The 144179-nt window shown below is 36.0% G+C and overlaps 4 protein-coding genes and 2 long non-coding RNA genes across 8 annotated transcripts in view; 2 read left to right on the plus strand and 4 right to left on the minus strand.

Moving 5' to 3' along the window:
• Window positions 1-6523: 6523 nt before the first annotated feature.
• Window positions 6524-9998, minus strand: LOC127864999 (uncharacterized). Its single transcript, XR_008042439.1, has 5 exons — window positions 9905-9998; window positions 8127-8210; window positions 7584-7763; window positions 7012-7133; window positions 6524-6652 (listed from the first exon to the last, which is right to left on the minus strand). It is a non-coding gene; the product is annotated as an uncharacterized LOC127864999 (long non-coding RNA).
• A 582-nt stretch (window positions 9999-10580) lies between these two features.
• On the minus strand, window positions 10581-13158 carry LOC127863373 (uncharacterized). Its single transcript, XM_052403235.1, has 4 exons — window positions 13041-13158; window positions 11679-11827; window positions 11130-11283; window positions 10581-10825 (listed from the first exon to the last, which is right to left on the minus strand). Exons 1-3 carry the CDS (start codon window positions 13156-13158, stop codon window positions 11164-11166), a joined length of 387 nt encoding a protein of 128 aa, XP_052259195.1. The 3' UTR covers window positions 10581-10825; window positions 11130-11163.
• Window positions 13159-14177: 1019 nt separating this feature from the next.
• Window positions 14178-36135, minus strand: LOC127864153 (serine-rich adhesin for platelets-like). Its single transcript, XM_052403860.1, has 19 exons — window positions 36124-36135; window positions 34881-35063; window positions 32515-32698; window positions 32051-32193; window positions 31569-31740; window positions 30104-30240; window positions 28884-29064; window positions 28136-28148; window positions 26630-26834; window positions 24253-24436; window positions 23791-23933; window positions 23309-23480; window positions 22654-22784; window positions 22290-22473; window positions 21210-21358; window positions 19847-20018; window positions 19042-19169; window positions 17676-17859; window positions 14178-14705 (listed from the first exon to the last, which is right to left on the minus strand). The coding sequence occupies exons 1-19, from the start codon at window positions 36133-36135 to the stop codon at window positions 14668-14670; spliced, it is 2715 nt and encodes a 904-aa protein (XP_052259820.1). The 3' UTR covers window positions 14178-14667.
• An 807-nt stretch (window positions 36136-36942) lies between these two features.
• LOC127864949 (uncharacterized) lies at window positions 36943-55070 on the plus strand. Of its 3 annotated transcripts, XR_008042340.1 has the most exons (11): window positions 36943-37287; window positions 44273-44368; window positions 44716-44821; window positions 45604-45836; window positions 46567-46680; window positions 48322-48411; window positions 49417-49488; window positions 49655-49718; window positions 50786-50824; window positions 51145-51319; window positions 51842-55070. XR_008042340.1 is itself a non-coding variant. In XM_052404842.1 (6 exons), exons 1-5 carry the CDS (start codon window positions 48273-48275, stop codon window positions 51296-51298), a joined length of 468 nt encoding a protein of 155 aa, XP_052260802.1. In that variant the 5' UTR covers window positions 47987-48272; the 3' UTR covers window positions 51299-51319; window positions 51842-55070. The 3 variants fall into 3 exon arrangements, 1 of the variants encoding a protein (XP_052260802.1); XR_008042339.1 differs by lacking the exon at window positions 36943-37287 and having other exon boundaries at window positions 42811-44368; XM_052404842.1 differs by lacking the exons at window positions 36943-37287; window positions 44273-44368; window positions 44716-44821; window positions 45604-45836; window positions 46567-46680 and having other exon boundaries at window positions 47987-48411.
• Window positions 55071-58254: 3184 nt separating this feature from the next.
• On the minus strand, window positions 58255-68873 carry LOC127864963 (uncharacterized). The gene is made up of 4 exons (XR_008042377.1): window positions 68710-68873; window positions 61109-61253; window positions 59446-59634; window positions 58255-58399 (listed from the first exon to the last, which is right to left on the minus strand). It is a non-coding gene; the product is annotated as an uncharacterized LOC127864963 (long non-coding RNA).
• A 66697-nt stretch (window positions 68874-135570) lies between these two features.
• Window positions 135571-144179, plus strand: part of LOC127864227 (uncharacterized) — a 23026-nt gene continuing 14417 nt past the window's right edge. Inside the window, exon 1 of the mRNA XM_052403937.1 lies at window positions 135571-135908. Coding sequence (XP_052259897.1) covers window positions 135571-135908 — 338 coding nt within the window. The remainder of the gene's footprint in view (window positions 135909-144179) is intronic.

The raw sequence follows: 144179 nt of genomic DNA on the forward strand, positions 1-144179 counted from the left end.
AAGAAAATAATCAACAGCTGCTTCCCTTTCGCTGAAAAGTTACCCTTTCTCCCGTGGCATGCATCAATACATTTCAAAACACAAAATGACGTCATTTGTGTGACGAAATGACTTTGAAGCACGTGAAGAAAATTATGAAATAATTGCTATTTTATAACATGCGATACTCCAATGAACAAACACGTATACTGTACCTATATTGACTTTATCTTTATTGAATTATCTGTATATTTATCCTGATTATCGATTATAATCCGATACATTATACTTGCAATTTGACACGTGGCCCTTAATTAACACCACGGTAAGGGACATTATACTTTTTAAGGAAAATGACAGAATTACATTTCCGTTGTGTTCGACCCTTTCCGTATTTTATTGTTTGACCAGAAAAACCTTCGCACATTCATCAATACATCATGAAGTTGAAGAAAATGTTCAGTATGAACATAATTTAATATGATATTTTTTCTATTTCAATATTCGTTACCAATGTGTAATAGTTTATTAAAAACCCAATCGGGAATCCTCGGACAATTCCGCCATACCGGCGATGTGTAGCCCACTGTCCGAAGTGTTCAGATTGTTATAAAACCCGTACGTTCAATAAAAACTCTTTCCGCGGATATGAGCCCTTTTCGTTTTTCAGTCATAACCCTAACATATATGAAGGAAGCAAATTTTGCCTCTAATTGTGTACATTTATGTTAATATGCGGAAACTGATATTGTCGGGCACAGTTATTTTCATTGATTTGTTTTCAATAAAATTTTTGATTCATTGCAACTAGACATATCAACGACGCTGTTACTGACTTGAAGAAAGGACTTTGTTTAAAAAAAACATTTTGGTTCCAAATGCAGAGTAACGAATTGTTAAAAACGCTATTTTCACGACTACATAAAACATTGACACAGTAAACATCGCGGGAATATTACGTTTGTTTATTTCCGAGGAACGAACACGAAACTTCATTCTGCGTGGAATGTTCGGTAAGGCCTTTAAATAATTAATTCATATGGTTGGTTTACGATATATTTACTTATAGTCCATTACCTTTTACCACAGCACGACACTATTATAATTCGTGCCACTACCAGTTCGTGCCTCTGATATTTGTGTAGGGAGGCATTGGACGTTTCGTCCCACTGATAATATATAGACTGATAGGTGTGAAAAATACCGTATGGATGTAGATCACAACGAGACGTATATTTAGTATTTACTGTTAATTACATAAAATGACGTCGGAAATTTACCTTTTGCTTTAGAAAGCTTATGCTTTATCGTTGAAGTTCTTCTTGAATGCTCTGAGCGTTTATGAGTACATACGTACAGCTCATAGTTCTTTTTGTTCAAAGGCAAAAACAATGTAAAAAAAATATGTATCACGAATGTCTATAAAATCGAGTTCAATCAACCTAATACATTGTTACAAACACAATATATGTTGCAATCGACATCAATTTGCGTGTATTTTGTTGAAACTTGATAACGAATCGTTTATGGCGAAAGATGTGAATTATCGATTAGAGCAAAGCAAAAGAAAAGGTTACACTGCACAAATTGTTTTCACCGTAGAATCTGACGATCTGGTCTTATGGTAGCAGTTGAAATTGTATTGTGTATAACAGTGTAGTTTGAATTAGGACACATTCTTATGACTGTATTCTCGCTGCAATCGGATAAGTGTCATGTTCCATTAGTAAGTTGAATAATATCGGGCGTATGTTTGCATTGTAAACAAGTTGTTATTAAAATAAAGATAAAATGTGGTGTTGGTGTAACTTTTACTATTTTACTAAGTGAATGAGGTTTGAAATGCTATGAAAGACTTGCTGCATCAATTAAAATATTTATTGAACATATTCCATATTTGTTTTCGGTAATAAGGCTAGATTATTTAAAGGGGCCTTTTCAAAGATTTTGGCATGTTTTGAAGTTTGTCATTAAATGCTTTATATTGATAAATGTAAACATTAAATTTTAAAAGCTCCAGTAAAAAAATCAAAAATAAAATTTAAAAAAGGAAAAAAAAGTAACCCGCAGCAGGGCTCGAACCAGCGACCCCCGGAATCCTGCAGTAAAAACGATAAGCCAACTGAGCTATCTTGCCAAGCATACATAAGATGCGTATTTTATACGTTATATAAGCAATCTTCGTAGTTTCACAAATTTCAACGACAACAACAGAACTCTCCAAATTATTCAATCGTTTCGCGTTGCAACGCTTTATAATTTTTAGGTTTTTAAATCGTCAAAAGATGCATATAATGGCTATATTAGACCGGCGTGGCAAATGTTCAGTAATACTGTTTCCTCTCAAATATCTGAAACAACTTTTTTTCAATTTTGTCAATTTACCAAACCGTAAATAGATCCCTTTAATATGCATGTACACATAGAAAAATATTGCAGACATACACACACGCAAAGTATAAAGTAATTGAAAAAAGAAACACCATAAAATAAACTTAACAAATAAAACAAGAAAGAATAAAGAATGAATAAGCATTGTTATAATGAAATATAAACACATACAGCTAATAAATTTACAGAAAGCGAAATCCTAAGCAAGATCGAGGGACACCACACATAATCAATTGGTCCCTGTCGGCTCAGGTACTACTTATAAAGTACCCCCATGTACCCTTAGGTAAACTACCATGTTCCAGGGTACGAATTATACGCTTAAAGGCACCATACACTATTTTCCATACACCAGGTTCCGTGTAGTAAACTTTAAAGTACCCGGGGTACCATATACACGCATACAGCTGATAAATTTACATATATTTCCCTGTGTGTGAGCGTGCTTATTGAAAGCGAAAGACTAAGCACGATCGCGGGACACCTCACATAATTAATGCTCAACTGTTAATTGTCGGCTCAGGTACTACTTCAAAGTACCATGTGTACTATTAGTATTAGGTATACTACAATGTTACCCAGGTACGGATAATACGCTTAAAGGCACTCGGCGAGATTCCAAGGCACTTTTAGTACAGTTTCCATACACCGGATACTTTGTAGTAGCCTAAGCACGATCGAGGGACACCACACATAATTTACGCTCAATTGGTCATTGTCGGCTCAGGTACTTCTTAAAAGTACCCCGGGTACTCAGAAGTATTCTACAATGTACCCTGGATACGGAAAATACGCACCCGGTCATACGCCGGAAGACTTTTTAGAACTGGTATAATATACTAATATATTTTCTGTACCCCGCATACTTTGCAGTATATTTTTTAATTACCCCGGGTACTTTGAAGTAGTATCTGAGCCGACAATAACCAATCAAGCATACTTTACTATTGCTTATATAATTGTCATTATATATTTCGAGTCCGCATTAAAGACGTACATTAAGTTGACAGGTGGTAATGTATTTGTTCATTTGTTTACCATATGAGTGTTTTGGTATATACATGTATTGAAATACCTGAATTGTGTATGATAAATCTAGTAGGAGTTGATTGTGGTTTTCTACAAAATTGACCGGTACATTATTAAATAAAACATGTGGTTGGGGAACAGCATGGTGTGATAAAAACAACATAGCCATGGTTTTATGTAGATTAAAATCTACAAGCCATAGTTTTGCCCAGTTACTTATAACTTGTAGGTCATGGTTCAGAACAATTTCAATGTTATATATATATTTGAGGTAGTACATTAGAGGGAAGTGTCATCGGCAAAAAGGCGGGCAGTACATTGAAGGTGCTTGACTATGTCGTTAACGTAAACAAGAAACAAGAAATATCGTTAAAAAAGATATACGGCGTAAATAGTTTAATGAATGAGATCAAGTATAGCGAATGTCTTTTTCTGTGCAGTTCTTAGCTGCATCACACGCAGTACGGGATGTTACGGGGAGTTTTCGCGGCTTATTTTACATTATAACATATTGCTGGTCATAAACCTATAGATACAAAACAGAAAACCAAAAGAAGAATGGAAGTGAAATTTAAACATATGAGTCAACCGGCCACACGAGAAGTATCCGTATTTATAGGCGCGTTCTTCGAACAAACCTGTTTTAGTGGTTTGTCGGGCATTGCTATTTGATTCGATTATTAACAGTATCAATTATCATCGTGCTAATGCTTAAAGTGATATTATGGGCATTTTGCACTGTTGAATTGAGCTGAAAAGAATTAACAGGTCAAAATAGTTAGTTAAAATGTGGTTACTGATTAATTATCTGCAACTCACCTTGCTACCAGTTGTTTATAAAAATATATTTTATATTCGATATTCTTACGTGACACACCCAGTCCTGTAAGCTGAAATGATCCGTAAAACAATTTCGTGTCTTTGTGTCGTATGAACAAATCTTCACTAAAACTAAATTTAGGTTCAACTCGTAAACGCATGATCAGTTGTCAAACGAAAGTACGGTTGATATTCAAATGCATTATTTTTCTCTTTCTGGTATATTGTTTTAGTATGATGATGCTGCATTAATTAATATAAGTGTATATGAAGTAGAAACATCAAATATAATCAACGGTTGCGATAGACACCTATAAACTGTTACATGCTCATAATATCACTTTAGTACATTAGGCAATATGGACGAATAATTATTGTTAAATTTATCAACAATAATATTTATCATTGTATTGTTGAAAACACGTTAAGAATCTATTATTTACATACCATAATTATATTGCTGAATATCTTCATTTAACATATTTCTGGTCTAAAGAAAATTCCAGGTCACCTAGTTCACGGATAGCGTCTTTATTATATAACGATTATTTTACTGGCCGCCAACTCCGGTGATGACCTGTATATAAACTCTGAATGTCCGCGAATTGACCCGATATACCTCGCGGGTTGAAATGCAATGCTTTAAAGTGAGGCCTCGCTTCCATTGCTCTTTATACTTTTACATGTTAACATGTTGACAGGAATAAGGAAGTAAGTACTAAATATGAGAACATAGCCTTTTAAGTATAAACGCTCTTGCGCTGGTAATACTCTGAAAATAAAAGGTGTACGCACAAACTGTATTGATGTCGAGAATTGAGTGTAAAACTGTTCTATCTATTAAGCCTTTTCATTCGAGATAAAATTGTTTCATACAGTAAAACAGTGTTACAAAGACGCGGATATGTTTCCAATGTTCTGGTGGTATACTCAAATCAGCCAATGGAATAAATGAAGTGTATTCATTCGTACCTAGCCGCGGGAAATTTTATTGGAATTTTATTGGACACTTACAAAGGTCAGGCTAAGGTGAAAAGCTGGCTTATGCAGCTTACGCCGAAAAATAATGGGCCTAGAACATATTCCTGTGGAACACCGGCATTAAGCTCTAACGTTTGAGATATTGATGCACCAACCGCGACTTTTTGAATGCAACCGCCTCGCTGACGTAGTAGATCACCCATACTGAAAGAAATCGTGCAGTCGTAAAGACGTCATAAATATGGGACATTCTCAAGAAAACATGAATGACGTCACTAGATGCAAGAATATGATAATTACTGAAAGGTAATACTTATAACGTAAACTGACGACATAAAAATACTGTTTATACTGAAATTATGTTCATCAATGTTTCTAAAGATAAAAGAAAAATGTCAGCCTATCCTGTATGTATGGATGGACGTGGCGTAATGGATATTGTGTCCGCTTAGCGACTGAGAGGTCATGGGTTCGAATACCACTGCGGAAGCTTTCTTTTGATCCCCAGTCTCAGAGACACCAAGTTACGCAGAAAACAAACTCAATAGCGTTTAATTAAGCCTGAGGTGTTTTATGCAGTAGAGCCAAAATAAATAGGTATATATTGTTTAAAAACTTTTGTGGCGGGCTCGTATTTGACGTTAAACTCGTTATACGTCGGTGACGTTTAAACGCAGTCAGCCGCGTCCTCCACTAACGTCAACGTCGTGAGTAGCTTTTTCGCAGTCTGCCGCTCGTCCAGAGAAGACGCCGTCGGCAAACTCGTTATCTTTGGACCCTTAAATGATACAGTATACATTGGGTTTCGTTTGGAACTTGACTAAACTCATTTATGCCTAGAGTCTTTAAAAAGGCATTGGCAAACAGCGTAGACCCAGATGAGACGCCGCTTGATGCGGCGTCTCATCTGGGTCTGCGCTGTTTGCTTAAAGGAATTTCTGTAAGAAATATTCTAAATATAGAAATAAATATACTCGACATCCATATTTTTGGAAATAAATTGATCCAATTTAGAAGGATGGGAGAGTCCACTCGGCATAAATGGGTAAATGTATTTGCTTGAAGTGTCGTTTCGTGCACAGGCACTGTCTAATCTTGAACGACACTTAATGCGCATGCATTAAAACCAATTTTATCAGAAAGACGCTCTCGTGAGGATGTACAAATCAACGTTAATCGCGACGTAAATATCAACGTTTCTTACGACGTAAATATCAACGTTATTCACGACGTAAATATCAACGCTACTCACGACGTAAATATCAAGATTTACTCAACACGTAAATATCAACGTTACTCAATACGTTAATATCAACGTTACTCACGACGTTTTAGACTTTGACGACGTAAGTATCCGTGGTTTGAAGAAGGTCGTCAGTGCACGTGACGTCAAGATTATACGTTGCCTTTGTCTCAAAGTCCAGAGCTCCAGCCGTCTTTACGATTTGGTTGCCTGAAAGACGTCTGTGCGTGAGCTTATATACGTCTCATTCTGCGAAAACTGGACTTAATGCACGTGCTAAAGCGTCATCTCAGATCAGCCTATGCAGTTCCCACAGGCTTATCAGAGACGACACTGTCCACCTGAACTGGATTTTTAATAAAGAGACTTCCTTTAAACAAAACAAATAAATACCATAAAAGCGCAATTCATGGAATACTGAATTTGGGAAACGCATGAGGAAAACGCGTCGTTTATTTTCAGATGTGTTTGTGTTAAATTCGTAAATCCATCGACCCAAGAAATCAAAGAAAACTAATACCCTACAAAAAATAATGATTCTACACTAATACGAGAGATCATGAACTAACCAGTGACGGCGAATGGTCCTCCGTCAGCGCTCGTCATTGAGCAGGTGGCATCAGACTTATCGAAAGTAACAAAATCCAACGTCTTTAACGTCAACGTTCCGCTGACGTCCTCGGCGACGTCACTGGAGCCCCCAGGATTAGTAATCAACGGTGCCTACGGAAAAAGCGTAAAACGTCATCCCAGATACGCATGTGCAGTCCGCACAGGCTAATCTGTGACGAAACTTTCTTCATAAGGTGGATTTTCGTTTAGAGATGACCCCGTTGTCCCAGAGCGAGATACATATAAAAGATATGAGTTGGTTCTGGTCGATAATTTTTATTTGAATAATTATTATTTACGAATAGTGCAACCGCGTTCAATTCATAGAAACATTTATTAAATAGCATTTATTGACAAACATTACTTCCTTGCAATATAGCCACATCTCAGTTAAAATATTCACCAATGAGAATGCAATTAACATCTCACCTTACTTAGAACTTAAACCTAGCATATGACAAACTTTAAAAGGCTTTAACATGCACACTTCTGTTTCTCTAGAGCGATGAAAAAGAGGCCCTTGACGTACCGTACTGATGATGTTCACAATCAGCGTCTCTCTGACGGTGGACACGGAGTCGCCGCACGTGTTCTCGGCGTTCACGGCTCCGGAACTTTTGAAATCGAATTCGCCCGGATTATGGGCGTACACCAGGTACTCTGCATGGAGATGCAAACACTGCTAAATTGGTCGTTGTCGGCTCATGTCCTACTGAAAAGTACCCCGGGTACTCTTAAGTACTCTCGTAAGTTATAAAATATGCACAAACTACCGGTACACAAAATAAACATACACACACACAAATAATGCATCGTTTCTATCCCTTATGATTAAAGTGATAAGATCAACACACGCTATCATTAAAGTGACATTTATATTGTTTTACCGGAACTATTTTTTTTAAAAATAGCGTGTGTGTTATTTTACAAATATAATAATTTGCAAATTGCATAAAGTAAAAAGAAAATTCGTTGCATTCTGTGAAAATTGATTTTTATTCACTCATGATCTTAGAAAACAATATATATATATATATATATAATCAATGACGTAAATGGTGACGTCACGTACGAGTATTTTGCGGTGTCACAGTACTTTGCTCCAAGGGTAGAATGCCCGCGGCAAACGCAGTATCGCTCAAGTAACATGGTGGAACTTGAAATAAACATAAAGAAGATCTTAGACGTAATTTTTTTATATTAAAACGACATAGTTTTACCCTTTGAGTACAAAAAAAAAGAAATCCACCTTCGTAGCGTTACGTTTTGTTGACAAAGTGTGATTTTCTATTGACGCAATTATCTTTTTACACATATACAACATTTTGATACAACTTAATTTGACGAAAACAATCCGAAGAAAGTGTAATTAAAAAATAAAAATATCACACTTTTGCTAGAAACATAGAACGCATTGGGTTTAGTAACAATACATTGAGCAATTGATCGACGGAATAGTCTTCCGAAACTTGTGAGCGATCGAGCGCATTACAAGTACAGTGGTATTTAATTTGCGGTATTAGAGGTGAGCGTAAGGTGCAAAATAACAAAAGTCATTGTGTAAGTATTTGCTGATCATCTACCAAGCGCATACAGCTTATTAGATGGTGTCATTTCGCATTAATAACAGTTTAAAGAACAATAAACAGTATGTGTCGTAAAATATGTAGGGTTTACCAAAATGAAACGAATAGAATTAAAAACTCTGCTTTAAAAATTAATGCGGGGCAAAATGGACCATGCGGGCGACTAATAATTATATGTAAAAATACGATACTCATTTTGATCAAATGTGTGTAGTGTTAAAGGGGCCTTTTCACAGATTTTGGCATGTTTTGAAGTTTGTAATCAAATACTTTATATTGATACATGTAAACATGAAATTTTAAAAGCTCCAGTAAAAAAATCAAAAATAAAAATTAAAAAAGGATTAAACAAAAAAGTAGCACGCAGCAGGGCTCGAACCAGTGACCCCCGAATTCCTGAAGTAAAAACGTATTAGCAAACTTACCTATCCTGCCAAGCATACATTACATGCGTATTTTAAACGTTATATAAGCAATATTCGTAGTTTCACAAATTTAAACGACAACAACAAATTATTCAATCGTTTCGCGCTTTATAATTTTTAGGTTTTTAAATCGTCAAAAGATGCATATAATGGCTATATTAGACCATGGTAAATGTTCAGTAATACTGTTTCCTCACAAATATCATAAATAAACCGAAAATTTGCGAATATGAAACAATTTTTTTTAATTTTGTTAATTTGCCAAACTGCGAAAAGTTCCCTTTAAGATTGAATTAAGATACGTATATTCAAAGAGGACTAGAAACACTCAATCTCCACGCAGAGTCGTGGTTCCTTGCTCTAACATGCCATCTATGACATAACAAGAAAATCCTACCAGATTTGGTAGGATTTTTTTTAAATATTATACTATGAAAAATTATATTATTTTCATTTATATTTTGAAAATAGTGTTTAATTTTAGGTTAATAAAAAAAATTGCCTTAATTAAAAAAAGTAAATATAACAACGGTAAAACTATTGTACCACGTGGCTAGGCTTTCATCACGTGGTCGGTTATGAATGCAAGGGTTTGAACCAGCTATGATGGTTCCAGTCAAATCTCTGCGTGGAGGTTGAGAAACCCTAAACCACAAGCTGTGGCGTCGTGTAAACAATGACTTCATCATACATATATTAATAGTTTTATCCAAGCAATTATTAAAATTCTTAAATAAACCCGAGTTTATAGCATATTGCATATTTCGACAATTAATAGATCTATATTTCCACATCAGGCAAATGGTTTGTGAAATTAAAAATCACAATGTTACACATACCGCCTAGGTCCGATACTGTGAGAGAATATAGCAATGTTTTAGACGTCACTGACTCCGCTATTGACGTAAAGTAACCGCAGGAAGGTTAACAGACACCGGAGGCTGAAAGAGAAACAGACACTAATTATTTGAGTCTTGTTCTGAGAAAACTGGGATAAATCATGTGCGTAAAGTGTCGTCCAAGATTAGCCTGTGCAGTCCGCAAAGGCTACTTTCTGCAGTTTCTACTCAAAAATCCAGTTAAGGCGGAAAGTGTCGTCCCTGATTAGCCTGTGCGGACTGCACAGGCCAATCTGTGACGACACTTTACGCACATGCATTAACTTGATTAAGCCCGATTTCCTCAGAACAAGACACATTTAATGAAATGAGCTGGTTCGATTAGAAAACGGGATTTAAATGGACCTTTTTACGTTTTGGGAAATTGACAAGATTAAAATAAATTGTTTCAGATTCGAATATTGTTGTGTTATTATGATATTTGTGAGGAGACAGTAATACTGAACATTTAACATGACGGTTGAATATGGCAGATGAATATGGTTGGATACAGATTGACCGACATGCATATAGCGCGACGTTTTCTTTACTCGATAATTCCTGTCGTACTTTTTTTATTTTATAAAAACACTATTAGGCTTTGTTTTATTTTAAGTTACAGTGAAATTACCTTTGACCAATGGTGGAAAATGGGAGGGGCGTAATTTCCTCTTTGTTAGTATACCAAGTATAATCCATGACAGACATACAGTTGGGCTGTTCTTCGTCTTGGATTACTTACGTTGTTTTCCAGATCCACTGCGTAATAATATCTCGCGCCAAAGACTTTACCGTCGTCGCAAATAATCCCGATGTTATGAACGGGCGTGACGTCATAGTTCAAGGACGCTCGCGGGCGTCCCTTGTACCAAATCTGAAACGCTAAAAGAAGGGAAAAACAAGCGATTGTTCATATAAATTGTATCACGTTTTCATGCCTGCTTTAACGAAATAAGACCGACACTGAATGTTGAAAAAAGCAAACACCCGCAGGGTAGTGACACCATCTTGTTTAATTTCTTTTGCAGTGTTCAAACGAAGATTGCTGGAAAAAAACAAACAAATAAAAAACATTCATCGATTGTTTGCCAATCTTTTTATCTTTATATTTATTTACTTTTAATTATTTATTTATTTATTTATTTATTAACTATATATTTATATTTTCATTTTTATAACGTTTGACCTTTGACGTTGATTTTCAGATTTGACAGATGACATCAAGCAGATATGACGTCATCAGAATCTTTAAGGCTGAATGAGTTTAGCTCCAGAGCGGAAACGGAAGTGTCTTCTAGGAACTGATATGACGTCATAGGAAACGACGTTAGAACTGGGTCCTACGAGGAAATGCATTTTAAAATAAATTTCATTTACAATTGCAAAATGGTTTATAACCGTTTATTGCTTTCCCCGAGATTAAATAAAGAGACCTCTGGAAGCAAAAGATGAAGCGTTACCACTTTGTTAGGCTTGCTGAAGAAAATATTAGAAGAAAAACGCTTTTTTGATAAGTTTTTGCGCATTCTCGAGAAAAAAAGCGTTACAAAATCTGTCATTATTTTTCCAATTACGCGTGATGAATAGCCATAAATGAAACAATATCTCCTTTAAACATATAGTAAAATTCTTCTTAGAATCTATAACAATTATTTTGAAAACCGTCATTTAACCAAACTTTGAATGAAAAAGTCATTTTAAGGTCAACCACGATTCCGGTATCCTACAGACGTACCTCATCAACGATATTGACGTTGAAAGTCCCGGTGATGACGTTGACGGGGTTGCCGTCAGTACACCGTATCGTTAACGTCAACGGCACGGCCTGGTCGTTGAAGTCGATGGCAGCTTCAGTCACGGTGCTAGAGATCCTGACTTCAAATTCTAGGAATTAAACAGCACAAAAAATCATTTGCTTGTGCGCATAACGAGAGTATTTCATCGAAAAAAGAGACATTAAAAAAAATACAAATAATCACACTTGTCACACATACTTTCAATAGCTTATGAAAAACGAAGATTTTCAAAGATCGAAGCGTTTAATTGTTTCAATTACAGTATCATATTAAAAACAAATAATACTGGTATTATGTTCAATTCATGCACAGAGTGTTAGCAGCCTTAAAGTGATATAACTATTCTGACTTCCATTAAAGAGGAAATCGTCGTTCCGGATTAGCCCTTTTAGACTAGACAGGCTAATCAGGGGCGATTAATGCATCTAAAAAATAGGACAATACTTTAAGCAAATGCCTAGTTGTTTCGTCAGACAAAAATTCACTTATTCTCCCTATCGAAACCTTTTTGGCGCTTCTATTTGGTAACGTACTGACGTCCCAAAAAAGCACAATGAAGTGACCGCTTAACAACACTACTAGACTTCATCAAATTTCAACAGCGATACTTTCGTAAATAGTAAATGGCTCCCAAAAAGCAAGAGTTTTGTAAATTTATAATAGCTTAGTATCAGGAATATACTTGAGCATACTTAAGCCAATGATCTGACTCAACTTAGAGTGTTTTTCTTAATTAATGTATTATTTATTCATTCATTTTATTTTATTTATTTATTTAGTTATTTATTTATTAATTATTGGTGTTCATAAAAGCTTTTTTGAGTTGCTAGAACGACTCAATCCTGAGTTTGCATAGAAATATGTACGTATTCTTATCAAAGGGGAAAATCACGTGATAGTTAAGATGGCGAAGTCCATAGCGGCAAAAAATAAGTGTCTCGACAAGAACGTCGCCACTTTTTCTATCAAGTGATTACCCCCTCTGTTATAGCTGGGATTATGAACGTCGCCACTTTTACTATCAAGTGATTACCCCCTCTGTTATAGCTGGGATTATGAACGTCGCTACTTTTAGTATCAAGTGATTACCCCCTCTGTTATAGCTGGGATTATGAACGTCGTAACTCTTACTATCAAGTGATTATCTGTTTATCTGGGATTTGAGATTGTTCGTGAGCAGACCGACATTCTTCATACTCCGCTACGAGGAAACTTTATTCTTATCATTTTAGTTGTGCAAAAAAAGAGAAAAAAGCTCACATGCAAAACACGGAGCACTAATGTTTCTAATGATTATTCACCTGGTTGAGAAACATTCACCGGTGACGTCACATTTATGATCTCATACACGGTGGTGGATGGTGACGTCCTAGAACACGCCGTATCCGGGTCGGTAGTTGTAAACTTCCCGAGTAACATCTGTGTGACAGTGGAGTCAGAGACATAAGGGGAACTTCCGGGGATCCCGGATACAAAACTCGGCGGCTGCCAAAACAGAAGGACAATAAAAAAAATCAGTTTAACGGCCAGGCGTCCTTTTGGGGTTTTCGTTTGGTTAATATAAGCGCATTTATGTGAATATCTATTATTGAGGACTCTTGTACCGCGATGACTTCCGGTTCACATTTTGTTCCGGAATAACCACAAAGGCGGGAATATTTATTGTTGTGGCAACATTTGCCGGAATGATTTTTTAAAACCTTTTATTCAGAAATTCATATAAACATACACGGATTCATACTATTTATTAATATATCATAGCAGTACGTTATCATTTAACGTTTACCTACAATAACTTATCTTTACTAGAAGTATAGATAATAATTTATTACTGCCCTTTTGCATTGCAATATATATCAGATCAGGCTTAACTAATAATATTATCTTTGGATATTCGAGCCAAGTATAATATTTTATAAAACAATAGAACAATAGCCTATTTTTCTGTGTATCATACATCCGTGAACACATTTTAAACAGATAATAAAATATAATCGCTAGAACGTTGATTTTTTAGGTAGAATATATATGTATTCATAACGTCATTAGCACTTGCGCTTTACATTTGTATGGTAGTTTTTTTTTCATGGCATTTGTGCTTAAAATATATTACATCTTAGTATCAAATTGTTGTTGTTTTTTGTTAAATTTGAATCGTTTTTACCTTTTTATTGAAACAGATGACTAAAAAGTTGATCCCTAGTATTATATTATTGATTATAAAACAACGCCTACTAGTAACTAACCGGATATAAAAATCATATCAGGCAACTTTAATATCAACATAACGATATGATTAAAAACGCTACTGTGATATCATACAGTAGAAAATGGCGCCTCGACGTGAACTGACTTAGCCAATGAAACATTAGTATCATATTAAACTTAAACTTCATGAGCCTCGTTCGTTGAAAACTAGGCTTAATGCATCTGCGTAGTGTCGTCCAGATTATCATGTGCAGTCGACACAGGCTAATCAGGGACGACATTTTCCGCTTAAGCTGGATTTTCGTGTAGAATCGACTTCATAAAAACAAAAACAACCTATAAAAGCGAAAAGTGTCGTTCCTTTGTTGGCCTGGGTCCGCTCAGGGACGACATTCAGCGCATATGCATTAAACACAGTTTTCAGGGACGACATTCAGCGCATATGCATTAAACACAGTTTTCAGGGACGACATTCAGCGCATATGCATTAAACACAGTTTTCAGGAACGACATTCAGCGCATATGCATTAAAACCAGTTTCCCAAGAACGAGGCTTAATTTTTTATTATTTTTTCCAGTTTATTACTTGATGCGACACCGGCAATCACTTCAAAAAGGGCGTTTTCCGGCACTCTTGCAGAGCAGTTAACGGCGTCGTCGCTATCGGTGACGCTGAACGTGTGAAGGGTCTCGGTGGCGTGCTTAAGACCGTCGAAAATGTTAGTTCCGGTCGCAGGCAGTGCGGTGAAAACCGGCGGCTGAAGTCAAATAATATAATCATTGCACAGGATATTACGTCATCACTTTGGAATATTTTCTGTTACTAGTTGCCATTCGACACGGGTTTTCGGTGAATTTTAAGCGAGACAAAATTACACGTCAAGTCAATAATTGTTATTAATATTTAAACACCACCTGCCCAATATATGAAACAAACATCTGGGAAAGCCGGAGCTTCCCAAGCAATCAGGAACGACACTTTCCGCCTATGCTAATATGGAATGACACTTTAAAAATCCCATGCATTTAACCCGGTCTTCTCAGAGCGAGGCTCATTTTTTCAAACACAACGTTGTTAAACTCCAAAGCAAACAACATAAAAGGTGTGCCGGCAGGCTTACGCGCAATTGCGTGCATGGGTTCAAGTGAAAAACAATCGAGTCGAAGTGTCACTGTTTAAATAAACATATATAACGATGTACAGCAGTTTTTGAAAGTGCATTTTAAACCATCAGGGCTGGTCGTTTTTCAAAGAGTTTTTAAATTATTACAAATAGTTTAGTGCTTTCCAAGCAATTCATCAGGATTCCGATACCCTATAATAACATGAACGCAACTTACTGAGTCGACAATGTTGACGTTAAACGTCCCCGTGATGTCATTAAGAACGTTCCTGTCAGTGCACTTGATTGTTAACGTAAGGGAAACAGGCGGGTCATTGAAGTCGATAGACGCCTGGGTAACGGCGTTACTGATTCACACTTCAAACTCTGTAAAACTATGGTTCTAGATTTCAGCCTTCACGCAATAATATTTCAAAGCGGAAAATGTCGTCTGAGCGTACGCGGAATGCACAGGCTTATCTAAGACGACCTTTTACGCAGATGCATTAAGCCCCGTTTTCCAAGAACGAAGCTCGTATGTGCTATGTTTACCTATGTGTCATGTTTACTTATGTGTTATGTTTAGTTATGTGTTATGTTAACTTATGCTTTATGTTTACATATGTGTTATGTTTACTTATGTGGTATGTGTACTTATGTGGTATGTTTACTTATGTGGTATGTTTGTTACGGCGCCTCCCTTAAAAAAACATTAAGCGAACCGCTCTGTGAAAATGGGGTTTAATAATAATAATAATAATAATAATAATAATAAAATCTTTATTTAAAGAAGATAGACTTGTTAAGAAATACATCAGATGAAATTCCATAATATGCAATTTATATAATACATTTCTTATTTTCAACAAGGTCTTCTAACAAGATACAATTTACAACAAATACATCATATTTCATCTTGAGCAATAAGAACAAAACATAAAGAATCATATATGCATACACATATAATGATATATATTATAATTAAAAACAAATGACAGACATAAAACTACAATAACCATTTATGCAAGAACAGTATTTAAACATTAAACTAATGTTATTTACTAAAACAACATGAAGCATGTTCAGTTTATTTCATAAAGTGTGGAAGAAAGATAAGCTTTTAATTTTTTCTTAAATGTAATTAAATTGTTTGTTTGACGTATAGATTGGGGTAACGAATTCCAAATTGTTTTGCTAGAAAATTCAAACGATTGTTTGAAATAGTTTGTTTTGGGTATTCGCACTAGCTTTAAATCCCCCTTTTCGCAAGATCGCAAGTTATAGTGAATATTTTGTGAAGGTGTCAAAAGGTCACGTATGTATGTTGGGGTTTGATTGTGAAATGCTTTAAATACAATAACTGACATGAAATAGTGATTACGCTGTTCGAAAGTCAACCATTTTAGATCTTTAAATAGTGTTTTTGAATTAGTGTTGTACTTTTTATTTAAAATATGTGCACCACAACGCTTTTGTATTTTGACTATTCTATTAATTTCCGTTTTGGCCGCTGAACCCCAGGTAACGCATGCGTAGTCGGATATAGGTGAGATATAACCATTATAGAAGAGCTTACGCATTTCAAGGGTTAAATATGGTTTTATTTTTTGCAAAAGAAACATTCGTGATGACATTTTTGAACAAACGCTGTTAATGTGTAGTTTCCAAGATAGAGTATTGTCAATATAAAGGCCAAGAAGTTTTTGACAATTTACTGTTTTGATCACCGTATCTGAAATTTTAAGTTTTAGATCTGTCATGTTTTGAGCTTTCCGTTTTGACCCTAATACCATACAAGTAGTTTTTAGTGGATTAATAATCATGTTATTAGTTTGGCACCAATCATTTACAATTGAAAGATTTGTTTGTAGCTTATTTTGAAGTGTTTGAATATTTGTTCCCACAGTGTGCAATGTTGTATCATCAGCATACATTGCAGAATCACATGTAAGATCTAGCGAAAGATCATTAACGTAAATAAGAAATAGAAGAGGTCCTAAAATAGATCCTTGGGGAACACCAGCAATGATGCTTTTACAAGTAGAGGTAGTGTTTTCTGCTTTGATAAACTGAAATCGATTGCGGAGATATGAAGAAAATAGGTCGCATGACCTATCATTAAAATGATAAAGTTTTAATTTGTGTAAAAGAACCCTATGGTCCACAAGATCAAATGCTTTTTTAAAATCCAAGAAAATTGTACCTACCAGATTTCCATTATCAATTTGTTTAAGCCATGAATCAACTATATTAATCAATGCTGTTTGACAAGAATGATATTTGCGAAAACCCGACTGGGTTTTGTTTAATAGACTTGTAGATTCTAGATATATATGCAATTGTTTAGCTATATGCTTTTCAAATATTTTAGATATATTTAATGTGCGCAAAGTTTCTTCCCAGATAATCCTGTGCAGTCTGCATAGGCTAATCCGGCAAACACTTTCCGCCTAAAATGTAATTTTTGCTAAGAAGAGACTTTTTTTAATCGAAAAATATCATAAAAGCGATAAGTGTCGTTCCTGATACATACTGCACAGGCTAATATGGGATGAAACTTTCCGCACATGCATTAAACCCCTTTCTCATAGAGCGCGGCCCATTTATTTTTTTCTAAATTGTTACCCGGTTTCTGGGGATCGGTCGGTGACGCCACTTTTCTGATCTCATAAACGGTTGTCACAGGTAACGTCACAGAACACGTGGTATCAGGGTCCGTAGTTGTGAACTTTCCCAGTGACGTCGCAATCACGTTGTCGTCTGAGACGTCAGGGGAATTCCCAGGAATCCCAGATACAAATGTCGGCGGCTACTCGGAATAAAAGAAATAGAGGATATTTGGTGGATCTGGTAGAATATGGATTTTAATTCAGGCTTGATCACATAAACAAATCTATGATCACGAGTGAATTTAATCGATATTCCAGCAAAGCAATAAAAATTTATTTTATGCTTACAAATGACTTTTTTGGTATTTAACCGTGAGAATTACTCTAAAATAATGGCATCACGACATATAAACAATAACGTTATTTCACTGTTACTTTCACTGTTTTAAACAGTGCATTGTCATTTTTAATTGACTGATATTTCTCTATAAACCACTGGAAAGCATAAAACCCTAAATGCAACACATGAATCACGCTCTGGGAAAATCCACTTAACGCATGTGCGTAGAGTGTCGTACAAGGCTAATCAAGGAAGACACTTTCCGCCTTTATTGTAATCTTCTTTAAAAATGCCGTCTCTTTTGAGCAAAATTCCATTTTGGGGCGAAAATGTAGTGCCCGATTAGCATGTGCGGACGGCAAAGGCTTATATGTGACGAAACTTTACGCACATGCATTAAATCACATTTTCCTAGATCTCGGCTCAAACATAAAACTTAGCGGGATGGCCTAATTACAGCTCCACTAAGGAAATCGGCGGGTAGAAAAGTCAAGATATAAAGCGAATTCTAAAATGAAACGGAAAACATTTTACTGATATGGCTGAATAGTGAGCGTCATTTAAAAAATAATTAATGTAATAAAGGGTATAAGACGCCAAAAAATAACTGTCTTGGCATGGACGTAGTCATCTTGACTATCACGTGATTACCTGCTCTGTATATGGTGGCTAAACATAAATCATAGTTTCATTTTATTGAGGCCTGAGAACAGCTAGGTCCTGTTAATTTATAATATAGCTCCCCTCCTGACAGTGTTGCGCATGAAATGTTTGTAAATCGTCATAACATGTTTAAGGACTATCATATTTTCAGCTGGAAAAACATGCTCAGCAATGTAAGATATTTGTATTGTATTTTTGAAGATTTCACGGAGAAAAAACAATATTTTTTTTAAATGTTCAAATTGGCATAACTTAACTAAAGTTTAACCAATTTTCAAATATGTTTCAGTTTTGTAATTCTTATGTAATTCTCTTAAATTTTATACAAACATCAATGGATACTCAATTTTGTTTTCGATACCACAACAGCATTACGTACCTTATCAAGGACTGGCTGGGTGAACGTTGAACTGACGGCGGTTACGGCATCTGTGCAATCAACGTGCATGACGTACGGACTGACAGCTGCAGCCAACGTCACTCCTGCTTTCACGCGGATACTGAACGCTGAAAAGAAAAGTGGTTTTATTTCATTTTCATTACAGACATTGTTTGTTAATATTATACGAATCATATATAGTTATCACGAATTTAACGACCTGTTTGAATCTGTGTTGAAAACGTTTGGCTTATATTTCAGTAGGAAAAGAGAGCATATTACTGCATACTGACAAGGCAATCCACGCAACTTTATATCACTAGACAAATGACTATAGAAAACAAAACGGCGGCTCTGATCGACGTTTCTGTTAATTAGCAATTACTGTAAAATCAGTATTAAAGGTCATATTCCGATTTTATAACAAAACCTTTAATAAGTATCGATATTCTAAACCGATTGGAATCATCAAGAGCAATGGCAAAAATTATTCTGCTACTAAAAAAAACGAAAATCTTGTTTTTCGTAAACCGCTCGGGTATTTTGCCACCTTTTTTTTTATAGAGACGTCATTTTTACACAACGCGCATGTCAAGGAAACTCATGAATTATCGTTGATTTCGTGGTTTGGTTACGAATATACGATTCCACAGTCCGACTTATGTTTTTGTTTGGAAATTAAAAATCCGCTCATTTTCATGTCGTTTTTTATACCACAAGAAATTTAATGCCGACAAACTAGAATTAGTTAACACTGTTAATAAAAAGCGATTAAAAGGTGGGATGTAATTGTGAAACCATGTACCAGGGCTAGTTGCGGCTACCAATTCAAAAAAGGTGGATTCCGGCGCTCGTGTGGAGCACGTGACAACGTCGTCGCTGTCGGTGACGTTGAACGTATGGATGGTCGCCGCGGCCGCCTGCAAGCCATCGTTGATGGAAGTTCCGGTAGAGGGTAGTAAGGTTATCACTGGGGGCTGTAGTTAAACAATTAACTGTAATTTAAATGGGCAATACGTATATGAGCCTTGCTCTGGGAAAACAGGGTTTAAAGCATCCGCGTCAATTGTCGTCACATGTTAGCCTGTGCTGTCCGCACTGACATATCAGAGACGATAACATGAATTCTCTTCTTCACGAGAATTATGTTTAGGCAGTAAGTAGCGTCCCTTTTTAGCCTGTGCGAACTTCATAGTCTAATCTGTGTGAACACTTCACGCACAAGCCCAGTTTTCTAGAACGATGCATATAATTAATAGAAGGGAAAGTGGACATCCTTGTGAAATTCCTTTTTTTTACGTTAAAATATATCTTCTGACAAAATGACGATTGCTTGCTAGTCATGACTTTTTTTTGATGATTTTGAAAGATAATATGGTTATTGTTAATATAGATTTATTTAATGATTTTTTTCAAAGTGGCGAAATGAAGATTTAAATAAAAAATGAAAAAAAAATGAAAAAATCATTTATTCAAAAAGTTAGTTTTCATAATATTCAAACAGGCAAGATATATCTCCCAACTTGATTAAAATAGTTAACGTATATGCTTGTTTATTGGTACAAAAATTACAAAGCGTTTAAATCGCTGTTAGTCGAAGCAAAACAATGTGTCACCGACATACGGTTTAAACTACGTAATAGTTTCACAAGCATTCGTGATTCAGAAGTACAGAGTCAGTTTTTCCTTTATGTTCGATCCTCACGGCACGATCTTATTTTATCTTTTCTTTGTGTTTATGCTTTTAAAAAGTCCCATATCTCATAATTTTGTTACTTATTCAATTTAATTATATTTTACGTTAATACGAAAAAGTCAAGAAGTACATTAAAAATCTGAACAGAAATTTCATACCTATCAATTCGTGCCTTTTACTTTTAATTTCTTAATGCATGTCGCTGATACTGTGCTCCGAAACGTTTCCGAAATTGCTCCTTTTACAAACCTACATTGATCCAACTTAATTATATTTTCAAAAGCATGAATTGTGTCCTTGACCTTTGACCTTGACACGTCACGTCTGTTATGTTAGTTTAAAATCCATTTATGTTAAATTACGTAGCGCCCATGAAAGTGTTGTTGTTGTTTTTATAGAGTTGGTATTGAAAGGTATGCATAAATAGATATAAATACGAAAAAATTGCTGATTCAAACAGTTCCATACAAACCTCGTCGACAATATTGACGTTAAACGTTCCCGTGATATCATTCGCGACGTATCCGTCAGTACATTTTATCGTTAACGGCAACGGAACGGTCTGGTCGTTAAAGTCGATAGATGCTTGAGTTACGGTGATTTTGATCCAAACTTCAAACTCTGTTAAACAAATATATGACGTCATACTATACACATATATGACATGACTCATAATGTACCAAAAAATAACGTCAAGCTGATCCACACTATTCACATATATGACGTTAACATGACTCATACTGAACACATACATGATGTCATATTGTACACATATATTACGTAATATTGTACACACTTATGACGTCATACTGCATTGTTAGACATAGCAAAAGAAGAAACTGTCAGATTAGATGGCCGTTTACAAGGAAATTTGAAAAGACTCAGTTGCGGCCGCGATTTAACCAAGCTTGGGATATTCGTGAGGAAACAATTACATATTATATAAAACGTTACCTGTGAAATGTCACGAATGTCGATGTTTAATTTGAAAGAATTGCCAGAATCAAAGCTCTGCTCTTTTACTAAAATGTGGTCGGGGATCGAACCCGGTACCGCGTCGCTATAAAAGCTAGCTCATAATGCAAGGCAGTATAAGTTCTTCTTATACCGAACCCTGCTACATTAAAATTGAAAGAGATATGTTTTATAATCTCACATACTAATGCAAAATAAATGCGATTAAAAGATGAATAAACGGACGGGTCGACGATGAGACTTCTATTGGTTCAATTGCTTTGTCGGCTCAGTTACAATTTAGAAGTACCCCGTGTACTCTTAAGTACTCTTAAGTTCACTTAACTGTACCCCGTGTACAAAAAATACGCTTAAAGGCACCCGGTCATACCCCTAGGTACTTTCTTACTTAGTATGTATTTTCCGTACCACGGGTACTTTGTAGTATACTAATGAATATCCGGGTACTTTTAAGTACATATAGTTCCTGAACCGATGAACCGACAATGACCAATTGAACATTACTAAATGTACCCTTGTGGTGGTTCATGAGCCTTAAAATTGTAGGCATTCACACTATGATCAATGGTTACTCTACCAGGTTGTTGAGGATTCGCCGGTGACGTCACTTTTCTGACCTCATACGCAGAGGCTACGGGTGACGTCACAGAGCAAGTTGTATCAGGGTCTGTAGTTGTGAATTTCCCGAGCAACGTCTGTGTGACAGTGGCGTCAGAGATGCTCGCAGAACTTCCGGGCATGCCGGAGACAAAAGTCGGCGGCTAAAGTGAAATACCAATGCAGTGGTAAACATTAACGTAATACATTATTGCGTGATAGAACGCTTCATTCATGATATAACAAAAGTCGGCGGCTAAAGTGAAATAGGTAACAGTTCACTTGTAAATAAACCCTTTGTTTGCCGTGGGGGGCTGGTTTGGGGGTAACATAAAATTGCCTACCGTATTAATACAGGGTGGCTGTGTGAACGTGTGATTGACGGTGTTGACGCTGTCTGAACAATCCACGTTGATGACGTGAGGTCCATCGGCGGCCGCTAACGTCGCCCACGCTTTAACGCGGATATTGAACGCTGAAAACAAGCATAATTCGTCGGTCGGTTAAAAAAATAACTCGCCGAAATTAGTAATTATGAGCATTTGTTTGTTTACTGACTACTGGAGGAAAGGAGATTCTTACTGTAGCGGAGGGAGAAAGAAACTCGTGAAATGGTATACTTTAGACTCTTGCTTGGTGAAATATGACCAGCCCTCTATCAAAAACGGGGCTTTTATGGAATTAAAAAAAAATATTTAAGCTGAAAGTATCGTGGCTAATTAATCTATGCGAACTGCACCGGCTAATCAGAGAAGACAATTTACGCACATGCATTAAGCTCCGTTTTCCCAGAGCACGGCTCTTGAATAGTCTAAGACAATTGGATCCTATCTAGATCTTACGAGAAAATTACTCCAGAAAACCAGATTTTAACTTGTAATCGTAACACGAGACTAAGCGGTATTGACTTATAAATCATTTCAAATGTGTTTTACATATAAAGTAAAATTCATTTCTGTTTAGCCACTTTTGCAACATTGAAATTCGACGACAGACAACCTGGGCTAGTGGCGAGTACCACTTCAAAACGGGCGTTTTGCGGCGCTCTCACGGAGCAGTTTACGGCGTCATCGCTGTCTGTCACGCTGAACGTGTGGAGGATTGTGGCGACCGTCTGCAAACCGTCGTTTATAGCCGTTCCGATCGCCGGAAGTACTGATATCACCGGAGGCTAAAGTCGCCAAGAGAAAAAAATGTGTAAAACCCGGCAAATCCCGTTGACTCTGCAACCTGTTACTGCATGTGCGTAAAGTGCAGTCTGCACAGGCTAATCAGGGACGACACTTTTCCACATACTGAAGATTTTCGCGAAGAAGAGACTTCCGTTCAACGAAATGAAATCCACAAAAGCGGAAAGAGTCGTCCCTGAGTAGTATATGCGGATTGCACTGGCGAATATCCTTATGGGATGACACTTTACGCAGATGCACTGAACCCATAAAAACATCCAACATTGCTTTTTAAAACAGTTCCATACAAACCTCGTCGACAATATTGACGTTGAACGTTCCCGTGATGGCGGTGTTTCCATCCGTACACGTGATCGTCAACGGCAACGGAACCGCCTGGTCATTGAAGTCTATAGACGCTTGTGTAACGGCGGCACTGACCCACACTTGGAACTCTAGAATAAGACATGTTTAAAGGTAAAAAAATATATTGGTTGTTTAAAATTTATTTAAAATGTTGTGGTCTTTAAGGATCTTGTTCACGATGTCACACTTTTACAACAAAGCGTAACCTAGACTTTTTGAGTTAGGGAGGCGGATGTACACACGACACGCTTCACTTGGTGACCGACGAACTTACAGTCGGAGTAAGATCGAATGCATGCGCTTACTCGCATACACCATTGAGACTTCTGTATCGAGCTTTTATCAAGCGTGCTCCACAAAATGACTTATTATTGAGAAGACTTAATCCGTTATTAAAAGACGCCATACCCGGCTTTTGAAGATCTGCCGGTGACGTCACGGGTCTGATCTCATACACTGACGTCAGCGATGACGTAATACTGCATGTCGTGTCGGGATCGGTAACGGTGAAGACACCGAGTGACGTCGCGGTGACGGTCGAGTCGGAAATAGACGGAGATGTGCCGGGAATTCCCGTAACGAACGTCGGAGGCTATAAAAAATATAAAATACCATGATTTTTTTGTTACAGTAAAGACCTGTATTTTATTAGTAAAATCCGTGCAATATGTGATTATATAGATGGATGTTAAGCGTTCTACATAAAAACACAGTTAATGAAATATAAGGAGTATTTTAAAATGAATTGCTCAACTTTAAAAAATGAATTGCTAAAGTCAATGGTCAATATAAAACATGTATAGCATTCGTTTTCAAAATCTGAACTGTTAACTGAATGACATATAAATAAATAGATGATCAATAGTAGAAGTAGTATTTGTAGTTGTTGTTGTTGTTGTCGGTGTTGTCGTTGTTGTTATTGCTTTTGTTCTTGTATACAATTGATCAATTATAGTGTTCGATGTCTTTGACGTTCAAGTTCTTGACCAGTTGTGGAAGTCAATTTGACAAATGAAAAGCGACCGGCAATTTTCACTATACATTTTTCTGTCAGAAAGAAACTCTATGTTAAATTCCAAAAGATTGAATGTGTATACACGAAATACCGTGTCACCTAACAGAACAGGTGAAAAGATGTTTGTGTGCAATAGTACCGCTGTGAACAAAATCAGCTTGAATTTGCAACATCGTTTGCTTAAAAAAAACAAGGATATGTTCAAAACCCATCAACACTCAAAATCAACGAATATTTCTTATAATATTTCGAAAAATAAAGTTAACACAAAAAAATAATGTTACATATAGCAATATCCTAAATTGCGAAATATGTGGTAGTTCTCATGATTACGACGCTTCCCGGAGCCAGTATCGAGTTCGCTGGTAAATATTCGGATATCGTGGCGTGAAATTAACATGGAATCTTTTGTCGCAAAAAAAGTAATAACGAGCATTTTGTATCTCATTAAATCTATGTTACCATATATAGCGTTGAAAATTTCGCTATTGCTATAAGGAACACTGATTTCGTATGGGTTAACTTTATTTTACGAAATATTTTGCGAAATATTCGTTGAGTTTGAGTATTTATGTTACTATAAAAAAAGGATATGTTAATTTTCAATTTTTGAGAAAAAAAAATGTTCTTGAAAATACAGATGATTAAAATCACGCATGTATTAATTTTTTGTCTAAAATATCAGGCTTTTAAAAAACAATATCACAATATAACGAATATGAAGATGTCACAGATTCGGATGGACAATATTTTTGTGAGCACTATAATATTGCGAAACAAATGAAGTACAATGATTATTCGTTGTGATACATTAACCCATTTATGCGTAGTGGACTCTCCCATCCTTCCAAATTGGATCAATTTATTTCCAAAATTAGGGATGTCTAGTATATTTATTTCTATATTTAGAATAGGTCTTACAAAAAATCATTTAAGCAAACAGCGCAGACCCTGATGAGACGCCGCATCATGCGGCGTTTCAAGTGGGTCAACGCTGTTTGCCAAGGCATTTTTTTCTAGACGTTAGGCATAAATGGGTTAATGTTCGTTGATTTTGTGGGTTTACCGATCCACGAATTTAACACAAAAATTTCGAAAAATGACCGACTTAATTTCAACATTTCTTCCTAAATTGAAAATCCACAAATTGACCTGCGTACGAAAATGTATTTTTAGGCAACAAAATATCATGGCCACAAATATAAAGAGAACATTATGTGAGTTTTGGATAAAGATCAAGTTTATCACGCGAGGCTTAGAACCATGTAAGCGCGAAGCGTGCCGAGCGCTACCATGGTTCGAGCCGAGCATGATAAACTTGATATTTATTCAAAACTCACATAGTATTCTATTTATTCTATTATTTCATCCCCTCTTCCATTAATAATTATAAAACATCGCATTTTATGACGATTTTATCTTTCCGTAATTGACAAAAACGTATTCTCCATTTTTTGGAAAATCCCAAAACTGATCTAAAAATAGCGATAGTATAAAGCTTAAGTTTATAAGATCGTTGTTATAGTATCGGTTTTCATCTGGTTATAGGATAAAAATGATTTCGAAGTACCTTCTTAAGTAAGGGAGCAGTAAACGCTCTTTGAACAGTTAACTGCGTGATTGAGAACCCACGAAGTCCACGAAAATTAGAGTAGACCGTATAATATGGACTTCGCAGTACTTCACAGATTAACGTGTCCAAGGAAAAGACATTTTTAAAACAAAAAATCACGAAATTAATTCCGAAAAATAAAATGGTTTGTATGGTACCTTATCAAGTAAGGGAACCGTGAACGTTTCGGTTATGATATTCGCCGGCGATCTGTCATCAACGCACTGAACGTTTACGAGGAGAGGTGACGTCGCCGCGTCCAACTTCACGCCGGCTTTCACCCAGATGGCAAATGTCGGCGCCGTGCCAGGAACCACGTTGAAGAAGCTGTCCTGTGGCGCCTGTGGCGTAAGGAGGCGATATCTGTACCTTTACACCTATTTATTGTTGCTCGAATGCATCGAGAATCTAAAGGTTATTCAAACTCTATCGAGTCCGATTCCTGGTTAGATCCATTACATGGTGTCTTTGGGAGGATATAATGAGAACTCCCACATTGGGGATCGCACATATGAACGCCCTGTCGCTAGGCGGACACCATATCTATAACACCACGGCATTCTCACATAGAGGATAATTGGATGTTTATTGGTTTCGGTTGGTAATCGATTTTAATGCACAATAAATAAGAAAGCTTCTTATTTGCACACATTACTGCGCCAATTGTGAAAATACCGGTATTTATTTTTATGCAGTCATGAGTTGAACAAAAGAACACTATATCAACAAGTTTACTTTAAAGTTAATGCTTTTTCAAAGTTTTCTTACTGTCAAGTTCTTTTCCCATTTGCTTTTTTGTACTGGTATTTATATGTTTAGTCTCAATAGCAAAAGCTTTTTGTTGAAGTTTACATGTAAAAAAACACTTAAAAAACAAACAGCCCGTGGGCTTTTTTTCATTGTTTGTGTACTTGATGGGTGTATAAAAGGTAATAGTAATTATACAATTTACATACAAAATCTAAAGTTGATATTTCCAGAATTTTACGATTATACTCAATATAACGATTTTTATATAGTAATCCCAGAAATTACTTACCTAAATTGAGCAAGTTATGAAACTCTGGTCGTTGGCGTCCGTGACGCTGAACGTGCGAAGTGACGCCCCGTCAGCAATCCGTCGGCACGCGCCGGCGACAGCGTATCGGGAAGTCCGGTAAAAACCGGTTTCTAAAGCAATATGTAGGTTTATTGTGATCTTATAAATCTGGAAACGTCATTACCTGTTTGAAGCAATAGCGAAAACAGAAGAGTAACACATGACGTTCTAAAAATATGCAGGACCGCGACGTCAAACCATAGAATCATTTCTTTACAGGTTTTTAATAGAGAACGAATTTCATCTTCCAAGCTTCTGTGACATTTACATTTGACGTTTTTGCCTTAAAAATTAAGGGCGTCATATGTAACCAGCATACCCATTTTGATGATCGTAAGTCCAAGCGTTCTCTTGATATCGAAGGGAAAAGAAATTGATTAGGGACCGACCGACCAACTTTGAATCATCAGGCGATTTATTGCATAAATTTATCTTACGGACGATTCCGGAAATAGTCCATGTATCACGATTGTTGAGATCTATCTAACCGAGGAATCCGGACAAAATCGATGTATCACTATTGCGACCGACCGACGTACTTTTCGAACAGTGGAATACCAATTACAACGGAATGAGTGCTAGAATGTATATTGAGAAAAATTATGACAGTGCAAAACACATGTTTTTTTGTCAATAGTTTAAACGCTAAACGTTCACATCGACTTCAGTAAACAGTATTTACTAAATAATAAACGATAAACGATTAACTTATTCGAAAATATGTTTTAACAAATGATTAAATCGTTTTTCAGTTATTCATTTTTATTATGCTTACGTCATCGGCTATATTGATGGTCCTTGATGACGTCACAGTGTTGATAGCATCAGTGCACGTGACGGTGATCGTTTAACTCGTAGCCGAGTCTTAATCGAGCAGGGCAATCGTCTTGACGTCGAACCCTTTAAAAAAAGCACCTAATTAACCATGATGGCTTAGCAAAAGGTGTCACCGATATTTAAACCATTTTAGCATCTCTTTGACACTCGCATTAACAAAAATTCATCCACCTTCTCCTCATCATCATCAACATCCACCTCCTCCTCATCCTCCTCCTCCTCCTCCTACTCATCATCATCATCATCATCACTATAACATCATCATCATAAGCAGCAGCTGCAGCAGTATACTGATAATTATATTCCTACTCCTCATCAACAAAACCACTATAACAATCATCATGACCATATTAATGGATTCACCACTATCACAATCATCATCATCATTAAAATAACGTCACTAAACTTACGTATTACAGTCACCAAACTAACGTAACGACGTCTGCACATTAACGTAATGACGTCACCAAACTTACGTTGAGCTCCGGTAGCGGTATCCACCTTGGTGATGCCAAACTTTGCACTCTCCGGCGCGTTGATGAAACAGGAAATAGCGTCATCCTGGTCGGTAACGGTGAACTGATGTACGGAAGTGCCCACTGGCGATAGGTCACCCAGCGGACCGGAAGTACCGGCAAAATTGGTTAGAACGGGGGCCTTTAATGAATATTTACTCTTTTTTTTCAATTTGAAAGTAAAGCATATGCCATATCTTAAGAATTATTTTTTATATAGAGAGGTAAAAAACAACTTGTGTAATGTATCCCATGATGTAGGCTATAATATCTAAGTCTACGCCCTTACAAACGGAATATATAGCTTATATCTATGTCCATAGTGTTTTCGCTCAGTTATATCCATTATTATTTTATTTTTGGAATCACTGTCACAACTTTAGAAAATCGTCAAATATATAAAAAGTAAGTTTTTTCAATGTTGTCCAAGCAATATCAGGCCATATTTTCTTAAAACAAACGCTTTTCTTCATTATACCGTTTGCTTCACATCGGGAACTAAAATACACAACTTCTATGTCTGGAATCGAACGTCTCCTGTACCGCAATCCTCACGCCCCCCCCCCCCCGCCCCGCCCTCCCCTTTCGCCCGCCACGCTTTGGCGATCCACAAATGTGAATTATTTCATATATCTGTCATTGCATTGACCAAATGCAACCGTCCATAGCTTAGGGATGTATTGGACGCTGCTTTCCGGACACATCAACGGACCGACAGACCGAGCTACTCCGAAACACTGCGTTCATGCGGTATCCGATTGCGGTACTTTAATTCCATTTTAATTTCCCGCAAACATATCTATTCATACGAAACACGAACACTAAAATGGTACCATGTTAGTGTTAATGTGTCGGATGAATACATATCGTTGCGGGAAACTAAAATGGAATTAAATATGCAAAACAATAATAAAAACGAGCATTTTGTGTCTACAAACATCTATTTTACCAGACCACATCTGGCGTTGAATTTTCGGCAATTGCCATTAGGAACACTGATTTTTAATTGTTCAACTTTATTTTACGAAATATTGTACGAAATTTTCGTTGATTTTGAGTATTTATGGGGCTTTAAAAGTAAAATGCCGTACAAGCGGACTGCAGAGGCTAATCTCAGACGACACTGTACGCACTTGCATTAAGCCCCGTTTTCCCAGAGCGCCGCTTAAATGTACACGTACCGCGTCCGAAATGTCCACCTTGTAACTGCTGGTGATTTGGTCCGTCCCGTCACTACACGTGATCGTCATGGATTCTACAGCGGTGGCGTCATGATTCAGCGTACTCGCTGACCCCGCCTTCAGCCAAAGTTCGTAGGCTGCAGATAAAATAAATTGCAAACTTTAACTAGTTGACAATAATACTGCAAGAACTAAAAATATAAATTATTGAATAAAATCAGAGTAATGTAATAAAAACGAAAATTATATGAAAAAAATATATATATATATATATATATATATATATATATATATATATATAATAAGAAATAACACATATTTAACAAAAAAATGAAGAAAATATAAATAATTCATTTAACATATTCAAATAAGTGCAAAAGTACATTTTTTAAAAATAAGTTCAAAAAATGAAAACAGTGAAAACATAGTCAGCCGAAATGTTTAAAGAAAATAAAAATAAAACTCACTATATGTATCAGTATGAACTATCCAAAGATTTTGTTTATTGTTGGTCAGATGACTTGTATCAGGGTCTGTAGTTGTGAATTTCCCGAGCAACGTCTGTGTGACAGTGGCGTCAGAGATGCTCGCAGAACTTCCGGGCATGCTGGAGACAAAAGTCGGCGGTTAAAGTGAAATACAAATGCAGTGGTAAACATAAACGTAATACATTATTGCGTGATAGAACGCTCCATTCATGATATAACAAAAGTCGGCGGCTAAAGTGAAATAGGTAACAGTTCACTTGTAAATAAACCCTTTGTTTGCGGTGTGGGGGGTGGGGGTTGGGGGTAACATAAAATTGCCTAACGTATTAATACAGGCTGGCTGTGTGAACGTGTGATTGACGGTGTTGACGCTGTCTGTACAATCCACGTTGATGACGTGAGGTCCATCGGCGGCCGCTAACGTCGCCCCCGCTTAAACGCGGATATTGAACGCTGAAAACAAGCATAATTCGTCGGTCGGTTAAAAAAATAACTCGCCGAAATAAGTAATTATGAGCATTTGTTTGTTTACTGACTACTGGAGGAAAGGAGATTCTTACTGTAGCGGAGGGAGAAAAAAACTCGTGAAATGGTATACTTTAGACTTTTGCTTGGTGAAATATGACCAGCCCTCTATCAAAAACGGGGCTTTTATGGAATTAAAAAAAAATATTTAAGCTGAAAGTATCGTGGCTAATTAATCTATGCGAACTGCACAGGCTAATCAGAGAAGACAATTTACGCACATGCATTAAGCTCCGTTTTCCCAGAGCACGGCTCTTGAATAGTTTAAGACAATTGGATCCTATCTAGATCTTACGAGAAAATTACTCCAGAAAACCAGCTTTTAACTTGCAATCGTAACACGAGACTATGCGGTATTGACTTATAATTCATTTCAAATGTGTTTTACATATAAAGTAAAACTCATTTCTGTTTAGCCACTTTTGCAACATTGAAATTCGACGACAGACAACCTGGGCTAGTGGCGAGTACCACTTCAAAACGGGCGTTTTGCGGCGCTCTCACGGAGCAGTTTACGGCGTCATCGCTGTCTGTCACGCTGAACGTGTGGAGGATTGTGGCGACCGTCTGCAACCCGTCGTTGATAGCCGTTCCGATCGCCGGAAGTACTGATATCACCGGAGGCTAAAGTCGCCAAGAGAAAAACATGTGTAAAACCCGGCAAACCCCGTTGACTCTGCAACCTGTTACTGCATGTGCGTAAAGTGCAGTCTGCACAGGCTAATCAGGGACGACACTTTTCCACACAATGAAGATTTTCGCGAAGAAGAGACTTCCGTTCAACGAAATGAAATCCACAAAAGCGGAAAGAGTCGTCCCTGAGTAGTATATGCGGATTGCACTGGCGAATATCCTTATGGGATGACACTTTACGCAGATGCACTGAACCCATAAAAACATCCAACATTGCTTTTTAAAACAGTTCCATACAAACCTCGTCGACAATATTGACGTTGAACGTTCCCGTGATGGCGGTGTTTCCATCCGTACACGTGATCGTCAACGGCAACGGAACCGCCTGGTCATTAGAGTCTATAGACGCTTGTGTAACGGCGGCACTGACCCACACTTGGAACTCTAGAATAAGACATGTTTAAAGGTAAAAAAAAATATATTGGTTGTTTAAAATTTATTTAAAATGGTGTGGTCTTTAAGGATCTTGTTCACGATGTCACACTTTTACAACAAAGCGTAACCTAGACTTTTGGAGTTAGGGCGGCGGATGTACACTCGACACGCTTCACTTGGTGACCGACGAACTTACAGTCGGAGTAAGATCGAATGCATGCGCTTAATCGCATACACCATTGAGACTTCTGTATCGAGCTTTTATCAAGCGTGCTCCACAAAATGACTTATTATTGAGTAGACTTAATCCGTTATTAAAAGACGCCATACCCGGCTTTTGAAGATCTGCCGGTGACGTCACGGGTCTGATCTCATACACTGACGTCAGCGATGACGTAATACTGCATGTCGTGTCGGGATCGGTAACGGTGAAGACACCGAGTGACGTCGCGGTGACGGTCGAGTCGGAAATAGACGGAGATGTGCCGGGAATTCCCGTAACGAACGTCGGAGGCTATAAAAAAATATAAAATACCATGATTTTTTTGTTACAGTAAAGACCTGTATTTTATTAGTAAAATCCGTGCAATATGTGATTATATAGATGGATGTTAAGCGTTCTACATAAAAACACAGTTAATGAAATATGAGGAGTATTTTAAAATGAATTGCTCAACTTTAAAAAATGAATTGCTAAAGTCAATGGTTAATATAAAACATGTATAGCATTCGTTTTCAAAATCTGAACTGTTAACTGAATGACATATAAATAAATAGATGATCAATAGTAGAAGTAGTATTTGTTGTAGTTGTTGTTGTTGTTGTCGGTGTTGTCGTTGTTGTTATTGTTTTTGTTCTTGTATACAATTGATCAATTATAGTGTTCGATGTCTTTGACGTTCAAGTTCTTGACCAGTTGTGGAAGTCAATTTGACAAATGAAAAGCGACCGGCAATTTTCACTATACATTTTTCTGTCAGAAAGAAAATCTATGTTAAATTCCAAAAGATTGAATGTGTATACACGAAATACCGTGTCACCTAACAGAACAGGTGAAAAGATGTTTGTGTACAATAGTACCGCTGTGAACAAAATCAGCTTGAATGTGCAACATCGTTTGCTTAAAAAAACAAGGATATGTTCAAAACCCATCAACACTCAAAATCAACGAATATTTCTTACAATATTTCGAAAAATAAAGTTAATACAAAAAAAAATAATGTTACATATAGCAATATCCTAAATTGCGAAATATGTGGTAGTTCTCATGATTACGACGCTTCCCGGAGCCAGTATCGAGTTCGCTGGTAAATATTCGGATATCGTGGCGTGAAATTAACATGGAATCTTTTGTCGCAAAAAAAGTAATAACGAGCATTTTGTATCTCATTAAATCTATGTTACCATACCATATATAGCGTTGAAAATTTCGCTATTGCTATAAGGAACAATGACTTCGTATGGGTTAACTTTATTTTACGAAATATTTTGCGAAATATTCGTTGAGTTTGAGTATTTATGTTACTATAAAAAAAAGGATATGTTAATTTTCAATTTTTGAGAAAAAAAATGTTCTTGAAAATACAGATGATTAAAATCACGCATGTATTAATTTTTTTGTCTAAAATATCAGGCTTTTAAAAAACAATATCACAATATAACGAATATGAAGATGTCACAGATTCGGATGGACAATATTTTTGTGAGCACTATAATATTGCGAAACAAATGAAGTACAATGATTATTCGTTGTGATACATTCACCCATTTATGCGTAGTGGACTCTCCCATCCTTCCAAATTGGATCAATTTATTTCCAAAATTAGGGATGTCTAGTATATTTATTTCTATATTTAGAATAGGTCTTACAAAAAATCATTTAAGCAAACAGCGCAGACCCTGATGAGACGCCGCATCATGCGGCGTTTCATCTGGGTCAACGCTGTTTGCCAAGGCATTTTTTTCTAGACGTTAGGCATAAATGGGTTAATGTTCGTTGATTTTGTGGGTTTACCGATCCACGAATTTAACACAAAAATTTCGAAAAATGACCGACTTAATTTCAACATTTCTTCCTAAATTGAAAATCCACAAATTGACCTGCGTACGAAAATGTATTTTTAGGCAACAAAATATCATGGCCACAAATATAAAGAGAACATTATGTGAGTTTTGGATAAAGATCAAGTTTATCACGCGAGGCTTAGAACCATGTTAGCGCGAGGCGTGCCGAGCGCTACCATGGTTCGAGCCGAGCATGATAAACTTGATATTTATTCAAAACTCACATAATATTCTATTTATTCTATTATTTCATCCCCTCTTCCATTAATAATTATAAAACATCGCATTTTATGACGATTTTATCTTTCCGTAATTGACAAATACATATTCTCCATTTTTTGGAACATCCCAAATCTGATCTAAAAATAGCGATAGTATAAAGCTTAAGTTTATAAGATCGTTGTTATAGTATCTATTTTCATCTGGTTATAGGATAAAAATGATTTCGAAGTACCTTCTCAAGTAAGGGAGCAGTAAACGTTCTTTGAACCCACGAATTCCACGAAATTTAGAGTAGACCGTATAATATGGACTTCGCAGTACTTAACAGATTAACGTGTCCAAGGAAAAGACATTTTTAAAACAAAAAATCACGAAATTAATTCCGACAAATAAAATGGTTTGTATGGTACCTTATCAAGTAAGGGAACCGTGAACGTTTCGGTTATGATATTCGCCGGCGATCTGTCATCAACGCACTGAACGTTAACGAGGAAAGGTGACGTCGCCGCGTCCAACTTCACGCCGGCTTTCACCCAGATGGCAAATGTCGGCGCCGTGCCAGGAACCACGTTGAAGAAGCTGTCCTGTGGCGCCTGTGGCGTTAGGAGGCGATACCTGTACCTTTACACCTATTTATTGTTGCTCGAATGCATCGAGAATCTAAAGGTTATTCAAACTCTATCGAGTCCGATTCCTGGTTAGATCCAGTACTTGGTGTCTTTGGGAGGATATAATGAGAACTCCCACATTGGGGATCGCACATATGAACGCCCTGTCTCTAGGCGGACACCATATCTATAACACCACGGCATTCTCACATAGAGGATAATTGGATGTTTATTGGTTTCGGTTGGGTATCGATTTTAATGCACAATAAATAAGAAAGCTTCTTATTTGCACACATTACTGCGCCAATTGTGAAAATACCGGTATTTATTTTTATGCAGTCATGAGTTGAACAAAAGAACACTGTATCAACAAGTTTACTTTAAAGTTAATGCTTTTTCAAAGTTTTCTTACTGTCAAGTTCTTTTCCCATTTGCTTTTTTGTACTGGTATTTATATGTTTAGTCTCAATAGCAAAAGCTTTTTGTTGAAGTTTACATGTAAAAAACACTTAAAAAACAAACAGCCCGTGGGCTTTTTTCATTGTTTGTGTACTTGATGGGTGTATAAAAAGTAATAGTAATTATACAATTTACATACAAAATCTATAGTTGATATTTCCAGAATTTTACGATTATACTCAATATAACGATTTTTATATAGTAATCCCAGAAATTACTTACCTAAATTGAGCAAGTTATGAAACTCTGGTTGTTGGCGTCCGTGACGCTGAACGTGCGAAAAGACGCCCCGTCAGCAATCCGTCGGCACGCGCGTAGCGGGAAGTCCGGTAAAAACCGGTTTCTAAAGCAATATGTAGGTTTATTGTGATCTTCTTATAAATCTGGAAACTTCATTACCTGTTTGAAGCAATAGCGAAAACAGAAGAGTAACACATGACGTTCTTAAAATATGCAGGACCGCGACGTCAAACCATAGAATCATTTCTTTACAGGTTTTTAATAGAGAACGAATTTCATCTTCCAAGCTTCTGTGACATTTACATTTGACGTTTTTGCCTTAAAAATTAAGGGCGTCATATGTAACCAGCATACCCATTTTGATGATCGTAAGTCCAAGCGTTCTCTTGATATCGAAGGGAAAAGAAATTGATTAGGGACCGACCGACCAACTTTGAATCATCAGGCGATTTATTGCATAAATTTATCTTACGGACGATTCCGGAAATAGTCCATGTATCACGATTGTTGAGATCTATCTAACCGAGGAATCCGGACAAAATCGATGTATCACTATTGCGACCGACCGACGTACTTTTCGAACAGTGGAATACCACACCCGATCCTGTTTTATTAGCTACTACTAGTAGAAACTTATTAGACTTTTTAGACTACTACTACTAATAATAAAAGATGCCTTTCCTACCGCGGTAAAATTTTAGTACTACTGCCAACACTAATAAAAGATGCTGTCGCTAAACGGTGCTTGTTCATTTGGCGGACAATGGTGTGCCACGTGTGAGGAATTATGCCGTTATTGCATAGCTGATTGTATTTCCTGCCTTTAAAATGCTCGAACGAATATGAACTCTGGATGTTGGGTTTCAATAAATTATAGCAGATTACACGATTTAAGCACAATTTGATACCTATGACGAGAATTCAGTTTAGTGCTACTTTTAAAATAACTATATAAAATATATAGTTTCCGGTTATGTAGTATTATGAATAAATATTTTCGAGATATCGCTGTTTTTTTTTACAAATGATATTAATTTTAATTAAATTTGCCTGCGCAGTGATAAGCATTTAAAAGCTATTGGAGTGGTTCGATTGCGCTTCAGCTTTACGTCAAGTCTTATCTGGCCGCAAATTATACCTTTCTGAAAGGCGCTTATACAGTCAATCGTCTGATAATGCTGACGTACCGGGGTTCGCGGAAGAAACGTGTCTGTGTTATTTTAATTATAGAACACAAATAATTATGGGATAATAAAGTGATCAGCCTAAATTAACTAAACATCATGCCAATGATCCGGAAGCTTCTATTAAAACTGTGTACAAGGGGAAAAGCCGGCGAACAGTAGCCTACATGTCACCGAGAAGTGGGGCAGTAGGCAAAAGCTTGGAACGCAATCACAAGAACTTGCAGAAGTTCAGATTGAGAATGAGAAACCAGAAACAAACTTAATTGCTAACTGTACTACAAATAGCAGTTCAGTATCAGACGTAGATACTTTGGTTACATTTGGTAAGTAAACAACAACCTAATTGGTGCATTGATTGAGATTAATTCCAGCCTCCGTCCGGCTCTAGTCACATGTCAGCTGTCCTTGGTTTATGGGTGTGTGTGATCATATACAGTCCACTCGCCGATAACGGGCCAGTATACAGAAAACGCATGAATGTAAATAAATCAAGCACAACTAGAGACTGAAATAACTATCACATTGAATGATATTTCATCTGCATTTAACCTGCACACGATTTCATCTTTGTGTTTGGAACTTACAGATTTTGCTGCCTGTATTTGTTTACATGTGCTTCCGCCATTAGCGGGCTAGTTTTGTCAATAACGAGTCACGTGATGTATAGATTGTGGGGGTTTTCTCAAAGTCGATTTTACCTGTCAAAACAGTCAAAAAGTAAACAGTGATTGTCATTGCCATCATGTAAGAATTAAATACTTATATAATGGTATCTAAAGAAAGATTCTGGGCATAATTATTAAGACAAAACTAATGAAATATTATGCTTGTTTATTTAAACAGATATATAATGTCAATAAAATATTCAAAGGTCAACAAAATATAGGTCTGTATAGATACATATATTTATATACCGAGATCAAAGATTACTACTTGTATTCAATAGAAAAAATACCAAAACAAAGCGACTGAAATTAACATTTTAAATGCTTAGCTTAATCAATACTGACTAGATTAAACAGAGATCACACATATCTATATCCTGAGGTCAAAGATTACTTCTTGTAATCAACATACAAAATAAAAGAAATAATACAAAATTAAAGAAATAAGTGATTGGAACTTACATTATTTGCCAATCAAAACTTACCAGGTAATCAACAGAGATCAAAGATTACTGCTTGTAATTTAAAACACATGCAAAGAAATACTCGGACTAGCTACAGCAGAACAAGTTCCATGGCCGTCCCTTCAGGGATACTTTTGAGCAGTTCTGAAAGTTTTTTATATTGTGCCTCAATATCAGAATGTGTGATAATGTAATTACATGGAAGCACTACACCCCCTCCTTCTTCCTTTAGTGCAGGCCAAGGAGGAAAGCTTGGGACAGGTTCTCCAGTCACCACTGCTACAATGCGTCCACTCTCCATTAAAGGCCGGAAGAATCCTGCCAAATTTCTTGGGACATGGCCAATGGGTAGACCGGCCACATCTTGAAGTTTTAGCTGCCTCTTTTCATCCGTAATAAGTGAATGCATATGGTCTGGAAAAGTATCTAATTCTGGTAACCATACCAAACTGGCACACTCATCATGAATGTTAGTGTATTCTGGCTGGACTAGTAACTGAGTAGGGGGTGTGGTATTGGGTGGTCTTATTTGGAAAAAATGGTATCCCTTAATAACAGAGTTTCTTAATACCATTTCCTTTTTTGTTGATGCCAAAACCACGGAATCATCTGGTTTCTGTAATGAAATGGACAAATTTATAGAGCAAACCATACATACAATATTATGCATATTTACATAGTTGTTATGACAGTGCACTAATACAAGTTATTAAAATATGTACATGGCTAGCCACTTGTACTTTTGATATTTTACATGTAATATTTTAGTATGGTTTAATTATTCTTACTTTAGTGCATAACTATTATATGTTTTCTAAAGAGAATGAAATATAGTCAATGGCATGTATGAATTTGTGTTTTATAATTATCATGTCTAATTTTAATGTACTTTCATTTTGAAAACATGATTATCTCTTCGAAAGTATCTGGACAGTTGATTTGTTTTTAATCAGCCATCATTTTATTATCACTAACTATAGATTATGATGGACTGCTTATTACTTCTAAACGCAATCTGGTCAGGTGAAAGGCTCATCTTCATCCACACGTTCCGTTAGGCAACCTGCATGTACCCATCCGTCACATTGGTCGCACTGTATCCATAGTTGATTTTCACCTGATGTGATATCTTCCACCCATGTGGTTAGACAAGCTTTACAGAAGTCCTTCGACATACTTGATCCTGTTGTTTCTTCTTGGGGAACAACATTTTCCACTTTTCTTTTTAAGCACCCTTTACCTTTCAAGGGTCCTTTACCTTTCTTAGGATTTGCAGCTGAGCTCCCTTTCTTTTTTTCATTTTTCTTAGAGATTTGGGCTTGTTTTTTCAGGTACGCCGCTTTTGCCTTAATCTCTCTTTCTGTAAATTTGGTAATTTTTTCTAACTGCTTCAGTGACATTGTACGAATACTTTCTGTTGAGGTCAGATTGTCTGGCAAAGTGTTCAACAGTGTTTTCCGGACTGGTTTCAATGTTTCTGGAGCCTTAGGGTAAACAAGAGCTTCTCTTAATACAGGTGAAACCAGACAGGATGAAGTGGATGGCGGTGTGGACAGAAGTGACACGATGTCAGGTGTTACAACTGATGACGTCTGTGTGGCTTGGAATGCAGCATCTGCTAGCATGTGCAGTCCAGTATGATGACCAGATGAACTACTCCCTTGTGAAGATGATGGGGGTTCAGCTGTCTTGTGCACTTTACTGTGCAGTTTCTTATAGACCTCAAAACAGGGTGACTGCGTTTCAATGTCATAGTTTTCCTCTATTCTTGTCCTGTACTTCTTTAGAACTGGTGTGGACAAAGTCTCTTCAAATACCTCTAGAGCACCCTTTGCCTTTTGTTGACCAGGCGAACATTCCATGGGCATGACTTGTGACACTCTTCCAGAAGTTGACGGTTGTTCTTCTGGTTTGGAAGTGAAGAACGTTCTTCCAGGTTTCAGGATTTCATCAGTTATAACAGATGCATCTACCGGGTATATACCAGAGGATCGGAATGCATTAATGACTGTTAGCGGTTTGTAGAAATTGAGAAATGCCTCTGTCAATTTCTCGGCAAACACCTCCTTGCCAATCGATTTTCCAGGATTTTCCCTACTGTACTTTCTTGCAACCAAATGCCACTTTGATTTCAATGGCCCGAAGACGCCTTTGTCCATCGGCTGCATCAGGTGGGTGGCATTAGGCACGATCCTGTACAACTCTATCCCCTTGCTCTTTGCATCCATGAACACTTTGTGATCAACATGACTACTGACACTGTCTAGCAACAAGACAACAGGACGATCAGTTCCAGCGTGCTTATCAAAATGGTCAATGAATTTTCCAAATGTGACAGCATCCATCCAACCTTTCTTGGTGTAAGCGATGGCTGATCCCTCAGTAGCTCCATTCAATGGATTGTACGACCTTGGTTTAGGTTCTGGAAATACTAAAAATGGTGGCATTATCTGTCCATTAGCACAACCACAGTACATAACTGTAAGTCTTTCTTTCCCTGCAGTTATGTGGGGCACTGACAAATCTCTCCGAGCAGGACCAATTACCCTTGATTTGTTACTTCCCATATTGAAACCAGTTTCATCTGCATTCCATATACGAGAAGGCTTATCAATGCACTCTTTGTTCATTCAAATACCAATTGTCAGTGACATCCTTGGTAACTTTTGAGCGCTTCAGCTCAAGTGGAGTTTCTGTGCGAATGTCTATGATATGTGAGTTCCTATTCATGAAAGCAATGTACCAACTGTAACCTGGTCTACCATCAGTGAAAGGCGTTTTCCTTTTCTCCCGTTTTACTACGTCCTGAACAAAATCCAGGAATTCACATGTTCTGAGGCCCATGCCTCTCTGCGCCATCTCACTTAACCATGAGGCCATATTCTCCTCTTCTTTAGTGAAAACAGTAGCTGGACCTTTCACCTTATCTATGTCAGTTTCACCAGAATATCTCCTCTGTAAAAAGCTATATGATAGATTGTATTCACGGGCAGCTTTTCTTAAAGACATACTTTCATTACATACGCTATAAAGGGCTCTCCGTACAGCCATCGTCTTCCTCGGACTCATCCGCTTCCCTTTCAGTTTGTATTTATTGGATACTGCCTTTGCAGATTTCTGTGCAGGGCTGGAGTGCACATTTTGGACAACCTTCTTTTTCTTACAAGGCATCTGAAACCAGAATAAAAACAAGATGTGTTTGTGAAACACTATGTCCCCAATATATTTGACCTTTGACCATGAAGGATGATCTTGACCTTTCAAACTCAAAATGTGGAGTTCCATGCATGAGAAGTTGTTATGAATCTATAGTGTACATTAAATGAGCGATTTTGACCCATATCTTTGACCTTGAAGGATGACCTTGACCTTTCACCGCTCAAAATGTGCAGCTCCATGAGATACACATGCATGCCAGATATGAAGTTGTTATCTTCAATATTGCAAAAGTTATGGCAAATGTTAAAGCTTGACGAAAACCAACAAACCAACAGACAGGGCAAAAACAATATGAGCCCCAGTATAGACTTGGGGGGGGGGGGGGGGGGAATAATAACATTCAATTCATATCAAGAGGTTTGAAACAAACATTCCTATTTTGAGCTTTCCATCTCATGGACCTACAAGACACAAGAAACTTTACTTAACTTTTTTTTATAAACAATTAACAATAGCTATCAAAGCCTTTTACAGTTTAAACAATGTGTAATTTGCAATAAAATGTGTCTATGAAAGTCATACATGCCAGAAAATGTCAAAATGTAACGTTGTGAAATCTATATGAAATGCAGAACAGCTCTAATAAGCTGTTCAACCTACATTCTGTAATTCAAACATTTGTGAGACGACCCCTCACCTGATGAAACTGACGATTCGCTAAGGGCAAAATTAGGTCAATTTACTTTCATGTCAGCAGGCCATTAAACAAGCAACTGATCAGGGAAATAATATGATGGAGGAAAGTGCATACCTTGACCCTGCTTTTAAGCAACAATTTTATTGTTCGCTGAAAATCACCGCCAGGAAACACGAGGTGAACTTCGGCCTTTCAATTTAAAACGAGGCTCTGAATCTGGATCAAAAAGACGCCGTGTTTGCATTTCATCTACGAAGATCAATACACGTTAATTGACAACAACCATTTTTAGTCTTCAAAAGTCAAAATGAAAGACCTCAACGACTGATGCATTATGATTTTAAAAGGCATGCATTAAACAAAATTTCCATTCTGTTGAATATTATCTGATTCGTTAAGGGCTACGATTCGTTATCGGCGAGTTGACTGTATATCTATTCACAAAGTAATGTTTCCAAAACCAATGATACAGTTTTAAGGAAAGTTTAAAAATCTGAAGTTAATTATTATTCCAGACTGATATCTGGATCATTTTTTAGCTCAGCGTTTTTCGGAGAAAACCAGAGTTATTGTCATAGCCAGCTTGTCGTCCGCCGTCTGACGTCCGCGTCGTGCTAAAACCTTAACATTTGCTCTAAAATCAAAGTGATTCCACCTACAACTTTGAAACTTCATATGTAGATGCACCTTGATGAGATCTACGTGCCACACCCATTTTGGGGGTCACTAGGTCAAAGGTCAAGGTCACTGTAACCTTTTAAAAAAAAAACAAACTGACAAGCCTTCATTTATTCAAAACTGCACCCGTAGCCGAGTGTGGCACCCGTTATGCATTGCTCTTATTTTTAATTCCCAGCATTGTCGCACAACTTCTGACATTACCTTATAAGATCACACAGCTAGTATAAATATATCCTCCAATTACCTTCAGTCAAGCGGTTAAGGAAACAAATAAAATAATTTCTGAAATAATTCAAACATTGCCGCAATAAACGATGTACCTCAAACAATTTATTTCATTCCCATTAAATCCATGTAAAAATTGTTTATTTACAGCGTGTTAAACTACGCAAAGTCGATAGTTCCATGCACATCCGCAAATAATATACACTACACGCGTTGTCTACCTTGAGTCAAAAGGTTACATTAAAAAAGCTATAGTACTCGATTGCAATAGACATGATGTCAATTAAACTTAGAAAATTCGATTCACTGAACAAATTTAGAGAAACTGAAAGATTAATTTAACTTTTTTATAACTTCTATTTACCATTTAACAAGTTTCTGTTTTATCGGTAGATCTTCTGTATAGCAACATATACACACAAAAAGTGCTCAAGAATTGGAAAAAACAAAAACGTTCGCAATTTGTTCAAATAAAATTTTGGCATATATGTTACTATTAAAAAATTTGATAAAAATATCAAATCGAGACAGTGTATACCCACTGAACATGTGGATAAGGGATGTCACCTATTTTTGTGATGTACCTGCAAAGATTTTTCCATGCAACATTTTCTGGGAATTGCGAAAAAGTAAAAGAATTTTCTTTAAAATAAAACAAATACATGAAATTATGTGTTTACACAAGCGCAGTGGTCTGCAATTTCTGTGCAAGTTTATTGATGAGTAGCAAAAACATGAACGGAATCGGCATACAATTAGAATATTACAGTTGAAGTAAGATTTGTAAATGTAATTAAACTTTTTTTTTCCTTATTTTAGTTGTGTCTGTAGTTTATATTTTCAAGCGTAGTAATGTTAGTAAAACAAAATACTCGGAACGCATGCATGTGACGTCATCATGAGAGCCGCAATCTTAATGTAAACAAAGTGATATAAATTAGGTCATGCTCAAAATAAGGGAATCGTACGATACATACTCATGATATTAATTAAAGTGGAAAAGTACCCCATACCACGGGTGTGTGGAAATGTATAAAAAAAACAACACACACTACAATTATGTTTCAGAATTTTGCGACTCATTGAAAAAAAAAAATTGAAAAGTTCGCAACTCAAAAAAAAAAGTTAGTGGGCCAGGGTCCTCACAAAATCATGGAAAAAAACTTGGAATATCTGAGAATACAATAATTGAGGTCTACTTATTTGTCTATAATCAATAATATTTACTGTCAACTCGAAGCTCCTCAAAATATTAAAGAAAGATATGTATGCGTTGCAGATGAAAATATAAGATACGATACTGAAAAGGCCAAACGTCTTGAAGAATGGAAAAGTATATCTCCAGAAATTATGTCTGCTTATGTACAAATGCAGACACCCAATAAGCGACAATGTGCTGATTGTTGTCTCTCCACAGATGAACTGTACAGGTGTTGTGATTGCTGTTCATGGGAGACTACGTGCCTCACATGCTTGCGGTTGAGGCATAAACATCCTCATCTGCATTTGGAAGGTACAATGTTAACAAATACAAGAGAAAGCATTTATCATATAATTGAATTTGAACATAAATCATCTAAGACAGTGTACTTTTTTTTCTTAAAGTGGTATGACTTCATTTATTTAAAAAATCTTTGAATGTGTTTAGAGATATTCAAAGTACCATTTTAGAAAATTATCATTACATGAGCTTCATACAAATACGTGTATTACAAATGTGGTCTTTTTCAATACATGGTTTCAAAACCAACCAGTTCCAACTGCCATCAAACTCAAAAGCTGTTGTTATCTTGAACTTTAAAACTGCCAGGTGTTTTTAAATTCTTATTGAGCATTTGTCTTAAATGCCCTTTTTTACAGAACATGGCTTACCTTTCTTTCATTGATGATGATGAGGCTTGGAAATTGAATGACCATTCCTGTAGCACTACTTACCTGAAAAAACTCGTGGTCGTGGATGATAAAGGTAATTTTGTAATCCTATCATGTCTCACCCTCATCATTGTTCTTATCTTATAATTTCTCATGCTGACAATTGTTCTTATCTTGTCTCATGCTGATAATTGCTTTTATCTTATCATGTCTCTTGGTGATATTGTTATTATCTTATCATGTCTCATGCTGATAATTGTTCAGATATTGTCTCACACTGATCATTGTTCTTATCATGTCTAATGCTGATAATTGTTCATATTTTATATCTCATGCTGCTAATTGTTCTGATCTTGTCTCAAACTGATATTTGTTCTTATCTTATCCTGGTTCATGCTGATAATTGTAATTATCTTATCATGTCTCATGCAGATCATTGTTATTATCTTATCATGTCTCACGCTAATCATTGTTCTTATCTTATCATGTCTCATGCTGATAATTGTTCTGATCTTGTCATGTCTCACACTGATCATTGCATTGTTCTTATCCTATAATGTAACTTGGTACGAAAGATTCGTTGCAGGTTGTTTTGCTGTCCTGTTACTTTGTGTTAAACAGTAGTCAACTTATATTGGAATCTAGCTACATTCTCGCCAATATTAATATATGCACCCTGTATCAAACTGGGTCATTAAAAGCCAAGTAACTAATTATTACAACTGGAAATGCCCAGCATGGTTACAACTAAGTTGCAAGTTGAAGTGAGTTATATGATCCCAATAAATCATGGTTTTGCCAATTTGCAATTACTAAAACACTTTTTATAGTTAACAACCATAAGTATTTTTTAAAAACCTTGTAATCTTTTTTAAGGTCGACAGCATTTGAAGACCCTGCAATTTTGCAAGTGTGAAGTTGAAGCTGTACGCTTGATTAGGTTCAACCTGTGGCCATCTTCAACCAAATTTCCAAACGTGGCATTTCACTTCGACTTCATGCGCTGGTTATGTGGTCTTCTTCTTGAAAGCTCGGTGTCATTTAAAAGTTTCTGCTCCGCATTAGACGCGTGGACATCAAATCACATGAAGACATATATTCATCACCCTGTATGTTTGTACATGATTTTTGTTTGAATTGCTTTTGAAGTAACACAAAAGTATAATATTTTTATATGTAGTTAATTCATAAAATAAAGCTTGTTTACAAAATAATTTAAGTATAAATATTTGATTTACTGATTCATGTGAATGATTTGCTATACTAGTATCAGAAAAGCAGGAGGTGGAGCCTTCCATTTTTGTACCCCTCTCTGTTAAATATGTACCATCCCCCTTCCATTTTTATGCTCTACTTTTTTAAAGTATGTCTCACCATTGTACACAAATAATTACAGAAAGACCCTATGTGTTATAGTGGCTATTAACAATTTTATAGATTAACATACATTATTATTTGATATGAAAATTATCAAATTCAATTTGATTAAGAGCAGACAGCATGGAATTATGCTGAATGGATGGATGATTGAATATAAGTATGTAAGTGGAAACATCATACTGAAGTCGCTAACACAGAACAAAGTTTAACATCTGGAAAAGTTTCACAAAAAAGTTCACACTGCACCGACAATATTCCACATTGCGGGCATATGTCAGATCCTATGACAAGCCTTATTTTTAATTGCAATGTGTAATTGCCTTATGTGTATGCTTTAGTTTACCTTTAAACGTTTATTTTAAGTTCTTACAGCTTGCTTTAACTGTTGGTTTTGTCTCTATATTTTATCATGTTTAATAAATTTTGAATAAATGGGATAAATCACGGTTATATTTTTAGGTCAAAGATTTGTACAAAGTGCTTGTAGGAGGAACAGCTGATGAATTTCGACATTTTATCTACCAAATGGAAAACATCCACGATGATGGATCCAAATGTCCAGCTTGTTATGAGGTAATGTTAAAAATAGTGATTGTAACAGAAAATTATCCCACCATTTTACAATTACAGTATTTAAAATAAATATTAATCAATGAATTGATACTTTGCTTTTTAGCTCACCTGATTGCTCAGGTGAGCTTTTGTGACCGTTCTTTGTCCGACGTCTGTCCGTCCCTCCGTCCGTTCACATTTGTTCATAAACACTCTAGAGGCCACATTTATTGTCCGATCTTCATTAAACTTGGTCAGAAGCTTTGTCCCAATGAAATCTCGGTCGAGTTTGAAACTGGGTTGTGCCGGGTCAAAAACTAGGTCACTAGGTCAAAAAAGAAAAAACTTGTAAACACAGTAGAAGTAACATTTCATGCCCAATCTTCATGTAACTTTGTTTGTCTTAATGATATGATGGTTGAGTTCAAAAGTGGTTCCAGTCCGTTGAAAAACATGACCGCCAGTGGGCGGAGCAGTTTTCCTTATTTGGCTATAGAGAAACCTTGTAAACACTCTAGAAGTCACAATTTTTGCCCAATCATCATGAAAGTTGGTCAAAACATTGGTTTTATTGATATCTCGGACGAGTTAGATAATGGTCCAGATCGGTGAAAAAACATGGCTGCCAGTGGGCTGGACATTTTTCTCTATATGTATATAGTGAAAACATGTGAACACTCTAGAAGTCACATTTTTGGCCCAATTTTCATGAAATTTGGTCAGAACATATGTTTCCTTGATATGAGAGTTGAGTTTGAAAATGGTTCCAGTCAGTTGAATAACATGACTGCCGGGAGGTGGGGGGGCAGTTTTCTTATATTTATCTATTTAAAAAAGCTTGTGAAAACTGTAAGTCACATTTTTTGCCCAATCATCATGAAACTTGTTGAAAAGATTGGTTATCCCTTTCCCGCTTAGAAGCAAAGTGAAAAAGGCAATGTGCAAACAGCATAAAACCAGAAAAGCCTGAGAGTAACTCGCAGCCTGTTCATGTTTTATGCTGTTTGCTGCTCATCAGTATCTATGGTTTAGATATGAAGTCTTAAAATCTTTAATCTAGTAAGAAAGGTCTTCAATGAAATATTATTTTATAAGGAACTACAAATGCGTGAAAATACGTATCTAAGTGGTAAAGGGTTATATATATATATCTCAGACGAGTTCGCAAATGATCCCTATCAGTAAAAAAACATGGCTGCCAGGGAGGGGGGCAGTTTTCCTTATGTTACTAGAGAGAAACCTTGTGATCGAACACTATAGAAGTCACAATTTTGCCTAATCATTGTGAAACTTATTAAATACATTGGTTTTATTGATTTCTCGCATAACCAACAGAGGCTTGCTAGCTGACTTTGTAAATAATACAATTCCTAAGATAAAGGGTTATATTGTCAGTCTTGTAACATGATGTGAAACAAAGAGGACATAATGAAAAGAAAAACGCTAACTTTTACTTACTGATGGAGACAAAACTCCATGTGCTAGTATTTACCACTGATTTGAATTAATCTTTTAAAGAAAGGATAGATAGCAGTTTACTGTTCCCTCAACGAAGTCGTTAGAAGTGTTGACTGTCAATTTCTCATGAAAGGTGTTTTCTTTTTTGAAAATGGATGCTAGTTTTCTGTGACAATTTAAACTTCTGGGTATTTTCTTATTCAGGATTCTCCCTCCCTGATAAGCTTGCTAGAGCAGAGGATGTAGAAAAAAAAAGCAAGGAGGCTCTTCAAGAAATTTTGGAACCTTTTGCAGGTAAGAAAACATGGACAAATGCAGATTTTCTACAAGTGTTTGTGTCATTATATAAAATTACCATCCCATATTTGTTTTGCAGTTTCCAGTGTTTAATTAAATGATGCACATGTCAATACCAGTTGTGAGATGAACACCTTTAATTGCTGGCTTGACAGAATTCGACTAATTGCCATCTCAGAAAATATTGTCCCAATATTAAAAAAAACAAAATGTTTGTGCATAACAATATAGAATTGAAAGACTTTATGTTAAATCAGAAGAAACAAAACTATAAATGTCCCGATAACAAACAGGCTTTTTCCGCCCTATGCCACGGGTCCGAAATTCGGCCCCATTCCCAATGCAAATCTGGTTTTTTTTTTCCCAATTGAAAAAAAAAATTCCCAATTCCAAAAAAAAAAAAAAAAAATTTTTTTTTTTTTTTTTTTTTTTTTTTTTTACCCTTTAAATATATAAGTTGACCTGATCTGGTGTAGAAAATAGAAAGTATTGCATAATTAAATTATCTGTTGCCTTGAATTTGTTTTAAGAAATGTAAAATATGTTAATGATTATTTAAGACTTTCCTTATTTTCCTCAAAATCCGGCGCTTCCCGCGATTTTTTTCACCTCAAAAAGGCCAAGCCTTTTCCCCAAATTCAGATTAAAAAACCTGCACTTATCACACATGTTCACAATATTTTGTAAAATTTTAATAATAAGTTATCAAAATAGTCGTTATTTACCAGTTAACGGCTTTTTTGAAATATAAGAAACACTGTTTTAAATAATTTACATGCGATAATTTTTCCCAATTGAGCCAAATTTTGCGATTAATTTTTTTCCCAAAATGGGGGTTTTCGCGACGCAAAATTCCCAAAATTCCAGTGTGGCGTTTTCCCAAAATGGAGCGAAAAAAGCCTGACAAAATGAACCATTTAAATAATGTAGATGAATTTAAAATAATTATTGTTTTTCTCTGTGTAAGTTCACAAATATTTATTAAATTGTTCTGTTGATTAGGAGTAACAACTGAATGTCTACAGGAATGGATAGATTATGAGCGGGTTGTGTGTATCCGCAGCAAATCAACTGGTATGTTATATGATAATTATTTGATTCATAAGTAGCTTAGTGAGTTTTTCATTTTCTCGCAGCATTCAATTGTTTTAACAGAAATTCAATAAGTGTTTACAAGCCACATAATTTGCTTAACATGGTCTTTGTGTTTTAATGATTTGCACTTCACATTTTAATACAGAAAATCACTCCTTGTCACCTGCTGAAGAGTATTGTCTAGTCCTGGAGGAGCTAACAAAATACAGGTACTTTTAATAGGAATAATGCATTTGTTACTACGTTATTTTATACAGATTCTAAGTAATGTTATTAGTTAGCATCCAGTCTCTTTGTGGATAAATAAAAAATAAATGAAGTTGTGATGTGCAAGAATAATGAGTTTTCAATCATAACACTTAACACTTTTTTTCTCAGAATGTTTTTTGGGGAGATTTTGTTTTGTTTGTTAGCTCGACTATTATATATGAAATATATATAGTGGAGCTATCCTCCTCACCTGGGCGTCGGCGTTAGCGTGAGCGTGCAAATGTTATAGTTTGCTTTCATATTTTGCAAACTTCTTTACCAACATGACCCCAATCTATAAACAAGAGCAGACAACTGTAGCAAGCATTTTGTAAGAATAATGGCCCTTTTTTGTCTTAGTAATTGAATATTTTGTTAAATTGTTAGATCCACTTGACTTCTAAAGTATCAAAGCTATTGCTTTCAAACTTCAAATATTTTCTTACTATCATGAGGGTTCTGTACCTGGCAAGTTCTATTTGACCTTGACCTTTGAATGACCTTGACTCTCAATGTCAAAAGAATAAATTAGTTAAATTGCCATAACTTCTTTATTTATGATCAGATTTTATGAATACTTTTACAAAACAACACTTGTATTAATACCACAATGGATTCCGTCCAAACCATCCCCCACGCACCAACCCTGAATCCCTGCCCCCCCACCCCCCACCCCCCCAAAAAAAATATTTTTTTTCTTCATTTTTTTATTTTTGAAAGATCGTCTTATAAATGACCACACCCCACAGTATACCCCCTCTCAACCCCCTCCCCTACCCCCACCTGAAAATATACCTGAACTATTAACTTGACCTTATTGAATAATTTGAACAATTTCCCCATGTTGTCTTACGTTATACTGTCAAGCACTTGAATAGTCGAGCGCGCTGTCCTCTGACAGCTCTTGTTAGATACATAGTACATTTACATAATGTTCCTGTAGTGGCCAGTGGTTAAAAATCATATGCTCTATGTATGTTAAATATATAATTATATCGCTAACAATTTTATGAAATCTTAATTTTAGGGGTGTGTTTGCGACAGATGTAAACAAAGATAAGAAAAGGTATATTGCATGTATCTATTATGCATGGCCTTTTTTAATTGACCTTTTTCCATTTGATACTTATTTATTTATCTAAACATTCTGTTCTATTTTCTGTCCTCTAAGTAAGGCAAGTTAAACTCTATCCACTTATAAAAATAACGATATGTAAATTACCCCCAGACAAGTAGTTTTTAAATGGTCAAAGATTAATGCATGTTATAGATTCTTTGCCTAATGCGTGTATAAAATAATTTCGTTAAAAAGTCATTTCACCTTTAAATGCCAATCTTACATACAAGAACATATACATCAATAGGATGTAATTTTATCCAATGCAGGCTAGAGACAAAACTGAAAAAGAAAGGGAAGAAGGCTGGTGTCAAATGGGACTCAACAAATGTTGATTACCTGCGGACACTCAAGACTGCACAAGAGAAACTAAGACACTGGAGACCCTTCAACAGACCACTGCAGAGAGGCTGTTTTTGTTAGATTTAATGAAAAAGTATGCAAGTAAGTATAAAAATCCATTTCTATATGATACAAGTTATTGTCACCTTAATGTAATACAAATATCTTCCTAAGACCTTTCAGTGTGTTTTTCATTACTGAATATACTTCATTATTTTTGTCTAATCAACAAAGTTGGAAACCTGGTTATTTATTGAGATATGAGCCATTTGGGCAAGAAGGGAAACAAGCAGGTGGGTTCCAGACAATCACTTTTGTTTGCATGAGCCAATCGTGATGAAACTTGTATTGCACATTAAGTTTGGGATTACATTTGGGACCAGTTAAGCAATGTTAGCTGTTACATTACATAGAATGTTCCTCTAAATAATTTGAGTGTTCATGTGGGTATTTTGTACAGTTAAGTGTGCTGGTAGTTTATATGCAGACTTAGCTTGAGATCTAGGTCTCTGTAACTAAAAACAGTAAAAGTATTTCCTAATTAAATTGTCACATCATTCATTACCTTTCTTTTAGGAGTCATTTGAAAGTTAACTAAAACTTAAAAAATAATGTTGCTTTTAGGAGGACAAGCTGTAGCCATAAGATTGGGCAAGCAACAAAAAGATAAGAGAACAGCTGTCGTTGTACAATGCGGTTGGCGGGGAAGTCGTTAAAATGCCGACACATTTGTCATTTGAAGATGTAAAGTCGTGCGACAGCAAGCTGTGGGACATTTTGAAGTCATTAGATGTAGGTGCTTGGAGGACCAGTGTGCCTGTGTCTGTAAAACAGCAAGCTGTTCGCCTGTTTTGCATGACACAGAGAGCTGCAGAAGAAAAGGAACTTTTGATTTCAGAAATGAAGTCAACATTACATTTCTTTTCCAATGAACATTCAGGTCTTTTAAACAAGGTCCTGGATAATGTTAAAGGAGACATGCCAGTCATCATCAAAGAAGGGCTTTATGTGGAAATGAAATTTAATTCATTACTGAAGGCATTCCAGTCATATCTCCCAGACTTAACACTGACTTTGCTTTCTGATTTTGCACAAAAGGTTGGTCTAACCAGCGTTCAAGAGGCTCGTATTTCTGAAATAAATTATGGAAACTTACCAGAATACGAGTTAGAACCCTCTGAACCAACTGATGTAATACTCAGTGATGAGGATTTTACAGACAGTGATAGTGACAATGACTCTGATAGTGACAATTAAATGTTTAAAAGACATCATTGACTCAAAAGCAATATTGTCTTAATTGTCTCAATTGAATTGTTCGCAATAAGTGTTCTAAGATAAGACAAACAACTGTGCTATGGCTTTTTAAATGCTCTTGTTTGTAGCTCAACTGGTAGCTCAACTGAGCACAATGTGAGCTTTTGTGATCGCCTTTTGTCCGTCGTTGGTTGTATAACACAAAAGCTCACATTGTGCTCAGTTGAGCAAAATCAGAAAGCAAAGTCAGGGTTTACTCTGGGAGATCTGGGAGATATGACTGGAATGCCTTCAGTAGTGAATTACTTGAATCACTTTCCAGCCATATCAGTAAAAAGGTGATTGGCATTTATTTCGTATTTAAATTCGCTTTATATATCGACTTTTCTCCCCGCAAATTTTGTTAGTGGAGCCCAAATAGGGTCATCCTGCTAGGAAATTTCGCAGCGAGTAAAGTCGAGATATATATAGAGCGAATATAACTATGAAATAAACGCCAGTATCTTTCTTGCTAATATGGCTGGAAAGTGAGCGGAATTTAAAAACTTATGCTTTGTAAGCACACTTATCGGCCACATTTATTGTCCGATCTTTTTCATCTTGTTAACTCAATATTTATTGTCCACTACCGGTGAAACCGGGGGGGGGGACTTATTGTTTGCGCTCCGTGTGTCAGTCTGTCTGCGTGTGTCAGTCTGTCTGTCAGTCCGTCACACTTTTCTGGATCCTGCGATAACTTCAAAGTTCTTCATATTTTTTTATGAAACTTGAAACGTGGACAGATGGCTTATATGGAGATTATGCACGTCAATTCATTTTGTTCCTATGTCAAAAATTGTGGTTGCTATGGCAACAAATGTAAAAAAATAAAATAAAAAAAAATTACTGACTGGTGGAGTTTTACCGGTAGGGGACCATATTGCTTGGCAATCTCTTGTTCCATATATACTGAAGTTGTTATCCCCCGCCATAGGCAGAGGGATATTGTTTTGGCATTTTCCGTCCGTCCGTCCGGAGCCATATCTTGGAAGTGCTTTGGCGGATTTCATTGAAACTTGGTATGTGTATAAATATGGATAAGAGGATGATGCACGCCAAATGGCATTGTACACAATCTGTTAATAACGGGGTTATGGCCCTTTGTATCTTGAAATAATGCTTTTTTGTGTGTCCGGAGCCATATTTTGGAAGTGCTTTGGCCGATATCATTGAAACTTGGTATGAGTATATATATATATATTATATATATATGGATAAGAGGATGATGCATGTCAAATGGCATTGTACACCATCTGTTAATAAAGGAGTTATTGCCCTTTTTATCTTAGAAAAAAATGCTTTTTTGATTGTCAAATATAACACTTGTGTCCAGAAGCATATTGGCTGGGGGATATCAATTCAACGAATTTGCTCGTTATAAACTCACATTTCAATGACAATTTATGATATCTGTTTTCCAGCTGTATACTGTATCATATGTAAATCATGATTGTGTTGGTATGCTTGTTTCTTTTTGTTTTTAAATGCCCCATGCTACAAAACAAATTGAATTGTTCATGCTTATATACTTTTGCCTCAAGCATTCTCATAAGGTCATTTGAAATGATGAAACAGTTGCTATTTTACGAGAACAATGATCAGAATAGATCATCTATAATTTTGTTGTGTAAAGAGGATCGATAATTGGTTAATTCTAACTTGTACTAATACTCATACCAATATTAAAACATACATTATTCCAAAGGATAAACCATTCTAGAATTTACAGAGAAAACTATTCCTTATAGATTCATCTATAATTTCTTTGCGTAAAGGTGGTCGTATACAGAAATAATTAAACTAACAATCATGTTCAGGTTGCTATTATCATAAATATATATATAAACTGACAATCATGTTCAGATTACTATTATCACAAATACATGCATATATATAACAATTTTAAAAGCAATTGATATATATGTCTCAAAAGCTATGTCCTTTTTACGTCCCAGTCTATACTTGGGGACATATTATATTTGCCCTGTCTGTTTGTTGGTTTGTTTGCGTCAAACATTAACATTGGCCATAACTTTTGCAATATTGAAGATAGCAACTTGATATTTGGCATGCATGTGTATCTCATGGAGCTGCACATTTTGAGTGGTGATAGGTCAAGGTCATCCTTCAAGGTCAAAGGTCAAATATATGGGTGGGACCTAGTGTTTCACAAACATATCTTGTTTAGTATAGACTTCAACATATCTTGGACAATACAATTTAAGAGCAATTAAGAGGTTGATGGTTCCACCCCTTTGCTTTTCTGTTGCTGAAATGGTGTTAGTACATACACCAATCAATTGTTGTTACACCGATTTACCCTGTTAATTTTTTTGTGTGTATGGTGTCGCTTTGCTTCAGCTTGTTTTTGTGATACTGTAGATGTTGAGTACTGAAAGGTAATTAGTAAGGTATGTAAAACTTAGCTTAACACTTATGGACAATGTTTTTGCATAGTTTAAATTGTATGTATGTTGAGTCATGTTATTAATTGCTTGCAATAATTTTATATTGTGAATCAATGTATGAAAAATAAACCTGAATGAAATGAAAATCATTTAAATAAAAGGTGTGTTCTTTTTGATATAGTTATGCACGGACCTATACAAACAGTCCCTGAGTTATGTCACAGGTTAGGGATAGAGTGCAACCAATATATAGGACACCTTATACACTTATAACTTAGTAACGGTACTCAAAAGGGATTTTGTGCTGAGCATGCAATATATACATGGAATATTTCACGAAGGTATAATGGTGTACTTTGAGTGAGTTGATATGCAAAACACGACTGTGCAGGTTTGATCCTTAATTCAACTGAGCGTAAACAACAAAACACATATATATGACGTATATATTGCGTATCACTCTAGTTCTGCACGAGAAAGTCATGTAAGGGGAATACCGTGCTACCAGATGTTCATGTCCGTTATTGCGTATCACTCTAGTTCTGCACGTGTAGTCATTTAGCGGTGATACCCTTCTAACAGATATTCATGTCCGTTATTGCGTTTCACTCTAGTTCTGCACGGGAAAGTCATGTAGCGATGATACCCTACTAGAAGATGTTCATGTCCATTATTGCGTATCACTAGTTCTGCACGGGAAAGTCATGTAGCGCGGATACCCTACTACCAGATGTTTATGTCCGTTATTGCGTATCATTCTAGTCAGGCCGGGTTTCCATGTGTCCGTGCTCGGCGTTCGCGTTTCGTGTCCGCGTTCCGTATACGGACACGGAGTATCTAGTCCATGCATCCGCTTATTATTTTAGCCTTTCCGTGTAAAACCCCATTCCAAACGAGGTGGTACTTGGATTAAGATGTCGTTATTAGAAGAGCACACATTTTTTGTGATGACTGCAGTACAGCATGTTAGTAGACGGATTGCAGACATTGGTACTGGATAGATGTACGTGCCATCTTAAGAAACCGTCGAACAAATTTATTAATTCAGATTCTAAAAACCTTATAATTATATTGATAAACATTACTGATTTATTCGTATTAGACAGACTTCAAAACTTATATATATAGGCAAAAAAAGAACATAAATAGCGACTTATTTTAGCGTTATATCTTGTTTGGAATATAAACTGTGTCTGTTGAAAAGCGATTATAGAGTGTACAATATGCAGACGATATATATTCGCAAATTACTATTCTCACTTACCTGAAACGCCATCAATTTACATTTCGTTGGCTATGCTTTTCCAGATGTTTTAATGCAATGTCTTTGTCTTTGAATTCTTTCATACGTTTGTTGTATATTTACTAAGTTTATTATTTTTTCACTAATATCTATGCTTGAAAGTCGACCTTTCATGTTGACTGCCGTCCGTGTACTGAGTCCAACAGATTTCAACCAGTTCGTTTTTTCGCGGACACGGACACGGAACGCGTAGACATGTAAACCCGGCCTTATGCACGTGAAGTCAAGTAGCGGAGATACCCTTTTAACAGATGTCCATGTCCGCTATTGTGTATCACTCTAGTTCTGCACGAGAAGTCATGAATCGGGGATACCCTACTACCAGATGTTCAGATCCGTTATAAGAGTACCATTCTAATTTTGTATTGGAAAGCCATGTAGCGAGGATACCGATATTCGTGTTCGTAATTGCGTATCATAATAGGTCTGTTTGGGAAAGTCATGTTGCGGGGATACCCGAGTGCTCTATATAAATGCCCATAACAATATTTCACAATGGTTTTTGACAATTTACTTTGACAATAAATTTCAAAAGGTCAGACGTGCACGGCCTTGTAACGAGTAATACGCGACAACTCTTGATTTATTCAATTTAAACAAACACACGTGAACACACAGATAAGGCATTATCTTCTATGTTTAACTGCATAAAGAAACTTTCTATTATTAAATAATAAATATAGGCTTTAGCACTCGTGCATCTGTTGTAATGTTCTAGAAAATGCAGTTTTGTGTTCACGCTTATTCTACAATAGCGTGATAAATCCGTGTAATATAACCTTTATATATGAAATTTTGATTTCTTACGCTTTTTGTGCAAACAGATGACTTGTATTGGGTTTATATTGTAGACCAATCTCTTATCAAACATAAAAATAGTGTTTTTTTGTATTAATTTGTTATAATATTTCCTATTTTTGGTGCTAATAATATTAATATTTACATACTAAATTCGGGTAAAATAAATTCGGATATTGCTTGAAAATACAGTTCCAGATAATAAAGAGTTATATAAATACCGTCTTATGTTAAACTTGCGCAAGATATGTTACAATGAACGAAATTGTCTATCAAATGGGTGAAGTAGTTGTGTATGTTAACTGTAATGTGGAAATAATGAAGCAGCTTCATGATTTGTAATCAAAGCACCGAAAGGCTTAAAATATGTCGCCTTAGTGGTCATGTTTGGCTTTAATTAAAAGGTCACTAATTGGACAGAAACCGGGCGGATATTAACAAAACGCATTTCACAATGTCAAGATTCAAGCATGTCAAAGTACTTCATCAATAACTCTTTATAAAAGTATACAATTTATACTACTAAATGCTTACATTTGTTATCAATCACTGATTTTTTTTAACGTTTTAAGGATCACATTGTCAAGACACAAAGAAATGCCAATATTCTCCCTCTGTTCAGAAGTACAGCGTTATAGTAAGGCACACATATAGTCGTGTTACCCATTATTATAGTTCAGAGAAAAAGCCTGGTCTTAAAATATGACCTTAAAAAGCTAAGTGTGACCTTGAACTTTGAGACAGGGACCAGGGTCTTGCACGTGACACTTCCTCTTACTATGCTACACATTTGTGCCAGGTTATTTAAAAATCCATCCATAAGTTGTTAAGATATAAACGAGACACACAATTGTGGACAGACGTACTGTCCAACATACGATTAAAACAAGAGCACCACATAACGGGTGCCAACGCTCGGCTGTGGGTGCAATTTTGAATAAATGAAAGTTTGTCAGAATTTTTTTTTTGTCGTCACAGTGACCTTGACCTTTGACCTAGTGACCCAAAAATGGGTGTGGCGTGTAGAACTCATCAAGATGCATCTACATATGAAGTTTCAAAGTTGTAGGTGGAAGCACTTTGATGTTAGAGCAAAATGTCAAGGTTTCAGCACGACGCGGACGGCGGACGAAGAGCTTGCTATGACAATACCTCGGGTTTTCTCCAAAAACAGCCGAGCTAAAAATTATGTGCCAGCCTTTAGGCATAAAAATTCATCTCTTTTCTTAATGCATTTCATACACAATATTTCTCCTATATAAAAGTACAACCATGCCACTCCTTTTATCACAAGCCAATACCTGTAGGGTGTAGTACACCAGGACTTGATCTTGTGTAGTTTATCAGCACCTGGACCTTCTAGTGTCTGGTCAGTTACTGTAAATTAATTAATGTATAAATATTATAATTTAACAATACTTAGTATTCATTCGTAAAATGAACCCTTATATGTATATATAGGAAAGGGGTCATTTCATAATGACAATTCTTGCGTGCAGTGGAACATTAAAGTTCTAGTAAAACCTTCTTGAATAAAATGTGCACAAGAAAACCTGTATGAGCAAGTGCACTTTAGTTAATGTCTTTAAATGGCACTATTTTCAGAAAAGAAATCCTACCAGGACCATGTTGTGAATAATTATTATTTTTTTTTTTAAAGAGTCCATCAATAAAGGATTGCTTTTTATAAAATGTATAGCCATTACACGTAAAATTAGGAAATTTATGGTATTTTTAAAATGTATTCCTACATATAAAAGGAGGGGGGACATCATTATTTGTCCTGTTTGTGCAGCAATTGCAATTTAATCACAAAGTAGCCTCATATCACAGATAAAAAATGTTTGTGAAACATGCATGCCATCCTAAATGCATATTTACAGTACAATAGTACGTTCATATGCTACCATACAATAAAAGATCCTGAATAGAAATTTCTTGGCAAAAAACATGAAAATACAATTATCATATTATGTGTTCCCAGGATAGATGAGAAATTACTTCATGAAATAGAAAGGTTAGAATGTGAGCTTGACCTTGTGTTCTGTTAGTTACAGGCAACTTAGGTTGAGAGTGTCAAGAGGTACTTAAGTATATCTCTCAGACACTATTTTCATACAACAAAACCATATACCGGGTAAAGATGTGACCTTGACCTTTGGAGTATCAACACCAAAATGGATAGAAGTCTTCGTCTTGGCATAAAGAACTGAAAAAATCACTTGAACAAGGTTGCTAATAAAGAAAATTAATAATATGGCCTAGTGACATGGACCTTCAAGATATTAACGCCAAAATCAATAGCTGTCTTCCTCTAGTGGTAAGCAACAACTAATCCAAATATGAGGAAGAGTCACAGACAGAACTTAAGATATCCCTTCAACAAGGCTGTCACATAAAGGAAGTATGTATGTGACCTTTACCTTAGAGGAATCAAAGCCAAATTCAATAGGGGTCTTCCTCTAGTGGTGAGCAGCATGTCATGTGATTGATGACAATTGTTCAGGGTTATATCCGAAATTTAAGTTCAGTGTTGTTTCTCTCATCGGTCTAGAGGGTTGATGTCACATTTGCTTCAAATTCTGCACTTAGATGCCAAGACGTCCCTAAACCTGTAATGCAGGAACGTTGACTCGCATGAGCAGCAATACTTAAGGTAAAGTAGTAGTTATAACAATCTACGTGTCCAACTACATGTAGCAACAATTTCCTTGTATAGATATAGTACAATTAAATAATCTTCAAAACATAATCATACAGTTGTTTTTTTACCGGTATTTGAAATGTAAAACATCAAACTTTATTATATTTCTCTGTCTTCATTGTTAATCATATTTATACATATCAAGACATGATATATAGTCTCAGTATAGCCCCCAGGGATTGTTCTTGAAGTATGGGTATATATGTGTCTTGTTCTGAGAAAACTGGGCTTAATGCATGTGCGTAATGTGTTGTCCCAGATTAGCCCGTGCAATCCGCACAGGCTAATCAGGGACAAAACTTTCTGCTTTTATGACATTTTTCGTTTAAATGAAGTCTCTTTTTAGCAAAAATCCAATATAAGTGGAAAGTGTCGTCCCTGATAAGCCTGTACGGACTGCACAGGCTAATCTGGGTCGACACTTTACGCACATGCATTATGCCCAGTTTTCTCAGAACACGACTCATATGTATAAAAGTTTTAAAGTTTTCTTCTTTCCGACTGTATGCATTTTCGTTGAGAAGAAATAAGAAAAGCTTCTAAGACATGGCAGAAAACATACACAAAGATGAAAAACTATGGTTCTATAAAATTCTCCCAATGGTTACATTAGTAGGATAATACAATTGCCATCTGCAGATGGCAAGCTCCACTTTTCTCACAGTTAAATAGTCTAGTTGAAGCCTTTAGTATCTAAGTAGCATGCTCCTGATAAATCAGTGTCCACAGAGAAACTCAACATTCCATGTTGAAACAGGGGCTGACCTATAGCAAAATTGAATGCCTTGTGACATTGAACATGCACTAATTTAAAACAAATTTTTTTTGAAAGTTTTTTTAAATGACCAAAGCGCAAAAAGGTTATTAAAGCATGACAAACATTTCTAAGGCATGAAAGGGTTTTAACATTAAATTTCGGGTTATGTGACAGTGACCCTAAATTAAAATATAAATATAAATGGTGACACCCCTGGTGGAAGCCGGATCAGTATCAATTCATTAGCCCATTTGAAGTCTTAGTGCAAAAAATAGGTCAATGTCAAGATCAACTGAAGTTGAGTGATGTGGGTCTTTGAAAAGGTTTAAAGATAAAATCCATGCAACTGTGAAAGCTTTGTAGCAAGCAGTATTGGTGTCATATGAAATGCACCATTTTTGTATACCAAGAATTTGATAATTCTTAATTAAAGTGCAAAAGTAGGTAATTTTAAAGATCCAAATATGGTCAGTTGATTTAGGAGTGTTGAAAGTGTTCATAGATACAGGGCATTTTCACCTAATAAAACAGCGGCTGATTGCAGGCTACTTCACAATTTCACAAACAATAATTTCAACTCCAGAAACAAACCCATGAACCAGTTTTCACAATGTGGAATACTTACAAGTCTTCATTGCAGAAAAGAACAAGTCGGCATTCACTGGGGGCCAGGGGGGGGTCCTGCCCTGCCATGGGGGTAATTGAGTGTCCCTCGGTATGCCGCAAATTGCACCTCCAATATTGTTTGATCCATCCTTAGGCAGTCCTACCTGCATAAAGATAATTACGAGTTTTAAATTTTGTGTTAAGATAGTTAACTATCAAATGATTATACATAAAATACACTCTTGGCAGAACATTGGTAGCAGTATGAGAGAAAGAATATGGACTGTTGCGGGGCCAGACCAACATGTGGGCAAACATTGTTTTAAGTTTATTATGTGTTCTTGAATTTTTAAATGGTGACAAATAGAGTAAGTTTAAGGAAACGCAAACTTTCAAAATAAGTTTATGAGGTCCTTCCACATCTGAGGTAAAGAAAGATCAAGAGCAAAATAGGAGGGTGCTGTTTTTATGTTGCCCCCTTTAAGAAGTCATAACTTCATAAATTGTGCAGTGAATGAACTGGGTCTTATTAAATGACAAAATGGTTTTTCTTTTTGGAAATGCACAGAACATGCAATGTTTTTAAACAAGAGTGCCTGAAAGGCCCAAAGTTGCTCACCTGAAATAAAAAGATATAATTGGGACAAATCTTCTGACCAAGTTTCATGAAGATCAGAAAATAAATGTGGCCTCTAGAGTGTTATCAAGGTTTTACTATAGCCATATAAGGAAAAATGCCCCGCCCCCTGGCAGCCATGTTTTTCAACCAACCAGCATCATTTTTGTAATTCTTCTAAGATATTATCGGGATGAATCTTCTGACCAAGTTCAGACTTCTGACTATATAAAATGTGGCCTCTAGAGTGTAAACAAGATTTTACTATAGCCATATAAGGAAAAATGCCCCGCCCCTTGGCAGCCCTGTTTTTCAAGCAAATTTAACCATTTTCGAACTCATCCAAGATATTATTGAGACCAATTTTCTGACCAAATGTCATGAAGATTGGACAATAAATGTGGCCTCTAGAGTGTTAACAAGACAAATGCTGACGCCGCACAACGGACGACGCACTACAGACAAAAGGCGATCACAAAAGCTCACCATGAGCACATTGTGCTCAGGTGAGCTAAAAAAAAAGCTGAATCGTGACCTACACCCTAACTACCTGTAGCCGATAGAATACTCAAACAGTGTCAATAACAGAGAAGTGAATGAAACAAACACAGCTCTTGTTGGACAACCTTACAATTGGACGATTATTCTGCCTTGGGCTTGGCCTTAAATTATGTACATACTCGTATTTACTTCAAATCATCATTTCTTAAATAGTTGCAGTTCTGGTGCTTCACATGAAACCATTGTGTAATTAAATCAATAAAATTATTATTCTCTCGTATTTCTGTTTAATTTTCCCCCGCTTAAGGCAGAGGGATATTGTTTTGGCCTTGTCCGTCCGTCCATCCTTCCATCTTTTGGTCCGTTCGTCTTTCCATCTGTCCGTCACTTTTGTGTCTGGAGCCATATCTTGGAAGTGCTTTGGCAGATTTCCTTGAAACTTGGTATGAGTATATATATGGATAAGAGGATGATACACGCTAAATGGCAATGTACAACATCTATTAATAACAGAGTTATGGTCCTTTGTATCTTAAAAAAATGCTTTTGTAGTGTCAAATAAAACACTTTTGTGTACTTAAGTATATTGGCGGTGGATATCAATTCAACGAATTTGCTTGTTTGAACAGGAATGCTATGAAGTCAATGTTTATTTACACATGTTTGTACGATGGTCAATTGTGGACCAAGTCTGAAGTTAGGTATCCCTGTAAACCGGTTAAAACTGGTTTAAACCGGCAGTGCGTACATGACCCTTTGACATTTCCAAGGCGGTGACCCAAGCTTCTAAAAACATTGAGTTTTCAATGTTGTCTTGTTTTGTGTCTTTTCTTATATCTAATTAGTACATTCACTACATGTATATTGCTGGACCAAGGTTGGGATCTCTCAAATCTGTTTAACCTCCCAGTGCTTTATATTGACCTTTCCAAGGTCAGACCGTGTTCCCAGACAGTGATTTTTTTTGCTCAAAATTACCACTGATATTCCCATGACCTAGTTTTTTTATCTGGCATGGCCCATGTTCGAACATGGCCATAAGATCATCTAGATACAACTTCTGACCAAGTTTGGTGAAGCTCGGATGGAAACTACTTGAATTAGAGAGCGGACTCCATGCTAAATGTTTAAAACACACTAAGTGACCCCGTGACCTTGTTTTTGACCCGGCATGACCCATATTCAAACTTGACCTAGACATCATCTCGATACAACATCTGACCAAGTTTGGTGAACATCGGATGAAAACAACTTGAATTGGAGAGCGGACACTAATAACGGACGGATCGAAAGACAGACAGACCGACCAACCGACAAGCTCACTCCTATATACCCCCCTAAACTTTGTTTTTGGGGGTATAATAAAAGCACAAAAATCACTGCCAGATTTAGTCACATTTTGTGTTTTATGTTTTAATGTTCTGTTTTTTATTTTTCTGTTAGGCAAATGGTCATTTGCCTTAAATAAGGGATTTTTTGTTGATAATAAGGTGTTCTCTCCTGATAATGTTTTGGGAGTTTCTTAATTTTATATCAGTGAATTTTCCCCCAATTTTTTACAGCCGAACACAGGCTGTTTCCCCTAGCAAAATACAAGTTTCCTAAAACGGATTTCTCCCCTAGCATTTAGATGTTTTCATTAAATTCATTCCAAATACCCACTTTTTTATAATCACAAACGCTTTATTCAATCAGCTTTTGGATGCGATATATGATGGTTCACCATATAAATGAAATTCATATTGATCTATACCTTATTAATATCTTTTCTGTTGATTATCAGCTTACAATTTTCCTTTTGAGAGCCACAGGTTGTTTTGAAAATAAAACAAGAACTTCACAGTTGCAGACATATTCTCCGCCAACAGGGCCTTGGCATCGAATAATTTGATTCAGGACAAAACAACCCAATACAGGTCATTACAATTCAGTGCAAGTCATTATAAAAAGTGTTGGAATCGGATCTAAAACTCATATTTCAGAACTCCAGATAAGGGTCGTATTTTCGTAATTACGAATTATTTTCAAGTCCGTTACGTATTTATTTTAAAATCTTGGCGTACCATTAAGAATTACAAAATCAAGTTACGAATATTATTTTTACATGGGTTCGTATCAATTTTTATTGAGTTCTTTTTGCGTAATAAAGATCTTTTCGGTGCTTATATTGAATGGTTATCGGGTTTGTTTTGCAAAGCTATTTTTTCCAATAAAAGCGGCGTGCACAGTCTATCTGTCAAAAAACAATGGCAGCGCCCAGAGAGAGTCCTAAAAACTGCAAAGCGTGCAAAAACACGCTTTTAACATATTGTTTGCAAAGTTAGCTGAAGTTGAATGTTAAGAAAGACATTATAGAAAAGATCTTAAACGATGCTGTATGTTCAGTTGCCGACACAGTCGGAAAAGCTATAAAAAAAACGCGACAAGACGGGTGATAACTTAAACAAACAAGAGGGCCTGAAAGGCCCAAAGTCGCTCACCTGAGATAACAAGATATTATTGGGACAAATCTCCTGACCAAGTTTCATGAAGATCGGAAAATAAATGTGGCCTCTAGAGAGTTAACAAGATTTTACTATAGCCATATATAGCCATAAGGAAAAATGCCCCGCCCCTTGGCATCCATGTTTTTCAAGCAAACGTTGCCATTTTCAAACTCATCCAAGATATCATTGAAACCAATCTTCTGATTAAATTTCATGAAGATTGGACAATAAATGTGGCCTCTAGAGTTTTAACAAGGCTTTACTATTGCCATTTAAGGAAAAAAGCCCCGCCCCTTGGCGGCCATGTTTTCAACCAACCGGCATCATTTTCGAACTCGTCAAAGATATTATTGGGATGAATCTTCTGACCAAGTTTCATGAAGATTGGACAATAAATGTGGCCTCTAGAGAGTTAACAAGATTTTACTTTAGCCATATATAGCCATATAAGGAAAAATGCCCCGCCCCTTGGCAGCCATGTTTTTCAAGCAAACATTACCATTTTCAAACTCATCGAAGATATCATTGGGCCAATCTTCTGACCAAATTTCATGAAGATTGGACAATAAATGTGGCCTGTAAAGATTTAACAAGGCAGATGTTGACGCCGCACAACGCACAACGGACAAAAAGCGATCACAAAAGCTCATTGTGCTCAGGTGAGCTAAAAATTGTACAATGTATAGACATTCGCCCTTTGTGACCTTGACCTTGGAGGTATGGACCTGGCTTTATATCGCGACACATCTTCTAATGATGGGAAAAATTTGTACCAAGTTTAATTAAATTTGCTTAAACAAGAGGGCCTGAAAGGCCCAAAGTCGCTCACCTGAGATTCAAAGGAACTGACCTGTTCTGTGCAGCCCAAGATGTCATTAGAACAAAATGTTCTTACCAACTTTCATGACTAGTGAACACCCTGGCTGCCTCGTTTTTCAACAGACCAGAACCATTTTCATACACATCCAAGATATCATTTAAACAAATATACAGACAAAATTTCATGAAGATTCATAAGTCCATATAAGGAAAAATGCCCCACCCACTGGTGACCATGTTTTTCAAGCAACTGGAACCATTTTCGAACTTGTCCAAAATATCATTGGGACAAAACTTCTGACAAATTTTTATGATGATTGTACAATAAATATGGCTTCTAGAGTGTTAACAATGTTTAACTATAGCTATATAAGGAAAAATGCCACGCCCCCTTGGCGGCCATGTTTTTCCACCAACCGGAACCATTTTCAAACTCATCCAAGATATCATTGGGACAAATCATTTGACCAAGTTTCATGATGATCGGACAATAAATGTGGCCTCTAGAGTGTTAACAAGGTTTTTCTACAGCATGATATATAGCCATATTAGGAAAAATGCCCCGCCCCCTGGTGGCCATATTTTTTAAGCAACCGAAACCATTTTCGAACTCATCCAAGATATCATTAGGACAAATCTTCTGAACAAGTTTCATGAAGATCGGAAAATAAATGTGGCCTCTAGAATGTTAACAAGGTTTTACTATAGCCATATAACAAATGCCCCGCCCCCCTTGCGGCCATGTTTTTCAACCAATCTGCATAATTTTTGAACTCGTCCAAGCTATTATTGGGATGAATCTTCTGACCAAGTTTCATGAAGATCGGACAATAAATGTGGCCTCTAGAGTGTTAACAAGATTTTACTATAGCCATATTAGGAAAAATGCCCCGCCCCTTGGCAACCATGTTTTTCAAGCCAACTTAACGATTTTTGAACACATTCAAGATATCATTGCGACCAATCTTCTGACCAAATTTCATTAAGAATGGACAATAAATGTGGCTTCTATAGTGTTTACAAGGTTTTACTATAGCCATATATGGCCATATAAGGAAAAATGCCCCGCCCCTTGGCAGCCTGCCATGTTTTTCAGGCAAACGTAAGTTAACCATTTTCAAACTCATCCAAGATATCATACAGACCAATCTTCTGACCAAATTTCATGAAGATTGGACAATAAATGTGGCCTCTAGAGTGTTAACAAGATTTTACCATAGCCATATAAGGAAAACTGCCCCGCCCCCTGGCGGCCATGTTTTTTCACCGATCTGGACCATTTTCGAACTCGTCCGAGATATCGATGCAACCAATGTTTTGATTAAGTTTCATGATGATTGGGCAAAAATTGTTACTTCTAGAGTGTTCATAAGGTTTCTCTATAGCCATATAAGAAATACTGCCCTGCCCCCTGGCAGCCATGTTTTTTTTTTAATGGGCCGGAACCATTTTTGAACTCAACCAACATATCATTTAGACAAACATTTTGACAAAGTTACATGAAGATTGGGCATCAAATGTGACTTCTACAGTGTTCACAAGGTATTTCTTTTTTTTTGACCTAGTGACCTAGTTTTTGACCCAGCAAGACCCAGTTTAAAACTCAGTCGAGGTATCAATGGGACAAATGTTCTGACCAAATTTCATGAAGATCAGACAATAAATGTGGCCTCTAGAGTGTTCACAAGGCAAAATGTTGATGATGGACGACGCACGACGGACAAAAGCTAAAAAAAACAAAATTATGCTCTTGACATAAATAAGTGTAGAACATTATGGACATTTGACATATAAGTGTGACCTTTACCTTGGAGGCAGGAAACCCTTTAAGCAAGACACATTGAATAATGGTGCCGAATGTTTGTGCCAAGTTAAATGAAATTCACCTAATAAATGACAACATCATGTTCTGGACACGAACTGGATGGAAACATTGTACCATATAAAGACGCTTTACCTAAGTGTGACCTTCACCTTGGAGGTAGTGTCTGGTTGTTTAGCGCGATACACCATCTAACAATGGGGAACATTCGCAGCAAGTTTAATGAAATTGGCTTAATATTAATAAATGAAGTTATGCTATGGACATGAACTGGATGGAAACATTGACCGCATAGACATTTGACCTATAAGTGTAACCTTGACCTTGGATGTGGCCAGGGACCTGGTAATTAAGGGTGACACATAATCTAATGATGGGGAACATTTGTAGCAAGTTTAATAAAACTGGCTTTATAAATGATGAAGTTATGCTCCGGACACAATTGGAACGGACGGATGGCTGCGATTCACATATCCTTGTTGGTGGGGGATATAAAAAGCAGTGTATTATGGGACTGCATGGGTTTTTCACCAAAATTTGTGAAGATGCCTTAGCCTGGTCATTTTGTGAAAAGACTGTGGGTCATTTAATCGAAAATGTGAAATTTTAGAAACAATATAAACACAGTTGTGAAATAGTTACTCACAGCTATTGACACTCCGTATGCACCCATACAAGCTCAGAGCATTCAAAAAGAACTAGTAATGTATGTAGCCAGATAGGGAACGACTCGCCCCTTATTATATAAGGATTCGCCCCACATATATAACTACTCGCCCAAGCATAACTTATATGGTAGGATTTTTTGTGATTTGTTAATAGCCTAGTTTTTTTGATTAAATTTGTTTGTGTTTATGCTTTATTTTGATTTTATTGTGTTTACAGTAGAGTAGGTAAAAACGAAACATTAAAATAGTGGGTGGGGTATGGAAAAATATCTAAAGATTTGGCAAATTAGAAGTTTGATGAAATTTGTTAAAATGCTTTTCTTAAAAAACAAAGGACGAAAGGCTAGAGGACGAAACATGAAACAAGAGAAACATTGACAAATGAATATATCGATACGATACTCTGGTAAAGAAATCCCGGTCTTAAAGTACAATCGTTGCTAACCATACTAGGGTACACCAGCAGTTTTCATTTCAGTTTGGTTTGAGTAAAAAGTATTGTGTAGATCGACCTAGCGAAAGTAGGTCAGTCGAAAATAATAACGCCTTAAATCCAAAATAGACGTCTATAGCACAATCAGATTCCTTGAAACAATATTTCAGTGAAAGCAATCGTTATTGTCTTCAGTCGCTAAATAGTCTACTAATAAACATGCAGATACGCCAAAACTTAATCGTGATGATATAGAAATTTAGAACGTAGCCTACCGTCGGTACTGCAACAGAACTGGATGCCTCCATCTTTGTTGCCGTAAAGAGTGCTTTTGATTGATTGGTCGAAATAATTCAGGCCAACCGTGATCTTTTATTAGTGTTGGCAGTAGCTAATAAATTTTACCGCGGTAGGAAAGGCATCTTTTATTATTAGTAGTAGTAGTCTAAAAAGTCTAATAAGTTTCTACTAGTAGTAGCTAATAAAACAGGATCGGGTGGTATATCCGAGCGCTAATAATTAATTTACTGACTAGACTCACACAAGTTTGAATTAACTTTTATCTACAGTTCCAAATCCCAGCTTCTCAGTATTAAAATGTTTGCTGTAAAACAATCAATGGTGGTATTGGCCTTTAGCGGGGATCGAACCCGTGTTTCCTACGTGAGATGCTCGTGTACGAACCATGGCGTTAAACGGAAATATTTCTTGGTGGAGAACTAATAGCGCCATGTCGCGGGAAATATTTCTAAGTAAATCCCGAAGTTTATCTTATTGGTGGCGTCTTTGCAACAGCGACCAAGTAGAACGCAACGATACACAGATGAAACGCAGACGCTGTGTATCCGCGGAACGGCACAGAAATCAATCGTGGATCGCTTGAAACTCTACAACAATCGTACTGCATTCCGTCCACAGGGTCCAGTATTTAACTGTCGCGCCGATGGCGTGCGTATGCCTTATGGGCTGGACTCATTTTTTTTACTGAGGTCTAACGTTTATAACACTAGAAGATACACCATTACTTCTATGCTAATATTAATTGTCAGTTTTCACTTATATTTCCAATTTATAGTGTTGGTGGGTTGGCCAACCTGTTTTCGTTGGCAGTTTTTAATATGAATACAGAAATTTTAAATTTAGATAAAACAGGTAAATGTATAATTAATGTTAAGAAAGTTATGTGTCGAGTTGATGAAATTCTTTTTGAATTAACATTTTTATCGAAAACATATACCAAGCTTGGTTTTCCATACAGATATTAAAGAATATTAAATTATGGTCCTGCCCGTAGTACTGTGGAGGTAACATTGGTAACATTGCTGTTTTCTGGCCTTGCTGTATATAATTAATAACATGAATAACAGCTGAAAGTATTGAACGTATAAATAACTACGTCTACAAGCAATCTGCGGTGGTATATATTTCATATGTAATATATATAGCTATAATTATAGGTGTTAAACAAAGATCAGTGTAACAGATTTTGCGGCATGTATAACGGCTCTTAGGTCTAGTTGGACTCATGGTACACTTTATTTCAGTATTTAATATGCATTTAACTTATTTATTTTCAGTCGCTTACACATAATAGTAATTGATAAACGATTTGTGAACATGTTTTACGTTCTATCAATATGGTTCACGAGTGTACAGACTACCGACTTTCCGTTGTTGTTTGTGTATTCGTCTAGGCAGAGGAATATACACAAATTACTAAATCACTTGATTGCATATGATAGAATATAGGCTTTAATACACCTAGATCTATACGTACATGTAGGCTACACATATACTCAATTATAAATGAAATATATATTTACACTGCTTATTGATTCTGGTTATTACGTTTTATAATGTGGCTCTTATTTTACTCAACGAAAAAATGGCATCATTCGTTCCTTTTACGAAACTTTTTGACCCTTTCAGTATCTATCTATTGTTGGACCTGAACATAATTTGTGAATATTTCATGACAATAAGGAAACATTTCAATGCAAACGTTTTAAAGGAGATATTTATTACAGTATTTTTTATACGATTGAAATGGTTTAGAATAAGGTACATATTGCTCTTTCCGTTCACTTAAAACCCTTTCCGTGGATATGGGCCCTCTGTGCTCCTTAGTCATATCAGTATCAGTGGCTTTATAACCAACAGAGTCCATAATACAAGCAGTGTTGATAGTATGCTGGAGGAGCTCAACCTAGAAACAATCGAATCACGCCGCACTAAACATCAACTGACAATGCTCCACCGCATAGTAAACAAGCTGGTTAACATTGATGCCAACAAATACCTGAAACCACAAAAAAGATGCCTAGACACCCGCACGGATCAGGCTTCTTGCTTGTCACTCCTACATCTGATACCCTCAAGTACAGCTTTTTCCCACGCAGTATATACCACTTTGGACCAACCTACCAGCATCCGTTGCTGAGGCCCCCTCTCTGGCATCCTTCAAAAGTGGGCTATCCAGCCTAACCTTCTAAGGGGACATCCTCCCTGTTACGAACTAAGAATTTAGATGACGGACTTGAGCTTTGTTGGCGGGGCCTTGTGCCCTGGTATCGTCACGGAGGCTAAATTGGTCTTGACCTGATGGCTGTGAAAAGTAACTGGGGCCTCTACTACACTCTCTTACTTTACTTTTTTCTACCTTAACTATTTTAACTTTACTTTATACTTTTGTCTTGCGCACCGTCAAAGAAATGTCAAGCCATGACACTTTAATGAAACCATGTAGATGTCGATGTAGATGTAGATATCATACCCCTGGCGATATTCTGAAGGGAGCAACAGGGCATCTTGTTGAATTTATGTGATTATGAAGCAACTGATATTAGTTGGCATTTTTTTAAATGAAATTTTATACCTTTTCTGTATCATGATTAGGCATAGCAGCGACGCTATCACCGAGTTTGGATAAGGAATTTATTTACACTTTTGGTACGAAGTTCGGAGGAACGAATTGATCTAAAAGAAGCGATTTTCACGACCATATAAAATATTGACACAGTAAACAACGCGGGAATAATTTGAGTATATCAAATAAACGACCAAAGCTCCATTCTGCAACACCAACGATGAAAGAGCGGTAGGTCCTTTTTATAATAAGTTCATAGTGTTTGTATACCATATATTAAATCATAAAAAAGTACAATTAACCACATCATGACACTGATGATTCGCCCCACGACGGTTCGATCCAGTTTGCATGGCCGAGCCCCAGGGCTCGAAATTAACACTCGCACACTCGCAAAATGCGAGTGAAAAATACCGATTGCGAGTTAAGTTTTCAGCCACTAGTAATTTTTTGCGAGTAGAGAAATAGTGAAAAAAAAACAGTATTATTGCTAAATGCGTTCGACGTCCTGAACGCTAAACCATAGGTCATAGAACGTCCTAATACCCGTATGCGGAAACGCGCACCTTGTATATAGACTGGTATACTTATAGTACAGATACGAGGATGGTATTGGTACAAAGAACGTTAAACAGTCGACTAATTCACACGTGTTCATTGAACTTGAACATACATGGCGTCGAAGCGAAAAATAACATGTAGTTTCTTTTTGCCCACAGATGGAAATAACAATACGATAGATAAAGCAAAGTTAACTGTTGAATAAAAAAAACGATATTAAATTATGTGTCCAGCAAAATTTGCGAGAATGTTTTTGATTTTGCGAGTCGGTATTAAAGCTGCTCGCAATGTTTTGCAAGTAGAAAAAAAAAATAAATTCGAGCCCTGGAGCCCGATGCTAATAAACTTCCGTTAACAGGTTTTTAAGTAAATTCATACCGTGCTCTTAATTGCTAAGACAACACGTGGTTTCTGTCATGCATGTTTAATTTGATTAATCTATATAAAGCAGTGATTGTTTTGTTGAAATTTGCCCCCAAAATGCCATGCTTTTACAATAAGCTCAATAAGATGGTTATAGGCCAGTTCATTGTTATTGTTTTGATTCCCGATTTTCATGCATGCGCAATGCACTGGTAGTCAAAAGCATTGCTTACAGCTAACGCAAAGCATATGGATAACGAGACTTGTTTAGTCAATAAATCGAAAAGAAACTAAAAAAACAACACCTAAATAATATTTTAGAAATATAATGTTTAGTGCCAAAAGAATGCATTAACACATTTATTTGCATTTTAAAAGAACGCGTCATTAGCATAAAAGTAATTAAGATTGTCTGAAGACTGAACGACAGACAATTCGAGGCAACAAAGAGCTCCAGGGTTTTTTTTGGCCCGATTTTATAGCCGAAATTCGGCTATGTTCCCAATCCCAAAAAGTATACTTTTTTCCCAAAATGTGGCAAAAAATTCCCAATTTAAAAAAAAAAAAAAAAAAAAAAAAAAAATTTTTTTTTTTTTTTTTTTTTTTTTAGGAAGATGTCTAATGTATATTTTATCTCAAATTTAATTCAATTACATCTAACAAAGTATTATATGATTTTGTTCTTTTAATTTGAATGATTATCAGGGGACAAAAATTTCACTCGTCCGCTCGTATTGACGAGTGAAATCTTGATAGGACGAGTGAATTTTCCTAAAGCTCTCGTCCTACAGGACGAGTGAAAATAAGCTGATGCTCAAAAATGAATTTTCTGACCAGTATGACTATTTTTCATTAAATAAAATCATTTTCTAAAAGCATATCCATTCCGAAAGTAGAATGCGAATGAACCGGAAATTGTTATTGTAAATTTCATACAGCAGGTGCGCGTTGTTATGCGAGACTTGTGTCCCGAGTAAATATTGGCTTTTTGGTGTGAGCTCTGCGCGTACATGTTGACAGGGAACCATGCGACTGCAGTCACTGTTATTATTTAAGCGCGAAGTACGGTTTAAAACCAGTCTGAATTTCGTTTGAAAAATGTCTGACATACGAGCGTTCTTTGGGGGCGAGTTCGATGTTCTGTTCAAACGTCCAAAACGGAAAGCACGCGAGCATTAGAAAAAATTATTTATATTGTGTTCTTCATAAATAAAGTAACTTATTTCACTTCTTAGCAGTAATATACTTTAGGAAACTTTATAAGTCATATCAGCCCTTTGCAATCTTTATTTCACACATATTTGAAGGACGAGTGCGTGTGTTTGCAGGGCGAGTGAAAATTTTAATGCACTCGTCCTGCAGGACGAGTGCAGTTTAGGAATATTTTTGTCCCCTGATTATAAAGGGTTATATCAAATTTAGTATTTCCATAATCAGTGGACTTTTTGTGTGGAAAAAAATGCTAATGAATTTATTTTCCCAATTTCATGAAAATGCCGATAAAATTCCCAATTCCAAAGCCATGGGCTATCTTCCCAAAAAGTGGAAAAAAAACCCTGAGCTCTATGCATTAGCCGTATAATAATTTGCAGAAAAGCTTCAATAAAAATAATGATACATCTTATTATAAAATTATAAATATCAATTGCATGTGTAAACTAGAATAATAAAAAATTAGTGATAGCTAGAATGTGTCAGTGTTTCATTGAAAATAAACGTACTACAAAGCCCTATTAAAAGCGAAGTTCATGACGGTATTTACATGTTATTTTAATTTGGATGGGTGTTGTTCAGAGAATGACTTGAGGAATATTAACATTTAACTGAAAAATACAACCTCACATGATGCAAATTGAACTGTGTATTCATGTATTTTGTAAACTCTTTACTAGTGATAGAGTATGAGTGACAACTATCTAACATTTAACACACATGCACAAACACACACACACAAAATAATATATATACATATATAATATAATATATACACATTGTTTCATTATTATTTACCCCCATTGATGTCAAACGTAATTTCTTGTTTTTATGATGTATTTCGTGCATTGCCGTAACATTGCATCTTCATACGGAATGACGTATTTATAATTAACCGATGCCCGCTAAATATGTTAAATATTTTTTTTTTACATTTTATAATTCATAAATACTTTTTTTTTATATAAATAAAACGGGTCTTTTTCTTTACCATGTTCAATTTCCAATAATCTATAGACTTCAAATTTGTACAATAATTATGTAACATATCTAATTTAAGCAACTGTTAAATATGTCGGTGGTAAATTTATTCAACCAAATGCCTAGTTACTTAATACTACCAGAATGAAGACATGGGGGCATCATCAATTGCGTTTAATGACCAGACTGTCATCTGCCACCTAGTGTGATTTATGACACCATGTTGTTAGTTAGGCTCGATTGGTCACTGTCGGCTCGGGTACTACTAACATGTACCCCGGGTACTCTTAAGTATACGTACATGTACCCCGGGTACGGTAAATATACTTAATCGTACCCGGTCGATATTAGACTGTACCCGAGTTGTATTCCCGCCTAAAATCCGATGTCGTAAAACGCGCTACCGATTATCTTAAACAAACTTCTCTTTAAAAAAAAACTGTGTCAACATGCTTTGTGAGTATGAGTTTCGATAATATAGAGGCCATTTTACAGAAAATTGACATACATGTGTATATAATTAATTAAAAAAAAATAGCCGACAACGACCGATTTAGCGTTAAATTTCCCGGGTATGTTTTAGTATATTTACCGTACCCGGGGTACATGTAAGTATACTTAAGAGTACCCGGGGTACATGTAAGTAGTACCCGAGCCGACAATGACCAATCGAGCGTTAGTTAGGTCTGGACAATATCTGATCAAAACGAGATAATCGGATTAGGCAGAACAAAGGGGCAATTAAACACCGGTATACAAAGGCTTAAACAATTTTAAGATTGATGCAAACAATCAAATGAAAACTATTGCATTTAATTTAATTTAATGTTTATTTAATGTTTCAAAATGTTAGTTTTCCCGGACCAGGGTAAAGGTCCCTGCCCAGACATTATGGTTAATTTGTAAATGTTTTTAATTTGGTTTTGATCTATTTATTCATTGTGTTCAATCTTATTTGTTTCAGTAACGTAGAACAACTTGTTGGCATGTTGAAAAATAAAATCTAAATATAATCGTTTAAATTTAACTGATCACGCTCTATTTCTCCCCATTGATTGTATCTTTCTTTTGACTACCAATATAGCCCGGATGGAAACACGCAGGTGCGCGTGACGTCACGCGTGAACTGGTCTATACGGCGATAATTTCATAGTTAGTCAAACTGAACATGTCAAGTTGTCGCTGAAAAACAACAGACTAATTATTGTACGTTGGTTTGTTCTTCTGTCGCGTATATCATTATCATGAAAATGACAAAAACAATCAAATTTAATTATGGACATACACAATGTAATATAGTTATTCAGGATAAATGCAGGGCTCAACACTAACGGTGGTCCGTTGACCCGGGGTCAGTAAAAAATAGGGAGGACTAGTGAAGCTAGAAATTTAGTTGATCCGTCGGACCAGATAAACATCCTGGCCAGCTTATTGTGAAATACTGGTGGAAAACCGTTTCATCAATAAAACAATTTTATATGTTCATAATAAACCGATAATTTCATCATAATTTTATGTACCGACTTGAGACCGGGATAAAAATAGCAACATATTGGAAATTCTAATTTTTCTACATGCTCGAATTACAAAAACCTGTTGTCAGATCAAAAAATCTATTTGCGTTCCGCAAATGTCTCCGGACTTTGCCCTGATCGATACACAAAATAACATACAATTTGTAGCGTTCGGATCGAGAAATGAAAAAAATGGTATTTATTATTTTGAAAAAGCAGCAATAATCAGCATTTTATCGATCCTAGTACCATCAGAATATACTTTGTTTACAGTGCGAATTTACACTGTATGGCGCAGAATAATGTTTTAATATTGCAGGAGAGTAAACGTGCGTGCTTTCAAGATAACAAGTTATCGAGATGTAATAATACAGAGATTTGATTCTGTTGCAAACTGGACTTACTGGTAGTTGATTAAAGATTAAGGTACAAAAATTGTTTTCTGGTTGAATGAAATAGTGTTTAGCCTATGTGCTAGAGTTATGTTATTGTACCATGTGTACAATTAATATTGAATTAATACAGTATAGTTTTCTTTTTATAAATGCACAATATATTGTGTATAGTCCGTAAAGTAAGTTGAAATTAAGTTAAAATTACAGAAATTGTCGGACAACTTGAAAACTTGGCGGACCAGTAATTTCTGAAAGCTGGTGGTCCTTTGGGTCAGTAGGTAAAAAAAGTTAGTGTCAAGCCCTGTAAATGTCATGCATATTTCAATTAATAATGGTGAATACATTTTATTTACAAACATCACATATTTATTTGAAATTTACACATTGAATGTTAATTTTGTATGTCACGGAAATGAGTGTTAGTAAATTGGTGTTTAGTCTTGTATAAAGTAAAAATAGTTTTGACGATTATAATTTGAAATGACAAACATGAATTGATTTATATGTTAGCATATCTTTATATAATCAGATTTATAATATGCGTATTCTACTTTATTTTGCTTGTCACAATATGCAGTTAAGTAAAAAAACATGGGACTTGAATTTGATATTGCAATAGTTTTTTTTATCTGATTATGGGGGAAGGACCTGGCCTTTTTTAAGGAAAAATCAGGCGAAATGCCGCATTTTGGGGCAAAATACGGAAAGTTTTAATTTATCAATATAACATATTTTACTGTTTTTATAAGAAATTCAAGGCGACTGATAATTTAGTTATGCAATATTTTTCTTTTTTCTACACTGAATCAGGTAAACTTATATAGGGGAAAAATAGATCATGGAAAAAGGGTCGATATTCTGCGCGTCTCAAAGAAGGAAAAAAAAGTGTTGCAAGATATTGAAAGGTACATATGAATATAAGGTAAATATAAATTAAACTCAGATTAATACATCAATAAAATAACAAGAACACTTAAATGTATATATTTACATTTGTTAATTATTTCACTGTAGTTTATTTAATAAAAGAAAAACATCATTTACAGTATTAAATTCATAACATTGAAAAAGTCTATGTTAAAACTGTGTACTTGTCATTATATAGATTATTGCAAGTATAACGGGGCCTCTTCACGTTTTGGTAAATTGACAAAATTAAAAAAGATTGTTTCAGATCATTCGCAAATTTTCGTTTTAGTTATAACATTTGTGAGGAAACAGCACTACTGAACATTTACCATGATCTAAAATATCCATTATATGCATCGTTTGACGATTAAAAAACCTGAAAATTATAAAGCGTTGCTACGCAAAACAATTGAATAATCTGTTGTTGTCGTTGTATTTTGTGATTCTACAAGGATTGATTATATAAAGTATAAAATACATCCCACATTGTATGAGCACAGATTGCCGAGTGGTCTAAAGCGGTAGACTTTTATTCCGGGACCCCAGGAGTCAGTGGTTCGAGCCAAGTTGTGTGTTACTTTTTTTTCTTTGTTTAATTGTATTCTTGTTTTTACTGGAGGTTTTTAGATTCAATGTTTACATTTATAAATATATAGCATTTAATTACAAACTTCGATACATGCCAAAATCTGTGGAAAGGCACCTTTAACATGCATATGAAAGGATATTAATCAAAGATTGTCACCATCTTGATTGTAAGAAAAAATTTAAGCTGAACTTTATTATATAAATTAAAACATGCACTTATAAACAATTGGTATAAAAACATGTTTACTGCTATTTATATACTTATAAATAATGTTTAAATTTTCCCAAACTCATGGTTTATCGTGTTATTTTTCCCAATCGAAAAGGCACAGGCTGTAAAATATAAAGCAAATCAAAATCACGCTAAAGAAACTATTGGTATTGTATTACTGACTAGACATGTTTGCGTAAAATACCTCTGGTATTGAAATCAGTGTTGTTTTTAACCTTTCGGAGAAAGGTTGAAAGTTCCAGCGGGCTTTTCTGATAATAAGGGAAAGGTAGCAAGTTATTCAAGCGAGCTTATATGATAATAAGGGAAAGGTAGCAAGTTATTCAAGCGCATATATGGTAATAAGGGAAAGGTAGCAAGTTATTCAAGCGTGCTTATATGATAATAAGGGAAAGGTAGCAAGTTATTCAAGCGCGCTTATATGATAATAAGGGAAAGGTGGCGAGTTATTCAAGCGCGCTTATATGATAATAAGGGAATTAAAGGTGGCAAGTTCTTCAAGCAGGCTTTTCTGATAATAAGGGAAAAGTGGCAGTTCTTCCAGCAGGCTTTTATGATAATACATGTAAGGGAAAGGTGGCAAATTCTTTTAGCAAGCTTTTCTGATAATAATCTATTTTAAAAAAAAAATATCGGCTATTGTCATCACCTTGGCGTCGCCATCTGCGTCTGGTTAAGTTTTGTGTTTAGGTCCACTTTTCTCATAAAGTATCAAAGCTATTGCATTCAAACTTGGTACACTTACTATGTATCATGAGGGGACAGGGCAGGCAAAGTAAGATAACTCTGGCTGGCATTTTGACAGAATTGTGTGCCCTTTTTATACTTAGCAAATTGAAAATTTGGTTAAGTTTTGTGTTAGGTCAATTTTATTCCTAAAATATCAAAGCTATTGCTTTCATACTTGCAACACTTATTAACTATCATACGGAGACTGTGAAGGCAAAGTTATGTAACTCTGAGTGGCCTTTTGACAGAATTATGGCCCCTTTATACTTAGACAATTTGAAAATTTCGTTACCTTGTGTGTTTTGGTCCACTTTATAGCTATCATAGCTATTGCTTAGAGACTTGGAATACGCGCTAATATCATAAGGGGACTCTAAAGGACAAGTTGCATAACTCTGATTTTCATTTTGGTGGAATTATGGCCCTTTTTTGACTTACTTTGAATACTTGGTTAAATTTTGTGTTTACATCCACTTTACTTCTAAAGTATCAATGCTATTGTTTTCAAACTTCAAATACTTTCATGCTATCATGAGGTCACTGTACTTGGCAAGTTAAATTTGACCTTGTCCTTTGAATGACCTTGACTCTCAAGGTCATATTATTAAATTTTGCTAAAATTGCCATTACTTCTTTATTTATGATCAGATTTGATTGATACTTTGACAAAACAACACTTACCTGACATACCACAATAGACTCCACCCAAACCATCCACCACGCCCCAACCCAGAATCCCCCCCCCAAATAAAAAGTAATTTTTTTTTTTCAATTTTATTTTTATTTTTGAAAGATCATCTAATAAATGACCACACTATACCCCTCTCTCACCACCCAAAAAATAAATATATATTTTTAAACATGGTTAAAAAACACAACTATTTATTTTTGTTATTTTGTTTTTAAAAGACCGTCCAACCATCCCACCCTTGAATCCCCCCTAAAAAATAAATAAAAATAAAAGAAAAATAGATGAGCGGTCTGCACCCGCTAGGCGGTGCCCTTGTTTTAAATTGGAATGGGTCCCCCTACTGGAACCAAATTTGAACGAAAGAAAAACCACTGGTTTGTGTTGATGAAATTCGTTAACACCTTTAGCGTCATTTATGGTCATAATAATTTATTTAGTTTGATGTAGTAATTATAAAGGATGATTGGATATATCTTTACATGTATTAGAAGAGCAGTATGTATGCAGTCATCACTACAATAGGATTTATACGCATGTATTGGCCAATGACAACCCAACTTTGTTCCAATAATTCAACTCTCAGCTGTATTACCCAAAGGGTTGCTGAGCTGTCACAACACAAATTATCAAAGGCTCTGGGAGTCTGTTTATATGGACTGCACACATCCTTTACATAATTTATGCTCAGAACTTATAATGATAGTATGTTTATATCTCTGTCTTTGACTTGGACCCCGTCATCCGCGTTACATTGGAGTAACAGTGTTTATACATGTAGTCTGTAGACTATGACTAAAAAGAATAATATGGCCTGAATAATAACTTTATGAGTTAAAGTTCATGTTGGTTAATATCAAAATGTGAAGAATTGTGTGGAAATGTAATACAATTTCGCAAAGATACAATGGCTAATGAGTAGTGTGTGCTTTAAAACCTTATTCCTTCAGGGGAACACCCTGTACCTTTTGTATTCCAGATTTTGTCTTAGCTTTATACATGTAGGTTGAAATATGAATATTACCATTGCCCAATGTGCTCACAGCTCTACTACTCACGTATACATCTGCTGTGTAGTTTTATATAAAGTATGTGATACATGTCATTTCCAAACTAGCATCATAAAATGTTACTAGAGTTTTATGCAAACATGTTTGATCCTTTTCAATATTACCGTGTAATGTACTTTTTATGCCCCCAGATCGAATGATTGGGGGTATATTGTTTTTGGCTGTCTGTATGTCTGTCTGTCCCAAAACGTTAACATTGGTAAAAGTTTTGCGATAACTTTTGCAATATTGAAGATAGCAACTTGATATTTGGCATGCATGTGTATCTTATGGAGCTGCACATTTTCAGTGGTCAGAGGACAAGGTCATCCTTCAAGGTCAAAGGTCAAATATATGGCTTCAAAGCGGCACAATAGGGGCCATTGTGTTTCTGACAACCACATCTCTTGTTTCTTTTTTGGGATCTATTGAAAATATAAATGTCCTTTTGCCAATCCGTGGAGCGGTGCATTTTTAAAGTAACATTACTAAATGAAATGATTTAATTGAGGAGATTCTTAAAGCCTCAGTTCACCAAATATAATTAAATGTACATTAAAAGGCATCAGTTGTTATGCAAAACAATTATGTTTATTTCACTGAAAACTATTGCATTGTGATAGGTGCCTTTATTAATGTTGTTATTCCAAACATATTTGTGCAGTTAGAATATTTACTTTACACTAGGTTTAAATGTATTGTAACATGGTTTTGTGGCTGTCTATTATCAGGGGGTTTTTTTAGAAAAAGGGGAAGACGCTGGACGCTGGGTATAAGGGAAAATCGAGCGCGAAAGAGACATATTTGGGGAAAAAAATAAAAACTGTTCATTTCAATGTCTATAACTCACCTACAGACTTCAGGTGTTTTTTATAGAAAAAGAGGCATGTCTCTGACCTTTTTGTTCTTAAACACATGAACAAGTATGATATTAAAGTCAAAGTCCTAAATAAAGTTGCAGGTGTAGATCTAATAATGGGAAATGTTTTCAACTGGGGCCGGGGAAGATGTCAGTATTATGATTTCAATTTCATGATGAATGGGTTGACGATCTAGATCTACTACAGTATTAGAAGGGAAAGGTGCGGCAGCTGCCGATTGTCTACTTTCACTTTCACAATAATCCGACAGTATTAATCGATGTTGATTACATGTACCTCCGAATCCTGCTGGGTTTCAACGGTTTTTGATGATTCGTTCTTAAAAAATGTGTCAACGCAATTAATATTTTCCGAGTCCGAACTTTTATTTTGTTCGTGTATGAACGCCAATTGTGAGACTTTTTTTCTGTTTTAACGTTTATATCTTGGCTTTCACATAACCCGGATGAAAATTCGACTGGTTTCCGGTAATTAATTGACGAAACACCCTTCTCGTGCAAGACCGGGATCCAGTAAAATAGTCACATGATTAATACGATTAGTTGCCCGGTTTCCATGGCGTAATTTGAACTATATATAGAATCACTGGGATTCCCAACTTGAGTGCTCGTCGGGAGAGAGAGAGATGGCGAGATCGTTGTACATGTTACAAATTGGATAAGTGTCGACTTCCCAAAAGAAAAAAACATTTCTTTGAGGGTAAAATATTATATTTTGGTGAAAAATTATGTTTATGGAGGGGATTGGTATTTTTAGGGGAAAAATTCTGGTAGGGGAAGATGCCGAATATCGGCGTCACTTTCTTAGTAAAAAACCCCCCTGATTATTTATCATTAAATCATGACCCTAAGGCTTATGTAACATGGTTAAGTGGGTGTCTACTATGTTTCAATTAATCATGACTCTGGCGCTTATGTAACATGGTTTATTGGCTGTCTACTATGTTTTATTTAATCATGTCCCTAGATATTAAGTTACATCGTTTAGTGGCTGTCTAATATGTTTCAATAAATCATGACCCTGGGGCGTATGTATAATGATTGAGCGGCTGTCTTCCATGTTTCAATAAATCATGACCCTGGGGCTTACGTAAGGCCAAAAAAAAAAATAGTCTTGGTTCAGGGAACATGGCCAGAAAAATGTAGGAGGGTAGGTAGGTTTTTTCTTTTTTTTTTTTTTTTTTTTTTTTTACCAGTCGACTGATTTCATGGTGAAAAAGGGTCAGTTAATGCACCCATGATTGTTTAAATACTGACCAAATGATTAATATTGCACATGTGGTATTTAGTCGTTGTATATTATTCAATATTCCTAGCTCTTTATGCACTTCTTCAGGGCTAGCGCTGGCCCAAAATTTCTTTTAGCCAACCATTTTTTCTTTGTCTGTCTGTGATAGTGTGACCTTCATATTCAAAAGTGAACAAGCCATCTTTATCAGTCTCTGGTGTTTGGGGTGTGACCTTCAGAATTTTTTTCATCATGAGACCTGACCTGGTCTCCGACAGGTGCTGAAGAGTCTGAATAGTGGCTGTCAAAAGGAGGGTAACCTCAGAATAGCACAAGTCTTTCTTCTGGTACATTTTTTGATAAAATGGCAATGGGTTTGAGCGCATCGCACAGGAAGTGAGCAGTGTACATAAATTTGAATGTTGCTATTGGTTTGTACAGGCTAAGGGCGTCACAGTACATTGATTTTGATTCATTATCAAAGCGAAGCCAATTGTTGTCAAGTTTCCATGACTCTTTGAATGTTCTAGTGTTTTGTGTTTTAATTATTTTTTTTTGTTATGACTCTTTTTTCGTCCAACAACGCTTTAAGGTTAAAGACGCCATGTTAGCGACTTTAGAGACAAAGTGGTTACTTCCATTTTTATAGTAGTGTAGATGAATGACTCTTCCTATGTGTTAAAAATTAGAAATGTTAATTAAAATTAAACAGCGCGTGTTTTTCACATTTTTATTTGATTAAAATACGCTGCTGTCAGTTAGCATAGTGTGCGATTAAAACAAACAAATTAATTAATTATCATCTTTTCATTTCGATCGGAAATTGGCAGAAAGTTGTAACATCATCAACATAGAACTAATTATTTAATTATCACTTTTAAATTCAGATCAATAGACAGCTTGGAAATAATTAAAATATTGTCACGCTTCTTTTCATTTTTAATCTTTAATAATACGACATTTGCGACCGGCCGCTATTTTGTTTGCAGACGACAATATTAACTGTGTATTCAAAGTGCACAGTGTCTGCGCATGAATGACCGAATATTACTCCATAGCTCCACCCATTTTTACATTTCATTTAACAACGTCATTTCATGTGTAAGCGAGCTCAATGTTGATTGGCCAGCTAGCATGCGCACTTCAATAACAATAAGGTCAAGCGATGTCTCATATACACGTGCAGACCGGTTATTGTTCACTGTTCAAATTGCGAACACTCATTGAAACAAAGAGAAAAATATAGAAAACCAATCCAGGTTTAATTGGTGGCTGTTTTCAATGAAATTTTACGAGATTTTAGCATTTTCGCCATCAGATTTTTTTCGGGTCGGTCGGGTTCCCTGAACCAAGACTATTTTTTTTTTTGGCCTAACATGGTTTAGCGGCTGTCTACTATTTATCAACAAATTTACTTTACACAAGGTTTAAATGTATTGTAACATGGTTTTGTGGCTGTCTATTATTTATCATTAAATCATGACCCTAAGGCTTATGTAACATGGTTTATTGGCTGTCTACTATGTGTTATTTAATCATGAACCTAGAGATTATGTAGCATGGTTTAGTGGCTGTCTACTATGTTTCAATAAATCATGACCCTGGGGCTTACGTATAATGATTTAGCGGCTGTCTTCCATGTTTCAATAAATCATGACCCTGGGGCTTACGTAACATGGTTTAGCGGCTGTCTACTATTTATCAACAAATTTACTTTACACTCTAGGTTTAAATGTATTGTAACATGGTTTTGTGGCTGTATATTATTTATCATTAAATCATGACTCTAAGGCTTATGTAACATGGTTAAGTGGCTGTCTACTATGTTTCAATTAATCATGACTCTGGCGCTTATGTAACATGGTTTATTGGCTGTCTACCATGTTTTATTTAATCATGACCCTAGAGATTATGTAACATGGTTTAGTGGCTGTCTACTATGTTTCAATAAATCATGACCCTAGGGCGTATTTAACATGATTTAGTGGCTGTCTACAATGTTTTAATAAATCAAGACCATGGCGCGTATTTAACATGGTTTAGCGGCAGTCTACTAGATTTTAATAAATCATGACCCTGTGGCTTATGGAACATGGTTTTGCGGCTGTCAACTATGCTTCAATAAACCATTACCCCGGGGTGCATGTTGGATGGTTAAGTGATTTTTTATTGAAAATCTAAATCGATTTTGATTTGTGTCAAGTTATTTCTTTGTTTGAACATGACATATCTTTTTTTATTGCTTAGCTATAAAATAAAAAAAATGCTTCAAATTAGGGATAAAAGTATTTTCAGTATTATTTTACTAAGGTACTAATGACTTATATGGCTGGATGGGAGATAAACAAGATGTTGAAATAAAAAAAAATGTTTTTTCGAAACCTTCATAAGGGAATTTTTAGGTCCCCGTTTTGGGAAAAATGTATACTTTGTATTACCTGGATCAAATGATTGGGGGTATATTGTTTTGGCCTGTCTGTCTGTCTGTCATTGTCTGTCCCAAAACTTTAAGGTTGTTCATAACTTTTGCAATATTGAAGATAGCAACTTGATATTTGGCATGCATGTGTATCTCATGGAGCTGGACATTTTGAGTTGTGAAAGGTCAAAGTCATCTTTCGAGGTCAAAGGTTTTTTTTTCTAAAATAGCTGCCTTGCGGCTTCAAAGCGCAGTAGGGGGCATTGTGTTTCACAAACACAGGTTTTGTTCCATTCAGAATGGGGCCAAATACCGGACTGGATTCTTAACGGAAAAGACACTGCTTAAGTATTGGACAAATGTTTTAAAAAGTATGTCCTCCTTCTAGCCCTAAAAATTTATAAAGAATATCTCAAAATCTTAATATTTAAAAAATGCCTAATGTTTAACTGTAAAAAATTCCCCTTGAGCAGTGATATTTTTTGCAACATAATAACAAGTTGACCTCTAACATGATTGCTGTAATTTGGGCTTTGAGATCCTTCAGTTACAAAGCATATTTAAACAATCGAACATAATTATCATACTAGTCTTTGATTTATCTTTAGCGTCTTTGACCCTGTCTGTTAAAAACAATTTAAGCAGTGACAAATACAGTACAGCCAAAGCGGCACAAACATAATCCCATGGCCAGATTATTAGTCCGCGGCGGCCGAATTGTGTGTTCACGCGGCGTATCGCCGTGGCACTCGGCATCGATCCGCGCAACGACGCCGAGTCTGTATTAACCTTGCGTACTTTCGCGGAGTAAATCCGCCGCATACGTACGCGGCGGATCGAGTGAAAAGATATCCACCTTCATGTACATACATGTATGTGTAGCGTAGAATTAATTACGCGCAACTGTTTATGTTTCGTTTGATTATCATTATTAAATTTGTAATCCGAAACACACTTCCGAATTTTAATGCTAACGCGTCCTTTGGTGAATTCTAGCATCAAATAAACAGTGCTAAAATATCCTTTGTTTCATAAAAAGCGCGCGAAAATTATGCAGACATGTAGAACGCCGTTTGGAAAGTTTGGGTGTATTTTGTGTTGTATAAATACATGAACATCACGTCAGACGTAAATCACGTGTTCAGTGGGAAAAAACGCCCCGATAAGACGTTATTTTATCATCTCTATAAACAGTATCAAATGCCAAAATGTATTTGATACTTAAGGAAATATCAAGAATGTTTGTGCATCGTAAATATTTACCAGCATTTGCTTTAAAACTGGAATAAACGGGATTATGGGGTAATTAGTAGCGATATTAACTGTATAATATGAACAAAATAAAACGTGTTTATATATGCATATTCAAACAATAGTTATAATAAGCTGATAATTAACAAAACAACAAAAACGTCGTCACCGTCTTGATTATTGATGTGGCTTCAAACTGCTAATTTTCTCAGCTAAAATATAATAGCAGAATCAACATGCAATTAATTTATAAATCCACCATATGCTGGAGCCTTGACCACTTGTATGTGCAAAAACATAATTACGTGACCTTGTTTATGTGTGAAATACATACACTACGGGCGGGAAACAAACTTAATTGGCCAGACACATTAACTATGCTTACATTTATATGCTAATACAATCCGCGCACAATTAATTTATTATGATTTAAATTATTATTATAATTGTTCTTTCAAAATTTGTTAACTACATGTAACTAATAATTTTAAAAAGATTTGTTATTTCATGATGCACATCGACTCGGCATCATGTCGCGGATCGCGGCAGGCCTCGGCGGACATATGCGAAGTTTTGCGGCGAAATGCGACTTGCCCCCGCATACTGACGCGGCTTCAACGACTGACGCGGCATTGACTCGTTTCGCCTTGCCGCCGCGGATCGCGAAATACGTTTGTTCCGCTTTGGCTGTACTGTACGTCTTTATAAATGTTCTATTGTTCTATGATAATATGTACAGATTCAAAAGGTTTGAACATAATCAGAAGACATCAGTGGGCACAAGAAGATTTAAGGCTCCTCAAAACCTCTCCTCTTTCAATCAAAGTTGATTAATTGAGTGAATGATCATATCAGAAATTCCAAAATGTTTAAAGGGGCAAATTATATATAGTAGTTCCCCATGACAATGCATATTCTTTGTTTTCAAAAAGGTATTTATCTAAAAAAGATGTTTTATTTTTTGTTTTACATACATGCCTTTAGTGGGTTTAAAACTTATGCCTACACAAAACCTACTTTCATGAAATGTTGACTTCATGTTTAAGTCCTCTTATTAATAGTGTGCATGTGTATAGTGGAACGTATTGTACATTTCATGATAATTTATTACTAGTGCTGCAACAATATACCTGTATATCGGTATTTATCACAATCAGCATATTGTATTGCGATACGATTTTCATCATACCAGTACAATATTCTTCAAAAATTCATTCACATTTTGTCTAGAAAAGCCATGCGAAATAATGATATCAAGGTTACAAAAACAAAACAAATCGGTGTTTAGTAAAAAAAAATTGTAACGTAAAAATAGCATTGTAAAAAGTTTACTATACGGAGTAGTGTTGATACATGGGAGTCCGCAAGATCTGCTTTTGCATGTCATACTGTTAGATTTAAGATGAACCTTGTGGAAATACAGAAAAAAACCATTATACATTGTAAAACTTTAAATTGATGTATTATAAACAGAAGTAATAATGATCAAAAACATTGTTATGTAACAGCATTCTGATAAGTCACAGGACTGGCTTTTAAACATCCACAATTCTCTTTCAAGTTATTATTCTTAATGTTTAATGGGAATATCCAATAGACAAAATGACAATACTAATCTTTCATAACAAAATGCTTTGTAAAGCCAAAAAAAGAGTTAATTGTGTTTATAAAGCATTTTGTAAAAAAGGCTAGAATTTCCAATGGGATATAACTTGAACCTAAACAAACAATACAAAGGTTATATTCATGTAATACAGTTGGTTTTGGTGATTAGCTGGTAAGTTATAATTCTGGCACAAGTTAGCAATATATTACAATATATTTCCATACGGGTTTTTGAACTGACACTTATTGCAAAACATTTTTTGGCGTATTGTTGCAGCTCTAATTATTACTACTTCCAATTGTCCAATGCATACTAAAATTCCTGTGGCGACAATTTTGAGCTCGACTATTATACCGGTACATGAAATATATATAGTAGAGCTATCCTCACCCCTGCGTCAGCATTAGCGTGAGCGTTAGCGTTGGATTGTTAAATAGCATGAGCGTTATTAGCGTTGGATTGATAAAGTATGCGTACCACCTCAAAGTTTTTCTATGTCCCTTGACATATATTTGCTCTCATATTTTGCATACTTCGTTACCAACATGACCCCAATCTAAAAACAAGAGCAGACAACTGTATCAAGCATTTTGTAAGAATTATGGCCCTTTTTCTTCTTAGAATATGTATATTATTGATAAATCTATGTTAAAGTTTGTGTACCACCTCAACTATTTACTATGTCCATTGACACATGGCTTTCTTATTTTGCATACTTCTTGACCAACATGACCCCAATATATAAGCAAGAGCAGACAACTGTATCAAGCATTATGTAAGAATTATGGCCTTTTTTCACTTAAAATATGCATATTTTTGATCTATCTATGTTAAAGTTAATAATAATGCGTACCACCTCAAATATTTTCTATGCCCCTTGACATATTGCGTTCATATTTTGCATACTTCTTTACCAACATGACCCGAAACTATAATTTAAAAAAGAGCAGACAACTGTATCAAGCATTTTGTAAGAATTAAAGCCCTTTTTCCACTTAGAATATACATATTATTGATAAATCTATGTTAAAGTTTGCATACCACCTCAAATATTTTCTCTCTTCATGGACATATTGCTTTCATATTTTGCATACTTATTTACCAACATGACCCTAATCTATAAACAAGAGCAGACAACTGTATCAAGCATTTTGAAAGAATTATGACCCTTTTAATGCCTCCTGATTTAATGATTGGGGGTATAATGTTTTTGGCCTGTCTGTCTGTCTGTCTGTCTGTCTTTTTGTCATTATGTGGAAAACTTTAACCTTGGTTAAAGTTTTGCAATATTGAATGACATTTGCAATAGTGAAGATAGCAACTTGATATTTTGCATGCATGTGTATCTCATGGAGCTGAACATTTTGAGTTGTGACAGGTCAAGGTCAAGGTCATACTTCAAGGTCAAATGTCAAATTAATGGCTTCAAAGTGGCATCAAAACTTTAACCTTGGTAATAACTTTTGCAATATTGAAGATAGCAACTTGATATTTGGCATGCACGTGTATCTCATGGATCTGTGCACTTTGAGGGGTGAAAGGTCTAGGTCATCCTTTAAGGTAAAAGGTCAAATGTATGGCTTCAAGGCAGAGTCAAAATTCTAACCTTTGTCATACATTTTGCAATATTGAAGATTGCAACTTTATATTTGGCATGCATGTGTATCTCACAGAGCTGCACATTTTGAGTTGTGAAAGGTTAAGGACATCCTTCAAGGTCAAAGGTCAAATTTATACTTCTAAGCGGCGCAATAGGGGGCATTGTGTTTCTGACAAACACATCTCTTGTTCCACTTAGGATATGCATATTATTGATATAGCTATGTCTATATTGAAAGATCATGAAAGATCATCTAATAAAATACTACACCCCCACATTATACCCCCCTCTACACTGCCCCCCCCCCCCCCCCAAACAAAAAGATTTTTTTTTAAACATGGTAAAAATACCAACAAATATTTAATTATTTTTATTTTTGAAGGACCGTTAAACCATCTGCCCTAAGTTATTGGGATCAAAATTGAAATGAAATCTTAATAGTTTGTTTTATGTCCTGAACTTAGAATCGTCTTTTAAGTACAACTTCCTTAAATCATAAGCGATCAATATGTTTCAATTATGGTCCTCTCTTCCACTTAGAATATGACTATATTACTTTGAACTTATTGCATTGTAACTACCCTATGTCTGGCAGTGTGGATTGTCAAATGTGCGGTGTACTGTATTGTAACCACCCTATGTCTGGCAGTGTGAAGTGTCAAATAAGCAGTATTCTTTATTGTAACCAACCCATGTCTGGCATTGCGAAATGTCAAATTAGCGGTGTCCTGTATTGTAACCACCCTATGTCTTGTTGTGTGAACTGTCAAATTTGCAGTGTCCTGTATTGTAACCACCCTATGTCTGGCGGTGTGAAGTGTCAAATTAGCGGTGCCCTGTATTGTAACCACCCTATGTCTTGTTGTGTGAAGTGTCAAAGGTGCAGTGTCCTGTATTGTAACCACCCTATGTCTGGCGGTGTGAAGTGTCAAAGGTGCAGTGTCTTGTATTGTAACCACCCTATGTCTGGCGGTGTGAAGTGTCAAAGGTGCAGTGTCTTGTATTGTAACCACCCTATGTCTGGCAGTGTGAAGTGTCAAATTAGCGGTGTCCTTTATTGTAATCACCAAATGTCTTGCTGTGTGAAGTGTCAAATGTGCGGTGTCCTTTATTGTAACCATCCTATGTCTGGCAGTGTGAAGTGTCAAAGGTGCGGTGTCCTGTATTGTAATCACCCTATGTCTGGCAGTGTGACGTGTGAAATGTGTGGTGTCCTGTATTGTAACCACCCTATGTCTGGCTGTGTGAAGTGTCATTAATTAGAGTTGCCTTTTATTGTAATCATCCTATGTATGGCTGTGTGAAGTGTCAAAGGTGCGGTGTCCTTTATTGTAACCACCCTATGTCTGGCAGTGTGAAATGTCAAATGTGCGATGTCCTTTATAGTGAACCACCCTATGTCTGGCGGTATGAAGTGCCAAATGTGCAGTGTCCTGTATTGTAACCACCCTATGTCTGGCTATGTGAATATCAAAGGTGCGGTGTCCTTTATTGTAACCACCCTATGTCTGGCGGTGTGAAATGTCAAATGTGCGCTGTCCTTTATAGTAACCACCCTATGTCTGACAGTTTGAAGTGTCAAATGTGTGGTGTCCTGTATTGTAATCACCCTATGTCTGGCGGTGTGAAGTGTCAAATTAGGGGTGCCCTTTATTGTAATCACCCTATGCAGGCTTTTTCCGCTCCATTTTGGGAATACGCCACACTGGAATTTTGGGAATTTCGCGTCGTGAAAACCCCCATTTTGTGAAAAAAATTATTCGCAAAATTGGCTCAATTGGGAAAAATTATCGCATGTAAATAGTGTTTCTTATATTTGAAAAAAGCCGTTAACTGGTAAATAACTAACTATTTTGATAACTTATTATTAAAATTTTACAAAGTATTATGAACATGTGAGATAAAGGCAGGTTTTTTAATCAGAATTTGGGGAAAAGGCCTGGCCTTTTTTGAGGTGAAAAAAATCGTGAAAAATATAAGGAAAGTCTTAAATAATCATTAATATATTTTACAGTTTTTAAAACAAATTCAAGGCAACAGATAATTTAATTATGCAACACTTTCTATTTTCTACACCGGATCAGGTAAACTTATATATTTTAAGTTAAAAAAACAAAACAATTTTTTTTTATTTTTTTTTTTGGAATTGGGAATTTTTTTTTCCATTGGGAATGGGGCCGAATTTCAGACCCGTGGCATTGGGCGGAAAATGCCTGCTATGCCTCACTGTTTGGTAATTAATTAAGCATTGAAATAGATACATGTATGCATTTTTGCCAAAACCTACTACAGTAGACTCTGCCAATACCGGACTCTCTGAATACCGGAACTCTCCCGATTCCGGACGGTCGGGCCAGTCCCGTATTTTCTCCTTCTATTTCTTTGTTAAAAAATGTTGAATAAACCGAACTCTCTGAAAACCGGAAACCGGACGGTATCTCCGTAAATTTGGTAATTTTCAACGTAAAATACATTGAGTATACCGGACGGTCTGAATTCTCAAGATGCCCGAGGCGTGAAAATAACAATACCTAGTCAGCACAGCGAGTGCGGTGTCACACATTTTGCTCGCGCAATTATCGATAATCGGATTAAACATACCATAAAGGTGTCAAGTCGTTACCACGCTATGGGAGTCCGATTAAGTAATGTAAAACAAACTGTGAATGTATATAATAGACTCGCGGTAACACCAAAAAGTGATTGATTGATCGATCGTTTTATAAATTATTTATTATCGCCTATGATAAACAATTTAATTAAAAAATTAATGCATGCCGTTGCGACAATCACTTTCTTGTGATCTCGGTTATTTTAAAAGATCTTATAGCCATGTTTTTAACATAAAGGAGAAATGTGCTTTCAAGCAAAGAGTGATCTTGAACTTTTTCGTGAAATCGTAAACTTCAAGAATTAGTAGGTTTTGAGATTATGAATATCTTAAAAATAATTATGACGCTGTTGTTTGCTTGTGTGTATGTTAAATGATAATAAATCGTGTATCTACAACAATCTTATTTTTGTCGTCACTCGCTTATATGACAAATGCCACGTACGTACATGTATAAAGCAACACGCTCACTTTAGGATTAATCAAAACAAGTCGGTATGGAATATTTTTTGCTTTTAATCGATTAAAAACACATTTTTTAAGAATACAATTAACATCATCAGTACCTGCGTACAGTTATCACATGGTACATGCAAATGTATATGGTTTGTTTTATTTTTATGTGATTCTGTACACAATGCATACCATGTATATTTCGGCAATATGCAAACTCTTGGTAAACCGGAACTCTCTGAAAACCGGACGATCAGGCCGGTCCCGAGACTGTCCGGTTTACAGAGAGTCTACTGTATCTTATTACACTTTTTGCAAATACAGGTGTTTTACTTAGTACACCTAGAACTAATTGGATTTCTTTACACATAATTTTAATTACAAAAATCAGGTCAAAAAGCTCATTTATTTTTGGTTTTGTATATTTACAGTTGATGTACAGAAGTCAGATTGGTCAGCCAGTGAAACATGATTTGTGAGTAGCTAGAATGGAACTTAAGCCAGACACTGAAACTGTACTATCCTCATTCCTGTCTAGGTGGAGTTGACTGTGGTTGGAATAGTTGTCAAGTGAACAGCAGAAATGTTACCCAAACCAAACACTTTACACTACTGCCCCCTCCTGCTTAGTTGCAAGTGATAATGGTTGAGATAGATATCTACTTAGCAGCAGAAACGGAATTCAAGCCTTACACCGGACCTGTACTGACCTCTATCCTGCCTTGGTGGAAGTGAATGTGTTTGGAACAGTTGTATAGTGAGTAGTGGGACTGTAAGCTAAGCCAAACCCTTTACCCTCTACTGACCAACCTCCTGGTTAGGTGAACGTGACTGGGCCTGGGGTAGTTGTCAAGTCAAGAATTACAAGCCGTAAAGTCTTGTCAGGTAAGGTTACATTGATATCAATACCAGTCACAGCCTCAGTGGCATGATGGAGCCCAATCACTGAAGTTTAAGTTCTTAGATATATGCTATTTTGATCAGTCATTGTCTGTTGTCAAATGTGTGTTTCCTGTCATTTCAAGTACCATTTTTTGGCTTTAGAGATCTTTCTTGTAACCACAGAAAAGAAGTAAAATAAACTGGACAAGTGTTTTCAGTTCTAACCAAATTAAGAAGAAATCCATATTTGATACTGTGTGCTGTAAATTTGTTCTGAACATGGTAATTTATTAATTGCAAGTTGTTCTCAGCAATTAACAAATCATTGTCAAGCCTGTTTATTACCATCTGTATCAACTCAGTAAAATTATTTTGAATGAGTATTTCATAAATTTACCTCAAACATTAAAGCGTGTTTGACATGTTCATGTTTGATACAATTTTTATCTGGGCTGTTTTCGGAGAAAACCCGAGGTATTGTCATAGCAAGCTCGTCGTCCCCAACCTATAAACAAGAGCAGACAACTGTATCAAGCATTTTGACAGAATTATGGTTCCTTTTATACTTAAATATTTGAACATTTTGCTAAAATTGCCATAACTTCTTGATTTATGATCAGATTTTATTAATACTTTGACAAAACAACACTTACCTGAATACCACAATGGATTCCACCCATACAATACCCCACGCCCCACCCCAGAATCCCTGCCCCCCCCACCTCCCCCCTCCCCAAACATTTTTTTTTCCGTTTTATTTTTATTTTTGAAAGATCATCTAATAAATGACCACACCCCACATCATACCCCCTCTCAACCCCCCTACCCCCCCCTTTTTTTTCCTTTTCTTATTTTTGAAAGATTGTCTCATAAATGACCCCCCCCTCTCCACTCCCCCTACCCCCCCCCCCCAATTTTTTTTTTCCTTTTTTTATTTTTTTTATTTTTGAAAGATAGTCTTATAAATTATTGAATATGAACAATTTTCCCATCATGGCTTACGTTATACTGTCAAGCACTTGAATAGTCGAGCGCGCTGTCCTCTGACAGCTCTTGTTGGGTCACTAGGTCAAAGGTCAAGGTCACTGTGACCTCTCATATAAAACTTTAACATAGGCTCTAAAATCAAAGTGCTTCCACCTACAACTTTGAAACTTCATATGTAGATTCACCTTGATGAGTTCAAGCCACACCCAATTTTGGGTCACTAGGTCAAAGGTCAAGGTCACTGTGACCTCTAAAAAAAATTAAAAAATTATTTTTTCTTACAAGCTTTCGCAGCCAAGCGTTGGCACCCGTTATGCGATGCTCTTGTTTATTTTGAGTGGTCTCCCTTGGACCTGCGTTGCTAATATATCTCATGACCATTTCCAATGGTAAATTGTTGTAACAAATCCCTGAATAATGTGAATATGCCAAGTGGTTGGATTAATCTATATCCCGATCAGGCTAGAATATTTAATTGTACTCTAATTTTTCGGACTCCTACAAATAATTAATTTTGTTCATGTCCAAACATTTAGATAAGAAATATATTTTAAAATTTCAGGTGTCCGAAAATTTAGAGCCAAAAATTAAGGTGTCCAAAAATTATAATTATATTGAAATAAATGCAATCAATCAATGTACAATAAATATCTTCTGATTAACTCTTTTTTTCATGATTAAAAAAATAAGTACAACTTCACAGCTTTGCTAACTCTTGCCTAAAATGATATAGAACTAAAACTTAACAAGGGCTGTTTGTAAAACATGCATGCCTCCCATATGGGCTGTCAGTTGTAGTGGCAACCATTGTGTGAAAACGTTTTTTGTCACCTTAATTTTATGTGACCGTGTGATGTCCGGCGTCCGTTGCGCATGTGTGCGTGCGGGCGTGTGTCCGTCCACAATTTGTTTGTCTAGACAGTGGAGGTCACAGTTTTCATGCAATCTTTATGAAATTTGGTCAGAATGTTTATCTTTATGAAATCTGGGTTGGGATTGAATTTGGGTCATCCTGGATCAAAAACTAGGTCACTAGGTCAAATAATAGAAAAACTTTGTGTCGACAATAGAGGTCACAGTTTTCATCCAATCTTTATGAAATTTGGTCAGAATGTTTATCTTCATGAAATCTGGGTTGGGATTGTATTTGGGTTATCTGGGGTAAAAATTAGGTCTCTACAGTACAGCCAAAGCGGAACAAACGTATTTCCCGATCTGCGGCGGCAAGGCGAAACGAGTCGATGCCGCATCAGTCGTTGAAGCCGCGTCAGTATGCGGCGGCAAGTCGCATTTTGCCGCGAAACTTCGCATCTGTCCCCCGAGGCATGCCGCATCCGCGACATGATGCCGAGTCGATGCGATCATGAAATATATTTTTTTATTATTATTAGTTACATGTAGTTAACACATTTTGAAAGAACAATTATAATAATAATTAAAATCATAATAAATTTATTGTGCGCGGATTGTATTAGCATATACATGTAAGCATAGTTAATGTGTCTGGCCAATTATTAAGTTTGTTTCACGCGTATGTATTTCACACATAAACAAGGTCACGTAATTATGTTTTCGCACATACAAGTGGTCAAGGCTCAAGCATATGGTGGATTTATAAATTAATTGCATGTTGATTCCGCTATTATATCTTAGCTGAGAAAATTAGCAGTTTGAAGCCACATCAATAATCAAGACCGTGACGACGTATTTGTAGTTTTGTTAATTATCAGCTTATTACAACTATTGTTTGAATATGCGTATATAAACACGTTTTATTTTGTTCATATTATACAGTTAATATCGCTACTAATTACCCAATAATCCCGTATATTCCAGTTTTAAAGCAAATGCTGGTAAATATTTACGATACACAAACATTCTCGATATTTCCTTAAGTATCAAATACATTTGGGCATTTGTTACTATTTATAGAGATGATGAAATAACGTCTAATCGGGGCGTTTTTTTTCTCCACTGAACACGCGATTTACGCCTGACGTGATGTTCATGTATTTATACAACACAAAATACACCCAAACTTTCCAAACGACGTTCTACATGTCTGCATAATTTTCGCGCGCTTTTTATGAAACAAAGGATATTTTAGCACTGTTTATTTGACGCTAGAATTTGCCAAAGGACGCGTTAGCATTAAAATTCGGAAGTGTGTTTCGGATTACAAATATAATAATGATAATCGAACGAAACATAAACAGTTGCGCGTAATTAATTCTACGCTACACATACATATATGTACATGTAGGTGGATATCTTTTAACTCGATCCGCCGCGTACGTATGCGGCGGATTTACTCCGCGAAAGAACGCGAGGTTAATACAGACTCGGCGTCGTTGCGCGGATCGATGCCGAGTGCCACGGCGATACGCCGCGTGAACACACGATTCGGCCGCCGCGGACTAATAATCTGGCCGTGGCGTAGCCGCGGATTATGTTTGTGCCGCTTTGGCTGTAATGTAGGTCAAATAATAGAAAAACCTTGTGTAGACAATAGAAGTCACAGTTTTCTTTATAATTGCATGTTTACATGCAAATCCTACTTTTCATATGAGATCTATTTAATCATGCTCTACCTCTCTTATTAATTAATGTTGATAAATCTTAATAGTTCTCTATTGCCTAGATCTCTTTGTATAACATATAACTTAAATAACAAATTTACACCTATCTTTGGTTTCCTTATGTATGTAAATATATAGTGGCAATGTTAAACCACTTTGTGATCTGAAAAATCCTTAAAATATTAATAATTGTTGCATATTTCAAACATATTACACATCCGTGTAGTTCTTTTATTTCCTTGAAAAATTAAATTAAAATTAATATTATGTTTATGTTAACATTAAAAATACAGATCACAAAGTTTAAAGAATCCAACAACCCCTTGCAGCAAATGCTGAACAATGGGTCTAGTAATTATGATGCCACATACAACAGTATGTGTTTTCACCATCTTTACTTATCAAAATTGGGCTATTCTCTCTCTTTCTCTTTCCTTTTAACATATAACAACAATTTCATAATAATAATATTAATAATTATACTTATAATACAACATCAACATAGTAGCTTATTACTATAAATCAATTTATGTGCTATTTTAGTAAAATTTAAGTTCTTTTGGATTTAATTCTCCTTTTTCACTCATTTCTAATATTTCCTGTATAAAAATTGATTGTTTACATTCTATAATGTCAAGGTTGTCCGCTATGCAAATTTCAGATTCCAAAACGGATTGACCTACATGTATTTCTTATTAAGCAATTTTAACCAATCCAAGCTGTTCTTTTATCGGCCTATGAACCAATCGAAACTCCGCTTTTTAATAGCGTTAGGCTCAGTCGCTTTGTTGTTACATTGAGTAATGCATTTATAACGCTTGTAATTAATTTTAAGTAAAGCTATTTTTTAAACTACTAGATTTTAATCAAAGCACCGTATCCACACTGCAAAGTATCCTATTTTATAAATGGTACAGCCCAGTAAAATTGGGCTGTCCATATTATGGCCGTTTTCGGCTTTTTAATGCAGAGTTTTATGTTAAGCAGTGTGCTTGGGCAATGGTTTTTAACCGAAGTCCCGAGGGTAAACAACCCAATTAGTCACATTTTTCATCCAATCTTAATAAAATATGGTTTATCTTTATAATATCTGATTTTGCACCTTATATGGGTCATCTGGGGTCAAAAATTTGGTCACCGGGCTAATTCTAGTAAAACCTTGTGTAGATGAAAGAGGTAATAGTTTTCATCACGTCTTAATGAAATTTTGTCAGAATGTATTAATTAATCAAATCTGGATTGGGATTGTACATGGGTCTGATAGAATTTAAGTTGATGTTAGTCAAGTGAGCGATTCAGGGCCATCATGGCCCTGGGTCTCTTGTCTAATGTTCACGTTAATATGAAAATCCAATATAATTGCAACATCACTTGCGAAAAAATAATCTTAAACATTTATGATGATAAATACCTTTAAGAATTTCATAAACACAACCATATGTCTGCGCAATTTTTCAGAAGTGTAAAGAGTACAGTGCATTATGGGACACAGCTTTTATTGGACGAGCGAATTTAAATTTAGATTGAATGCAATATGATCATGTACAAAAAAATGTTTTAATTGCATCATTTAACACAGTCATGTAAAAAACTTGCTCCCCGGGGACTTTCTGACAATGGGTAAAAATAAAATTGAATATCTGTTAACAGTTACACTAAGTTAACATGTAAATGCATCGTCTGGATTGTTTCATTTATTTTTTTTACATGTACTGCTCTGTTAGGGAATACATGTAATAAACACTGACTCGCGAGTTGTTCACACCTTTATTGACATTACACAACAGATTAACACCAATTAGCTGTTGAAGGTCGTTTAACCTCTAAGAGATAAAAATTGGTTAAACGGACGGATAAAGAAATGAAGCTGTGATCTTCGCCATCTTTGGTTACCATGTTAACATATAATCAAAAATAGAACAGTAATGTTATTTAAGCATATCAAGCATTGTGAATGTATGTACAACGCTCTGAAAGTAACACGAGTAACACCAGTTATCTGCATTGGAGCCTGAAACAGAAAATAAATAATTATAGCATAATTCTACTTTTAGGCAGTCAACCACCATGCGTGTATTTTAGCTCATATGCTCATTGTATACAACAATAACAAAAAGGTTTATTATTGCAATGTATAATGTTAGTTTATATGTTACATGTAAGTGTAACCGTCAACGCAAATGGCAAAAAAAATATTTCACGGCGGTTCGCGGTGATTCGCGCTGATTGCCTTACAGCGAGATACATCACGCGACGGTCACCATAGAATCGCAGATATGTCACCCAAGTTTTCTTGTCGCTTGGAATCACCGCAATTTGTCACATTGCATCAATCACAAAGTGATGCAAGATGTATGCAAAAATAATGAGTCGTGTAGTGTACATGTGCTGTCAATTAAACATCACTTCATTCAATATCTTTGTACAAGAACAATTCAAATTTAATATAATAGAAGAGTTGATAACTGAATCAGGACCCATCAGAAGACCTTAAAAACATTGACAGGCAGAACCTTGTGCTAAGTGCAGGTTCAATGTTTATCATGTAGGCTATATTTTTAGCTTGGCTGTTTTCGGAGAAAACCCGAGGTATTTTCATAGCCAGCTCGTCGTGTCCGTCGTCGTGTCGTGTCTTTCCATTGTCTGCCGTGCTAAAAGCTTAACATTGGCTCTAAAATCAAAGTGCTTGGCTCTAAAATCAAAGTGCTTTCACCTACATCATTGACACTTCATACGTAGATGCACCTTGATGAGTTCTTCTTGCCACACCCAATTTTGGATCACTAGGTCAAAGGTCTAGGTCACTGTGACCTCTTAATTTTTTTTAAATCAAACAAGCTTTCATTTATTCAAAACTGCACCCACAGCCGAGCGTTGGCACCTGTTATGCAGTGCTCTTGTTTTAAACATTATTACAACCACAAGTAATTGACAATCACGAACGGCATTGAACATGTTCTTAGTGTGAGAGCTTTTTTAATTCAACATTTCACACTTGAAGTTCTAGAGCTGCATGTGACTTAACATGGTCATATTCTTAAAGAACAACTCAGTCTGAGAAGTGAAATTCAGTGAGTACATGTACATTGGTGTCTTTTTAGCTCACCTGATTGCTCAGGTGAGCTTTTGTGACCGTCTTTGTCCGTCATCTGTCCGTCTGTCCGTCCATATTTGTTCGTAAACACTCTAGAAGCCACATTTATTGTCCAATCTTCATGAAACTTGGTCAGAAGCTTTGTCCCAATAAAATCTTGGTCAAGCTTGAAACTGGGTTGTGCAGCGTCAAAAACTAGGACACTAGGTCAAAAAAATGAAAAAACTTGTAAACACTGTAGAAGTCACATTTCATGCCTAATCTTCATGTAACTTTGTCAAAATGTTTGTCTTAATGATATGTTGGTTGAGTTCAAAAGTGGTTCCGGTCCGTTGAAAAACATGGCTCCCAGTGGGCAGGGCAGTTTTCCTTATTTGGCTATAGAGAAACCTTGTAAACACTCTAGAAGTCACAATTTTTGCCCAATCATCATGAAAGTTGGTCAAAACATTGGTTTTATTGATATCTCGGACGAGTTCGAAAATGATCCAGATCGGTGAAAAAAACATGGCCGCCAGTGGGCGGGCATTTTTCTCTATATGTACACTGTGAAAACATGTGAACACTCTAGAAGTCACATTTTATGCCCATTTTTCATGAAATTTGGTCAGAACATTTGTTTCCTTGATATGAGAGTTGAGTTTGAAAATGGTTCCGGTCATTTGAATAACATGGCTGCCAGGGGGGGGGGGGGGGCATTTTTCTTATATTATATAGTAAAAAAAGCTTGTGAACACTCTAGAAGTCATATTTTTTGTCCAATCATCATGAAACTTGGTGAAAAGATTGGTTTTATATATATATCACATAATTAATGCCATAATTATTGCCCTTATACTGTCCGAATTTTCATTATATTATACAAAATCCTTGTAAACACTCTAGAGGTCACAATTTTGTTTCAGATTGTATGAATCTTGGTCATAATATTTATGTTTGTAAGCAAAGTTTGATGTTTGGTAAGGGGGGTCTACTCCAAATATAGGTCACCAGGTCAAATCTTACAAAAACAAAATCACTCCATATGCCAGAGTTTTGGTTCAATAATGATGAAACTTGACCAGGATGTTTGTCTGGACAATATCTAGGTCAAGTTTGACGTTTGGTGAAGATTGAAAAAACTGACTCCTCTCAGGTGAGCGAACTAGGGCCATCTTGGCCCTCTTGTTGAACTTGTGAGTTTGAGTAAGATAAACATAGTCACCTCTTAGTGTTTGTGTGTATTTTATGCTCAGTTTTATCAGTGTATATATAACATGCCTAATTTGTTCTCTGAACTACAATTTAAAGACACATTTTATTTGATTTTTTCGATTTTTATATTAATTATACTACAGCTTTAAGATATGTTCTTATGTATAATTGCCATAAAGAAAACAGTTTTACCTTGACCCTCGTAGTCTTAAAACAATGTCAACCAGTTAAGTGGTAACAATATGCCTGAAACGCATTATGTGGTCTACTAGACAATAATAAAGTTTGAGACCAAGGCAGTAATCCTATACCAATAGCCTGACAAGTGAAAACCCCCTCAATGGTGGCTTTCTTTGTACCAGTGGTCCGTTTTTAGCTCACCTGAGCGATAGCTCGAGGTGAGCTACTGTGATCACTCAGCGTCCGGCGTCCGTCCGTCCGTCCGTCCGTCCGTCTGTAAACAATTTGTAAACATCTTCTTCTACTAAACCATTGAGCCAATTTCAACTAAATTTCATGTGGAGCATCCCTAGGTCATGGGACAAAAGAATTGTTAAAAAAAATTTGATCACATAACCAAGATGGCCGCCATGACCATATATGGTAAAAACCTTAAAAAATCTTCTTGTCAGAAACCACTCATCAGATTTTCAAAAAATTTCACAGGGATGACCTTTGAGGGCTCCCCTGAAAAAGTTGTTCAAAGAAATTTGATTCGTCAAAAAACATGGCCGCAGGAGCTCGTTGAACTTTGCATGTTTATTCGTTTTTGCCTATTTTGTGAAAACTTTCAAAAATCTTCCACATTTTTTGTCCGATCCTTTCCAAATTTGCACAGTGTCTTTATATCAATGAGGACACGAACCCTACAAAAAATGAGCATTATTGGTCCATGAAGTACAGAATTACCTCCCCTTGAATTGAGAAAATGGTGTTTATGCAATAAAGTCCAAATTTTTCATCCAATTCTTTCCAAACTTGTAAGGATTTAGCATGGTTCAAACAAGGGAAACAACTACGGTTTATGCATGTTCTTTTTATTACAGATTTGCCTCCCTTTAATTCATTCAAAATCTCATTTTACATCAGAGATTCCAAATCTGACCTGTAAATGAACCCCATATTTACTGCCGGTGCTATGTTACCTTTTCCCATTTGATCATTCTTAAGTATTGGTCTTGTAATGCTGCTACTGCTACTGCTACTGCTACTGCTACTACTACTACTACTACTTCTACTACTACTACTACTACTACTACTACTACTACTACTACCGTACATTCGCGGCCATAAGTCTACCTCGGCCATAAGTCGAGGGGTATAATGTGGCTAGAAAAACTTGGTTTTTTGCCTTGACTCTGCCATAAGTCGGGGGGTAAATTTCCTTTATCTCGGACATGTTTAAGTGACGTTTTAGTCATGGTTCTGAGGGCTTCTATACCGGCAGTTGACATTTTTTGGGATATTAATAATAAGAATATATTTAAAACGAAACATTCAACGTTTCAATGATTTATTATAACGAAAAATATATTTTATTGTTCAAAATCATAATAACATATCATTTATTATTTCGAACTTAATATATATTTCACAAATCAAAATTAGTATCCCATTTAACGTAATAACTTTCAGTGTTTATATTATGAGCAGATATTTTTGTATTCAAATGTTAGTGCTATTGATGTGAAAAATCGGTAAAATCTTGAACGCAGAAATTCATTATATGGTAAAAATAATTGTAACTTGCTCTCAAATAATCAACAACGCTTTCGCCATTATGCGTGAAACACGTGAATTTACCAACACTCGCATCGCTCGCTATTCGACTGTTATATACATATTCGTAAATCACGAGATACCCGAGGAATATTTTTTGCATTCTGGAAAAACGTCTTATCTGATAATACTAAGCAGATGATCCAAAGTAATTGTGTTTTTGATATGTCCAATTACACTTTTTAATAATTCAGGGTGAGTGCGTTATATTATTATAATCATTCAATGAATGAAATCTTTAATCAGATAAGATCTATTTATTTACGAAACGATTATGCATAAATTGTGGGACAGTTGTGAATAAATCAACGAAACCACACCTTCATCCAATCAAAAAATATACCATGTGAAGTTGAACAATAGCGATTGGTTAAAGGCGTATCCAACGATCAAGTAATTATTTTTGATTGGTCAGAAGTAGTTTGTAGCAGAACCGTTGTGCATATCATTAACGGATAACTATTTTAGGCGTGACGCAATATAGACAAATGATCGAAAGGATGCCAACACTATACTTTACACTTTGATCTTAGTCAAAGGCCGAGAAGCGATAATTGGTGGCATAAAGACACCTGCAACTGTTGACAGTTTGTATTTACACGGATTAACTTTAAATGGGTACAAGTGTCAGCAGTCGATTTACTATTGTTCTTAGCAGACAGCGGGCGATGTATCAATAGACAAATTGCTATGTATAATTTTCACCACTTTACCGTATGTCACAAATGTTTAATATTTTCGAAGTTATTTTTACATGTTTTTATTTGGACTTATTACGAAGATTAATGAATTAAAAACCAATGTAAACATGAATATTTTGTTATCGGCGGACATATAAGTAAAAGACGAGTCGGCCTTCCCGTAAACAGTCATCATTCCTCCGCTTCAGAGATTTATTACTTTTAAAAAAACGGTACAGAAATATGTTTTTTTATTTTTTTTATTTAGTACCTCATCCATAAGTCGAGTTGACTTTTTAAGTCAATTTTGGCAGCGTTTTTAGGTCGACTTATGGCTGCAAATTTACGGTACTTCTACTACTACTACTACTACTACTACTTCTACTACTACTACCACTACTACTACTACTACTACTACTACTACTACTACTACTACTACTACTAATACTACTACTACTACTACTACTTCTACTACTACTAGTACTACTACTACTAGTACTACTACCACCACCACCACCACCACCACCACCACCACCACCACCACCACCACCACGTCTACTATTACTACTTCTACTACTACTGCCACTACTACTACTACTTTTACCACTACTACTACTACTACTACCACTACTACTACTACTACTACTACTACTACTACTTCTACTACTACTTCTACTACTACTACTACTACTACTTCTACTACTACTACTACTACTACTACTACTACTACTACTACTACTACTACAACTACTATTACTACTACTACTACTACTACTACTACTACTACTACTACACCACCACCACCACCACCACCACCACCACCACCACCACCACCACCATTCACAGTGACAAAAAACGTATTCACACAATGGCTGCTACTACAACTTATAGCCCATATAGGGGGGCATGCATGTTTTACAAACAGCCCTTGTTTCTATGGGATTTTAACCACAACTGTTCATGTTTATCTCCGACACATATTTTTAGGTCACCTGTCATGAAGTGACACAGTGAGCTTATGTGATCGTGTGATGTCCGGCGTCCGTTGTGCGTGCCTTCGTGTGTCCGTGCGTCCGTCTGTCAACAATTTGTTTGTGTAGACAGTAGAGGTCACAGTTTGCATCCAATCTTGATGAAATTTGGTCAAAATGTTTATCTTGATGAAATCCGGTTTGGGATTGTATTTGGGTCATCTGGGGTCAAAAACAAGGTCACTAGGTCACATAATAGAACAACCTTCTGTAGACAATAGAGGTCACAGTTTTCATCCAATCTTTATGAAATTTGGTCAGAATGTTTATCTTGATGAAATCTGGGTTGGGATTTTATTTGGGTTATCTGGGGTCAAAAACTAGGTCACTAGGTCAAATAATAGAAAAACCTTGTGTAGACATTAGAGATCACAGTTTTCATCCAACCTTTATGAAATTTGGTCAGAATTCTTGATGAAATCTGGGTGGGATTGTATTTGGGTCATCTGGGGTAAAAATCTAGGTCAAATAAATAGAAAAACCTTGTGTTGACAATAGAGGTCACAGTTTTCATCCAATATTTATGAACTGTGGTCAGAATGTTTATCTTGATGAAATCTGGATTGGGATTGTATTTGGGTTATCTAGAGTCAGGAACTAGGTCACTAGGTCAAATCATAGAAAAACATTGTGTAGACAATAGAGGTCATAGTTTTCATCTGATCTTAATGAGTCAGGTGAGCGATTCAGGGCCATCATGGCCCTCTTGTTGTAAAACATTGTGGCATAGCCCTAAAATATAATTAACAAAAGGTTATAAGTTATCTAGGGTGGTCTTTATGACATGTTATAAGAGTACTTGAGCACATATTTGAGCATAGAGCTATTATAAGTAAGATGCCTTAACATTTACAGTTAATCTCACAAATTGTTGAAATTTGAAAGTAATAATAAACAATAAGAACATTTCGTTTTATATTGGTCCGTACCTTAAAGATATTAATGCCCCCCTTCGAAGAAGAGGGGGTATATTGTTTTGCACATGTCAGTCCGTCGGTTGGTCCTTCGGTCCGTCCACCAGATGGTTTCCTGATTATAACTCAAGAATGCTTAGGCCTAGGATCATGAAACTTCACAGGTACATTGATCATGACTGGCAGATTACCCCTTTTTTATTTTCAGGTCAATAGGTCAAAGGTCAAGGTCACAGTGACTCGAAATAGTAAAATGGTTTCCGGATGATAACACAAGAATGCTTATGCCTAGGATCCTTAAACTTCATAGGTACATTTATCATGACTGGCAGAAGACCCCTATTGATTTTCAGGTCACTAGGTCAAAGGTCAAGGTCAAAGTGACTCAAAATTGTAAAATGGTTTCTGGATGATAACTCAATAATGCTTACGCCTAGGATCATGAAACTTCATAGGTATATTGATTATGACTGGAAGATCACCCTAATGATTTTCAGGTCACTAGGTCAAAGGTCAAGGTCACAGTGACTCGAAACAGTAAAATGGTTTCCTGATGATAACTCAACTATAATTAGGTCGAGGATCATGAAACTTCATAGGTACATTGATCATTACTGGCAGATGACTCCTATTGATTTTCAGGTCACTAGGTCAAAGGTCAAGGTCACAGTGACAAAAAACATTCACACAATGGCTGCCACTACAACTGACAGCCCATATGGGGGGCATACATGTTTTACAAACAGCCCTTGTTATATTTTCATTCAAAGTGTAACTGTAATACCCAAACAGTTCATATTTGGTATTTACACATCCTATTGTGATAACTGTAAGGCCCAAACAGTTTAAAACTTAAAGCATGCATGTAAAACATCAATATCCAATATGTATGAATACTTTTATAAAGTAACACATTTTTTATGAAGATATTGCGTTAACAAATATACATTATTTACACCCATGCTAATATAATTTGCAAATTCCTTACATGAGCATCCTAAGACCTTCAGGGCATGGGTTAAAACCATTATGTTATGTAAGTATTAATAGTAGAATTTCAGATTTATAAACAGAAATAATCCTAGTGTCAATGTTAGATGCCCATTACCCCAAAAATCTGTGAACAAGTCCATTTAAGTAAACAACGCAATTCTATTGAATTGTCATTTAGTATACCAGACTAAACCAAATAACTACACACAAACTTATATGCCCGTTTTTCAAAACGGGACATATTATAGTTTCACCCTTGGCGGGCAGGCGGTGGCAGCCACAGCAGCTTCCGCTCTCTATTTCAAATAGTTTTCATCATAGGTCATGCCAGGTCAAAAACTAGGTCACGGGGTCACTTAGTGCACTTCAAGGATTAAGCATGGTTTCCGCTCTCTTTTTTATAATAGTTTTCATCCGATCTTCACCAAACTTGGTCAGAAGTTGTATCTAGACAATATCTAGGTCAAGTTCCAATACAGGTCATGCCAGATCAAAAACTAGGTCACAGGGTCACTTAGTGCATTTCAAGGATTAAGCATTGTTTCTGCTCTCTTATTGAAGTAGTTTTCATCTGATCCTCACCAATCTTGGTCAGAAGTTGTATCTAGACAATATCTAGGTCATGTTCAAATATGGGTCATGCCAGGTCAAAAACTAGGTCACGGGGTCACTTAGTGCATTCCATGGATTTAGCATGGTTTCTGCTCTCTAATTGAAGTATTTTTCATCCGATCTTCACCAAACTTTGTCAGAAGTTGTTTCTAGACAATATTAATGTCATGTTCGAATATGGGTCATGCCGGGTGAAAAACTAGGTCATGTGTCACTTAGTGCATTTCAAGGCTTTAGCATGGTGTCCACTCTCTTATTGAAGTAGTTTTCATCTGATCTTCACCAAATTTGGTCAGAAGTTGTGTCTAAATGATATCTAGGTCAAGTTTAAATATGGGTCATGCTGGGTCAAAAACTAGGTCATTAGGTTTCTTAGTGCATTTCAAGCATTTAGCATGGTGCCCGCTCTCTAATTGAAGAAGTTTTAATCCAATCTTCACCAAATTTGGTCAGAAGTTGTGTCTAGATGATATGTAGGTTAAGTTCAATTATGGGTCATGGTAAAATGTTATCAAGTTGTCAAAAACCTTCAAACAGGCGTATCTTGTGACAGTTTGGCACTCATGTTTATAATAAATTTGGGTTCTAATAATTTAATAGAAAGCCATAATAATGTTTTACGCACACACATTTATTAATTGCGATTAACTTGAAGATATATATAGAAAGAAACCATATATTTTTTACAAAAAACTGTTTTTCTTACTGTGACTTACAACAATATTGAAAAGGCTTGGTACATGTACTATATATAAAGCAAACATCTGAATGTTGGATTAACATGTATGCATATGCTGATATCAGCTATCACCCGCTGTTATATATTGCAATAATGGGAAAACGCTAGTACACGTGTCACTTTCTTATGGATTTTAGTAATTTGATCGGTAATTATTAGGGATGGGAACGAATACTGAAAATGATATTTGAATATTTGTTTGTCATTATTCGAATATATTCGATTTTTAAACCATATATCATGACCATCCGGAGCAACGTGCTCGTCCAAATTCCACTAATACCACTAGACATGTAGATCGTATCATATGTGCAGCTTTGGAACACTTTATAGTAACAATTTTAGAAAAAAGATTATTGATAATTATTTCTTCCTTTTAAAAAAATGATGTTTATTTTCATAAGATATACGATATTTCCAAAAATTTTATAACCTTAATTTAACTTTATTTCAATACTTCTAATTGATTCGGATTACTTTCCATCAATAATATTTATGCTTTTGTTTTCGCTTTTTTTTTCTAGAATTAAGAACCACAACGACTTAATTGGTTAATATTTGAGCAACTAAATTCTGATTAAATAAACATTGATTAAATATAATGGATAAAGCATTGAACACAAACATGGCATACGTCCCGATCTCAGTGGGACAGTCCTGCTTTTGGGGTATTTGGTCCGGCGTCATGATACAGTACAGTCAAAGCGGCACAAAAATAATCCGCGGCTACGCCACGGCCAGACTATTAGTATGCAGCGGCCGAATCGTGTGTTGACGCGGCGTATCGCTGTGGCACTTGGCATCGATCCGCGCAACGACGCCGAGTCTGTATTAACCTCGCGTACTTTCGCGGAGTAAATACGCCGCATACGTACGCGCCGGATCGAGTGAAAAGATATCCACCTACATGTACATACATGTATGTGTAGCGTAGAATTAATTACGCGCAACTGTTAATGTTTCGTTCGATAAGCATTATTAAATTTGTAATCCCAGGCTTTTTCCACTCCATTTTGGGAATATGCCTCACTGGAATTTTGGGAATTTCGCGTCGTGAAAACTCCCATTTTTGGGGAAAAATTATTCGCAAAATTGGCTCAAGTGGGAAAAATTATCGCATGTAAATAGTGTTTCTTATATTTCAAAGAAGCCGTTAACTGGTAAATAACGACTATTTTGATAACTTATTATTAAAATTTTACAAAGTATTATGAACATGTGAGATAAGTGCATTTTTTTTAATGTGAATTTGGGGAAGAGGCCTGGCCTTTTTTTAGGTGAAAAAACATCGTGCGAAGCGCCGGATTTTGAGGAAAGTCTTAAATAATCATTAACATATTTTACAGTTTTTAAAACATTGATTCAAGGCAGCAGATAATTTAATTATGCAACACTTTCTATTTTCTACACCGGATCAGGTTAACTTTTATATTTTAAGGTAAAAAAAAAATAATAATTTTTTTTGTTTTTTTTTTGGGAATTGGGAAAAAAAAATTAATTGGGAAAAAAACAACCAGATTTGCATTGGGAATAGGACCGAATTTCGGACCCGTGGCATAGGGCGGAAAAAACCTGAATGAGCCGAAACACACTTTCGAATTTTAATGCTAACGCGCCATTTGGCAAATTCTAGCGTCAAATAAACAGTGCTAAAATATCCTTTGTTTCATAAAAAGCGCGCGAAAATTATGCAGACATGTAGAACGTCGTTTGGAAAGTTTGGGTGTATTTTGTGTTGTATAAATACATGAACATCACATCAAGCGTAAATCGTGTGTTCAGTGGGAAAAAAAACGCCCCGATTAGACGTTATTTCATCATCTCTATAAATAGTAACAAATGCCAAAATGTTTTTGATATTAAAGGAAATATCGAGAGTGTTTGTGTAGCGTAAATATTTACCAGCATTTGCTTCAAAACTGGAATATACGGGATTATCGGGTAATTAGTAGCGATATTAACTATATAATATGAACAAAATAAAACGTGTTTATATACGCATATTCACACAATAGTTATAATAGGCTGATAATTAACAAAACAACAAATACGTCGTCACCGTCTTGATTATTGATGTGGCTTCAAACTGCCAATTTTCTCAGCTTAAATGTAATAGCAAAATCAACATGCAATTAATTTATAAATCCACCATATGCTGGAGCTTTGACCACTTGTTTGTGCGAAAACATAATTACTTGACCTTGTTTATGTGTAAAATACATACACTACCGGCGGGAAACAAACTTAATTGGCCAGACACATTAACTATGCTTACATGTATATGCTAATACAATCCGCGCTCAATAAATTTATTATGATTTTAATTATTATTATTGTTCTTTCAAAATTTGTTAACTACATGTAACTAATAATTTTTAAAAGATTTTTTATTTCATGATGCGCATCGACTCCGCATCATGTCGCGGATAGTGGCATGCCTTGGCGGACAGATGCAAAGTTTCGCGGCGAAATGCGACTTGCCGCCGCATACTGACGCGGCTTCAACGACTGACGCGGCATTGACTCATTTCACCTTGCCGCCGTGGATCGCGAAATAAGTTTGTTCCGCTTTGGCTGTACTGTATGGGACAATTTGGCCAAACATTGCTTAAACACAACGAACGTTCTATAAATTAATAATAAAAATGGCTATTCAAGGTCTGTCTTGGTAAAACTTACTATCACTAATAAATCCCTTTATTGCCCCTTATTACCATCTACTTCTACTCCAGTGCACCAGTGGAGTTTTTGACACCTTATCAGCAATTTATCGGCAAATTATTGAATTTATTAGGCATTCACACCGTGATGTTTTATGATATGGGTCGCTTATTGCTATTAATAGATGTCTCGCACTGAAATAAAAGCGGACTACGACCCAATCAAATCCAAAGGCAATGTCTTTTATACAACCAGAGGTAAAAAGACCTGTCAAAACACAGATTGTGTATATCAAACAAATTAAATGCTTATCAACACACATTGATGTTTCACATAAATTCATTTTCATTTTCAACTGATTCTCAGAAAATAGTTTGTACATATTGCATCATAAGAAAATTGGCGATTGGTCCCTCTCCTTATGCCCTCCTGGTTGCTAATTTTCGTCTCGTTTATTGATGGCAGCTTTTATCAAAACAATGACTTATATAGGAAAGTCGTCTGCACTTAACCGGAACTGTGACTTTGTACATGTAGGTATAACTTGTTTAGAAGTATATTTGCATAACAATAGAATATTCTATTATAAATTTTGGATTTGAATATTCGGCCAATTTTCGATTCTTCAAATATTCGGTCCCATCCCTAGTAATTATTCGTCAAAAGTGATTTGTTTGCATATACAGTTATTATATATGACTTATTATTAATTAAAGATCTTTGCTAAAAGAATATACAAACAAGACTTAATATCTCAGCCATTATTACTGATTTATATGGTTATCATTATAGTATTCAGATATTACATACAGATATCCCGATACAAATTCTGGCATTCATTTATTTTCATTGTCTCGACACTTTCTTCCAACAAATAACCACTTACTGTTAGACCAACAATATTCTGACTGGTACTTAACTCTATCTAAAACCATGGAATATCCTAACCCCATTATTGCAGTTAATGGTTTATATACACTATTTGAAGTACATGTATGATTATAAAATTAAGAAATTTAGTAGCACTAGATAATGTATCACTTGTGACCAACTCAATAGCTTTAAAAGAATTTTGCAAACAGAAATGTCCATGGAGTATTACATTTAACTTAGGTTTATTGAAATGTGAAATACATTTTTAAAAGCTGAATAACAGATCTATTAACATATTTCTCTTGACTATACTAATGGCACAAAATTGGGATTGCTTATTTGATCATTTGAATTGATAACACACTTGAATAATAATAATTGAAATGCTATGCCTAAAAATGTTCTATGGTCCAATTATGACATTTAAAAATTATTCAGTACCCATGCTTCAATAGCTCCTATAATCAGATTACCCTACCCATTGAATATCTGAACATTGAAATATATAAATTAGATATAATCACTCTGCAAATTTCTTTGTGTGAGTGTAGTGTCAGGCAATTTGAAAAAGATCTACAATCAATCGAATTTCTTTCATATCATACTTGACATGTAACTTGAAGCCTTGGACTTAAGTATTAATGGTTCCAATATGAGTACCATATCTGAACCTTTCAATTTAAAATGCAATGGTGATCAGCAATTAAAGGCATGTGTTCACACAGATTTGGGCATGTTTAGGCCCCTGAAGGAGGGCGTATATTAGTCACACTGTCCATCTATGCCTGAGTTCTGGTGTGTGTGCATGTGTGTGTATTCTGTCTGTCTAAATATAATCTCTGTAATGTTTGCATTCCTAGAAGGAATTTAATGTCATTTCATATTTAATCTTCCCTGACTACCAGAAAATGTGTCCCCGAAAGCTTCCATGCTCTAGGTTCATGTGTCTGATTTGTAACATAAACATGCCTGGAAAAATTTTAATTTAACTTAGGAATATTATCTTCCTTGTCCATACCATGTGTCACTCATTAATACAATAATCCTAAGTGAACAGTTGCAGCTCAAGGTCAAAGGTCATGAGTTACATGAGTTATTAAAGACTTATGACTTAAAAAATATGATTCATAAGTCTCAGACCAAATAGTTGGTATGTCACATCTGATAGATCCTGTACAAAGATGTTTAAATGGAGCCCTTTGGAAAGAAAAATGGCCATGCCCCAAGAATCACATTTTGCATGGATTTATTTAGCATAATAACTTCTTCTGATAATCCACAATGCATACAGCTTTGATATTTTGTATGTGAAATCAAAATGTGTTCCACTGAAAAGACTGTTTATTTCCCCTGGGTTTCTAAAGTGGAAGTGCTCCACTGTCACATAATTGATACATACCTGCATAGTTAAAATATTTTTAAAATCGTATCTACAGGCCAAGTCAGAGGTGTAATATTTGGCATGTAACATCATAAAGTGGTCCTGTACTAAGTTTGATTAAATCCTTCTTTGGGGTCAAAATCTGCCTTCTCTGTAGTTGTTGAGACTTAAATATTTTACATTGTACATCAACTTAACATACACATTTGATGTGTTATATGACCTCAGATTTTGGTCCTTGAGAAAAAACTGTTCAACACATGCCCCTGGGGTAAAGATTGGCCATGCCCATAACAGAGGTGAGCGATCAATGGCAGAATGCCCTCTAGTCTAAAAAAATTCATAAATATAACAAAGTTCTTTTATAAATATCTGCTTGAAAAGCGAGAATATGTATTTCATAAATAATGTTGATGGTAAGTTGAAAATATCGTTGTTTATACCCCTTTAAGCCACTGTAATCCTTTAGTTCACAAATATTTCAAACAGCTTTATTGAGAAAAAAAAAATGTTCTTTGGTCCAACAAGTTTCTATTATGTTTTAAAACTAATCAATATTCCTCACAATATTTTGAATAGATCAGCAAATGAGATACTGGACTAAAGAAGAGTCCTTTGTGTGAAATAGACATGTTAAAATATCCACAAATATTAGTTTTCATTATCCTTTAAGCTGAAGAATGTTCAATACGATATTTAAGCAAATAAGCCAATGGTTTATTTAACCAATTCCAATAAGCATTGGAAACTTATCAAAATTTTATTTGTATTACTTATTTTGCAATTGGCCTGTCAGACTTGTGTGAAATAGTAGTTTTGATATTGGCATTCTTGAATAACTTTAATTTAAATAATACAACACTTTTAAAATCAAGTTTGTTGAGTTCCTATATATGTACTTAAGTTTTGCTCGATTGGTCATTGTCGGCTTGGGTGCTTCTTATAACATGTTCTCTGGGTACTCTTAAGAATATTTTATGTACCCCGGGTACGAAAAATATACTAACACGTACCCAGTCAATTTAGACTGTACCTGAGTTTTATTTCCACTTGAAATCCAATGTTGTTTAACGCCCTACGGAATACGAAACAAATTTGTCTTTGAAAAAAAGTTCCTCAAAAGTTTCTATAATATAAAGGCCATTTTACAAAATATTGACATAAATATGAACATAAATAATTTGAAAAAAAGGCGATAACGACCAATTTAGTGTTATAATTTCCGGGTACGTTTCAGTATATTTTTCATACCCAGGGTACATTGAAGTATACTTAGGAGTATCCTGGGTACATTTAAGCAATACCCGAGGCTGACAATGACCAATGAAGCTTAAGTTTCTATTCGAAGAATTGGCTTGTATATTGCTGTGTACATGCCCACCTTGGGTTGGTCAGTATAATTGGCTTGTATATTGCTGTGTACATGCCCACCTTGGGTTGGTCGGTATAATTGGCTTGTATATTGCTGTGTACATGCCCACCTTGGGTTGGTCGGTATAATTGGCTTGTATATTGCTGTGTACATGCCCACCTTGGGTTGGTCGGTATGTAGACTTTTTTGTTTTGCTTGATATCTAGTGAATGCATTGGTGTACAATCTTGCAGATTAGTTTGATGGTTATTTGTGAAAAACTTAATGCACCTGGTAATGTTTTGGAGCAACGGTCAAAGTTTAATGTCACAAGGTTCAGTGATTTCTTTGGTGGAAAGTGATAAGCATATAAAGTTTTAAAGGTCGAGGTAACATGATCTGGTATCATAATATTGGTTTGCACAGACAATCTAGAGAACATATTCATGTTAGGACATATTGTGCAATATTTGTGATTTAATCAGAGAACATATTCATGTTAGGACATATTGAACAATATGCGTTACGTATTCGGAGAACGCGTTCATGTTAGAACCTATTGAACAACATTTGTGATGTAATCAGTTTTTCAATCACTGCCTTCCCCACATGACATGTGTAAGTTATTAAGCGTTTACCACTTTACCACAGGAATAAAAGCATTAAAATATATGTCTTTGATATAGCATTTTATGTCATGCACAGTCTTTCCATAAACCCATATATAAATCTTCCTTTGAGAGAGCTATGTTGACAATTATCTCCGATATTTCTTGCTTCAAATTTGTATATTCTGCCTTATTTGTTTATCCCATAGATTTAACTAGATTCCCAGATATGTTGTTTGAGATAACTTTTTAGATCGACATGTGTGTTTAAACAGGACTGATATGCCATCTTGGTTTTCAATTGACTGCATATTTTTGGCAGCAATTGAAATAATATAGGTAGTGTCATATTTCCAAACAATATTTACCTAATAAGATAATATGTATAATGATTTATTTTCACTGGGTCTTGGTTGAGTAATGCGATGTACTTTCTATATTCCTTACTTTCTATAAATTTTGAAAAATTTGAAACTAAAAACGAAGATGGCTTCTGTCTTCACAGATTTGTGCAATAAAGATTTAATGCACAAAATATTGCAGTCTACCAGACTCTGTATATTACATATACCAAACAGCACTAGCGGTACATTTGTTTTAGTATAACTACACATAATATAAGTACTCTTTATTGTCCCCTTCCGGTTTCAACGGAGGGGACTTATGGTTTGCGCTTTGTGTGTCCGTCAGTCTGTCACACATTTCTGGACCCTGCGATAACTTAAAAAGTTCTTCATATTTCTTCAAGAAACTTGAAGCATGGACAGATGGCAATATGGAGATTATGTACGTCATTTCATTGTGTTTCTACGTCAAGAATCAGTGTGTTTTTTCACAAATAGGAGAATGGTGGAGGGGCCCGTCCAAATGCAAAAAACGCGTCGTTTTTTATTAAAAGGGGAAAACAAAAATCACACTTTTATTTGTTATGATATTTATAATATGAATACACATGTAAGTATGAATGTAATACAGTCAATCTTGTATTTAGAGACCACTAAAGGGTGTTACCAAAAGTGGTCTCTTAATAGAATGGTCTTTAAATTAAAAAAAGGCCATTTGTGATGAATGCAGACCTTTGATTTTAAATCTAGATATCGGATTATCTCTTTTTGACACAGCGATTTCTGCTTTTGTAATGAAATGAATGTAAATATAAATAAAATGAATAAACCAATTTTTTACTTAAAATAAGTTGTATTTGTTCTCTCTAATTCTAAATACAATGTAAATGGTTTGCATGGAGAATGGGTTTTTCCGACTCCAAACTCATTCGCGATTAAATTTACGTGCACTTTTACTCTTCGACACTTCCAATACCCGAATATATGTTCTCATTTAACGTTAATACTTTCGGTTTTGACATTTTAATTTCTGAAGGTAAGCTTATATATATCTGACTCGATTATGGTACATAGGGAATTCCAAAATAAATAAAACACCTTGATTGAAAACTAAATAAACACGCCTGATTGGAAAATTTGCTAACACAAACTAATTAGCATTATAACAATTACATTTTTTAATGAACAGATTTCGCTACATGTTACCGATTAATAGTTTATTTTTTACACCTCTCGAGAACACTGTGAAAATGTTTGTCGCGTTGGCGCATTGTTTCTGCAATAAAATCGGCGATCAAATTTGTCACTTAACGTTCCTGATGGTAAACTCTAACCCGTAGACTGTTGGCAATACCTCACTGTATTATTTGACACCAAAAACTGATACGCAGTCAGCATTAACACCGGTCAGAACCAGTCATCGAGACAAAGGAAAATGGCTGGTGTGAAATCACAGCAAAAATGTCATCGTTCATGTTATCGGCTTAGATAAACAATCAACACTGATTTGTTCCTGATTGGTCAACAGATTTACCTCTTTTACCTTAAAGCGGTCGCTTAATTCAAGACTCGGGCATCAAAATGCACTAAAATCAGCGGTTGCTGGTCAGAGGACAAAAGTTGCTTAATACAATATGAAAATATAGGTAAAACGCTCTGGCGGGATTTAAAGTGGTCGCATAAGACAAAAGTCGCTTAATTCAAGTGGTCGCAAGCACAAGATTGACTGTATTCACAGCTGAATTTCTCTGTTCTTTTTCTTAAATATATATCAATAATTTTTTTCAACATTATTTTCAGACAGTTCAGCCTTCATGCACTTCCTAGCCATTTTGAGCTATTTTTATGTCCCTGTTATAGGGTGGCATATAGCAGTTGAACTGTCCGTCAGTATGTCAGTCAGTCTGTCCGTCCGTCTGAAAAAACTTTAACATTGGCCATAACTTTTTCACTATTGAAGATAGCAACTTGATATTTGGCATGCATGTGTATCTCATGGAGCTGCACATTTTGAGTGGTGAAAGGTCAAGGTCATCATTCAAGGTCAAATGTCAAATTTATGGGGTCTTTCCGTCCGAAAACTTTAACATTGGCCATAACTTTTTATATATTGAAGATAGCAACTTGATACCGGTATCTGAGTTTGTTTAACCCTCATGTCTTAAAACAAAGTCAACAATTTAAGTTGTACTAATACACCTTAGACTCATTATGTGGTCCACTTGACAATAATGGATTTTGAAAACAGTCAGTAACATTATACAAATAGTTTAACCCCTTTATGGTGAATGTCTTTGTTCCAGTGGTTCAGATTTGTAATTCATTCTAGCGTATTGCTGAAATATCAGTGCCAGTTTTACTTGGATACTCATAGTCTTAAAACTATATGAACAAGGGCTGTTTGTAAAACATGCATGCCCCCCATATGGGCTGTCCGTTGTACTGGCAGCCATTGTGTGAATACGTTTTTTGTCACTGTGACCTTGACCTTTGACCTAGTGACCTGAAAATCAATAGGGGTCATCTGCGAGTCACGATCAATGTACCTATGAAGTTTCATGATCCTAGGCATATGCGTTCTTGAGTTATCATCCGAAAATCATTTTACTATTTCGGGTCACCGTGACCTTGATATTTGACCTAGTGACCTGAAAATCAATAGGGGTCATCTGCGAGTCATGATCAATCTACCTATGAAGTTTCATGATCCTAGGCATATGCGTTCTTGAATTATCATCCGAATTCATTTTACTTTTTCAGGTCACCTTGACCTTGACCTTTGACCTAGTGACCTGAAAATCAATAGGGGTCATCTGCGAGTCATGATCAATCTACCCATGAAGTTTCATGATCCTAGGCGTATGCGTTCTTGAGTTATCATCCGGAAACCATTTTACTATTTCGGGTCATCGTGACCTTGACCTTTGACCTAGTGACCTCAAAATCAATAGGGGTCATCTGCAAGTCATGATCAATGTACCTATGAAGTTTCATGATCCTAGGCCCAAGCGTTCTTGAGGTATCGTCTGACAACCACCTGGTGGATTGACCGACGGACAGACCGACATGAGCAAAACAATATACCCCCTCTTCTTCCAAGGGGGGCATAAAAAAGTCAAATGGTAATATGTGCCTTACAAACATTATGTGGTCCACTTAAAAATGAATTTCTGGAGCTTTAAGGGTCTTCTCATCCCCCCCCCATGCCCCCCACAGCACCAGAGGTGTGACCCACCCAGCAAAATTGTTAGGTTTTCAGACATTTTCAAAACATGTAGATCAAAACTTTTAGACTGTGGCAAAATTAGAAAATTTGACAACAAGTAGCAGCGTTATTGAAACTGTGCTGATTTCTTGATGTGACCTTCAGTTTACAATGTCACACAGGCCTTTTGCGCCCTATGCCACACAACAAGTAGCAGCGTTATTGAAACTGTGCTGAAATCTTAATGTGACCTTCAACTTACAATGTCACACAGGCCTTTTCCGCCCTATGCCACACAACAAGTACAGTACAGCCAAAGCGGAACAAACGTATTTCGCGATCCGCGGCGGCAAGGTGAAACAAGTCTATGCCGCGTCAGTTGTTGAAGCCGCGTCAGTATGCGGCGGCAAGTCACATTTCGCCGCGAAACTTCGCATCTGTCCGCCGAGGCATGCCACGATCCGCGACATGATGCCGAGTCGATGCGCATCATGAAATAAAAAATCTTTAAAAAATTATTAGTTACATGTAGTAAACAAATTTTGAAAGAACAATTATAATAATAATTAAAATCTTAATAAATTTATTCTGCGCGGATTGTATTAGCATATGCATGTAAGCATAGTTAATGTGTCTGGCCAAATAAGTTTGTTTCCCGCCCGTAGTGTATGTAGTAGTGTATGTATTTCACACATAAACAAGGTCACGTAATTATGTTTTCGCACATACAAGTTGTCAAGGCTCCAGAATATGGTGGATTTATAAATTAATTGCATGTTGATTTTGCTATTATATTTAAGCTGAGAAAATTAGCAATTTGAAGCCACATCAATAATCAAGACGGTGACGACGTATTTGTTGTTTTGTTAATTATCAGCTTATTATAACTATTGTTTGAATATGCGTATATAAACACGTTTTATTTTGTTCATATTATATAGTTAATATCGCTACTAATTACCCGATAATCCCGTATATTCCAGTTTTGGAGCAAATGCTGGTAAATATTTACGATTCACAAACATTCTCGATATTTCCTTTAGTATCTAATACATTTTGGCATTTGTTACTATTTATAAAGATGATGAAATAACGTCTTATCAGGGCGTTTTTTTTTCACTGAACACGCGATTTACGCCTGACGTGATGTACATGTATTTATTCAACACAAAATACACCCAAACTTTGCAAACGACGTTCTACGTGTCTGCATAATTTTCGCGCGCTTTTTATGAAACAAAGGATATTTTAGCACTGTTTATTTGACGCTATTATTTGCCAAATGTCGCGTTAACATTAAAATTCAGAAGTGTGTTTCGGATTACAAATTTAATTATGATAATCGAACGAAACATTAACAGTTGCGCGTAATTAATTCTACGCTACACATACATGTATGTACATGTAGGTGGATATCTTTTGACTCGATCCGCCGCGTACATATGCGGCGGATTTACTCCGCGAAAGTACGCAAGGTTAATACAGACTCGGCGTCGTTGTGCCGATCGATGCCGAGTGCCACGGCGATACGCCACGTCAACACACGATTCGGCCGCCGCGTACTTATAATCTGGCCGTGGCGTAGCCGCAGATTATGTTTGTGCCGCTTTGGCTGTACTGTAGCAGCGTTATTAAAACTGTGCTGAAATCTTAATGTGACCTTCAGCTTACAATGTCACACAGGCCTTTTGCGCCCTATGCCACACAACAAGTAGCAGCGTTATTGAAACTGTGCTGAAATCTTGATGTGACCTTCAACTTACAATGTCACACAGGCCTTTTCCGCCCTATGCCACGGGGCTTGAATTTCAGCCCAATTCCCAATGCAAATCTGGTTGTTTTTTTCCCAATTGAAAAAAAATATTCCCAATTCCAATTATTTTTTTTTTAACTTTTAAATATATAAGTTAACCTGATCCAGTGTAGAATCTGTTGCCTTGAATTTGTTTTAAAAACAGTAAAATATGTTAAATTGATTAATTAAGATTTTCCTTTTTTCCCCTCAATAAAGGCCATGCCCTTTCCCCAAAATCAGATTTAAAAAAACTGAATTTATCATACATGTTCATAATATTTTGTAAAATTTTAATAATATGTAATCAAAATAGTCGTTATTTACCAGTTAACTGCTTCTTTGAAATATAAGAAACACTATTTACATGCGATTATTTTTCCCAATTGAGCCAGTTTTGCGATTATTTTTTTTCACAAAATGGGGTTTTTCACGATACAAAGTTCACTAAATTTCAGATTGGCATTTTCCTAAAATGGAGCGGAAAAGGCCTGTCACAAGCCACATGCAGTATTTCATAATTTTGCATGTTAATTGTCACAGATTAAAATAACTGTATTCAATATATTCAATCAAATGAATTTACTCCCACAACTGTATTACTAAAGTAGTGGTTCAATTACAAGTATCCTGTTTAATGTTTAAGCCTGAATGGCTGACTTATTATGCTTCATATGCTGTGAGTTAATCTGGGCAGTGCTTTGTCACCATTTTGGGAATGGGGCAGGGGCACATTTGGATCATTGGGAAATTGCGTTGTTTTGGCTCAAACTGGGAAAATGTGTTGTTTTGGATCAAATTCGGAAATTGTTGTTAATGTTGTTTTTTTTTTGCTTACAAATACTTTAACATGGATATTTTTTGGATTGAGAAATTGCGTTGGTTTGGCTTAAATTTGGAAATTGTTGTTTGTTAGTTTTTTTGCTTACAAATACTTTAACATGGAGATTTTTGTCAATTTTTTTATATATAAGGTTCCACTAATAGGTCTGAATAGTGATATAAACTACTTAAGTTCAGGTTTATTTTGTGTTAATTGAATTTTTTAATATATTTATGGGATTCTTCAAAATGGAATTTTAGGTAATCATTTAGACAAAACATGTGAGATCAGGAATCCCAAAATTGACCCCAAAAACACGTACACTGCTAGGTGTATGAAAAACAATGATGTTCAACTTTTGCTATATACCGTATATTACAGTTGCATAAGATTATTGATTTATATTTAATTATGATATGATTGTGTTTGAACTTAGTTCTCAACAAAGTTAAAATCCTAGTAAAAAGAGTGAGAATTGAAGGGGTGCTGGCATGTTAGCGGGATCATACAAGTGTTTTTGTGTCAATAATGTCTGTTTGTTTTTTACCAATCTTGATAAAATTATGATCTTGCAAGCAAGCATAGGGACCTAGGTTGGGATTTTATTGGATGCCAGTGGGGTCAAAGTCACTGTTACTAAAATTATTATAGGTGGTTTGTTTGGTAAATAACTTCAGTTTGTTTGTACCAATCTTTATGAACTTTATACACAGCTTGCATGGAGACCTAGGTTGGCATTGTATTGGATGCCAGACTGTATATACAGCTTGCATGGAGACCTAGGTTGGCATTGTATTGGATGCCAGACTTTAGATACAGCTTGCATGGAGACCCAGGTTGGCATTGTATTGGATGCCAGACTTTAGATACAGCTTGCATGGAGACCTAGGTTGGCATTGTATTAGATGCCAGACTTTAGATACAGCTTGCATGGAGACCTAGGTTGGCATTGTATTGGATGCCAGACTTTAGATACAGCTTGCATGGAGACCTAGGTTGGCATTGTATTGGATGCCAGACTTTAGATACAGCTTGCATGGAGACCTAGGTTGGCGTTGTATTGGATGCCAGACTTTAGATACAGCTTGCATGGAGACCTAGGTTGGCATTGTATTGGATGTCAGACTTTAGATACAGCTTGCATAGAGACCTAGGTTGGCATTGTATTGGATGCCAGACTTTAGATACAGCTTGCATGGAGACCTAGGTTGGCATTGTATTGGATGCCAGACTTTAGATACAGCTTGCATGGAGACCTAGGTTGGCATTGTATTGGATGCTAGTTAATTTGCAGGGACCTATCTTGATGGAGTTTATATATATAGCAGCAGCTGCCTTGCATAGATACCTAACCTGAGATTGCATGTGAGGCCTGTAAGGTCAAGGGCGAGACCAATGCTATTGAATATAGAAACAAGAAATATCTTTAAAAAAGATATACGGCTTCAGGCCTTGCAGAATTTTTCCAGAGCCACTCACCCTGCAGGACGAGTAGGCCTGACAATCCCCTCGCCCGTCACTTATATCTACTAGCCCTGCATTAAAAAAAATAAATATATATTTATAGTTTTGATCAACCATAACCTGTTTAACCTACGTAACGTAATCACACTAAACTGTAAACAAATTAACTACATTATCTGATGGATTTTATTTGCTTTCCGTACGTTTTATGCACTGTTTCCTTTTCTCAATACTTTCCACTTCTCGTTTTGATGACCTTTCTTTCTGTTCCCTTTCTCCACCAGCTTGCAGATATTTTAAAATAGAACCCTTTTCCATGCTGAGTATTAATATTTTAGACGAACTTTTACTGAAAGACACGCTTGATTGACAAATGGTTACAATATGGTAAATTTTGGCTAAGGCTTCTGATCATGAATTATTCTGTTTATTAATTATTATTGTTTCTGTTTATTTTTAATTAAATATAAGAAGTATTATAATTAACCAGTTATGTATTATTTTTGTATGGATATTAACATTAAAATGAAATTTTATTCTTCACGGAATAACCAATATATTTAACTGTTTTTTTCACTTTTAATCGATAAGCTAAGAGCACTGAGACCTATGAAAAGAGCTCAGCCAATTTCGATAATTATTTTTACTGAGCCCGTGACGTCATTTTTCAATGTCAAAACAAAAGTGCAATTTCTTTGTGTACTACACCTATTTTTTTTCGTTGGTTTTTTATTTCGCAATTTGTATCGATGTGGCAGGAGTTTTGGAACTGAATTTATATTTCTCGACTTGAAAAACAGCACTCGCCCGATCGGTCGAGTATTGAACATATTTTACTCGCCCGACCGTCAACTTCACTTGCTTTTGTGAGCGGTCGAGTGGGTTCTTCAAGGCCTGGACGTTGATAGTTCAATGAATGAGATCAAGGATAGCGAATGTCTTTTTCTGCGCAGTTCTTAGCTGCATGACACGCAGTACGGGAGGTTACGCGGAGTTTTCGCGGCTTATTTTACCTTATTACATATTGCTGGTCATAAACCTATAGATACAAAAAAAAAAGAAAAGAAGAATGGAAGTGAAATTAAAACATATGAGTCAACCAGCCACATGCGAAGTATCCGTATTTATAGGTGCGTTCTTCGAACAAACCTGTTTTAGTGGTTTGTCGGGCATTGCTATTTGATTCGATTATTAACAGTATCGAGAATCATCGCGCTCATTCTCAATACATTAGTCAATATGGTGAAATAATTATTGTTAAATTAATCAAAAATAATATTTATCATTGTATTGTAGAAAACACATTAAGAATCGATTATTGACATACCATAATTATATTGCTAAATATCTTCATTTAACGTATTTCTGGTGTAAAGAAAATTCCAGGTCACCTAGTTCACGGATAGTGTCTTTATTATATAACGATTATTTTACTGGCTGCGAACTCGTGTGATGACCTGTATATAAATTCTGACATTTACACACTGGCCGCGAATCAACCCGATACCTCGCGGGTTGAAATGCAATGAAGTAAAGTAAGGCCTTGCTTCCACTGCTCTTTATACTTTTACATGTTAACATGTTGACAGGAATATGGAAGTAAGTACTAAATATGAGAACATAGCCTTTGCAGTATAAACGCTTTTGCCCTGGTAATCCTCTGAAAATAAAAGGTGCACGCACAAACTGTATTGATGTCGAGAACTGAGTGTAAAACTGTTCTATCTATTAAGCCTTTTCATTAGAGATAAAATTGTTTCATGCAGTAAAACAGTGTTACAAAGACGCGGATATGTTTCCAATGTTCTGGTGGTATACTCAAATCAGCCAATGGAATAAATGAAGTGTATTCATTCGTACCTAGCTGCGGCAAATTTTATTTGAATTTTATTGGACACTTACAAAGGTCAGGTATGGTGAAAATTAGCTGGCTTAATACAGCTACGGCGAAAAAAAAGTAACAGGTGGTTTCGTGTCAGTAACTTAACTTTGCATCTATGAATCGTATACTTTGGATCTAACAAGCTTGCATCGATTGTATGTGGGGCTAGTCAGGAATGGTTGGGGGTATTGCTACTAAAAATGGAAAAGTGGTTTCAACTCAAAAAGAAGAGCTTGGATGGAATATTGGTATTTTGTGTGTATGTAGCATACACGCAGACCTAACTTGGTGTTCTATGTGGGGCCAGTTGATCAAGGTAAAGGTCACTGTTTCTAATTTAAAAAATAGAAAAATGGTTTCCAATCAATAACATATGTTTGGTTGCATGTTATGCACTAAAATTTTGTGTGAATGTATTTTACATGAATACCCTAGCATTGAATTGCTCAATGATTTAAATTAAACAAATAACTTAAACGTTTAAAATCTGGTTTTGAGGCATGGCAATTTTCTTTTTTTTGATAATTTGATGATTTATTATAAAATGTTGTTTTTTTTAATTAAAATCTATGAATAGGTGCTGATAAGAAAACTGAAAGCCAGACTTTTATCACCTTTATAAGTGACAACCAGGATATATTCAACTTTTTATGCCCCTGGTAGGGTGGCATATAGCAGTTGAACTGTCTCGGTCAATCAGTATGTCAGTATGTGTGTATGCAGAGCTCCAGATAATTTTTTCAGCCGAGGGGTATTTCACTCATGAAATTTTTAATTGATGAGTGAAAATAAAAATTCGATACTTTTAAGGAGTATTTATGTTCAAAGGATCAGAATTAATAATAAATTACAGATGTAATGTTAACTCGCTATAACAAGCAGTCTTGTACACAATAAAGCAATCACTTTTTTGTATTTAATAGTGTTTTTTTGGTTTTTTGCCCTCGGCTTATAAGCAGCCATTAATCTCTTTTTCCGTCTTGATTTGGCAAGCCATTGTTTAGCACACACTGTACAGCCACGATCAAAATCGTCTAAGCTTGGCCCACAAAACTTGTTTATTATATGTGTATTTTGGCGCCATTTAAATAGTGCTTGAATGTAAAGGTTTTTCCATAGTGCCACACAAGAGATGAACTGAAAGCATAAATTATATGCTTGAAGTTGGGCGATTCGGGTTTTATCAAATGTGATGTCAAATGTTTTCACCATAAGGGTTTATCGATTCTCAACAATGCAGCGGGGAGCCAGTTGTGTCAACATCGGCCTTAATCGTGGGCCAACATTAAATGATACTGATCGGACTGAGGAGTAAATTATGTCTGGAACCACATTTTATACATAGATGGTGATGTCACTACGTTTTTACCGGTGTGTCATCTTTACATGAATTTATAAACCGCTAATACGCATTGAAATTGCACACGATGCGTAATCCGAATTTAGTCAGGAGTTTTTTTACTCAACAAAATTTTAAGTCATGCGTATTTTCTTTTTTGTCATGCGTATTTTACGCAAATACGCATCTTATCTGGCCCTCTGTGTGTATGTCAGTCCTTTGTCCGTCCGAAAAAAACACTTTAACGTTGGCCATAACTTTTGCATTATTGAAGATGGAAACTTGATATTTGGCATGCGTGTGCATCTCACGGAGCTGCACATTTTGAGTGGTGAAAAGTAAAGGTCAAGGTCATCCTTCAAGGTCAAATGTCTCATATATGGCGTCTGTCCATCCGTCCAAAAACTATAACATTGGCCATAACTTTTTCACTATTGAAGATAGCAACTTGATATTTGGCATGCATGTGTATCTCATGAAGCTGAACATTTTCAGTGGTGAAAGGTCAAGGTCATCCTTCAAGGTCAAATGTTAAATATATGGCGTCTGTCCGTTCGAAAACTTTAGCAACTTGATATTTGGCATGCATGTGTATCTCATGAAGCTGCACATTTTGAGTGGTGGAAGTTCAAGGTCAATGTCATCCTTCAAGGTCAATCGTCAAAAAAAAATATTCAAAGCGACGTTCTCATGAAGTGGCACATTGTGAGTGCTGGAAGTTCAAGGTCAAGGTCATCCTTCAAGGTCAAAGGTAAAAAATAATAATTTCAAAGCGGCGTTCTCATGAAGCTGCACATTTTGAGGGGTAGAAGTTCAAGGTCAAGGTCATCCTTTAAGGTCAAAGGTGAAACAAAATAAATATTTTTTTATTTCAAAGCGGCGCAATCGGGGGCATTGTGTTTCTGACGAACACATCTCTTGTTAAGGTCATTAAGAAGAATTAAACATTTCAAAATATTTGAAATACTCAGTGTGATTAGTGATCAGATTTAAAAAAAGTTTGATAACATGTACTGTGGCACAGTCTTGGTTGTAAAAAAACAACATATTGAATTTCCCTTTATGTCTGTTTTACTTACCGGGTAGTGAGGCATTTACGTCCTAAATTGTGTATAATTGGTGTCAAACAGAGCCCACGAGATCAGCTTGACTAAGTTTTCACAATCACATTTCAAATTTAAACAATGGTATTCAATGTGCCTTAACAATGGTTTGTACTTTATTGTCCAGGCTTTTAATTTATCATTCGGAAATGTTGCACCATTGCCATGTATGCAACAAGTGTTAACCATGTGTTAAGTTTCTCAGATGAATATATAATTTTGTAGTTGTCTGCTCAGTCTGTTACACCAGTTTCTTCGGCCCTGACAAGTGGATGGGGCAGCAGTTCTGCCTTCCTTGGTGAATGTAATGAAGGAAATGGCTTTATTGTGGGTTTCCTGCTCATACATTTCTTTACTGCTCTTTCTTTATTGAGAGCAAGTTTGAAGTTGAAGTAATGTGTTGTAAACAAATAAAAAAAAACAATGTTCACACTCTACATGTAGTTGTTACAAATCATGCCTCCCGTTTAAAATGAAATATGCTCTAAACATTGATTCTCTCAAAGCCAATATGTTATTGTTACCAGTGACAATTAATGGGTAGAGATAATATGTAAGTAAAAATATAGCAGTATTTGTTTAATATAGTGTCATCCCTCTGAATAAGGGGCCAGCCAGTTTTGACTAACGAAATACCTTTATGCATGAAGTAAATACTCCCTATCCCATCTTTGATGCCCGAGCAGCAAGGACATCATTATACCCTCAATTAACTAGCTATATTGTTAGGCAACTGGTCAGGTAAGAAATTGCTGAACATATAACTGGCTTAGCTTTCGATGGTCAAACTTTGGTCTTTTTATGTCCACATGTTTTATGAAATATGTGATCTACAACTTGGTTAAGGATAAAAAATAATGGTTAGATTACATTCTAACTGTTGATTATGTATAAAAATATCTGGTTTCTTCAGATATGTATGCCCCCCTTCGAAGAAGTGGGGGTATATTGTTTTGCTCATGTCGGTCGGTCGGTCCGTCCGTCCGTCCATCCACCAGATGGTTTCCGGATGATTACTCAAGAATGCTTAGGCCTAGGATCATGAAACTTCATACCTAGATGGATCATGACTGGCAGATGACTCCTATTGATTTTCAGGTCACTAGGTCAAAGGTCAAGGTCACAGCGACTCGAAATGGTAAAATGGTTTCCGGATGATAACTCAAGAATGCTAAGGCCTAGGATCATGAAACTTCATAGGTACATTGATCATGACTGGCAGATGACCCCTATTGATTTTCAAGTAACTAGGTCAAAGGTCAAGGTCACAGTGACTCTAAACAGTAAAATGGTTTCCGGATGATAACTCAAGAATGCTTACGCCTAGGATCATAAGACTTTATAGGTACATAGATCATGACTGGCAGGTGACCCCTATTGATTTTCAGGCCACTAGGTCAAAGGTTAAGGTCACAGTGACTCTAAACAGTAAAATGGTTTACGGATGATTACTGAAGAATGCTTATGCCTAGGATCATAAAACTTCATAGGTACATTAATCATGACTGGCAGATGACCCTTATTGATTTTCAGGTCACTAGGTCAAAGATCAAGGTCACAGGGACTCTAAACAGTTAAATGGTTTCCGGATGATAACTCAAGAATGCTTACGCCTAGGATCATGAAACTTTATAGGAACATTGGTCATTACTGGCAGATAACTCCTAATGATTTTCAGGTCACTAGGTCAAAGGTTAAGGTCACAGTAACTCGAAATAGTAAAATGGTTTTCGGATGATAACTCAAGAATGCTTATGCCTAGGATCATGAAACTTCATAGATCCATTGATCATCACTGGCAGATTTCCCCTATTAATTTCAGTTCACTAGGTCAAAGGTCAAGGTCACAGTTACTCAAAACAATACAATGGTTTCCTGATGATAACTCAAGAATAATTATGCTTAGGATCATGAAATTTCATAGGTACATTTATCATGACTGGCAGATGACACCTATTGATTTTCAAGTCACTAGGTCAAAGGTCAAGGTCAGTGACAAAATACTTATTCACACAATGGCTGCCAGTACAACTGACAGCCCATATGGGGGGCATGCATGTTTTACAAACAGCTCCTGTTTAGAAATCTTTTGTTTTAAGTTGAGAACATTCTTCTTAATTACAATTCAGGTATGGTACCTAATAAATATTCTGGCATGTATTTCCATCTGTTCTCAATCGTATTTGACATGTTCACTCTAATGCATAATATTGATTAAAAGTTTATTGCCCTGTTGGCGATTTATAGTTATAGGCAACTTATTAGCCTTTAAATATAAAGGAATTCAATTTTCTACTGAGACGTTACAATACAATTTTGACGGAAACATGGCGCACAAAATTTGGAAATTCGTGCATTGCAATGCATTCTGTCATTTAAAACTACGCTTTCCAAGTCCACACAATATTAAGACTAAACATATATTTTAAGCAGTATAAGGAACATTGATGAGAACTCCTTAGGGGAGATCTACTACCTTTAAGAAATACGTACAATCTCTTTTGCTGTCTATGTGTACGTAAACTGCCTTCACATAGAATAAAACCTGCTTTATACAATCTCTCTCGCTGTCTATGTGGTGTACATAAACTGCCTTACATACAATAAAGCCTGCTTTATACAATTAAAGGCCGTTGAGTTATCAGGCGATTTTGTTAACAAAAAACATTGTCGCTTAGAAACTTCAAAATGTTGAATGATAGAATGATAGTGGTTTTATAATAAAGTCAAATGCTGTTGCACAGAAATATCAATAAATACTGATTTTGAATGATGTAACTCGATGACTATGTTTTATAAGCAAAAATGTAAAACAGCACACCCGTTTTGACATTTCTGATGATAACATAAACAGGTACTTTATTAGTTATAACATAATGTTATGGATTATGAATGGATCAACTGATGCTATATATGTTGAAATTCTTAATAAACCACATGACCTCTTAGTTACCTGAAGTTTGGTCAGCAACTGTTAAGTATATTATTAAGTTAAATCAGAATTGCAAACCATAACCGTATTGTTTCCTTGCAGCTTGGAAATTTTGTTAACAAATGTTAAAGTTTATAAAGATTATGTTACACAACACATTTAGGGCAGACAAAGAAATACAAGAACATGCTTACTTGAAATACACTACGCGACCCGTGATTTTTGCCGCGATTCTCGCATCGCCGCGATAGATGCAACGTGACAAAGCGCGGTGATTCTGAGCGACAAGAAAATTTGGGTGATGTCTCTGCAACTCCACGGTAACCATCGCGCAATGCACCTCGCTGTTACCCAATCAGCGTGAATCACCGCAAATCACCGCGAACCGCCGTGGTTCACCTTTTTAAGCAATTTACGTTGAGGGTTACACTCACATGTACATGTAACATATATGTATACACTTACATTATCCATGGCAATAATTCAGCTTTGTTGTTGTTGTATACAATGGGCGTATTAGCTAAAATACTCCCGTTCCAACATGAACTTGATGAAATTATGTCAGAAGCTTTAACGGATGATAATTAATTTAACAGCCCAGAATGATCATGCATACCTTAAGATAAATGTTGTAAATTTTATCAATAAAAGTGTACTACATGCAAACATATTTGATATACTGTATATTATTTAACTACATATCCAAGCAGTCCAGCAAACCATTGCAACCAAGCCACCTGGTGTGCCAATGCACCAGCAGAAAAGTCAAATGCCTTTTAACTTTGTGCATTTTCTATTTATAACATCTAAATTAGTTACAGGTACATGTTTACATTTGTATGTGTTTGAAAATTGTATAATCTTTAATCATATCATCTGACCATGCATGTCCTTGATTTCAAAATCAAGGCCCTGGTCTGACACATTGATAACATTAACATTAAACTGTTCCCAGGCTTCTGAAATTAGTTTTTATTGAACTACGTAAGGCAATCTAAATCAGGAACTAATTTTTCTTGTCATATTTCAGTTGTTGCCTCTCAGAAATAACCCATTTGTGCTTACTTATCACAACCTTAAAACTTTTCACACTTCAAAAATAGCAAATCTGGATTTTGGTGATCTTCAATGGTACATTTACACTTTAGCTGTGTCACAAGAGTGCTGGTAAAGACAAGTCACATATTTAAATCTAGGCCATGTCAAACTCAAAGTGTCAAAGACAAATGAAAGATGTGTTTGTGACTCACTACTGTAGTGAAACCAGAGTTATAAAAAGATGTGTTCATAAATTATTGTCCCATTGTTTACTACTGCTGTGAGTTTTTATATAATATAACTGATGACCATAATGTGAGAGAAAATTCACATTATCTTAGTATATCAAGTTTAGCAGCCTTGTAGATAACAAAGTTGGCTAGTTTTCAACGCCGCTTCTGGGGATCAAACTCGCAGTGCAAGCTCCTGCAATCAAAGTCGACACTCTACCACTAGGCATTTAGGTAGATTCAGAAATTGTTTGATTCCTCGAGATCAACCAAACCAAAAATTAAGTCAAATATTGCCGACTCAGTTTTATTGAGTCTGTTCATGAGAGATAATGAAAGGTGCAACATCTCTCACGCCCCCTAGCATCGCCCTAAGCAGTATTCAATTCTTAACAAGAAAGTGCTGGAGTCATTGATTCCGAGCATGCCGAGGGACCAGAAAAGAAAACACTGGATTAATGTTTGAAATAAAATCATTATTTGATTGATGGCAATTCTAATATTTGAGCCAGGTCACAGGAAAAGAGCAGTCTAATCAGTATTCAATTAAACTCTTTGTAATTGTCAGAAAACCGCTTTTAAGCAACCAACTTTCAAGTGACTGCAGGCTGATCTGGATCCAAACTGGCCTCAATCGCTTTAATGTCTCTTACTGTGACACAGTTCATTTAACTTTAAAATGATATCAAGTACTAACATAGAAAGAAGAAAGAATACAAACCACTAATTTGAGTAAAGAGTTTGTTATCAATGTTGAATTTCAGGACAGCTTGGTGATCTGCAAATCCCATATGATATGTTGATATCGGGTATCATAGTCATTTAATAAGTCGCAAAATGCTCAAATAGAATTTATAAAGCAAAATGTGACTTAAATTGATACTAAAAATACCAGTATGCCAGTTTTGCCGTGTCAAGATCCAAAAAGTCCTTCATTCACATCGAATATATCCTTCGAATTCCATCCATTGTTGTCATTAGCGGAGATTTAGTGAATAAATAACTCATACATCCTAAATGACTGTTTCTAAATAGCTAAACAAGCCGATTTATGCTGTAAGAAAGTTTTGACACAAGTGCAACATTTTCTCATGGGCGTGGCCATTATTGAATGTTGAGGCCCGAACGACAACTCTGCTGTCAGAGAATGTTATAAATTAAAGTCAGCGAGGTATGCCGATTAGAAAAACCGAGTTATCTCAATCGGACTGGCTCAGTCTTTTACATAGGTCGCCATTGTGAAGAATTTTTTATGGTATCATAACTTAGAAAAACTCAAAAAGCTTGATGGGCAAGTTTGTCTTGAAACAAAGATGGTGCAGGCCTTTTCCACTCCATTTTTGGAAAAGGCCACACTGAAATTTTTAGAATTTCGCGTCATGAAAAAACCGATTTTGGGGAAAAAATTAATCGCAAAACTGGCTCAATTGGGAAAAATAATCGCATGTAAATAGTATTTCTTATATTTCAAAGAAGCCGTTACCTGCATGGTAAAAAACGACTATTTGATAACATATTATTAAAATTTTACAAAATATTATGAACATGTGTGATAAGTGCAGTTTTTTTTATCTGATTTTGGGGAAAGGGCCTGGCCTTTTTTGAGGGGAAAAAAATCGCATGAAACGCCAGATTTTGGAGAAAATAAGGAATGTCTTAAATAATCAATTTAACATATTTTACTGTTTTTAAAACAAATTCAACGCAACAGATAATTTAATTATGCAATATTTTTCTATTTTTATGCCCCCCCTTTGAAGAAGAGGGGGTATATTGCTTTGCACATGTCGGTCTGTCGGTCGGTCTGTCGGTCCGTCCATCAGGTGGTTTCCGGATGATATCTCAAGAACGCTTGGGCCTAGGATCATGAAAATTCATAGGTACATTGATCATGACTCGCAGATGAACCCTATTCATTTTGAGGTCACTAGGTCAAAGGTCAAGGTCACACTGACCCGAAATAGTAAAATGGTTTCCGGATGATAACTCAAGAACGCATACACCTAGGATCATGAAAATTCATAGGTACATTGATCATGACTCGCAGATGACCCCTATTGATTTTCAGGTCACTAGGTCAAAGGTCAAGGTCACAGTGACCCGAAATAGTAAAATGGTTTCCGGATGATAACTCAAGAAAACTTAGGCCTAGGATCATGAAACTTGATAGGTAGATTGATCAGGACTCACAGATGACCCCTATTGATTTTGAGGTCACTAGGTCAAAGGTCAAGGTCACAGTGACCCGAAATAGTAATATGGTTTCCGGATGATAACTCAAGAACGCTTAGGCCTAGGATCATGAAACTTGATAGGTAGATTGATCATGACTCGCAGATGACCCCTATTGATTTTCAGGTCACTAGGTCAAAGGTCAAGGTCACGATGACCCGAAATAGTAAAATGGTTTCGGGATGATTACTGAAAAACGCTTATTCCTATGATCATGAAACTTGATAGGTAGAATGATCATGACTCGCAGATGACCCCTATTGATTTTCAGGTCACTAGGTCAAAGGTCAAGGTCACGGTGACCCAAAATAGTAAAATGGTGTCCGGATGATAACTCAAGAATGCTTATGGCTAGGATCATGAAACTTCATAGGTACATTGATCATGACTGGCAGATGACTCCTATTGATTTTCAGGTCACTAGATCAAAGGTCAAGGTCACAGTGACAAAAAACATATTCACACAATGGCTCTCACTACAACGGAGAGCCCATATGGGGGGCATGCATGTTTTACAAACAGCCCTCAGGGCTTTTTTTCCTTCTTTATGAGTGGCCGTGGAAGGACATTTCACAATTTTGAAAAGGACAATTAACAAACCTAACATGGCCGTGAATTTTTACAAAATGGGCCATTTTTCACAATTTTAATAATTTCACGACTCGGTTTTTCACAATTTTAAGAAGTTCGCGACTCAATTTTTCACAATTTTGAAAAGTTTCGCAACTCAATTTGTCACAATTTTGAAAAGATTGCAACTCATTTTTTCACAATTTTGAAAAGTTCGCGACTCATTTTTTCACAAAATAAGGGGGCCAGGGCCGCTTCACAAAGTCAGGAAAAAAAGCCCTGGCCCTTGTTTACTGATATTTAAGTCATAAAGCACAGTGTATTAGAATTTATCATACCACTGCATTGATATGTGCCTGATATAGCGTTGCCTGATATATTTGTTTATATCATGGTCAACAGGAAGTTCTTATATCAGTCATGAGTGGAGGATTGTCATATTACTCAGAATCAACTACAAAGTACTACCGCAAGAAACATTGTTTACAAATATAAAGCATGCATGCTCATGACGTCATTATTAACACGTCAAAAGACAAAAGTCATATTCTTTCCTGCTAAAACTGCAGCTTTAAGCATTTTTATGACCCCCTTCCAAGAAGAGTGGGTATAATGTTTTGCACATGTCAGTCGGTCGGTTGGTTTGTCCTCCAGATGGTTTCCGGATGATAAATCAAGAACGCTTAGGCCTAGGATCATGAAACTTCATATGTACATTGATCATGACTGGCAGATGCCCCTTATTGATTTTCAGGTCACTAGGTCAAAGGTCAAGGTCACAGTGACTCTAAATAATAAAATGGTTACCGGATGATAACTTAAGAACGCTAAGGCCTAGGATAATGAAACTTCATAAGTACATTTATCATGACTGGCAGATGAACCCTATTGATTTTCAGGTCACTAGGTCAAAGGTCAAGGTCACAGTGACTCTTAATAGTAAAATGGTTTCCGGATGATAACTCAAGAATGATTAGGCCTAGGATCATGAAACATGGGGGCGGGAAAGTTTTGCTTTATAATGTGGCTTAAGTAAAAGCTTGTCAATACTCTGTAATTGACAGTTACATTCAATGCTGCACAAAAGTGTGGTCAGATTGTTGGCTCTAATAATATCTTGGCTGAATTTTTTAATGGTTTTGATTCCTTGAAAAACATGGCTGCCATGAAGCGGGGCAGTTTTCCTCAAATAACAAAGCCTTCATTTAAGTTTAAAAATCAAAACATTACCCAGCTGGAATAAATTTATAATTCAGCGTACTATTCTTGTTAAACCAGGCATTATTTGTACTACACTTGCTTAACTAACTGTATTTAATACTTCTTTGCTAAATTTCAGTCAGTTTAAATTAGCCTTCTATTGAATGCACTTATCTTCATACATTCTTTCTATTAGGTTAAAAGTAACCTGATCCTGTACTTGTTCTCACATGCGTGACGGTTTATATAGTGACAATGTTTACTATAATTACAAAACTGCGCCGCAAAGAACATTTTGGATCATAGTTTGGCAAATATTGGAGTTTAGGTGTGATTTTCTGAGTCAAGTTAGAAGTTTTAAATCTTGTGCTAATGTACAAAATATATAAATATGTGTGTATTTGTAATAGGTTTCTTTATTGATGGATATTTAGTCTGAATTTTAATAGTAAAAAAGAGACTTTGTTGACATTGTTTAAAAGGTACAAAATGGCAGCAAGTGCTCAGTTTTCAGTTGATCAGGGTTCTAATGAAGTGAATGACTATATTTGTAATGCCTGTGAAGACCAGAATAAAGTTGAGACAAGTGCTGATTTCTATTGTAAACAGTGTGATCGGTTTTATTGTGGAAACTGTATTGATTTACATGGTAAATTGTTGGCTAAACATACAACATTTGGAAAAAAAGATATAGATAAATGGCCAGTTTCAAAAAAGGTGGTGCATTTTCTACTTTCTTGTGATGAACACAAAGACAATAAAGTTGACAAGTTCTGCAACACCCACAGACAGCTGTGCTGCCCTCAGTGTGTATTAGATTATCACAGGTGCGTTAGCCTTCAGTGGTTTAGGTAGTACAAGAAAAAGATTAGAAAAATATATGGGCCATGCTCTGTGGAAAGGCGGTGTAATGCATGCACAGGCTAATCAGGGATGACACTTTCCACTTTTACTGAGTTTTTGCTAAGAAGAAACTTTCTTGAAACAAAAAATATCCTAGTAGCGGAAAGTGTTGTCCCTGATTAGCCTGTGCAGACTGCACAGGCTAATCTGGGATGACACTTTACGCACATGCACCAAACCCCTTTTTCACAGAGCATGGCCCGTATAATATAAAGAAATTTAGACGTTTTCAACCCATATTCATCATGATATTACATCCAAAACAAGAGACTTTAATACAAAGTCCATGTTCATTTTCAAACCCACCAATCTGTCTTTAAATTAAAAATAATTTTTATTTGCTTTTGTTCGGAAATACATTTTAATGTTGAAAATCATCATTTCAAACAGTGAAAAAAAGCTGTGAGAATTATTAATTTTAATTATTATTAAAACCTTTCATTTTTCAGTGAAATTATATTTTTTATGTTGATTTTTAAGATATTATTACCTCAAAATTTTCAGCTTTACACTTTCAAACTTGATTACTCTTGATCATATAAAAAGAAATCCTGCAAGCTATCGGAAAGTACAGAAGATAATAGAAAACACTTCGCATGCAATTTGCGAGTCAATATGAAGATTACACATGACCTAGGTTGTTTTTTTGCCCAGAAGTATAAGGTATATATTCTGAACATAGAATCTTAGTGCAATTATTGCTCTTTAAGTACATGGTATTTATCTAAGGGTGTCACGTTTAAACGGTCGCGTTTCGTGTTTTGCTGAAAAACGTTGACCAAAACAGTAAACGTTTAAACGACAGTCAATATCGATATAATAAATATTGGGGTGCAAATAACGTAGCCGACTAGCTGACGAAGTATATTGATGAAGAACTGCAAAATCCGGGTACTTGCGGTAAATCCAGGCTACCGAATTCAGCAGTAATTTATTTCTGATTGATTAGCGAATGGCACAGACATGAACGGAAACTAACGGAAAATCTTCGCTTCTTTCGGAAAATCTTACAACTTGGCAACGAAACAGTGCATATGCCGCCATCTTGAAATATTTTAATTGATTGATAAGCAAAGTAATACACTGCGGTAGCATGTTGAAAAGCAATATTTTAACCAAATTATATATTGATTACGTTTTTGCTAGTTAACTGGTTTTTAGCTCATCTATTTTTTGAAAAAAAATTATGAGCTATTGTCATCACCTTGGCGTCGGCGTCTGCGTCTGCGTCGGCGTCGGCGTCCGGTTAAGTTTTGCGTTTAGGTCCACTTTTCTCAGAAAGTATCAATGCTATTGCATTCAAACTTGGTACACTTACTTACTATCATGAGGGGACTGGGCAGGCAAAGTTAGATAACTCTGGCGTGCATTTTGACTGAATTATGTGCCCTTTTTATACTTAGAAAATTGAAAATTTTGGTTAAGTTTTGCGTTTAGGTCCACTTTTTTCAGAAAGTATCAATGCTAGTGCATTCAAACTTGGTACACTTACTTACTATCATGAGGGGACTGGGCATGCAAAGTTAGATAACTCTGGCGTGCATTTTGACAGAATTATGTGCCCTTTTTATACTTAGAAAATTGAAATTTTTTGTTAAGTTTTGTGTTAAGGTCCATTTTATTCCTTAAGTATCAATGCAACACTTACTAACTACCGTAAGGGGACTGTGCAGGCAAAGTTATGTAACTCTGACTGGCATTTGGACGGAATTATGGGCCCTTTATACTTAGAAAATTAAAAGTTTGGTTAAGTTTTGTGTTTTGGTCCACTTTACCCCTAAAGTATCATAGATATTGCTATCATACTTGGAACACTCGCAAACTATCATAAGGGTACAGTAAAAGGACAAGTTGCATAACTCTGGATGTCATTTTTACGGAATTATGGCCCTTTTTTGACTTAGTAACTTTGAATATATGGTTAAATTTTGTGTTTCGATCCACTTTACTTCTTAAGTATCAAGGCTATTGCTTTCAAACTTCAAATACTTTCATGCTATCATGAGGTTACTGTACCTGGCAAGTTGAATTTTACCGTGACCTTTGAATGACCTTGACTCTCAAGGTCAAATCATTAAATTTCTCTAAAATTACCATAACTTCTTTATTTATGATTAGATTTGATTGATACTTTGACAAAACTACTCTTACCTGACATACCACAATAGACTCCACCCAAACCATCGCCCGTGCCCCCCCAAACCCCCCCCCCTATTTTTTTTTTTTTTTTTTTTTTTTAAGATCATCTCACAAATGACCACCACACCCTCACACTATACCCCCCCACCTCACCCCCCCCCCAATTTTTTTTTTATGAAACGGTTAAAAAACACAAATATTTATTTTTATTATTTTATGTTTGAAATACCGTCCAACCATCGCACCCAAGAATCCCCCCCCCACCCCCCCCACCCCCCCCACCACCCCCCCCACCCCCCCCCAACCGATTTTTTTTTTCCTTTTTTTCGCATTTTTGGAAGAAAATGTAATAAATGTCCACCCCCCCACACAATGCACCGCTCTTCACTCCACCCCTCCATCCTTTGTGATTGAAAATGAGAGTCCCTTCACCTTTAAAAAGAAAATAGATGAGCGGTCTGCACCCGCAAGGCGGTGCTCTTGTTTTCCAAGCTTCATAACTTGGTCAGAACATTAAATTTTGTCTAAATATAATTTTTGTCTAAATAATATCATTGCCAAGTTCGAAACTGGGATGTGTGAAGTCAAAAGCTAGGTGGATAGGTCAAACCAAAGAAACAGCATGCTTATACTCCAAAAGTCATATTAATTGTCAAATCATTATGAAACTTTGTCAGAACATTTGTCTCAATTATATCATGGCAAAAATCAAAGCTGGGTTGTGTGAGGTCAAAACCCCAGTAGAAATGTCAAATGAAAAAGCTTGTTAACACTCAAGTCATGTTAACTGTTGAATCTTTATGAAAATTTGTCAGAACATGTTTTCCTATGATTTCTTACTTGATTTGAAAATGGTCGAAAGACATGTACGCCAGGGGGTGGGGCTATTTTCCTTATATGGCTATAGTGATACTTAGTGAACACTTTAGAAGTGACATTTTTAAACATGGTCTGAACATTTGTTCTTATGATAACTTGGCTGAGTTCGAAGATGGTTGCTGAAAAAACATGGCTGTCTAGGGGGGGGGGGGGCAGTTGTTATGCCCCCGGTAGGATGACACATAGCAGTTGAACTGTCCGTCAGTATGTCAGTCAGTCTGTCCGTCCGTCCGAAAAAACTTAAACATTGGCCATAACTTTTTCACTATTGAAGATAGCAACTTGATATTTGGCATGCATGTGTATCTCATAGAGCTGTACATTTTGAGTGGTGAAAGGTGAAGGTGAAGGTCATCCTTCAAGGTCAAATGTCAAATATATGGCGTCTGTCCGTCCAAAACTTTAACATTGGCCATAACTTTTTCAATATTGAAGATAGCAACTTGATATTTGGCATGCATGTGTATCTCATGAAGCTGTACATTTTGAGTAGTGGAAGTTCAAGGTCAATGTCATCCTTCAAGGTCAAAGGTAAAAAAAAATAATTTCAAAGCGGCATTCTCATGAAGCTGCACATTTTGAGTGGTGGAAGCTCAAGGTCACGGTCATCCTGCAAGGTCAAAGGTCAATTTTTTTTTCTCAAAGCGGCATTCTTATGAAGCTGCACATTTTGAGTGGTGGAAGTTCAAGGTCAAGGTCATCCTTCAAGGTCAAAGGTAAAAAAAATAAGAAAAAAAAATTTCAAAGGGGCGCAATAGGGAGCATTGTGTTTCTGACGAACACATCTATTGTCTATATATGGCTATGATATGGCTATAATTAATCCTTGTGAACACATTTTAAATCTAATCTTAATGAACTTTGGAAATTTGGTCAAAGCATTTGTTGTAATGATGTCTGAGTTAGAAAATGGTTCCAGTTTGTAATAAAACATGGCCACAAGAGGGTGGAAAAGTTTTCCCTATATGGCTATAGCAAAACCTGGCTAACGCTTTTTTGCCATATTTATTGTTCAAGCTTTGTGAATTGAACTTGGATACAAGCATTTTTTCCAATCATATTTCAGCTTATTTTTATACTGGGTCTAAAACAAGGTCACTAGATCATATTTGAAAAAAATCTTATTACCATTATAAAATGTGCTTTTTGGTCAAAACATTTTGTTGTAATGATATCTTGGCCAAAGCAGAAAATAAGAATATACCAAGAAATTAAATATTTATGTTTCACAAAGTACTTTTAATATTCATGAATCCACCTTTTCATAATATATTAGTCCTTTTGGGCCTCAGGTAAGCGCCGTAGGGCCCATGGTCCTATTGTTTATGTTCCTGATAATACTTACAGAACATAATATTAGCAAGTGTATGTTTGGTTTCTTTTTTTTATAAATAATTATTGATAGTAAAAGAAAGTACATTATTTTACAGGAATTTTTTGCTACACTTTTCATGTTACAATTAATTGTTTTGTTAAATGGCATCTTTAGTGATACCTGTCATGTTTCGTTGCTGAGAAAAAAAGTTTACTTTATATATTTCTAGTTGAATATGAATATTATTTGCAAACTTTTTTATCCCCACGCTTTTCGGATAAAAAGTGAACTTGAAGTCAGCGTTCAGGTTTTGAAATCTGCGACCGCGATTCGAAAAAGGCTCATACCTACTTTGTCCCTTCAGATATTGCTTTCATATTTGATACGCATGTGAAGCCGGAAAACACCTTTCCATGCGCATGAAGCTGTTGGAAGCATAAGTATCTGTACAATACCTTACCATGCGCATAAAAGTTTTGACCCCTGTGAATTTGACCTTGAACCTAGGGTCCGCGTTACGATTTCGAAACACATTATGTGGTTATCTCCGTTGTCTGTCTGTCCGTCCTGGCCACTCTCTCCTCCTACACTCTTAGCACTAGAGCCTTGAAACTTACACACATGGTAGCTATGAGCATATTTGCGACAGTGCACTGTTGGGAATTCTGATCTGACCCCTGGGTCACAAGTTATGTGGGTTGGGCTTGGCCCGGGTCAGAGATTTTCACTCATTTTGTTTAGGTTATTTTGCATTTACTTCTTCATTTCTACACCGATTTACTTAAAATTGATACTGAACATCTCTTATGACAATATGGTCAATCTCAACTATGCATGGTCCCAATACCAACCCTGGAGCGCTCCTGGGTCAAACATGCAGCGTGGAGATACGCGTCGGCCTCTTCCTCGCCATTTCTAGTTACTTTAGACATTGGTCTGTGTATATTTGTTGAAAATGTGTAGTCCACTGTGTTCACTATTAAGTACACTTAACTGTAAAAAAAATGTGTGTAATATAATCATAAACATCTCTTGTGTCTTTGTATTCATTAAAATTGGGAAATTAACATTTTGAATTTGAAAATAGTTCAAGAAGAGCGATAATAGCCCTTGCTTTGCTGCCATTTAACCATTTTTTGCAAAAAATAAGAAGAAAAGTAAAGTATGTTTTCAACAAATTTTATAAAAGTTGTCATTTTTCTTATGTTGTATAGTATAAAGTTAATTGCAAAATATTATTCATATATCCCAATTTAAAAGCAATCATTGACACTAGGCTTGCTACTGTATGAAATTTCAATATCACATTTAAATAAACAAATTATTAGACCAATCTCTTGGATCCTCCTTTAACACATTTTATAATGGCGTATTTTCTTTGTGATGAATATATCATGTGACAACAACAAAAGCTAAATAATCACAATAGGTTAAATAACAACAAAACATATTTGGAGATAGTAGACCAGGTTTGCAGCTGACTTGTATTCCCTAAAAAAAAAGAACCTGTATCTTATCAATTGGCAAATATTAGGGCGCAAAACCCATGATATTGGGAAAATTCACAAAGTTAAATCTTCCGATTGTGAATTATAGGTTTTTTTAATTGCTTGGTATTAAAAGTAAAAATCAACTCCAATATTGATTTACATTCATTTTGGCTTGACATGTTCAGTGTAAGTGCTCATTTTATTAGCTCCACTTGCCAATGGCCAGCGGGGCTTAAGTCATGGTCAAGTGTCCGTATTGCGTGCGTCCGTGCGTTAACTTTTCCTTTAAACATCTTCTCCTAAACTACTGGTCCAATTCTGATGAAATTTCTCAGGAATGTTCCTGGGGTGAACCTCTTTCAAATTTGTTCAAATTATGCCCCTGGGGTCAAATTTGACCCTGCCCCGGGGGTCACAAAGATGAAAATTTGCTTATATAAGGCCTATTTTGTGAAAACTTTCAAAATCTTCTGGTCCATAACCATTGGGCTATCAAATTTGGTATGTAGAAACATCTAAATGTCCTCTACCAAATGTGTTCAAATTATGCCCCTGGGGTTAAATTTGACCCTGCCCCGGGGGTCACAAAATTAAAAATAATTTTATTATGCTTATATAGGGTCTATTTTGTGAAAACTTTACAAATCTTCTCGTCCATAACCATTGGGCCAAGGACTATCAAATTTGGTATGTAGTGACATCTCATAGTCCTCTACCAAATTTGTTCAAATTTTATCCCTGGGGTCAAACTTGACCCTGCCTGGGGGGTCACAATGTTGAACATATGCTTATGTAAGGCCTATTTTGTGAAAACTTCAAAAATCTTTTTGTCCATAACTGTATGGCATAGGGTTACCAAATTTGGTATGTAGTGACATGTAGTAGTTCTCTTCTTAATTTGTTCAAATTATGCCCCTGGGGTCAAATTTGATCTTGCCCCAAGGGTCACAAAATTAAACATATGCTTATATAATGCCTATTTTGTGAAAACTTAAACAAAATCTTGTCCATAACCATTAGGCCTAGGGCTACACAATTTGGTATGTAGTGACATTGTATAGTCCTCTACTTAGTTTGTTGCAATTATGCCCCAGGGTTCAAATTTGACCCTGCCCTCGGGGCCACAAAATCAATTATATGCTTATATAGTGCCTTTGTAATGAAAACTTTAAAAACTTCTTGTCCTTAACCATAAGGCATAGGGCTACCAAATTTGGTATCTAGTGACATCTAATAAACCTCTACCGAATTTGTTCAAATAATGCCTCTTAGGTCAACTTTGACTCTGCCCAGGGGATCACACAATTGAATAAACGCTTATAAAGTGCCTATTTTGTAAAATCTTTTAAAATCTTCTTGTCGAAAACCATTCGGGCTTATGGCTACTAAATTTGGTATGCAGTAACATCTTATAGTCCTCTACCAAGGTTGTTCAAATTATGCCCTTTGGTTCAAATTTGATCCTGCCCTACGGGTCACAAAATTAAACTTTATATACGCTTATATCTTGCTTATTTTGTGAAAACTTTAAAAATATTCTTGTCCTTAACTCTAGGACCTAGGGCTACCACATTTCGTATGTAGTGAGATATAGTAGTCCTCTACAAAGTTTGCTCAAATTATGCCCCTGGGGTTAAATTTTACCTAGCCCAGGGGGTCACAAAAGTATACATGTGCTTAAATAGGGCCTATAGTTAAGTATTTGCACATGCCGAGAAAATCTTCAGCCTTTTTTCACCAGTGGAGTGATACAGGACCATCATGGCCCTCTTGCACTTGTTCTTTAGTCCGTTGGTCCGTAGACCAATTGTGTTCCACAATATATCTAGGGAATGCTTTGACCTACAGCCAGGCAACATGTTTTATGTTTACATCAGTGCCCCAGATAATTATTTGGGTAATAGGGTTTTCACCCGTTGATTTTGAAAAATAGGGTGATTTCAGTTTTTAAAAAGGGTGAAATATGTTATTGACATTTATACCTCAAACTCATGTATGCTTTACTTTTGTTGCACAGACTGGTTGCAGTATGCACATTTCAACTTTTATTTCTGCCCTATCAACGTAAACCATTTCTAACCAGGGATATGACTTTTATCACTTTTGACAGTTTTTTCAATCACGGAGTCGGACTTTCCGTCATGTTTTTGGATGTCAACTAGCTACTTTCAACTGCTGCATACACAGTGGATAAGAAATCGATAACACAAATGATTGCGTTGTTTGTACGTGGTAGGAAAAAGTTTGCGATCGACATACATTTAGCGCAACAATCGCGCATGTCTTTCGACCTCGCATGGACATTTTTATTACGCATCGTTATAGAAACTGAAAGTACAGACACTTTACAAATGCACGTCATAAATATTTTG

Source organism: Dreissena polymorpha, chromosome 1, assembly GCF_020536995.1.
Source record: "Dreissena polymorpha isolate Duluth1 chromosome 1, UMN_Dpol_1.0, whole genome shotgun sequence".
Classification (NCBI taxonomy): domain Eukaryota; kingdom Metazoa; phylum Mollusca; class Bivalvia; order Myida; family Dreissenidae; genus Dreissena; species Dreissena polymorpha.

What these genes read in the sequence shown, in the direction of transcription:
- LOC127863373 (XM_052403235.1), bottom strand. Translation starts at nt 13,158, where the DNA reads ATGTTACTCGGGAAGTTTACAACTACCGACCCGGATACGGCGTGTTCT. An exon ending in GGTGAATGTTTCTCAACCAG is followed by an intron (nt 11,828 to 13,040) that starts GTGAATAATCAT and finishes TTTAATTCCTAG; the next exon opens with AATTTGAAGTCAGGATCTCT. An exon ending in ACGTCAATATCGTTGATGAG is followed by an intron (nt 11,284 to 11,678) that starts GTACGTCTGTAG and finishes ATTTCCTCGTAG; the next exon opens with GACCCAGTTCTAACGTCGTT.
- LOC127864949 (XM_052404842.1), top strand. Translation starts at nt 48,273, where the DNA reads ATGCTAGTTTTCTGTGACAATTTAAACTTCTGGGTATTTTCTTATTCA. An exon ending in AATTTTGGAACCTTTTGCAG is followed by an intron (nt 48,412 to 49,416) that starts GTAAGAAAACAT and finishes TCTGTTGATTAG; the next exon opens with GAGTAACAACTGAATGTCTA. An exon ending in TATCCGCAGCAAATCAACTG is followed by an intron (nt 49,489 to 49,654) that starts GTATGTTATATG and finishes ATTTTAATACAG; the next exon opens with AAAATCACTCCTTGTCACCT.
- LOC127864153 (XM_052403860.1), bottom strand. An exon ending in AGGTGGACATTTCGGACGCG is followed by an intron (nt 29,065 to 30,103) that starts GTACGTGTACAT and finishes TATTCATTAAAG; the next exon opens with GCCCCCGTTCTAACCAATTT. An exon ending in CCCAGCCAGTCCTTGATAAG is followed by an intron (nt 17,860 to 19,041) that starts GTACGTAATGCT and finishes TATTCCGAGTAG; the next exon opens with CCGCCGACATTTGTATCTGG.